Raw genomic sequence first — 144,179 nt, forward strand, 5'->3', positions numbered from 1 at the left:
AATGAATGAACTGCATCCCAGACCGAGACTAACGCAGTATGAGGCATTAGAGGAATGGGAGATTGAGGCTTTTGAAAGAGAAAGACCCCGAATGGACAAGGGTTTGACCAAGTGGTACCCCAGGCAGAAACAGGAGTCCAGGGATAAAAGGATGAAACAGTGGAGACAGAGCATGATTGTTGAGGGTCTGTTTCCCATGATGCCGGCATGTCATAACATTGGAGCGGGGGAGAAAAGTACTGAAAAATGTAAGCATTGGGGGGCCCTGGGGGATTCAGATGATGACCTAATAGATGACATCTGTACCAGAAGTCCGCCACCTTACAATGAGGGAACACGACCTTCCAGTGTAGGAGATGTTCCCCGACGCCACTTCCTAAAGGAAGAAGACAGGTCCCTGGGACTGGGAGGGGGTGGTCAAGTATTGCCCTATCCTGAAAAACCCGAACTGACGGAAACAAGGGATATATATCCCAAAGTGCCCGCAAGTCAGGAAGAAAAATATTCACGTACGAAAACCTTTTTCCCCAGACCCTTGTATGAAAGCGAAGAGAAACCCTCGAATTCAGGACTGCCTTTTGTTCAACCTCCATATGGGGAAGAGCGCAGGTCCTTTAATACTGGAACTTTATTCCCGAAACCAAATTATGGGGGAGGACCAAGGGAAACACATCCTACTGCCCCGAGTTTTACTCCTCCATTGACCCCCCAGATATTACATGACACAACTTTAAGAAGAGTACTAGTGGAAAAGGAGCAAGAGGCTCTAGCTAGACAAAGAACAGAAATAATTCAGAAAATTTCTCAGATAAATACCAGTCCTGAGGCATTGACTATTCCAGTAACTATTGGACCGGTGGTCCCGTTATACGGAAATGGTCAGGGAAATCCGATTACTCCAGTCATGACCCCAGTCATAGCAACCCCGAGACAGGAACCAATCATCATAGATGATCAGTCCAGTGAGTGCGAGTCTGAAGTTGCGTTCTTGGAATTGCCAAACAAACAGACTGGAAAGGGAATACAGCAGAGGTATAACCCTTTTAATACAAAAGAAATTAAATTAGAGACAGCAACAGGTACTAGGAATGTCTCTCTGGTAACTCCGGATGAAATTGAGAGTTGGAGTCGTGAATTAGAGAAACAGACTCCGCAAACAAAACCTTTAGACCTCTACAAGCTGAGGGTCGAAATAGAAGAATTAATGGCAGGAAATGTGGGGTTGGATCGATTGAATACCTACTCAGAGGAAGAATTGTCGTTCATATGTAAAAGCTTTACAAGGAACACCAGAGTGCTCCACGAAAAACTGACCGAAACAGCAGTTAGTATGGGGGTAGATATCTCAAAATCCAAGCCCTTACAGAAACCGTACAGAGCAGACTTCTCCGACAAAGATATAGAACACCTGAATGTGGCAGGGAAGAAATTGCAGATTAAAGAACTAATGGGGGTACTGCAGAAATGGGGAGATGTGGAAAAATGGAGAAGCAGGTGGGCGAAAAAGAGGGAAGAAGTTCGCTCCCGACAAGTGACTCCCGAGTTTGCTCTAAGAGAGGTAGAAAAACCTGAGCAGTTATGCCCCATGCGCGAAGTTCCAGGAGGGAAATATGTGCATGTCCCCTGGTCTAGGCAGGATATTGTGTCCTTCACGAACGATTTTCCAAAATTACGAGAGAAACCAGTTGACTGGTACAGGCAAGTGGAGAGGTTCGTGAAGGTACAGAAATGTCTGTGGAAAGACCTGGATGGGTTTTTCGACATTGTGGTTCCAGTAGATTTATGGACCCAGTGTAAAATAAACATAGACTGGCCGAGTGAGGAGTACCCCAGAAACAAGGAAACTGGAGAGCCATCAAAGGATGTCATGCGAAAATATGAGCAGGTAATTCAGCATTTGAAAGAAAAAGTGCCCGCAAAAGAAACTGATTGGACAAAAATAGATAGAACAACACAAGAAAGAGACGAGACAGTGCACTCCTTCTATGAGAGGTTATTGCAGGTATTTAAAACATACAGTGGTATTGATAACATCGACCTGAAGGATATGACGCACTTTATTTACAGGTTTGTAAATGGTTTAAGACCTGAAATTTGTCAGTGGATAAAAGACAATAAAATCTGTTGGCATACTAAGAAAATGGATGAGGTCCTGCGGTACGCTAAGTACTGCGAGGACGAGATGGCAGAAAAGAAAAAGGCCCTTAAGGAGAAGGTTATGTGGGCTCAGGTGAAGCTCGCAGAACAGCAGGAAAAACAATTGAGTAACATGGTTAAAAATGCTGAGAACAAAGGTCCTGGGGGAGGGGGTGGAGGAAAGCCCCGGCCCAAATTTAGCAGGGAAGAGGCTATGAAAAAATGTCCCTGCCATCAGTGCGGCGAAATTGGACACTGGCGAAACGAGTGTCCCCAATTAGCCGATGTTAATGAGAAAACTCCTGATTTAATTCCACAGACGCAGAAAGAAAAACCAAGAAAGACTCAACCCCAGGTAAAAACAGTTCAGGTGCCTCGAGCACCTAAGCAGGTATACAGGGGAAGACAGTCAGAAAATGAAGAGATAGAGGTTTGGGAAAGCGGGGAGAACAGAAATACAGCAACTTCGCAGTATCTGCTGAATGATACCTTCCTTTGTAATGATCAGGACTGACGGGGCCTGAGAGGGGAGGACGAGGAGTGCGTACTTGGCGCTTCCTTGCCGGTAGACCAGTCTGGACCATATATTGAAGGAAAGGTTGACGGAAATGATGTCACCTTTCTGTTGGACACTGGTGCTACCCGTTCTACTGTAAGAACAGTGGACGTTCCAAACCTACCCCTCTCGGGAGAAAATATCCAAGTAGTGGGTGTATCTAATCAATTGATTAGTACTCCTGTTACCGAACCAATGGAGATTTCAATTGGAAATTTTAAACAGATGCATAGATTTGTCGTCTGTGACACCAGTCCAGTGAATCTACTGGGTCGTGATTTGCTGTGCAAAATGAACTGTACCATCTTTTGCACACCAAAGGGTGTTGAAATACAGACCCCAGATGAAGACGGCATTTATAAATTATTGTTGCTTAGACCTGACTCAGAAATTAAAAGATTGACCCTGCAGGACTTGCCCCAAGAACTACAGGAAGCTGTAAAGCCAGAAGTGTGGGATTTCACTGGAAAAGATGTGGGTTTGATGAAAGATGTGGACCCCATACAAATAGCCATCAAGGACAATGCAGTATATCCTAACACTAGGCCCTACCGAATGAATGCTGAAGTGAAAGCAGGTGTCACTCTGGAAATACAAAAATTATTGGAAGGAAACATCATACAGGAAGTGATGAGCAGCCCATGCAACTCACCGATTATGGGCATCAAAAAGCCTAGTGGCAAGTATAGGGTAGTGCAGGACCTAAGAAAGGTTAACAAAATTGTGGTTCCTTGCTGCCCTATTGTCCCAAACCCTGCAGTGATATTGTACCAGATTCCTTGGGATGCTGAATGGTTCACTGTGATTGATTTGTGTCATGCATTCTTTTCGATACCCCTGCACCCCGACAGCAAATTTCTTTTCTCATTTGCTTTCGAGGGTCACGTGTATTGTTGGAACAGGGTCCCTCAGGGGTATACAGAGAGCCCCTCTATCTTTAATCAGATCTTGAAAAAATGTCTAGAGACTTTGACCTTACCTGGGAACTCTGTGTTAGTGCAGTACATAGACGACCTTCTACTGGCGTCTAAAAGTCACAGGGACTGTGTAGTTGACACCATTGCCCTCCTAAATCATCTGTGTGAGAAAGGGCATAAAGTGGCCCCTGACAAACTACAGTTCTGTGCGAAATCTGTAAAATATCTGGGACACCAAATAGAAAAGGGTGTCAGAAAAGTCACATCAGAAAGAGTGAGAATAATTCAAAAAATGCAGTTGCCCCGGACTCAAAAAGAGGTCAGAATGTTCCTGGGTGTATTAGGGTACTGCAGGCAGTGGATTCTGGGATTTGCAGCCTTAGCCAGGCCCTTGATAAAAATGACCACGAGAGGAATGCCAGATGTTGTGCAGTGGGACGATGAAAGTCTAATGGCTTTCACAAGACTGAAAAACTGTCTGTGTACAGCCCCTGCGTTGGGAATGCCAGATTATTCCAAAGAGTTTGCCCTTTTCTGTGACACTCGCGATAATTGCGCATTGTCTGTCCTGACTCAAGAACATGGCACGACCAGAAGGCCTGTGGCTTATTTCTCTGCCACACTGGACCCAGTAGCTGCTGGGTTGCCAGGCTGTCTGAAAGCAGTAGCTGCTACCTGTGCAAGTTTGGAACAGAGTGAGTCCATTGTCATGGGACATCCTGTGACCGTGTATGTTTCACATGGAGTGGTAATTCTATTGACCAGAACTAAAACACAGTATCTCACCCCTAGTCGGCTGACTAAATACGAGAGGATTCTTGTGGGTGCAGCAAATGTAAGCATTGTTAGGTGCGGTATTCTGAACCCTGCCACCTTACTCCCCGACCCCTTGGAAATGGAAGGTGGGGATGATGATGAACATGATTGTATTGACCTGACAGAGTTCAGTACTAAGCCACGCCCTGACATAAAAGAAGTACCATTGCCTGAGCATGATAAAGAACTATTTGTGGATGGTTCCTGTCTAAGACATGAATTAGGAGGCTTGAGTGCTGCTTATGCAGTAGTGTCTTTCACCAAAATTGAACAAGCAGGTTACCTATATAACATCAAGTCTGCACAAGTAGCCGAATTGATAGCCATGATAATGGCTTGCAAAATTGGGAAGGACTTACGCATAACAGTGTATACTGACAGTCAGTACTGTTATGGCGTTGTGCATGACTTTGGCCAATTATGGCTACAGAGGGAATTCATGACTTCCTCAGGTACTCCCATTCGGAATGCAAAAGTTGTTCATGACCTTTTAGAGGCCATCCAGTTGCCCAAAGAACTGGCAGTGGTAAAATGTACCGCTCATCAAAGGAGCATGGACAGAGTATCACTGGGAAACGATTATGCTGATCGAGTGGCTCAATGGTGTGCCAAAGATCGGTATATGGTAAATCCAAAACGAGGGGGGCCAGGAACCAGCTGCCAGCTTCAGGTGTTTGAGGAAGTGCCGACATGGGATGAGGTGAGAGAGTGGCAGGAGTCGGCTCCTTGGCAAGAAAGAGAGAAATGGAAGGAGGATGGGTGTAGACCGAGACGTGTGGATGGTGTGATTTTGGGCCCAACTGGTATGCCTGTGTTACCCCGACACTTGCTTGGCACAATGGCAAGATTAATACATGAAGGATCACACATTGGTAGGGATGCCATGATTCTGGTATTTCAACAGACTTGGTACAGTAAAAAGTTCAGGAAGGTAGCAGAGTCCCTCTGCCAGAGGTGCCTGTCATGTCAACAGATGAACCCAGGCAAGAGGACAATGGTTGAACTGAGCAAGATTGGGAGGTCAGGGGGTCCCTTTATAAAAATACAGGTTGATTTAATCACCATGCCCCGTTGTGAAGGGAAACGATATGTCCTTGTCATTGTTTGCGTATTTTCAAAATGGGTAGAAGCTTACCCTACTCCTCAAAGTGATGCACTGACAGTAGCGAAATGTTTACTAAAAGAACTGATACCTAGGTTCGGAATACCATGCATTATTGAATCAGATAAGGGTGGACATTTCCAGAATGACATACTGGCTGAACTCTGTAAGGCCTTTGGAATAAGGCAGAAACTCCATTGTGCATACCACCCAGAGGCTTCTGGAATAGTGGAACAAGTAAATGGAACTATCAAAAACAGACTAGCAAAGCTGACAGATGCTACTGGCATGACCTGGGTGAAGGCCCTGCCCCTGGTCCTGATGGGACTGAGAAGTGTTCCAGACCGCAAGACAGGCCTAAGTCCCCATGAAATCATTATGGGAAGAGTGATGAGACAAGCATGGGTGCCAGGAAGCAAACTGTTGAGTATTACTGATGATTTGGTGCTTGAATACTGCAGAAGATTGGGTGACCAAGTGCGTTCTATCTCTCGCCAGATTGGAGACGACGGCATCCTCAATCCAACGACTCCTCTCCACAGCTTGGTTCCGGGAGACTGGGTTAAAATAAAGAAGCACACTCAATCAAGCTGTCTGGCACCAAGGTGGGGAAAGAAACGCCAAGTAATCCTGGTGACAACCACTGCAGTGAAGGTCGCAGGTGTTCCTCAGTGGATCCACGCTGGACACACCCAGAAGGTATTGCCAGACAAAGGATTTGAAGAACCAGGGCAACCAGCAGAGGACCCTGAAGGAGCCAGACCAGAAGCAACTGACAACGAGCAGCCCAGCACCAGTCAGGTTGCAGGAACAGCAGACGTTGGCCCAGGAGTAGTTGACTACGAACTGCCAAGAATCCAGCCTGCTGAAGAGGTCCAGGAAACTGAGCCAGGAGTAGCTGAAGACGAGCTGCCAAGCATATGGCCAGAAGAATGGATACCGATGATTGATCTGACCGAAGATCCTATCAGAACAAGAGAACGACTTAGTGAAGGTAGAGAGTGGACTAGTCAGGAAAAGCAAGGCACAGGCGAAGAACCTCAGCCGATTGAGATTCAAATCAAAACTGAGGAAGGAGAAGGTCAGACAGGGACAGAGCACGTGATTGATACAGAACAAGTGAATAAGACTGAACAAGTGCCCGATACTGAACACGTGCAGGATACAGAACAAGTGTTTGATACGCCTCCACTAACTCCTGATGTGGATAAGGGTCAGACTAGACATAGAGTAATAGTTCGAGCAGAAGAAAATCAAGAGATCGAAGTGCTTGAACAGGATCAGATAGGGTTAGAAAAACGGGTTCAGGAAACAGAAACAGAAACAGAGACAATTGAAAGCCAAAAACAAAATATTCCTGAACAAGGCCAGATTAGCAACCAGGCAGAAGAATTTGATGCTAGCCCTGGAACTAGTCAGATAAGGGAAGTAGGAGAAGAAAGTGGAGAAGAATTACCACAAGATAAAGAGAACAAGAGAATAAGAAAAGAAAGTGAAGTCAAAATACCGACTAAGAGACTAAAGAAAAGAAACAACCTTGAGCCTAGGTTTGTAAAAAGACTGAGACTAAGGATAAAGACAGTGGAAGAAAAACGTGCAGAGGCAAGAAGAAGTGCTCGAATAGCAGAGCAAGAAGAAGACTCTTCCAAAAGAAGGAGTGAGCGGATAAAAAGACAAAACAAAAAGTACAAGTCTCCTGAATGGACACTGGTTTTGGAAGAACTCGAAGATCTAGATATAACTGACGTGAGCGACGGAGAACCTGTCCCAGAGTACTCAGCTGAAGAGGAAGACGAACCACCGTGAATTTGCACAAAGTAAGCTAGTTGTGTAAAAAGCTAAAAAGAGGGGTGAGAACACTCCTTCTGAGCCAAAAATGTCTGATTCAACAGTGAATGGTAGACCTAGTTGCAGCCGTTTTAAGACGTGTTGCAAGGTGTGTATATGTAGTGTAGTAGTACTGATAGTTATCTGGATAGGATTAACAATTTTCATTCCCTTTGCTGTAAGTAAAGATACTAACATTGTCCCTACTGAAACTGTAAATACTGACAGTGAGGAGCTAACAACACAAAGTGTAGCACGACATGAAAGAGCCCTGAGACAAACAAAACAGAACTTAGAAGCATCAGATGAGGGAGGACTACATTATCATGGCATGAAGAACAGGACACATTTAAATGTTTTCGCAAACCTGTTAATACACTATGTAGAGACTATGGAAATTGAAGATTGCTATGTCTGCATGAAGCTACCTACTTCTGTGGCTGAAGGCGTGACATACCATCATCTGCCATTGACATATGGAATTTCCTGTAGCATTTTAGCTAGTTTATTTTACAAAAGGGGACCGTTACAGTATTATTATTCTAACAATGACGTGATCTTTTCTGAACTTCCTATACGTGGGAACTTGAATCCTGTACATACCAAAACTGACACCATAAGATATATGGGAGACTACTTTCTGACTATAGGGAACATTGACATAGCAGACGCACACAGAGATAACTTGACTTGTTCTTTGCGTGAGCAGGAAAAGATGTTCCTGAACATGGCAGAGAAAAGGAGAATTAAAATTCAGAAGAAGGCTAATGACGAAAGTCAGAAAAAGCCAAAGTGGGCAGAAAACATGGAAGGCACCTCATCTGGTGGAGCGGGTCCTGCTCTGTTGCTGGATTTTGAAAAGAAAGGCAAGCTATGTCTTCACCGCGAGAAGACTAGCTATTATAATAATGTTTTCATTGGTTCCAGTGAATGCGAACATAATTACAAGGTAATTGGAGGTTGGGGTTTCAAAAATGGGTCAGAGCCTGTGTTTCCTGGAATTTATTACATTTGTGGGGACAAGGCTTATTTCAAATTGCCGGATCACTGGTATGGAAGCTGCTACTTTGGCATTGTTTTCCCGAAAATATACCATGTGAATGGAAAAGCTGGAAGCAATGAAGATACTAATGGCTTAGTGCGTAGTAAAAGAGAGAGTATAGGTGAAATTATGGGTAGTATTTTCAGTGCACTGATACCTGGAGTGGGAGTGGTTCTGAACACTCACAGAATTTGCAAATTGTCTACTATAGTAGATGTGCTGTCTACTGAAACAGCTCATGGATTTCTGCTGGTCAATACCGAAATGGTTGCGATCAGATCGATGGTTTTACAAAATCGACTTGCTCTTGACACCCTATTAGCGAAAGAGGGCGGAGTCTGCCGGATGTTGAAGGCGCAACATTGTTGCACTTATATTCCGGATAAAAGTGTACAGATCAAAAGATATGTGAAAAACATTACTAATTTGGCAAAGGAACTCAAACCACTCGAGGTTGATAGTGCCTGGAAGAGACTGGTAGATGGTCTCTCAAATGTAGGTCATTGGCTTGCTAGCATAGGTAAAAGCTTATTATTCAAAATTCTGATGCCAATTGGTATTATAGGTCTTATTATACTTTTCATTTTCTTATGCTGTAAATGCCGCAAGCGCACCAGAAAGCACGAGGTAAATGCAAGAGGAGTGAAACGAAGTGTGGATGAGATTGAATTAGAGGAAGTGAATGATCAGATATACAAAAAGGTGAAGACTTCTCACCCTGCTAAAACTGAGAGAGAAAAGTTAGAACGGTTGCTGGAAGAAATAGAACTTTATAAAGTGTGAAAGAAAGTTGGCATCTGGTTCCATTATAATTTGTGATGATAGTAAATATCATCAAAGAGGGGATTGATGAAGCAAAGCTTCGCATATTTTGCGGCTTGCCGAAATCAAGAACCTCATTTATGTGTAATAAGGTAACAAAGTATGTTTTACTAACACTTATTCTGTTTAAAACCAAGTTCCCGAAGCTTGCCTATGTGTATTTCTAATGAAATTAATCCGTGTCCTTTTAAAATGGCCGTCGCTTGTATTTTAGTTACTGCGCATGCGTCAGCCACACTCACGTGTCCTGACGCGTCTGCAGAAGTGGAGGGAAAGTTATGCGCATGCGTAATTCATAGCTGTGCTTATCATGTGGTACTGCTCGTGCCACTGCTCTTGTGTTTCGTCTAAATGTAGCTAACATTTAAATGCATAAGTTTATTTCTTGATGATGAGTTAAAAGTACAAACCCTGTGATGTGTTTTCATGATGACATTATTATGTATTAATTTGTTTTCGCTTACTTTTCATGTACCGCGGGGAATGGGGGTCCAAACTGATTGGGAGCCATATTGACGGTCTCTTCTGCGCATGACCAGGGAGCACTGAAAGGTGGCCACTTTCGCCAGTGGAACTCAGCCAGCTGGCAGCCACAGTCAAGATGCGCCTGGGAAAGCCACCTCTGCGCTACTAGAACGGCGAATGTTGCTCCTCATGTGTTACATTGTTGATTTCTTGCACAGTTCTCATGAGAAACCCCAAACCTGCTAGGCGGTACCCAAATATGTAAATGAAGGCTTCAAATTGTGTATTGTGATTGGTGTGTTACCCAAACCCTACCTTAGGACCAATCGAAATTGAGGGATTCTGACACTTTGCAACATTGGGGGGTGGTACACTGTCCCCAAACTGTATATCTACCCTGGGTTCACCTAGTGAACCGTCCGACTTGTCTGGTTTAGCTGACCTGTCACTGACCCAACGCACTCAATAGGTGACTGAAGATACAGAGCGCTGCGAAGCACTCTGTCCGAATCTGACCATAGGCTAAGGTTCTACTGAACCTTAAAGTGCTGGCGAAGCACTTTGCTGGGAGTTCGCTGACCCAATCGGGGTCTTGATCGATAGCTGCAGAGCGGGTGGAGCGCAGGCGTTGCTTCCGAACTGTGGGTTCTGGTCCTGTCCTGAAGAGGGTCCTGTCCTGAGGGTTTGCTGTCCTGTCCTGAGGGTCCTGTCCTGATTCCTATTCCGAGGGTATCCTGTCCTATCCTGGGTGTCCATTCTGCACCTGCTGTCCTTTGAGGGGTATCCTTCCTTGAGGGTTTCCTGTCCTTAACTGACCCGTGGCCAGGGTTTGGTTTCCACACCTTTCTAGGTAAATATTGCTCTGAACCTCTTGAAATTCTTGCACCTTCTGAATTTCTAACTTTTGCTTTAATAAAGTTCAAACATTGCATATGTGATATTTTCCATGCCTTTTCGCAACTACTGAAAGTCATTTATATTTTCCCTAAAGTTTATTCCTATGTCTTCTCATTGGTTAGAAATTATATTTTGCATAGCAGTGTGTCATTTTCTGATATGGTCTAGAACTTCGTTGCCTAGATTGTTCAAAGGCCCATTCACCTTAAGTGAAGCGTGTTATTCATTATAAACTCTCCTATAGTCACCCACACTTAGTCTATCCCTGTTTAGATAATACTGACTTTACATAGTATTTTCTCGTCACATTTTATTAGTACTTTGATGATTACTCTGTCATTATTTCTTCATGCTTATGTGATTTACGTTATCTTGGTTATTGATTGCCTTATTTTACTGTACCTCATGCAAGAAATATTGAACTTTAGATAAACATTTTAAAACTTCCAGTTGTCCGTGGTCATTTAAACAGTATTCGAATTGTTATTGGTTGGGTTTGTATTTTGCTGCCTTTTCCTTTACAGCTAGCTCCCTGATTCATTGTGGTCATTAGGCACCCGCATCGGTGGATGGTAAGTTGGGTGCACCGAAATTTTGGTAGCAGGGAACACACACACACCAACTTGATAGAGCTCGTGAAGTCACCTGATCGATGTATATGGTGAATTGAAAAGTATATGGGCCCTGAAGCCGGAAACGGCGAAAACTATTGGTCGGGTGGCCTCGCGCGCTCTATCAGAGTGACATAGAGTTGAGTGATGCAGAAGGCAGTGGCGCAGAGTAGAGTTCAGTGGCATAGAATGCAGTGGTGTAAAGTGTAGAGTAGAGTCGAGTGGCATAGAATGCAGTGGCGTAGAGTGGTGCAGAGTAAAATGTTATAGAGTGGTGCAGAGTAGAGTATAGCGCCATAGAGTGCAGTGGCATCGAGTGCAGTGATGGTGAGTGGAGTAGCATAGAGTGGAGTAGTGCAGAGTAGAGTGGTGTAGAGTTCAGTGGCGGAGAATGCAGTGTTAGAGTAGAGTTTCAGAGTACAGTGGTGTACAGTGGAGTGACATACAGTGCATTTGTGTAGGGTGCATTGGTGTAGAATGCAGTGTTTAACAGTAGAGTGGCATAGAGTGCAGTGGCATAGAGTGGAGTGGCGTGGAGTGGCGCAGAGTGGAGTAGAGTGGCGTAGAGTGCATTGTCGTAGAGTAGATTGTTTCAGATTAGAGTGAAGTGGCATAGAGTGGAGTGGTGCAGGGTAGAATGTATTTGAGTACATGGCATAGAGTGTAATGGCGTAAAGTGGTGAGGAGATCAGTGGTGTAGAGTGCAGTGGTGCAAAGCATATTAGAGTGGTGTATAGTGGATTGGCAGAGAGTGCAGGGGCATAGAGTTGAGTGTTGCAGAGTAAAGTAAATTGGGATAGAGTGCAATGTTGCAGAGTGACTCAAAGTACAGTGGCATAGAGTGGATTTGTGCAGAGTAGATTGGTGTGGCCAAGAATGGAGGGGTATAGAGTGCAGTGGTATGGAATAGTGTAAAGTGGAGTGGTGCAGAGGAGAGTGGGTAGAGCGGAGTATGCATGGTACAGTGGCTCGCTGCCATTTCCAACAACACATTTTCAATTTAAATAACCATTACATTTGCACAGACACACAGTTTTACTTATAAAACTATACAGCACAAAAACGAAAATGAGTGGAAAATGTATTACCTAGTCATTTATTTTGATCATATTAAATTATTTCTTTCCAACACTCTTCAAAAATATTTTAAAAAATGTGCTTCATTTGTGTTCCGAATTCTGTTATGTTCTGAAATACTTACACAGTTCATTTAAATGTTGTCATGTGCTAGATAAAACCTCTATCCATCCCAAGTACCCAGTAAGATTGTCATATAAATCCTCTCACTTTGAAGTCAGAGAAAGCAAAGTTAACAAGTAACCTTGGAAGACAGCATCTGACATTTGATCTCAGTCTTTGAATGCACAGCAAATGTGACATGATAAGAACAAGATTTAAAAGTGTGTTTGCAGAAAGGGAGTTCGTGGAACAATACAGTAAACACGCTTTAGGCAATGGGAGGGACAAACTGAGCCTGGAGAGTCTAAAACAGATAAAGCCAGCAAATAGAAAGCCAGAAAATGTGAGTTACAAACCACAAAGCCAATGGTAATCAACGATAAAAACTTTATTCGGAGGCGTTCTATCATCCATAAAAGTATGCACAATGAAACAGCACAAATGACAGTTAAAAGTATTCCTGGGTCAACTTTTTGAAAGTCCCCAAGATGTTTTTTAGCAAACCACTGCAACCTAAAAAGTAGGGGAATGTTTTTTTATAAATCCAAAAGTATGAGCATGCCATGCCCCTCTGATCCCATCCATTTCGACCTCAGGTCAGGTGCCAACACGTTTTTCTGCTTATTTGCATTACATTAATAGTGAATAATACTCTATCGTTCACTATTAATGTAATAAATGGTGGAGCAGCAGGATTTGTAATGGACCTTCGTTGGCATCTTAGGTAAGTAAAATTCAATGCTTTTCAATGTATATTATGTGCAAGCATGTGGGTGAGAGTGGGAAAATATAAGTGAGTAAGAGTGAGCAAGAGAGTGCGAATGAGTGAGTCAGGGTAAGAGTGAGTGCAATTATTGGGATGTCATCGGGGTTAATGTAATATGACATCACTTCCTGTGACTTCATAAAGGTCAAAGTGTTTATGATGTCACTTCCGCTACCCCTGGCTTCTAGGTGAATCAACGCTAATGCGGGGGTTTCGTTTGCTCACTGCTGGTTGTCCGAGGAGGAGAAGGTCGCAGACTTCAAGAGCAGGGGGTTGCTTGATGCCAACGACTCGACCCCTACAGTGCCTACACCCGGGCACAGGACTACACTCCCCGGGGTGCACTAGTCCCGACACACCTGCACAGACTCAGGGGGAGGCGTGGTCATCGCGCACATAAGCGCAGCCTCTACCCCTGTGAAGCGGGTTTCGTTTGCTCACCGCTGGTTATCTGGTTATCTGAGGAGGAGAAGGGCGCAGGACTTCAAGAGCAGGGGGTTGCTTGCTGCCAACGACTCGACACCTACAGCGCCTACACCCGGGGACAGGACTACACTCCCTAGGGTGCACTAGTCCCGACACACCTGCACAGACTCAGGGGGAGGCGTGGTCATCACGCACATAAGCGCAGCCTCTACCCCTGTGAAGCGGGTTTCGTTTGCTCACCACTGGTTGTCCGAGGAGGAGAAGGGCGCAGGACTTCAAGAGCAGGGGGTTGCTTGCTGCCAACGACTCGACCCCTACAGCGCCTACACCCGGGGACAGGACTACACTCCCTAGGGTGCACTAGTTCCGACACACCTGCACAGACTCAGGGGGAGGTGTGGTCAATGCACACAAAAGCCACTCCCCAAACCTCGTGGCGCAGGACACGGCGCGGGTCGAAGCCGGGACGATGCCCGGGACCAAGGGCGGGCCTGTTTGTGCCTGTTCGTGACCTGGAGGGACTGGACTGGGCTACCCACCATACTACCCGGTACTTTTAAAGTGTTTTTGTTAATGACACAACAACTTGAGCTGCTGGTTTATACTAGCTAATACGGTTAGAAAGGTCAGTTGAGCGTACAGCTATACATCGAGTCATTGAGTGAGCCAATCCCATTATTCATCTATCCGAAGGGGTTTAGCACTTATCTAGTTCACTTTCACCCTCTGGTTAGGATATGGGTAAACCTAATCCTCCAACTTCCCGCCCGCAGACTCGGCAAAAAACCTCATCAACCGCCCAAGTTTCCAGCGCAACGACTATTGACAAAATGTTGCAAAAGGCAATTGGAGCAGTGTCCTCGGCAATAGAGAATACCGTGCGACGCCTCTCAATTACTCCTGCAACTGCAGAAGACCCCATGTTACAAGGGTCACCAGTTGTGCAAATTCAGGATATCTCCGGCACATCGTTCGACCCATTTACCAATGAAATCCCTTGTGCACAGCCCTTACAACATGCTACCCCTGACCACCTCCCATCCAAGTCCAGAAAGCCACAAAAAAGCACCATAAGCTCCATTCCGGACCAAAGAAATCTAAAAACACGAGGACAACCCTAATAGAGGAAACGGATCAACTAGAGGGCACGTCGGATGTCACGGCACCCACAAATCAAACCCTACTACCCCAACCTTGGGCCCCCATCTTTTAATCGATATGCAATCTCACTTAGAACAATTTATTAAGACCCAGTTTAAGGCCGTAATGAGCAGGATCAACAGGGTAGTCTCACTGTTAAACAACAGGCTTGAGGGTGGTAGTAATTCTCTTCCTCACAATAGGAACAGCGTTGTTGTCATTGATCCTGATAGCCTCTCCCGAACTGCCCCAGGTCCCCTCACCAGTAATGGCTCCCAAGCAGTAATTCCTGTACCTGATAAGGCCGAGGGGGACATCTATCCAACCGCTCCAAAAACGAGCCAGATAGCTCCCTTCACCACAAACGAGACAGTCTCCATAAAGTCTCGACATACCTCCCAGGGAAGGCACCCACAGGGTAACCACTCGAGGCAATTAAAACAGCCAGATGCACATCTAGTTAGAAACACATGTGCAGAACCTCTTGAACCCGAAAACCTACTACCATGCTTGCACTTGCCCCCTGCTGCTTCACCCTACGTAGTTGTTCTAGCGGGGGTAACCCCCCTATCCCCAGATCAGGGTGAAACGTTTTCTGAGCTTAAGAATAAGATCGTACATTGGCTCAGTAGGAATAGGCCATTAACTGGACAAGGGCAAGGAGAAATTTTGTTTGCCCGCAGAGACAGCTGGTTGGGACTGAAAAGCAAGGACATAGACAGGGATTGTGTAGTAATAAACTTTAGGTTAAACACATACTCAAGTGGGACAATTTTGACTCGCATGGCTCCATTCATACCCTCCCCCTAGCCTATTTCTATCCCGTAGCCCCAACTTTCAGACTCAGTACTATAAATCAATATCCTCTAGGAACACAGGGAAAAGCTTTCATTCTTCCCACAGAAAACAGATACAATACCTTAAACGCTGTTGACTGACTATCTCCATCATCCACCCCGAGACTGACCTGACTACAACCAGTCAAGGTACCAGCCGGGAGTCAAACGGGACATATAGGCGGCCCTCCTCTAATAGGCAATAGTGTTCAAGCAGTGAGGAAAGTAATGACGCCATCTCGTACTGTACTTAGTCCCCCTGAACTTATCGATAATAACCAAACCGAATGGGCGAGTACAAACCCTGTGAGACGTCCCTTTCCTGCTCACACTATACCACAAGAGGAGACCCCTAACCTCAAGCTCATTTCTTGGAATTTAGCCGGGATCAATTCAAAACTGGACCACCCGGAGTGGGGGGATCTAATAGACCAGTACGATCTTTGTCTATTTCAAGAAACTTGGGCCCTGACTGTTCCCCATAGAGTGGGTTTTGCAACTTTTTGCACTACTGCTCTCCGGGGGACTAGGGGCAGACCCTATGGTGGACTCTGCATCTGGGTGGCTACCTACTTGGGTTGTACAGTGAAAGCGTTAGACACCCACTCCTCTGATATCCATTCCATCCTTTTCAATTTCCCAGACGGCCTAAAGGTGGCAGTGGTCATCGTCTATCTTCGCTCCTCACCATCAACAGAGGCCGCAACAACCTTAAACCAGCTAGGAGAACTCCTTTTATCGTTGCCAGCCTCGACTCATAAAATCATAGGGGGTGACTTTAATTGTCACTTTGAACCGTTAGGAGGCGCTACATCTGTTACCCAAGAGGATTCAGCCTGGTCCATACCTGATTGCTCCATGTATCCAACTAAGGGTTGGACTCCGCTTGTTTTACAATTAAATAGATTTACTATCTAACACTCCCTCAGAGCCTGCAACGGAAGATTCCCCACAGACACGCCCGGTAAGGTAACATTCAACAGACCAGGAAAAAGTACCACTATTGACTATATTATGGTCAAACTTGAACTCTGGTCACATATCAGGGCCTTTGCAGTTATCTCGAGAATAGACAGTGACCACAATCTTCTATCCTTAGATTTAAAGTACCCAATCGGTTCAATCCAAAATTCCCGACGTGATGAGGGACTCCAACATCAAAACTTAATCGTCACTGGTGGAGGTAGACGAATCAGATGGGGGAAATTTGTGCAAACATACGACAACATTGCTGAAATGTACCAGCAAGTCGCAAACACCCTTCAGAGAGTTTTCACTCTCCCTGTGGACAAGCTTGAAACTGTCCATTTAAATGTCTTACACAACACCTATTCTGATCTCATCGACAAAATGGCTACTTTTTTCTATTCCACAGCTACTAACAAGGCCGGCCACCTCACCAAAATAAATGGTATTCTAAAACGTGTAGACAGGCGAAATCCGGTCTCTTACGGAAGGTTAAGAGCGGTACCACTGAAACAATCAGACTAGCAAGGTCTTGCGAAGTGTAAGCTAGAATGGGAGGAAGACAGATGGGCTGACATCAAAACAGCACTTGATAATCGTGACTATAGGGCCTTCTGGAATTTGGTAAAAACAGGCAGGGCTGATGGCGCGCCTGCCATAGCCCCTAATGTAAGCGAAGAGGCTTGGATTTTGCATTATAAAAACTTGTACTCTCAAACCATCAGCTATTCCTCAGAGGCCCCCTCTCGCCCTTCTGAAGAGTCACTAGAGCGCAAAGATTTTGAACCTTCAGACTTGGCTGATCCACTCTGCACCATGACTGAAGTTTTAGCGGCCCTGAGGACCTTACCCTCAGGAAAAGCGCCGGGCCTAGATAGGATCCCGGGTGACCTGTTCCTCAGTGAGCAGAAGGTTTGGGCCCCGTATATTTGGGTGATGTTTAACGCCATCCTACAGGGCATGGAGGTTCCAGATACTTGGTTAGGAGCAGAAATCATTCCCATCTTCAAAAAGGGCTCCCCCCTTGATCCGGTGAACTATCCCCCGATCAGCCTCATTGACATCTTACAAAAACTGTTTGCCCGAATACTACTCTCTAGGCTACAGTTATGGCTAGACGAACATGCGATTCTCACCCCCCTTCAGGCGGGTTCCAGGCCAAGGTTTCCACAACAGACCAACTTTTCAGACTACAACTAATTCACTGGAAAGTGGTGATCAAGGGGGGAGAGGGGGGGAGGGGGGTAGCCTGTACTTGATCTTCGTAGATCTCCGATCTGCGTTCGATCTCCTACATAGAGACAAGCTCTGGGCCATATTGAAAAAAATGGGCATTCCAACTGCCATATGTTACAACGTCTGCACCAAGACAACTACGCAAGGGTACGCTACGGAAAAAAGGGGGAGCTTTCGGCATCTTTTAGAGTTGAAAAGGGGGTAAGGCAGGGCTGTGTCTTGGCCCCCACACACTTCTCCCTTTTCTTCAATGGCCTGGTTGACCATCTCCTAGGAACGAAGGACCTAGATTCTCCTCGTTTGGCAGATCGTATTGTACCAGCGTTAATGTTCGCTGATGATACGTTATTTCTTTCCAAATCATCAATGGGCATTCAGCGAACATTGGAAGCATTCTGTAAATTTTGCTCTATAAGGAACCTGGAGATTAACCTTTCCAAAACCAAATATATGGTATACCATGCCAGATCAGTAAATTGTCCCCATCCTCACATGACCGGTCTGGCTTTGGAAAGAACCTCCACGTTTGATTATCTGGGGATCACCCTGAATGATCGGATGGACTGGCGGTCCCATCCCTCCAAAGCAAATTTAAAACTTGCACAAGTTTCAGGGGGTATTTTGAAGGTATATAATGACTGCCCTCAAAAAATATTAGGCCCTCCACTAGAAATATACAAGGCCCAAGCAAGGGGAAGTGTGCTGTATGGAGTCAAGGTTTGGGGACATGTCAACGCCTCCTCCCTGGAAGCGATTGAGAATGACTTTCTGAGACGTCTCTTACGTCTTCCCCAGAGCACCCCCCTGCTTCCATTACGTTTAGACGTGGGCTTGACCCCAATCAAGGACACAATAGTTAATCGCCCTCTATTTTATTGGAGACGCCTCTGGAGTACCCCCGAGCTTATTTACTTTAGGGAGGAATTGAAGGACTTCCTACTCATCCTGGGCGCGGGGAAGATCCCTTGGCTCATGCACATTAAACACTTATGTTACTCACTGGAAAGGCTGACTTATGGCTCACACCCGAACAGACATGTCCCTGTATCTCCAAAAAATCTCTTGCACTTACACTCAAGGAACATCACATGGCTAACATACTGCAGAACAGTGCAATAGGGGTGTTAAGCTCAGGATATCAGGAGGTTAAGTCTGCATATCGCTTTGAACAATTCCTGGACTGTATCCAGCCCCCCCTAGCAACAAAAACTTTATGTGCAATTCAGACACGGAACACTACCGGTAAGGGCCTCTATGAATAAGTGGGCAGGTGTAAACTCTTCATCTGAGGGATGCCCTGGTTGCAACGACAGTGTAGAATCAGACATGCACGTTCTTCTATTCTGTCCTTTATATGTTAAAGCAAGAGCCAAATGGATTATCCAACTCTGTAAAAACCTAGGCATCAGGAACTATCAAGAAGTGTATTGTATCCTAAAATATGATTCCTCCTCTCTACTGGTATTTGTGACCTCTAGGTTTCTTTTTTCCATGTGGTGCCTTAGAAGTGTTAAGCTTAAGGCACTTGTTATTGCTTCCAGCGCCTAGGTGGTTTCTATCTCTTAACAACAAGAGGGGGGCCGGCAAGTGGCCAGATCGATAAGTTCAGTCCTCCAGCTAGCATCTAAAGTCCTATTTCAGCAATAGAACTGCCCTGTGTTTATTTATCTTTATCAATATTTTAAACTCAATTTTAAGGCATTTTATCTGATTTTATCCAGTTCTAACTTTTGTGTCTCATACTTTTGTATTTCTTATCAGTCCAATGTGTTTTATTCTTGTATTGCTTTTATGGCCCACGGCCGATAATAAAGTATGATGACTGACTGACTGGCTAATGCCGCAAACTGCTTCTGTGAATTTGAAGGACAAGAGTGTGCAGGCACTTTTCTTTGAGATTATTTGAAATAGAGAAAGAATATATTGCAACAGATGATGAAAGTAATTGTGGTGCGGGTGCTGTCTTGAAGCGACATGACAGGAGCATGAAGTGGGTTGTGTGGTAAGCGTCAAGGACTTTGAGGGGATCTAAATGTGATTACTTGTCATTGAGAGGGAACTTTTGGCATGTACTTCGGAGGCAGAGCACTTTGGAACATTTTTCTGAGGTACAAGGTTTGTGTTTGGACTAACCACAAACCACTGATTGACATCTTGTGTCTGCCGGGTGATAGGTCTCTAACTGGAGAGTAGGCTCACTTAACAGTAAAACTACAAACATATCAGTGTATCATTTAGTATGTGCCCTGTAGTGTAGTGTAAATGTGCAATTAGATTATTTTTTATTAGTATTGGGAAGTATCAAAAGATAGAAATGAACCCTTTGGGCGTGGCCGGAATTCCCCCGCCGTGCAGGCAAATTCCAAGCGTGCTCAAATCGGACATCCCCGGCCGTCCAACACACACGCCCACCGTGACGTCGGATGGCAGGGGGCGGTCTGACGTATGATGCAAAGGGTTCACAAATGTTACAATTGCAAATTCATGTTTAAATAGAATTACACTAATCTACAAAAAAGAATAGATACCCATCAAAAGCAACAAAGGGAACTGGGTTTAGACAAATAACAATGGGCTGTTCCCTTTGGGATTCTTATCTCATTAAATTTTCTTCATTCAAACGTCCTCATTCGCTCCAGTGTGCCCCAATATGTAAACAATGCAATCCTGAAGGAATTACCTTGCCAGTAATATAAAAATAACTCTTACTTTATTAAAAGAAGTTTTTGCAAATTTATTTCATTCTACCCAATATTAAAAACACAATAAAATTTTTTATTTCATCTAAAAATATGCTACTCCATGAATGGAAGGAACACAATTAAATCTCTTTCACCTATATCTATCCACAGTTAAGGTGACAAAGTAGTACATCACATTACTTTATATATTCATGTTTGTCCACATACTGTTTATATGCATGTATAAGTTAAAATATGTAATACCGATACAGTTGCACAATGTTAAAAACAATACTCAAAACGGAAATTATTGACGCGTTTCGGTGGGATAGTGCTGTTTTACACCACCTTCTTCAGGACAGAGAAAACAGTATTGTAGAATCTAAAATTATAAATAAAGCAAAAAACAAAAAGCAATATATACATAATCAATTTCAAGACATATTCTGACATACTGACAAGGCAGAAGGGAATTTAAACATCCAATAAAATCTTTTCTTAGACAATTTTGAGTAGGAGGCTGAACAATAGGAGGGAGCTATAACCCATGTATAATATTGTATTGGTGGGCCCAGTAAAAGGTCATGGAAATACAAAGTTTAAAACATGTTTACAGGGAGAAATTAACCCAAAGGCTGTAACCCAAATGAAGATCATTAGCCTTTCTCAACCATTCATACTCGCAAGTATCTTTATATTAGACTATCACATACTTAGATTAATGATTCATTTATAGACATGTTGCATCTTCATCTCAATGCAAAATTGATTATTTCTTGGTGTCTTTATTCCACCTCCAGTTATCTGAAACATTATAATAATCCAATTAGAAATAGTTCACCCTTAAACTCTTATCTCTATACCACTAAAAATAATTGTCAAATATCTTTAAGGTATGAAGCAAAAAGGAACCCACCTTTTATATATAGAAAGAAAGTATGGGTGTTTGCAAAGAGATTTATTAATGTCTCTATATCAGAATTCAGGTACAAAAATTCCCTTTTTGTCAACGTGCCCAGGACTTTTTTATCCCTACCAGGAACAAAACAAAATAGTTTGTCAATTTGTTCATTCTTTCTAACTTATCCAGTGAAAGTTGTAAACGGGGAAATTATTGTTCACCTTTCCCATCTGTTTTATATATATATATTCAGATGTACCTGTGTCTACGACGTTTCCTCAAGGATATTGGGATTTTTTTTTATCTCCAACGATGTCCTTTATTAGACCTCTAAATTTAGCTGCACAAATACACAAGTGGTAGACAGTTGTATCACCAGTTTATATGGTGTAATATTACACATTTAACATTTTCAATTATCTCAGCATTTTCCCATCTCATTGAGTAATCCGGAGAAAAAAAATTCCCCATCATTTTATAGGAATAAAAATGTATGATCAAATTAAAAATTGTCAGGCAAAAATACGCTAACTCCTATTTCATGTCCCCAAGACAATCTTATCACCTAATAGAATTACATACACATCTTAAAAAGTTATTTTGTCATACATCTTGAACAGACATAAATATTCTAACTTATAACAGAAGGTTAACAAAGATATGAGATTCATAAAATGTCATGTAGGTAGCCAGGCATGAGAGAAGCAAGCCGTTCCCTGACTGTTGGTGCGCAACTCAACACAATTTATGTCTATTTGGATGGTTCTGAATAATAGTAAACACCACCGCACAGGGAAGGATGAATTCCTGCCAGCAAAATTCAGGGTCCATTGGTTCCCTTTGAAGTCAAACCCTGGCGATACCCAGCCTGGCCACCGTAATGGCAAAAACAAAATGCCAGCAAGGTTGATACATATACTATGTGAGTGACGCAGCATAATCAACTTCAGGTCCCAACTAACATTTACCTGCTGCAGGTTGTTCAATTTGTTGAAAATAGTTGCCCAGAATGATGAAAAAACGGGGCAAGTAGCAAAGAAATGGATGGTATCGACGTCTGAACTCTTGCAACGAAAACAGTTAGAAGTCTCCCTGCAGCCCATTTTAAACAAGTGGTAGGGTTTATAATACATATCATACAGAACTCTAAATTAGTGAATTTTTTAGGCGAGATACATTAAGAGACTTCTGAACCAACTGATTACAAAACCTGACGTCTTCCAGAGAGGCATGAAGAGACATTTTTGTAGACTACCTGGTCGCCACTTGACCAAAATAATGCTAAAGGGGCCTATTACTGATGAGATCTAGAAAAAAAAATCCAATACCATCACGGTTAGGCCATCTCCATAAGCAGCCCAAAAACGGATTCTGCTCCATGGAAACCTCAGCAGGTGAGTAAGATAGTCTTTAAGCTGAAGATATTGGGGGAAAAAACCTGCTTATGCCCACCCAAAAACCTCTGTAACTCTCCAGGACAGTTTACCTCACCCACTCGTAGGTGGCATGCTTCATCATAGGGTAACCTCCTCGCACCGCAAACCTGGTCACAATGCGGGCTACAACCTCTTCACTGAGAAGGAGGAGCTCAGGGATGTTTTCAGTTTTCCAAAGAGGTCTCCTAAAACCTGTAGATGAACTGGCTGAGGTGAGAGGGAAAGTGAAGGATAGGTGTGTGTGAGATAATATTCACTCGAAGGTACTCCCACATTGTTCATTGGGGCGTCCATAGGTTAGAGCTAAAAACAAAACTCTGATAAGAGGAAACTGAATCTGTTATAGAGTGTGTTTCAGTCTCATACCCTCCGTAGAAGTGTGATTGCTTTTAACAGGACCAAAGTGATGTGTGGGCAGGGGCGGTGGGTGAGATTTTAAAGTGGTGGGCCGCAAAGTGATTTGCATACAGCACCGTAGCGAGCGAGCGCAGCGAGCGAGCCCGAACCCCAAAAGTGGGGTTTGGGAGGATAACCCCCCCCCCAAGAAAATTTTGAAGAAAAATCGTGCATTTTCAAGCAAATTTGAGAAAGCAGGAAGGTTAATAAAGCAATTGTGAAAGTGCAGTTATTACATTATTTTATTATTATTATTATCGTTATTTTGTACTTTTACACAATCTTAACACTGTCTGGGCATTGGGTGCACCTCAGTAATACTGTTCAATTCCCAAATATAACAATAAACAACAGAAAGGTGACCGCGCAAAAGTCCTACCACTGCGAGGAATCACGTGCAGATGCGTTTTTAGTAACTTTGGAACTGTTTTACCTAGAAACAAATATTTATTGGTCAAACTCTGCCGATTATGTAACAGATGATGGCTTATGAGGCAAATGGAGCAAATCTATAAATATTCTAACATTGCTGCGGCCGCACAGTCACATAATTCCAGTGAGTTATCAGTTAGCAGGCCCCACTAAGTGAACCACACCTCAAGTGGAATCTCTAACAGAGGAGCTGGCGCAGCCCCATCTCTTTGCATTCCTGAGAAGTGATACCAATGAAATTACCAATTTAGTAATTAAAAGTAAAGCATGCTTGGTGATTAAAAATTCGTACATACGATTAAAACAGTAATTGCTACCAGAAACGTTTTTCCAGTGACTAATGACTGAATTAATGTTGAACTTTTCCATGGTTCCTCGAGCTTACTCAGCCAGAGAGGAGCAATGTCAGAGATTGAATGGTATAGATAGAGCCGTCAATGTGAAAAGAATTAGAAACAAATCAAGCAAGGAAAAGAGGAACAGAGAAAAGCAGGAAGGATGGAGGGAAGAGAAACAGGGAAATTTCAAGAGACCAAAGGAATCGGAGGGACGGAGGGAGCATAGGGGGGGAAAGGAAGGGAGGAGGGATGATTTGAAGGAATGATTAAAACAAGTAAGGAAGAACGTAAGGACATAAGGAAAGGGAAAATAAGGGGGAGGAGGGATAAGAAGACAAGGAAACAGTGGATGAGACACATAAAGACATTAAAACATCTTCCTCGCATATAAATTACATACAACATTATTATAAAACAGAATCAGTCATTTCATCCCAAACACTATATCTGCCATAATTCTATAACAACTGTAGACAGTGCACAATATGTTACACTAGATTAAAATGCAATGGTAGCATCATTTGGATGATCTATCCCCTTTGTTGATGCCCTGGTCTACGTTATCAATTAAAGAAACGTCAATACGGAAAAGACCACACAAATGCTATCAGGGTTGCATATTCTTAAAGCAGATGGTCAGTTTCTAATTCCGAAGACCCGACAAACACGGTAATCCACAACGCTCTCTGTTTCTGGTAACCCTTGCAGAAGAACAATAAATATCCCTGACTCTCAACCGCCTGACACCCAATAGGACACAGTTTAACTGTATTATTAACAGTGGCCAATAAGGCAAGCAGGAGAGTACTTAAATCTGAACTTTAAATAACAAGCCCTAGTCGAGTGTGGGTTAATATAATCCAATACCTCATCAAATGTGAAGTTACTAGTAACGGATTTAAAAAAACGGCCAGAAAGGCTTCCAGATGGAGTACTGGCTAACCAAGACCCATGAACTAAATGCCAGTACCTCGTTTCACCAGTTTGGAGATACCGGTGGGGAACTTCAAGGGATTCAACCAGTACTCACCCAATCCCAGGTTAGCCAACTTACCCTTGGTGTAACCAGCCATGGGCTCTTGTATGCCAATGGTCTAACTAGAATGTCTCGTAAGGCATCTCTATAGCAAAGTAGGTCACTCATTGTCCAGATGTGAATACAGTATAAAACAGACCTCAGATCTGCAATATGGACAACAGATTTCAACCCTAAATCAAGCCTTAATGGAATCAATCGAGAGCTCAAAGGGAATTCCACAATGATCTAATGAACCGCTCCCTTACCTAACATGTAAGTTACATTTGGCCACATAGCTCTAAACCATAAACAGCAGTGCCCACTACCTGCACACTATACATTTCCAAAGCCGGGGATATGGAATAGGTTGCAAAATGATTAGCAAACCTAAGAATGGCAGCTGGCCAATGTTTCAAGGTAAGTGGGCTTTTTGTAATGGGATCCCACCATAAATGGGAAACAAAGAGTCTGAGCCCACGGCAACCAAACTCCAGGGCTCGCTCTAAAACTTTACCTGCTAGTGGATCATGTCCCCAAGACTTTTGTGAATTTTGAAAATTATAAAAAAAAAATTAAGTGTTGATTTTAAATCCATGTAGCGAACTAAACAACTGAAACCTCTCCAATAAAATTTGGAGACCCTTGAAACTTTTGGACATCAAAGTGCATTGTCTGCAAACAGTAGGGCCAGGATCTTTACATGCGTCAATTGCCCTGAATCATTACCACAGTCCACTAAATAATCAAACTAGCCATTTATAAAGTGCAAGAAAAGTGTGGGTGCCAGGACACAGCCCTGCACACCAATTTCTTAACAGGAATCTTCTTAGTAAGTTAACCATTCGTAGCCCACCTTACTCGAGCGCAATTGTTTGTAAATAGTCGCACAATTAAATTTAAGAGGCAAAGAACCTCTCAGAGGTTAGATCTTGGAACCAGTTTGAAAGTAGCTCACAACATCGTAAAAAGCAATACACAAGCTGCCCTGGTTGGTATCTGCTGTCTCCCACCTGTTCACAAAAAAACAAAAAACACCAAGACTTCAGTACTGGTTTGAGCTCTATCTGCCTGAAAATGGCAAATTCACCCCATCAGTTGGACCACACAAACAAAGGATCATCATGCCATCTCCCCAGGTACAGGAGCCGCTCGACTGACAATACAAGAGCCAGGGAAAGGCACCAAGAGAATTCATCTTCAAGTGGGGGAAAATGTTGTGTTGTCATTCTTTAGGAAGACTGTAGATGCCATTGAATCAGAGCAATCATTTTTTTCTAAGTAGAAAGGATATTTTGCTGTGTGAGGAGGACACTAGGACCAGGAAGACGGAACCCTCCCAGGACACTACTTCCTGTAACTGGGACAGGACAGGGAGGAGCATTCCAGTGAGGACAGCACAGAGACCTGGGTGGAGACAAGATCCCCAAAAGTAGACAAAGTAACAAAGGACCCTTAAATAAAGAATAGCTTAGAATCATACTTTGACTCTGAGTGATTTGTCCACATTGCACTCCAGACACAACAAATGGATTCTCCAAGAATCATGAACTACGTATGATTTCCATTATAAAAACCCTGCACATACCTATCAATAATTTAGACACAAAAACGACTTCAGATTTTGAGTAGTCAAAGCAAACAGTCCGGTGGTTAGTCATGAAGCTGCCACCAGGAACTAGTTCTATAACATAATTCCATTGTACGTTAGCTTAGCATTTTGTTCTTTTTTATTTCTTTTCAGAAAATGACACTAATGTTCCTTGTGACATGATTTTGAGGCGAGACGAAAAAAGGACCTTGCGTCCGCTACCATTCGCTACATGCGATTAAGGACAGCTACCACCACATCTCTGACCCTCCTGTACATCTCAGCCTTATATTACCTCGAATAGAAGACAAGGAACTCACCTAAGGAAGATGGTCGAAAGTGCACGTTAGGTGACTAAATAAAATAATTCATTCATACATAGAAATAATTCATCAATTTAAGGGTATTGTCGTGTCGTCACACTTTCCCCTTAGATTCACGTAAAGTATAAATAATATAATTTGCATTATTGCTTAAGATGGTTATACTGCAAGGGTAACACATAAGCGGAATTATATTTATCAAAACCTGATTAAGTGATTTGGCTAACTTTAAAATGATGCCCACGCATCTTTCCCACTCTTGGCAGAAACAGAGAGAAATCGGCTTTTTAACGAATTCTTTTTAGAGTGAGAATGAACAATTGTGAACGCGAGACATAACTTTTAACTTCTCTAAATCGTTTATTCAACAAATCCCAAACATTTAGGAGGTGCTTATTCACAGTGAATAAATAGCTGGGTGACTAAGTGATTGCATGTTTGAATGACTGAGTGAATGATACATGCATAATTAAGGGTACAGACTAGCGGTGCTCTGGTAAGCATGCGTGACTGCAGTACATGCAGCTGGGAGGCCCCACAGGCCTAAGATAGGCCACTACAGTGACGACGGAGCCGGGCTGAGATCGGCCGTGACCGGCGGTAACAGTTTGCTGAAAGCCGTTTTTCATGGGGAGCAATAATTGACTGCGCAGCGCAGGCACAGACTGAATTGGTGCACCCGGGCGCCAGCGGTGGGATTTGGGGAACATTGTGCAGACTGGGGATGATTTATGACGAGGCGCCACTAAGTAAGGAAGGGGCCACGGGATGCGGGCCTACGGCGCTGATGTGCAGGAGTGAGTCGGTGAAGTGGTGCAGCAACACCCTGAAGTGCCCACAGCTGCAGGGAGGAGTGTGGCTGCTGAAGTAGAGTGCAACGAGGCCGAGGGATGACGCAAGGCCCGGGAGCACAGCCTGGTGAGGAGCATGCCTGTGGTGAGCCAGCCGGGGGGTGTGGACAGCTGTGTGGCGGCCCCAAAAAATCTGAATTGACTAACATTTGACCAGTGGACAGCGGGTGGTATACACTATTTAACTGACAAAGTGTGGACGCTACGAGGTCATCTTTCGAAGGCTGGGGCACACCAGATGACTGCTGAGGTGCTCAGTCGACATACAGCACTGCATATTGAGAAGGGGATTTGGAGTCGAGAGCAGGGCACTGGCCATGCCACAGTAGACTTTAAGGACCTGGGAGCGAGGGTATATATAATGAGAATAAAAAACAAAGGCAATCGTTAAAGCAATTAATTTCAGAGTAAGTGACCAGTGCCTGTAGCTAGAGAATAATGATTTCTCAGTGACGAGCCAACCAGCTTTCACAGGCCTGCCTGGCCTGCCCCGGTGCCCCCGAGCACGACCTGACTGCACAGTGCACACCGTCACCTACTTTTTTCGAAGACAGGCAGCCCGCCGGCGACTCGATGCCGCAGCCTGGATTGATGATGAATGATGACGTCGTCGATTATTAGTCACTGACTCAGAGTAGAGTAGTCGTCTAGTCGACTCAAATAATTGCACAGCACAGAGCACAATCAATGTCTCTCTCTCAGTCTCTCTCTACGCTGCTCACGTGGCGAGTCGCGATGAGACAGAGAGAGCCCGCCCCCACTTGCAACTAAAGTACTACACCGCGCGCACGTCCCCGAATCGGAATGGCCATGGCCAATCACTGAATGGCTTCACATGCTGAAGTCACAGTGATTGGCCATGTCCATGATGATAGTGCGCGCGGCCTGAGCCAGTGTGTGCCACCCACCCCACGACGCGCGACGCGGCATCCAATAGTGGATTGCCTGTCCTTCAGCGCGGTGGACCAGCCAATCCTGGCGCTGCATAAGCGTCAGGATTGGCTAGGGGGGCACACAGACTCCTCGCCCTGGCGCGGCGCCTTCTCAATCAACGGGTTAAAGACGCACCCCCCCTAGGCCCCTTCTTCGGTCCGTGCTGGTCAATTCAATTGACGGTAACACGCATGCGCGGGCAAGTTTATGCCCTGAATGCCTCATGCGCAGGCTGCAGAGTCCAACTCGAGATGCAGGTGTTTGTTGTTATTGTTTGTTACCCAGGTTACCAGGCCAGCCCCACCCCCTGCGCACTCCCGATTACATCGTGTCCGTCCCGATCCCTATTTCGAAGCGCTGTGCTGCGCTTCATTTTAGATGCTCTCTCTGACTCTGAGTCTCTTGTGACTGTCGCAGCTGAAGGTGCGTCCACCAGGCTTAGTGGGGCTACGCCCCTACGCCCCAATGGACGCACCGCTGCTGTGTGTGGGTTGGTATACATACGTCGGAACAACTGATCAACTATGAAAAAGTGATATACTGAGCAAGTGTTTGGACTGGATCGCCACTCTGAAGGTAGTGATGTTACCTGTGAAGAGGTAATATGTCAAGATTCATGCATCAATTAAATACATTTAAATACAGCACTCAAAATTTAATGAAAACATCTGCCCATTGGGTCCAAGTACCAAAAATGAACAGCAAATTAAGGATGACAGATTTTTTATCCAAATCATATTAGGCTAACATGTAGAAAGCTAATGTATGTATTTTTTAATGATAATTTATAATGAACATTTTTTCATTTGTGATGTCCTTCTGTGCCCAACAGCCTGCCGATGGCGTCACAGTGGTAGAGAGGTGATACTGTTAATACTTTCCATCGAAGAGTGCAGGATTTGGCAATCCTGAATGCTAGAGCCTCTCTCCAAGTTCAGGCCTACATCGATGAAACAGAAATCCAGCATAATCCTGGGGGGTTCAGGGTATTGATTCCAACAAAAAAGGGAAGTTCTGGAAGGATGCAGCCACTCTCCAAATTGCTAATCTAGTTGCGTTATTCTAGAGATGGTGTTCTTGGAGTTGCGATCTCAAGCTGCTAAGCAAGTATATGCCCAATTTCTTCACTATTCTCAAAGCAGGATGCCTGTCTGGACTGCCATTTGTGATACGCTGTGTCCCAGATCCTTATCTGAATCACCATCCGTATGGACATTTTCTGTTCAAATATAGAATCAGCTTTTTCTACATGTCGGTTACCCAAATCACAATTCTTAAGGTACTAAAGAATAATTTTTAAAATATTGATTCGTAATAGGGTCCCAAATAGACCTACCTCATGAATATTAGTGAGGTAGGTCGCAATTTATGACCCTTTAGGAATCCACAGCAATCACAGGGATGATGGCCTGCTAAGGTCAGCAGAACACCATGTCTGTGCTTGCTTTTTAAAGAATCATTTGTTTTTTTAAGTGCAGCCCATTTTCCTTATAGAAAAACGGGATGTATTTAAAAAACAAAATGAAACTTTTAAGTCTACAGGACCATTGCCTGTTCTTAAATTCTTTTTTTAACATTCTCAAAGGGGGAGGGGATTGTTGGAAACCCCTTTCTATTTGCAAATGGGTTACCACCTCCTTCGAGGTGTCAGTAAAATATGAATGTTTTGCGACCAGAAAAGGCTTTCTTTGTTATCAAAACATGAACATTTATTTTGTACAAGCACCAGAATTCAGCGTTTTGTCCACTTTAAAAAGCTGAATTTTGGTGCTAGTCCAAACTCAATATATTTATAAAACAGATTAAAAGAAATGGGGGGTCATGTTGCTTTAATATGTGTCTACTTTTCATGTTTTGATAACGAAGAATGCCTTTGAGGGAAAATGTGTGCACGTTTATATGACAGCACTTTTCTCTCGCTCTGTGAAACACAACATGAGAAATACCATTCACACATAATTACAGAGGGCACCCACGCAATCTTTTTGTTCGCAGTTTGTGGGTTGAGTTAGAACAGCTGAGGCAATTCACTAATTCCTCAACCTACTGCATTTCTTTAAGAAGTAATTGTGTAAACTGCAGGTCACAATCATTGTAAGGTGTCTCATAGGGTTTTGCTCCATCTGCAAACAGCTACTTCTAACCCAGAAGGCTCATTTGGTTAGAGGATGAGGAGTTACCCCCAGAGCTGCCAGGTTTGGAGTTCCAGAACCAGGTCTGAGTCTTGGTGTCAGCTCAACATCCTCTGATTATTTTTTAAGTTTAAATTGCTTTATTGAGGTTATAAAGACAATGTAAAACATCAGTACAAAGCACTAGTAAAAGTAGGAAAAATGTGACAACTTTGAATGTAAAACAAAGCGATATAACATAATATCCTAAAGAAGAAAACTATACTTAGTGAAAAAAGCATTTTGATGAATTTTAACGAAAAAGAAAAGAAGAAAGTGAAAGAAAGAAAGAAGAGGGAGAAGAGGAGAGAGAAGAAAAGAGAAGAGTGGAAAGGGGAAGAAAGAAGGAGAAGAAAAGCATCAATAAACAAAATGACTGTATAAGAAGTATAACAATGAAAAAGTAATAATTACATGAATCATGTTCACTTTCTAGACAAAAAGGTGGTTAAAGGAAACCATAATAAATCTCTCTTGATTAATAAGGAGGTGAAGGTTGCGTAGGCTCTATCCATTCTGTGATGATGACATACAAAATTCCACCAGGCTTGGTAAGACATTTTTGAAGTATCCTTCCAATTAACAGTAATAATCTGAAAGGAAATTAATAAAAGGGCCTACATCCTTGTGATTGACAAAAGCTGGGGAGAGACTGCCCAAGAAAACATGGTTAATATGGAAAGGAACATCTAGTTGGAGGATATCATTAAGTTTACTCCAAATAGTGGTCCATAGGGTATTAACCAGAGAACAATGGAAGAACATGTGAAGAAGGTCTGCCTTGGCATGAGAACATGACCAGCATTTAGGGGAGTCTAACAAATGAAAACGGTGAAGATCACATGGGATGAAAAAAAGTCTATTATAAAAATAGTATACAATTTGCGTTGTACTGGCAGAGCGGGAAGTGGTGTGAAGTCTGGACCAAAGCAATTCCCAAGTACGTGTAGGGAGATCAAGACTTAAGTCCTTTTCCCATTTTAGTTCTAAAGGGGATTTAACTCTAGGAATAGGGGAATGGGATAAAAGTTTATATAAAGTAGCTGCCTTAAATTGAGTTGAAAAATCAATGGGGTTCGGGGAGGGAGACAATTGATCAGGGGAAGAAGTGGGAGTGGAGTGCGCAGGAGTATAATAGCAAGTAAGGACATTTGTGAGTGCAGTATATTGAGAGGCATGTTGTGAGGAGATGTGATAGAGGGATTGGAGGGCGGGAAAAGGCATAAAGGTGCCATCTTTCATCAAGTGTTGAGGAGTATAGATACCCTTATCAATCCACTCCTTCCAATACAAAGCGCCATTATTAATCTTAAAGTGTTTGTTATACCAGAGAGGAATATTCGTGGAGAAAGAATGAAAAGAGGGATGAACACGTAGCGAGGAAAGAGCTAACACCTTAGAATGATTCAGAGTGGGGAAAGACATACGTTTTGGGGGTAAAGTAATCAAAATAGCCGAAAGAAGAGAGAAGGTAGAGTACTGGGCCTGCTCCAAAGAGCTCCATGCAGTACAGGAAAAAGAGGTAGAATCAGAAAGGAAAGTCCAAATTTGTTTCAGAGAGAAGGCACAATGGTAACGTTTAAGATTTGGGAAATGAACTCCTCCCAAGACTTTAGGAAGTTGAAATCGAGCTAGTGACAATCTAGATTTGCGATCGTTCCACAGAAACTTGATAAGGATAGTATTAATAGTACGAAAGAAGGTATTAGGAAGAGAAATGGGAAGCATAGAGAGATAGAAATTAATGATTGGGAGAAGCATCATTTTAATTGTGGCCAATCTACCCCACCATGATAGGAATAGAGGAGACCAACTAACAATGAGGGCCGAAGTCTTTTTACGAATCTCAGCTAAATTAATTTTGACAAGATCCCTAAGGTTATTACAATAGAGAATGCCAAGACACTTGATGTGAGAAGAGGACCATTCAAAACCAGAGTCAGTAAACATAGAAGGGAGGCAGAATTTGTTGAGGGGTAGAATTTCGGATTTATCAATATTCAGCTTGTAGCCCGAGACGGCAGAGTAACTATTCAATAGGGAGAAAACCTCTGGTAAGGAAACTGATGGGTTTGATATAAAAAGAAGGATAAGCGGTGAATTGAATATTGACATTTTGAAACTGAAAGCCTGTTTAGTGTTTGGAAAGTCTAATGGTTTCCAGAAAAGGCTCAAGGGCAAGAATAAAGAGAAGAGGGGATAGGGGAAAACCTTGTCTGGTACCTCGAAGAAGAGGGAAATAACTGGATTGACAACCATTAACCCAAACAGAAGTGGTAGGGGCAGAATGTAATAGTTTAATAAATGAAATAATAGTGGGGCTAAAGCCATGCCATCTCAAAGAGCCAAAAATAAAATCCCAGCTTACCCTATCAAAAGCTTTTTCAGCATCAAGGGTGATGGCTGCAAGAGGAGAATCAGATTTTGAGGCAAGATGAATAATATTAAGGAGGGTGCGTGAATTGTCTGTGATTGAACGGCCTTTTACAAAGCCAAATTGGTATATGTTAACTAAATTGGGTATGACCTTATTGATGCGGAGGGCAAGAAGCTTAGCATAGATTTTACAGTCAGTATTAATAAGGGAAATTGGTCTGTAATTCTTACACAGGGTGGGATCTTTATCTTTTTTTGGGATAAGGCAGAGCATTGCTTGTGTAAAGGAGCCCTGAGATTCGCCAGCTGACAGAAAGGAAACCACCAGAGACAAGAGATGGGGGATCAGAAGGGTTTTAAAGTGTAAAAAAAATGAACCGTGAAACCATCCGGACCTGGTGTTTTGTCTTTAGGCAATAAGTATAACGCCTCAATAAGTTCAGCAGCTGAAATGGGTTTATCTAGAGAAGTAAGATCAGGGACATTGTCAAGGGATTTGGGGATGGTTTGAAAAAAGGAGTCTTGATGGTCAGAAGAAGAAGAATTCTCTGGTGTGTATAAAGAGGAGTAATATTTAGAAACGCAGTCAAGTATAGAGGAATCAGAGAATTGTAAAGTACCCGAAACGTCGTTTATGGCTGTGATTTTAGACTTTTGTTTCTCAATCTTTAGATAATTCGCTAGAGATCTACCAGCCTTATTACGACCACCATACATCTTGGCATTGAATTTGAGGAGGGTATTACTGGCCGATTCCCACGAAAGTTTGTTATATTGCATCTTGGTTCGAATAAGAAGAGATCGAATATCCGGGGAAGAGGTGGTAAAATACTTGTGCTCAAGAGCTTTAATTTGGTTGAGAAGCGATTGGGAGTGAGAAAGAGCTTTCTTTTTCTTACGCGAAACATAATCAATAATAAAGCCCCTAGAAGAGGCGTTAAAGGCATCCCAAAGAACATGAAATTGAGAAACAGAGGAAAGATTAAGTCGAAAAAATTATTGGGCGAAAGCAAGGAATTGTTCAGAGAATTGGGTATCTAGCAGAAGGGAATTATTGAAGCGCCATCTCTTGGAAGTAGAGGAGGGAGAAGGATAATCCATATCGAGAATAACAGGGGCATGATCAGATATAAGTATGGAGCCAATATCAACCTTATTCACATATTGGAAGGCGGGCTGTGTAAGGAGAAAGTAGTCAATCCGTGAGTGCGATTTGTGAACAGGGGAAAAAAAGGAGAATTCAAGAATATCAGGATGAGAGGTGCGCCAATCGTCAATGAGTCCCCTATTGGTGATGGTCTTGGAGAAACCTTTCTGCATTCTATTAGGGACATATCTAGTCTGGGATTTACGATCAAGGAAAGGGTCCATCATCTGATTGCAGTCACCACCAAGGATTAAGTGTTCGGCAGAATGAGAGGAGAGGAGGGTGGAAAAGTCATTCCAGAAGGATGTGTTGACACCGAATCACTGACATATTATCGATAAACACAATATCGTCCTACAAAAATATCGGCACAAAAATATCGAACACATTATTATCGACATCCTATACATCCTATACATAACTAAAAACATACAAAAATATCGGGTACACTATATCGACCTACATAAACATCGATCTCACTAATATCGACAACATACATATCGAAAGTTTAAAATATCGACTACATTAAAATGTATACCCTAATACAAAAATATCGTAAACACATTTATCGACAACAATATTATCGTTATTTAATATATATCGAAATTATTTATATATATAAAACAGTATTTAGCTACATATTATAATTAAATTAACAGCGAAACACACATCTCTCATAACAAACTATAAGTATATTTACATTTCAAATTTATTAAACATCTAATAAATGTACAGATTTAAATAATAGGCTTTATTTAAATTATATACCATTAACACGCTAAATTATTATTTTACGTTTGCATTATATATAAAAAAAACTAACATATATTCAAAAATACAAACTGACCAATGAAAACACTGAAAATATAAATTAACCAATAGCAAACTAATTACTGACTCCAAACCACTATATAAACAATTACACACTAAACACAAACCACCTGAAGAAAAAAACCAAGGAGAAAATACATTGGATAACTTCAACTAAACCTACAAGAACATCAAGATTGAACCGAAAATTCTACGGATTTCAAGTAAGTAACTAAAATAAACTAAATAAAATTAACTGCTAAAATGTGATTAATTATAAACATGATAACATTAGTAATGCATATCTACTTTTTATTTTCTACTACCACTACCGAATACTTTACTAACAAAAAACAGAGAACAGAATTCAGAAAACCAAGATATAACTAACAAAGTCAGTATATTCAAACATTAAACTAACTGCTAAACTGTTTAAAATTACAAACATGCTCAAATGACTAAAACATATCTACTTTTAATTTTCTAATACCACTACAGAATATTCTACTGACAAAGAACAGAGAACAGAATTCTGAAAACCAAGATACAACTAACAAAGTAAGTATATTCAAACATTTAACTAACTGCTAAAATGTTAAAAATTACTAACATGCTCAAATTACTAAAACATATCTACTTTTTATTTTCTCCTACCACTACAGAATACTCTACTGACAAACAACAGAGAACAAAATTGCTGAAAACCAAAATACAAGTAACAAAGTAAGTATATTCACACATTATACTAACTGCTAAAATGTTAAAAATTACAAACATGCTCAAATTACTAAAACATATCTAATTTTTATTTTCTCCTACCACTACAGAATACTCAAATAACAAAGAACAGAGAACCAAATTCCCGAAAACCAAGACAAAACTAATTAAGTAAGTATATTCTAACATTTTCTTAAACACATAAATTAAGTGTAAGCTAAATGTTTCGAAAAAACTGTAATTGCAACCTAAAAAATATCTCTGAACAATTAACACAAATAAATGCATTTTTTCCTAACAGATCAAGAAAACAGAGAAAATAAAGGCCACAACTAAAGATTAAAGTACATCAAAATCAAAGACAGATTTTCTAAAAATGTAAGTATATTCTATAGAATTTTATTTCTAAATTTAGTTAAAATACATACATTATTATTTTAATAACTGCAAAATACATTTCTTGTAGAACAACAAACAACAAAATGAGTGAAGGAGCAGAATTTGTACCAGCCAGAAAGGAAAACTATTACTCTGCTACATGGGTTACACTTATACCCAAGAAAAACAATTTGGGATGAAAGTTAATTGGAAATGTTGCAAATATTACTCCAACAAATGTTACGGAAGGGCAACAACTAGAGAATCAACAGTACTTTATACTAGGGAACACAATCACCCACCAAACGTAACAGAAATAGAAGTTAGAACAGCATTGGAAAACATAAAAGAGGCAAGCACAGGTTCCCAAAAAGCAACAAGCACCATCTTAAAAGAACAAATTCCCAAAATACCTAAAACTGCAACTACTCAAATGCCAAATATTATTTCCCTCAAAAGAATAGCCCGAACAAAAAAAACAACTACTACTACCACGCCACCTCCTAGAACATATAGCGATACAAATTTTAATCCTAACCAAACTATAACTTTAAATAAACGACCATTTGTCATTTACGACAATGAAAGCAATGATAAAAGACTCATAATTTTTGGCACGAATATAAACCTCATAAAACTTCAGCAAAGCCAATATTGGATGATGGATGGGACTTTTAACATCTGTCCCAAACCTTTTTTTCCAATTATATACAATACATGGGCTATATCAAAACAGCAACATACCTCTACTTTATGCACTACTACCAAATAAAACTAATTCCACATATATGGAATTATTAAACACAATCAAACAAAAAACTAATGACTACTCACCAGAAAAAATTATACTTGATTTTGAACAAGCAATGCTTTCAAGCATTTTAAAAATACACCCCCATACCTGTATTCAAGGCTGCTATTATAATTTTAACCAGTGTCTATGGAGACATTTACAAAAGACTACTTTAAGTATAGAATATGCAACAAACTCATCTTTTGCATATCAAATAAAAAAACTCACAGCACTGGCTTACGTTCCAGAAACAGACGTAGTAGAACACTACAACCTTTTAATTGATAGCACCTATTATAAACAAAATGAAGCTAAATTAAGTCAACTTTTTGACTACTTTGAAGATACGTGGGTAGGCAGACTCCACAGATCTGGCCACAGAAGAAATCCTAAATTCCTAATACCCTGGTGGAACGTTTACCGAAGCACCATAAATGGTGAATCAAAAACAAACAACGCTGTTGAAGGCTGGCACAATGCTTTCCTACAATCAACTGGCCAAACTAAACCAAGTTTAGATACATTTATAAAATGCCTACAAAAAGAACAAAGCTATCAAGAGTTCAGAATGGAACAATCCATTACTGAACTAACTCCAAAAACATCTAAACAAACAAAACAAATGCAGAAATACCTAGACCAACAAGTAAAGTTGTACCCTAGCACAAAAGGCATTGAATACCTCAACATAATTGCCAAAACACTACTCTAAATTACTGTGAAGAACAAACCAGTCCTAAACAATAAAACCAATACAATATAAATAGCAATAATATATTTTATTTCATACACAATTAATGTGTACAATATATGTAAAAAATTTACAAATATATATATACACACATTAATTAAATTTGAAATAAATAAAACATAACAATTATAATAATAACATTACCCACCCACAATAATTAAAATTTAAAAAACTTACCAACCATATTCCAAGTACTGTAGAATCCATCTTCACCAAAACAAACCAGTTATAAAAAATTTGCCCAAAAAAAATGAAAAAATACAACTGTCCCAAAACTGAATAATCCATTCAACGATTATCCTTCGAATAACCATAAAAATCCCGAAAATTGTTAAAATATAAAACAAACGCTCCAGGAAACCCGAAAAATTTAAGGAAGTGTTCAAAATCCATTAGTTAATAAAACTAACAAACACTTCTTTAAAAAAAATAGACTGCTTCCGATATCACGAACACCTGCAACAAAAATATATAAAACGTACATTCCCACCCACATAAAACAACACATAAACACATACTAACATCAATAGTAACATTATATTTCACCTAAATGTACTTTTAACATCGAAATACTAACTATACAAACAAGCCTAGAACAAGCTAAAACTACGTACATCCAGCTTACGTAAATACAACATATAAAACAGTTTAATATAACTAATTTACTTCTAACAACACTAAACAGTACCAAACTACTATCAAAATTACTTTAAAACACACTTAAAACATATAAAACAAACCTTACCTTTAGCGACGTGAAGTGTCTCCCAAACGCGAGCTAGTCTTCATCCAAATGACACAAAACGACTGTTACATCTTGCTTATGCTTTGCATATCCCTTGATTGGATTTCCCCATTGCTTAGCCACTGCATCTTGTAGAATGTTTGATGACACCTTAGAATGTTTGGTACCTGACTGCTCTGAGTAGAGACAGTTGATAGAGACAGGCTGAGCGAGAGAAGAACTGCTCCTGGTGGGGTTTTTATTATTACATCTATCGATCATTTATTGTTAACTTAACTTGGATTTATCTACAATAAATCATATCTGCTTTACATACTGGATTTAAGAACTTTATTTGCTACAAATTGGCGACGAGGTACAGAACAGAACCTATGCGTGGAAAGAGGACTCTTTTAATGAAGTACTACTGCAACCAAGGAACTACTTAAGCTGGAAAAGAAAAGGTAAATTTACAGAAACGCCCTGGTTAGCCCCACCAGTGTCCCCAGTAATCTAGACAGCCTACTATCCCAGGGTGTTTGATTTCTGACTGCGTGATTTGGCCTGAAGACAGCCTACATCCCAAAGCGTTTGTCAGTTTACAGCTTTAGAGTACAATCGTTATATTTGATGACAGAGCCACATTGGATGTTAAGAAACTCCTTTTACTTATGAGAAATGAGATGTGTTTAAAACTGCACTTGGAAAGGGAAATCGGCAGCAGTGACATTTACAAGAATAAATGTGTTCAAACTCCACCTATTTAGGGTTAAAGTTTTTTGCAGCGGAAGGATTCCTGTATTGAATTGTGACTGTACATTTTTGAATTGACTGTCTTCCCTGGCTCTCAGTGTAATTGGAAGCGTGTGTGGTTAGGAGGAATAACTGCAATTTAATGACTCTGAGCCTAACTGAAAGCCATTGTTTTCCTCAAAGATAAGAGTTTAAAGTTCTGCAGGAAACATTCGTGGCTTGGCATTATTTTCAGTGAGATCGTTATCAATTGTGCCTTTGGATTCGGCGCGAGCCACTCTCTTGAAAGAAAATCTATGTACGTTTTGTTTTCAACGTGTGCCCTGCTGTCTTCGCTGGCATTGTGGCAGTTGGTTAATCGGAGCAGAGCGATCCTTCCTGACTGCTATCTGTTGTCTTCTGGTGATGTCGTGGAATCAGCGAAGAACGTCGCAAGTGTGTGAGCGTACGTCAGACGCTCTGCCCGCTCTGGAATTTCTACTGTGAGCGTACGTCAGACGCTCTGGCCGCTCTGGAATCTCTACTCTCCCCACGGCAAATCCGAACAATCTACTTGTGCAGGAAACTGTATGTCATGTCACGTTTCTATGACACTCTTGGGGATCTTTTCATCTGGTGCTGTGTGTGCAGCGTTATCTGGGAAATATTACAGAGTCCAGGAACTTTATTCTCACCGACTATTCCTGAACAACTTTGGATCTTGGCACTTGGATGATGTCATTTGTCTACATTATTAGTGTTATGTGCAGCATTAACATCGTTCTTCTTCACACGAGTGACTGGACTTCAGCAAGTGACTGTTAGTGATAATCTACATGGATACTGGAAAAGAGCTATTATCGATCAGCGTTGGATGAGTTCTGCACTTCTCGGGTGAGAGAGTTCGCTCACCGGCGTACTTTTAACTTGCTGTGGTTTTTTTTTGCAGGAATATTTGTGTTTTTGTTATTTATCAGTATCAGCATTTTAGCTGAGATTTATTTTGTGCGCACACTATTTCACTGTTCCCTCCCTATATGTGCCTGATCTTCTTTATTTATGTGTTGCACAGTGTGGGTTTTGTTTTACTGTGGTGTGATTGTGATACAGCGGCATGAGCTATATTCTTTTTGTTGTGTTTTGGAATTGGCTCGTTTTTTATATGTCCTTTAGTTTGGGTACCTTGGATACGGTATTCAATGGGTAGCATGTTTTATTTTTGTGGCGTAGCTTACGCCTGAGCGGTGCTTGTCACTCTTAATTTTGGTTGTGAAAAGGCATTTCATGGAGTTTTTATGTTGTCTTGGTTTACTTTTATTGGATTGAGCCACGTATGTGCTCAACTTTTGTTGGGGAACTCAATTTGTTTACTTCTCGTGATTATTCGCAGATATGTTTTATATCGATATGCTGTTTTGAACCACCATTTAGGTGCTCAATTTCCATTGAGGTGTTCAATGTTATTCTTTCTTACTTTTGATGTACCACGTTATTTAGTGCTCTAAAATATTAGAAGAGTTCACATGTGTTACTGAGTAGAGTCATGCATTTTCTTTTATTGTTGTGAACCAGTATGTGCTCAAATTATTTTGAAGTGTTCTTTTCAGAGGATTAGTTGTCCTAGTGTTGGATTTTTGAATATGTATTTTGCTGAGCCACATCTGTGCTCATTTTGAGGCGCTCCATTTCTTGATATGAACTCTGAGGAGTTGGGATTTATTGGATGTGTAGTTTGCGGAGCCACATCTGTGCTCATTTTGAGGCGCTCCATTTCTTGATATGAACTCTGAGGAGTTGGGATTTATTGGATGTGTAGTTTGAGGAGCCACATCAGTGCTCATTTTGAGGTGCTCCATTTTTGATATGAACTCTGAGGAGTTCAATAGTTCTATGTTATGGAGAGCAGTAAGTTGCTCAATTTTCTTGATATGTACTCTGAGGAGTTCAAATTGTTTTATGTTATGAAAAGCCGCAGGTTACTCTATCTAGCTTATATGAACCACGCATGTGCTCTAAAGTTTTAGAGGCGTTCAGTTTACTAAGTTTAAGGAGCCATTATCTGCTCTATTTACAAATGTATTTATTTATCTAACCCATCCATTTTCATTCTTGTGGATGTTATTATGTATCAAATCCAAGCAGTTACAAAATAATATACCCAAAACTAATAAAATGGATTAACCTTACAAACATATAATTTAATTTACTTAAATATTGCTTTACCAAATGTAAAATAAATACAATGTTAAAAATAAATCTCTTTTTGTAATTTGTATTAAAATACTTTACAAAATGTATATATTGTGTAAAATTATAAAAAATAAATATTATAAAATACATAATATGCATTATTATAATTATTAAAACATGGAAAAATTGTTAAAATGTTTGTGATCCGAATTTTGATTTTGTATATAAATATACCTCTGTTAAAATATTAATTTCATTACAATATAGGGTTTGAAAAATAATATTCCTATTTTTAATATTAATATTAATTTAAAAAATATATGTACAACCAACATGTATAACAATATAAAAATGTTATATATGATGTGAATTTTTTTTACTTTTTTGTTATCATTTTAAAGCATACTTACATCTGTATTAAATATTTATTTTTACAAAATGTAAAATGTGGTAAAAATATAAAAATGTAAATTGAACCTTAAATGTTTTCTAAAATATATGTAACTAAATTAATTAATATTATTATTTTTTTTATTTCTTTTTATTGAAACTTTTAACAACGTAAACAAAAAGAAATAATCAAGGCAGTACAAGCAATCGAATGGCAAAGCGTCCATCGGGGAGGAAAGCATGCGATCATAATACAATCACTGACATTGCAGGATGGGAGGAATGAGGGATACAGCGAGTTCAGAGACAATCGAAGCAACATGATAGCAGGAATGTCGGGTCAAGGGGAGGGAGGATCCGCCACCAATTGTGTAAAGGGGGGCGTACATATGTCTCCCCGGTAGGAGTTCCATTGACCCCAAATCTTACCCCACTTACGGGGCTTGCCACGGGCCACATGCCCCGTCTTCTCCCTGAACATACACCAGTCCATGTTTTCCTTCCATGCCAGAACTGTGGGCGGCCTCTGAGAGCCCCACAACTGGGCTATATCCCTCTTAGCGATCATATTGCCAAGGGTCACCCACTGAGTCTGTGACAAATCATAGTCATTCGGTTCCCACACATTCAACAAGCATCGTCTGGCTTCAGGCAACAACACAACACCTGTGTCCTCTTCCATTACTGCATGCACTCGATTCCAGAAACTAACAACCTCTGGGCACTCCCAGAGTATGTGAAGAAAGGTGCCCGGAAGGCCACAACCACGCCTGCACAGCCCATCCGAAGCATAACCCATACTGACCAAGCGCGGACCGGTAACATAGATCCTGTGGAGAATCTTAAGCTGCACAAACCTAAGGCGGGCCGGAATTGCAACCTCTTTCGGCGAGGATATGGCTTGCTGCCAATCCTCGTCATCTAACTCCAAACCATCGCCAGTCCAAGCTTCCCTGAGTCGCTGTAAAAGGTCGGTCCTGTCGTTTATCAACTTTTTATAAATAAGCGAAATCGTACTGTCTGGAACGTGCCGATCCAGGACCCGGTCCTCAAGCGGTGACGCCTCCGGGACAATAGTACCCGGAGGGAAAACCGCCATCAGCGCATGTTGGATATGAGCATATCTAAAAAACTCCCTGTCACTCAGGTCATACTCCAATCTCAACTCGTCGAAGGTTTTGATCCTACCCTTAGTCCACACATCATTCACCCTGCATATGCCAATCATGTCCCATCTATCAAAGCCTTTCGTCTTCCATAGGGAGCCCAGCCTCTCGGAAGCATAAAGCGGAGTGGCGCATTTAAGTCTATTCTTCCATCCCATGGCATCGTTCGCACGATGCCAGACTTGCACCGCTATTTTGGTAGGGCCAGTGAGCTGCTTCTCTGCGGATTTTGTCTAAAGCGCCCTGTTGTAGTCACCACCAGGCAGCAACCATTTATCCATTTCAAACGCGGGATCGTACATGCCATGATTAATCGCCCCCAGTTGGGAGGCCCAGTAGTAGCGCTTAATATCCGGGAGAGCGATTCCACCGTCGTACCAAGGAAGTGTCAACTTAGCGAGTGCTATACGAGACCGTCCACCCCATATCAGGTGTCGCTGTAAGCTTTCAATCTCCCGAAAGTAGCTGGCCGGGATGGTATCGCAAGTATTCTGTAGGGCATACAAAAATCGGGGCAGAGACATCATCTTAAATAAAGCCGCACGTCCAAGCGGGGACAGCGGAAGTTTACGCCATGCCACAACATCAGATCGCAAGCCTGAAGCGGGGGCAGCAGGTTACGTTCATAGCGAACCACAGGATCTAAGGTGATAAACACCCCCAAGTATTTGAAACCCGCGTGCACCACCTGTATTGGGCACCCACGCGGCAAGATAGGGGAGTCTCCCGAGAGAACGTACACACAGGACTTAGACCAATTGATCACAAGGCCAGAATTCTTACCGAAGGAAGTCAAAACATCGAATAGTACTACTAGCGTCTTCCGAGGCGACGTGAGGTATAACAGGAAGTCGTCAGCATAAAGCGATATCCGGTCCTCAAAATCGGGGGTCCAGCGTATACCTTTCATTGACGGCTCCCAGCGCAGCCAAGCCGCCAAAGGTTCCAAAGCAAGGGCAAAAAGAAGTGGAGACAACGGGCACCCCTGGCGAGTACCCCTTCCGAGAGAAAAGGAACCAGAAACACGACCATTAACAACTACCTGGGCCAAGGGGTCTTGATATAGTAGTTTCACCCAGCTGATGAAGCGAGGACCGCCCAAAGGTATGGCCATTCCAGCGTATCAAACGCCATTGTGGCGTCCAAAGAAGCCAAGATGGCCGATTCACCCAGCGAGGACACTCTTGCTAGGGCGCCATGTAAACGCCGAAGGTTCAGCGCCGTGTTCCGCTGCGGAATGAACCCGGACTGATCCGGATGGATCAGGTCGCAGACAACAGAGGTTAAACGATTAGCAAGCACTTTTGTGAGGATCTTAGGCTCAGCGTTTAGGAGCGAGATGGGCCTGTACGAAGCACTGCAATCCCGCGGTTTCCCTTCCTTGTGAATCACGATGATAGATGCAAGCCTTTGATCGGGTGAAAGGGTACCCGCATCTAGCGATTCTAAAAACATCGAGCGAAGATATGGTGCTATTTTATCTGGGTGCAGCTTATAGAGTTCGATGGGAAGACCATTCAGACCCGTGGCCTTTCCCGATCTCACAGAGCGGATTGCGGTCGCGACCTCCTCGATAGAGAGTGTCGCGTCCATCAGTTCCCTATCCAAATCAGACAAGCAGGGCAAAGCAATGTCTCTCAAAGCAGATGCGAATCCTGTTCCGGTCTGTCCGACACTGGGGAGTACACGGTGTGAAAATACTCAGAAAAACACTCCACAATCTCAACCGGGATGGTCACTCTCACTCCATCCTCCTTCTCAATCAAAGGAACCACACGACTAGCCCTCTCTTTCTTGTCCAACCAAGCTATCAACTTTCCGGCCTTATCACCCACATCATACAAACGGCCTTGCTGGTCTCTATTCATCACCTTGGCGGCATCAGTGACCAACGCCCCATAGTCGGTTTGTTTGAGGCTGAGCAGGTGCAACCTGTCCTGGGTAACATCAGATTTCTATGTCTGATATTTCAGTTTCAAGTCGGACCACTGCCTCGCACTGACGTTTCTTAGCGTTATGAATTAACAATAAGGCGTGGCCGCGGATGACCGCCTTATAGGCTTCCCATAGCGAGACAGACGATGACACAGACCCCACAAAATTAATTATTTTGAAATAAAAATGTAATACTAATGTTCACTTTTTTTCCATGTTATTTAAAAAATAAAATATTCAAACTACACAAAAATTGTACAAAATTATTTATATTCATAAATAATGTACTATTCCCACTCCAGTGTACATAACATTGGGGTAAGTGCTGCACAGTAACTAATTATAATTTACTATTCCCACTCCAGTCTACATTAAATTGGGGTAGATGCTGGACACTAATTTAACATTTTTAATATTCCCACTCCAGTCTACATTAAATTGTGGTAGATGCTGGACACTAATTACATATAATTTACTATTCCCACTCCAGTCTACATTAAATTGGGGTAGGTGCTGGACACTAATTAATTTTAATGTACTATTCCCACTCCAGTCTACATTAAATTTTGGTAGGTGCTGAACACTAATTACATATAATTTACTATTCCCACTCCAGTCTACATTAAATTGTGGTAGGTGCTGGACACTAATTAATTATAATTTACTATTCCCACTCCAGTCTACATTACATTGGGGTAGGTGCTGGACACTAATTAATTATAATTTACTATTCCAACTCCAGTCTACATTAAATTGGGGTAGGTACTGAAATCTGTACGGTTCACGGACGATTTCTCTGACCCGGCAAGTACGATTCGTGTTGGGTACGCACCTTACGACCCTTTTCCTACGGGAGCTGAAAACAGTCGTAAAAGCGGTGTTCGCACCGATACTGGTACGGAAAGCCCCCTGGGTACGGCGAGTACCCCCCATGATCGCAGGGGTACGAGCCGTACCCCTGCGATCATGGGGTGTATGCGCCGTACACCCAGCGTACATGGGGTACGCACCGTACCCCATGTACGCTGGGTGTACGGTGCGTACCCCATGTACGCTGGGTGTACGGTACGTACCCCCCATGATCGCAGGGATACGGCGAGTACCCCTGCGATCATGGGGGGTACGCGCCGTACGGTGTGTATGTGAATGTGCGCTTTCCCGTACGGATCGCCCTTACCTGAAGTGGACCGTACGACTCGCGTCCTGGTACACCGGTCGGGATCGGACTCGCCGGGTCATACGGCGTCTGTACGAGTCGTATGGAAACGGCTCCGGATGCGAGTCGTACGGCGGATTTTTTTACCGGATCGGAATCGACCCCTAAATGGGGGTAGGTACTGGACACTAATTAATTATAATTTACTATTCCCACTCCAGTCTACATTACATTGGGGTAGGTGCTGGACACTAATTAAATATAATTTACCATTCCCACTCCAATCTAAATTAAATTTGGGTAGGTACTGGACACTAATTAATTATAATTTACTATTCCCACTCCAGTCCACATTAAATTGGGGTAGGTACTGGACACTAATTAATTATAATTTACTATTCCCACTCCAGTCTACATTATATTGGGGTAGGTGCTGGACACTAATTAATTATAATTTACTATTCCCACTCCAGTCTACATTACATTGGGGTAGGTGCTGGACACTAATTAATTATAATTGACTATTCCCACTCCAGTCTACATTAAATTGAAGGAGGTGCTGGACACTAATTAATTTTAATTTACTATTCCCACTCCAGTCTACATTAAATTGAAGGAGGTGCTGGACACTAATTAATTATAATTTACTATTCCCACTCCATCCTACATTAAATTGGAGTAGGTACTGGACACTAATTAATTATAATTTACTATTCCCACTCCAGTCTACATTACATTGGGGTAGGTGCTAAACATTAATTAATTATAATTTACTATTCCCACTCCAGTCTACATTAAATTGGTGTAGGTACTGGACACTAATTAATTATAATGTACTATTCCCACTCCAGTCTACATTACATTGGGGTAGGGGCTGGACACTACTTAATTATAATTTACTATTCCCACTCAAGTCAACATTAAATTGGGGTAGGTACTGGACACTAATTAATTATAATTGACTATTCCCACTCCAGTCTACATTAAATTGAATGAGGTGCTCGACACTAATACATTTTACTTTACTATTCCCACTCCAGTCTACATTAAATTGAAGGAGGTGCTGGACACTAATTAATTATAATTTACTATTCCCACTCCATCCTACATTAAATTGGAGTAGGTACTGGACACTAATAAGTTATAATTTACTATTTCCACTCCAATCTACATTACATTGGGGTAGGTGCTGGACACTAATTAATTATAATTTACTATTCCCACTCCAGTCTACATTAAATTGGGGTAGGTACTGGACACTAATTAATTATAATTTACTATTCCCACTCCAGTCTACATTACATTGGGGTAGGTACTGGACACTAAATAATTATAATTTACTATTCCCACTCAAGTCAACATTAAATTGGGGTAGGTACTGGACACTAATTAATTATAATTTACTATTCCCACTCCAGTCCACATTAAATTGGGGTAGGTGCTGGACACTAATTAATTTTAATTTACTATTCCCACTCCAGTCTACATTAAATTGAAGGAGGTGCTGGACACTAATTAATTTTAATTTACTATTCCCACTCAAGTCAACATTACATTGGGGTAGGTACTAGACACTAATTAATTATAATTAACTATTCCCACTCCATTCCACATTAAATTGGGGTAGGTACTGGACACTAATTAATTATAATTTACTATTCCCACTCCAGTCTACATTATATTGGGGTAGGTGCTCGACACTAATTAATTATAATTTACTATTCCCACTCCAGTCTACATTATATTGGGGTAGGTGCTGGACACTAATTAATTATAATTTACTATTCCCACTCCAGTCTACATTACATTGGGGTAGGTGCTGGACACTAATTAATTATAATTGACTATTCCCACTCCAGTCTACATTAAATTGAAGGAGGTGCTGGAAACTAATTATTTTAATTTACTATTCCCACTCCAGTCTACATTAAATTGAAGGAGGTGCTAGACACTAATTAATTATAATTTACTATTCCCACTCCATCCTACATTAAATTGGGGTAGGTACTGGACACTAATTAATTATAATTTACTATTCCCACTCCAGTCTACATTACATTGGGGTAGGTGCTGGACACTAATTAATTATAATTTACTATTCCCACTCCAGTCTACATTAAATTGGGGTACGTACTGGACACTAATTAATTTTAATTTACTATTCCCACTCCAGTCTACATTACATTGGGGTAGGTGCTGGACACTAATTAATTATAATTTACTATTCCCACTCAAGTCAACATTAAATTGGGGTAGGTACTGGACACTAATTAATTATAATTGACTATTCCCACTCCAGTCTACATTAAATTCAATGAGGTGCTCGACACTAATACATTTTAATGTACTATTCCCACTCCAGTCTACATTAAATTGAAGGAGGTGCTGGACACTAATTAATTATGATTTACTATTCCCACTCCATCCTACATTAAATTGGAGTAGGTACTGGACACTAATAAGTTATAATTTACTATTCCCACTCCAGTCTACATCACATTGGGGTAGGTGCTGGACAATAATTAATTATAATGTACTATTCCCACTCCAGTCTACATTACATTGGGGTAGGGGCTGGACACTACTTAATTATAATTTACTATTCCCACTCAAGTCAACATTAAATTGGGGTAGGTACTGGACACTAATTAATTATAATTGACTATTCCCACTCCAGTCTACATTAAATTGAATGAGGTGCTCGACACTAATACATTTTAATTTACTATTCCCACTCCAGTCTACATTAAATTGAAGGAGGTGCTGGACACTAATTAATTATAATTTACTATTCCCACTCCATCCTACATTAAATTGGAGTAGGTACTGGACACTAATAAGTTATAATTTACTATTTCCACTCCAATCTACATTACATTGGGGTAGGTGCTGGACACTAATTAATTATAATTTACTATTCCCACTCCAGTCTACATTAAATTGGGGTAGGTACTGGACACTAATTAATTATAATTTACTATTCCCACTCCAGTCTACATTACATTGGGGTAGGTACTGGACACTAAATAATTATAATTTACTATTCCCACTCCAGTCCACATTAAATTGGGGTAGGTGCTGGACACTAATTAATTTTAATTTACTATTCCCACTCCAGTCTACATTAAATTGAAGGAGGTGCTGGACACTAATTAATTTTAATTTACTATTCCCACTCAAGTCAACATTACATTGGGGTAGGTACTAGAAACTAATTAATTATAATTTACTATTCCCACTCCATTCCACATTAAATTGGGGTAGGTACTGGACACTAATTAATTATAATTTACTATTCCCACTCCAGTCTACATTATATTGGGGTAGGTGCTCGACACTAATTAATTATAATTTACTATTCCCACTCCAGTCTACATTATATTGGGGTAGGTGCTGGACACTAATTAATTATAATTTACTATTCCCACTCCAGTCTACATTACATTGGGGTAGGTGCTGGACACTAATTAATTATAATTGACTATTCCCACTCCAGTCCACATTAAATTGAAGGAGGTGCTGGACACTAATTAATTTTAATTTACTATTCCCTCTCCAGTCTACATTAAATTGAAGGAGGTGCTAGACACTAATTAATTATAATTTACTATTCCCACTCCATCCTACATTAAATTGGGGTAGGTACTGGACACTAATTAATTATAATTTACTATTCCCACTCCAGTCTACATTACATTGGGGTAGGTACTGGACACTAAATAATTATAATTTACTATTCCCACTCAAGTCAACATTAAATTGGGGTAGGTACTGGACACTAATTAATTATAATTTACTATTCCCACTCCAGTCCACATTAAATTGGGGTAGGTGCTGGACACTAATTAATTTTAATTTACTATTCCCACTCCAGTCTACATTAAATTGAAGGAGGTGCTGGACACTAATTAATTTTAATTTACTATTCCCACTCAAGTCAACATTACATTGGGGTAGGTACTAGACACTAATTAATTATAATTTACTATTCCCACTCCATTCCACATTAAATTGGGGTAGGTACTGGACACTAATTAATTATAATTTACTATTCCCACTCCAGTCTACATTACATTGGGGTAGGTGCTGGACACTAATTAATTATAATTTACTATTCCAACTCCAGTCTACATTAAATTGGGGTAGGTACTGAAATCTGTACGGTTCACGGACGATTTCTCCGACCCGGCAAGTACGATTCGTGTTGGGTACGCACCGTACGACCCTTTTCCTACGGGAGCTGAAAACAGTCGTAAAAGCGGTGTTCGCCCCGATACTGGTACGGAAAGCCCCCTGGGTACGGCGAGTACCCCCCATGATCGCAGGGGTACGAGCCGTACCCCTGCGATCATGGGGTGTATGCGCCGTACACCCAGCGTACATGGGGTACGCACCGTACCCCATGTACGCTGGGTGTACGGTGCATACCCCATGTACGCTGGGTGTACGGTACGTACCCCCCATGATCGCAGGGATACGGCGAGTACCCCTGCGATCATGGGGGGTACGCGCCGTACGGTGTGTATGTGAATGTGCGCTTTCCCGTACGGATCGCCCTTACCTGAAGTGGACCGTACGACTCGCGTCCTGGTACACCGGTCGGGATCGGACTCGCCGGGTCATACGGCGTCTGTACGAGTCGTATGGAAACGGCTCCGGATGCGAGTCGTACGGCGGATTTTTTTACCGGATCGGAATCGACCCCTAAATGGGGGTAGGTACTGGACACTAATGAATTATAATTTACTATTCCCACTGCAGTCTACATTACATTGGGGTAGGTGCTGGACACTAATTAAATATAATTTACCATTCCCACTCCAATCTAAATTAAATTTGGGTAGGTACTGGACACTAATTAATTATAATTTACTATTCCCACTCCAGTCCACATTAAATTGGGGTAGGTACTGGACACTAAATAATTATGATTTACTATTCCCACTCCAGTCTACATTATATTGGGGTAGGTGCTGGACACTAATTAATTATAATTTACTATTCCCACTCCAGTCTACATTACATTGGGGTAGGTGCTGGACACTAATTAATTATAATTGACTATTCCCACTCCAGTCTACATTAAATTGAAGGAGGTGCTGGACACTAATTAATTTTAATTTACTATTCCCACTCCAGTGTACATTAAATTGAAGGAGGTGCTGGACACTAATTAATTATAATTTACTATTCCCACTCCATCCTACATTAAATTGGGGTAGGTACTGGACACTAATTAATTATAATTTACTATTCCCACTCCAGTCTACATTACATTGGGGTAGGTGCTGGACATTAATTAATTATAATTTACTATTCCCACTCCAGTCTACATTAAATTGGGGTAGGTACTGGACACTAATTAATTATAATGTACTATTCCCACTCCAGTCTACATTACATTGGGGTAGGGGCTGGACACTACTTAATTATAATTTACTATTCCCACTCAAGTCAACATTAAATTGGGGTAGGTACTGGACACTAATTAATTATAATTGACTATTCCCACTCCAGTCTACATTAAATTGAATGAGGTGCTCGACACTAATACATTTTACTTTACTATTCCCACTCCAGTCTACATTAAATTGAAGGAGGTGCTGGACACTAATTAATTATAATTTACTATTCCCACTCCATCCTACATTAAATTGGAGTAGGTACTGGACACTAATAAGTTATAATTTACTATTTCCACTCCAATCTACATTACATTGGGGTAGGTGCTGGACACTAATTAATTATAATTTACTATTCCCACTCCAGTCTACATTAAATTGGGGTAGGTACTGGACACTAATTAATTATAATTTACTATTCCCACTCCAGTCTACATTACATTGGGGTAGGTACTGGACACTAAATAATTATAATTTACTATTCCCACTCAAGTCAACATTAAATTGGGGTAGGTACTGGACACTAATTAATTATAATTTACTATTCCCACTCCAGTCCACATTAAATTGGGGTAGGTGCTGGGCACTAATTAATTTTAATTTACTATTCCCACTCCAGTCTACATTAAATTGAAGGAGGTGCTGGACACTAATTAATTTTAATTTACTATTCCCACTCAAGTCAACATTACATTGGGGTAGGTACTAGACACTAATTAATTATAATTTACTATTCCCACTCCATTCCACATTAAATTGGGGTAGGTACTGGACACTAATTAATTATAATTTACTATTCCCACTCCAGTCTACATTATATTGGGGTAGGTGCTCGACACTAATTAATTATAATTTACTATTCCCACTCCAGTCTACATTATATTGGGGTAGGTGCTGGACACTAATTAATTATAATTTACTATTCCCACTCCAGTCTACATTACATTGGGGTAGATGCTGGACACTAATTAATTATAATTGACTATTCCCACTCCAGTCTACATTAAATTGAAGGAGGTGCTGGACACTAATTAATTTTAATTTACTATTCCCACTCCAGTCTACATTAAATTGAAGGAGGTGCTAGACACTAATTAATTATAATTTACTATTCCCACTCCATCCTACATTAAATTGGGGTAGGTACTGGACACTAATTAATTATAATTTACTATTCCCACTCCAGTCTACATTACATTGGGGTAGGTGCTGGACACTAATTAATTATAATTTACTATTCCCACTCCAGTCTACATTAAATTGGGGTACGTACTGGACACTAATTAATTTTAATTTACTATTCCCACTCCAGTCTACATTACATTGGGGTAGGTGCTGGACACTAATTAATTATAATTTACTATTCCCACTCAAGTCAACATTAAATTGAATGAGGTGCTCGACACTAATACATTTTAATTTACTATTCCCACTCCAGTCTACATTAAATTGAAGGAGGTGCTGGACACTAATTAATTATGATTTACTATTCCCACTCCATCCTACATTAAATTGGAGTAGGTACTGGACACTAATAAGTTATAATTTACTATTCCCACTCCAGTCTACATCACATTGGGGTAGGTGCTGGAATTAATTATAATGTACTATTCCCACTCCAGTCTACATTACATTGGGGTAGGGGCTGGACACTACTTAATTATAATTTACTATTCCCACTCAAGTCAACATTAAATTGGGGTAGGTACTGGACACTAATTAATTATAATTGACTATTCCCACTCCAGTCTACATTAAATTGAATGAGGTGCTCGACACTAATACATTTTAATTTACTATTCCCACTCCAATCTACATTAAATTGAAGGAGGTGCTGGACACTAATTAATTATAATTTACTATTCCCACTCCATCCTACATTAAATTGGAGTAGGTACTGGACACTAATAAGTTATAATTTACTATTTCCAATCCAATCTACATTACATTGGGGTATGTGCTGGACACTAATTAATTATAATTTACTATTCCCACTCCAGTCTACATTAAATTGGGGTAGGTACTGGACACTAATTAATTATAATTTACTATTCCCACTCCAGTCTACATTACATTGGGGTAGGTACTGGACACTAAATAATTATAATTTACTATTCCCACTCAAGTCAACATTAAATTGGGGTAGGTACTGGACACTAATTAATTATAATTTACTATTCCCACTCCAGTCCACATTAAATTGGGGTAGGTGCTGGACACTAATTAATTTTAATTTACTATTCCCACTCCAGTCTACATTAAATTGAAGGAGGTGCTGGACACTAATTAATTTTAATTTACTATTCCCACTCAAGTCAACATTACATTGGGGTAGGTACTAGACACTAATTAATTATAATTTACTATTCCCACTCCATTCCACATTAAATTGGGGTAGGTACTGGACACTAATTAATTATAATTTACTATTCCCACTCCAGTCTACATTATATTGGGGTAGGTGCTCGACACTAATTAATTATAATTTACTATTCCCACTCCAGTCTACATTATATTGGGGTAGGTGCTGGACACTAATTAATTATAATTTACTATTCCCACTCCAGTCTACATTACATTGGGGTAGGTGCTGGACACTAATTAATTATAATTGACTATTCCCACTCCAGTCTACATTAAATTGAAGGAGGTGCTGGACACTAATTAATTTTAATTTACTATTCCCACTCCAGTCTACAGTAAATTGAAGGAGGTGCTAGACACTAATTAATTATAATTTACTATTCCCACTCCATCCTACATTAAATTGGGGTAGGTACTGGACACTAATTAATTATAATTTACTATTCCCACTCCAGTCTACATTACATTGGGGTAGGTGCTGGACACTAATTAATTATAATTTACTATTCCCACTCCAGTCTACATTAAATTGGGGTACGTACTGGACACTAATTAATTTTAATTTACTATTCCCACTCCAGTCTACATTACATTGGGGTAGGTGCTGGACACTACTTAATTATAATTTACTATTCCCACTCAAGTCAACATTAAATTGGGGTAGGTACTGGACACTAATTAATTATAATTGACTATTCCCACTCCAGTCTACATTAAATTGAAGGAGGTGCTGGACACTAATTAATTATGATTTACTATTCCCACTCCATCCTACATTAAATTGGAGTAGATACTGGACACTAATAAGTTATAATTTACTATTCCCACTCCAGTCTACATCACATTGGGGTAGGTGCTGGACACTAATTAATTATAATTTACTATTCTCACTCCAGTCTACATTAAATTGGGGTAGGTACTGGACACTAATTAATTATAATTTACTATTTCCACTCCAGTCTACATTACATTGGGGTAGGTACTGGACACTAAATAATTATAATGTACTATTCCCACTCAAGTCAACATTAAATTGGGGTAGGTACTGGACACTAATTAATTATAATTTACTATTCCCACTCCAGTCTACATTACATTGGGGTAGGTACTGGACACTAAATAATTATAATTTACTATTCCCACTCAAGTCAACATTAAATTGGGGTAGGTACTGGACACTAATTAATTATAATTTACTATTCCCACTCCAGTCCACATTAAATTGGGGTAGGTGCTGGACACTAATTAATTTTAATTTACTATTCCCACTCCAGTCTACATTAAATTGAAGGAGGTGCTGGACACTAATTAATTTTAATTTACTATTCCCACTCCAGTCTACATTATATTGGGGTAGGTGCTGGACACTAATTAATTATAATTTAATATTCCCACTCCAGTCTACATAAAATTTGGGTAAATGCTGGAAACTAATTAATTATAATTGACTATTCCCACTCCGGTCTACATTAAATTGTTGTAGATGCTGGACACTAATTATTTATATTTACTATTCCCACTCAATTCTAAATCCAATGTGGGTATTACCTGTTAAAAAATTTAAATTTAATAATACATCAATCTACATTTAGAGAAACAAATTAAAAATTATATTAATATAGTATGTGATTTCTATACATAAATATTATTTGTAAATTAATAAATGTATGCACCTTAATTTTTTAAATATGACAAAAATATTATTTGTGAATACAAAATAATTATTTTTTTAAATTTTAATGTTAATGTAAACGATATTTTGCGTTAAAATATTTATCATTTTTTAAAAATTTTAAAAATCTTTTAATTGTTTTCCAAAAATACTACTTAAAAAATATAAATTTTAAAACACTCCCCACCCTTATCCCCTATAAACCCAACATCCCGCTACAAAAATGTAAAAAAAAAATAATTTTTAAATTTAAGTTTTTTTTATTTTATTTTAACAAATATTACTTCAAAATTTTAAAATTTAAAACACTCCCCACCCTTATCCCCTGTAAATCCAACATCCCGCTACAAATTTTTTAATTTTTATTTAAAATTTTTTAAAAGAAATTAACAATTAATATTTCAAAATTCTAACATTTTAAAGCACTCCCCACCCTTATCCCCTATAAACCAAACATACCGCTACTAAAACAAAAATTTTTATAAAATATTTTTTTTAATATTTTTTAAAAATATTACTTCGAAATTTAAAATTTTTAAAACACTCCCCACCCTTATCCCCTGTAAACCCAACATCCCACTACTAAAAATGTTTTTTTTTTTTTTTTAAATATTACTTAAAAATGTAAAAATTGTAAAACACTCCCCACCCTTATCCCCTATAAACCCAACATCCCGCTACAATTTTTTTTTTTTATTTATTAATTTTCTTTATTTTTTTTATTTTTGTTTAACAGATATTACTTCAAAAAGTAACTTTTTTAAAACACTCCCCACCCTTATCCCCTATAAACCCAACATGCCGCTACGATTTTTTTTTTATTTTTTATTATATTATTTTAAATTTTGTAATATTTTTTTAACAAATATTACTTCTAAAATTAACTTTTTTAAAACACTCCCAACCCTTATCCCCTATAAACCCAACATCCCGCTCCTAAAATTATATATTATTTTTAAAATTATATATAAAAAACTTTTAAATAAAACATTGAAATTACTAATTATTAATAAACACTAAACATTTCTCAAAATATAAAAATTTTGACTAATTATTACTATTATTCGATATTTTTATACAAAGATATTTTGACTTACTATATTTTTGTTTTCGATATAAAATTACACATACTTTACACAATATTTTTGCTAACTATATTTTATGATTCGATATACTTTACCTTCGATATATTAACTTCGATATTCTGTCACATCGATATATAAATTTCGATATTATGTCTGCTTACCGTCGACACCATCAGGACCATAGACATTACATAGAGAAAAAGGATGATTGTTAACAATAACATCTAAATACAACCCTCTGCAATTAGCATCAACAAACTCATTATCTAAACAACATTTAAAGATTTATGAAATAAAATAATTACACCGTTCTTATTGTTGACAGCAGGTGAACAGAAGATCTCACCAACCCAATATTTACGTAACATAGATAAGTCTCAGGCTGTAAGATGAGATTCTTGCACCATTGCAATTTGACAATTCAGTCTAGCAAGGTGCAAAAGCACTCGATGTCTTTTAATAGGATTGCGCAACCCCTTAACGTTCCAAGTTATAATGCGTAGTCCTTTCATGAGAAAGGAAAATAGAAAAATAGAGGATTAAAAAAGGAAATATCTTGTAGAGGGAAAGGAAAAACAGATGAATTCAAATATATAAGAGAAAAATTGAAAGACAAAGATGGATGAATAATAAGGAATAAAGAGACAGAAATGGAAGGAGAAATGAAGACCATATGAAAAGGGAAGAGAAGAAAAAGGGGGAGAAAGAAGCAATGAATAAAAAATGGGAAGATTCTAAAAAAGCGGAAGAACACATAAAGAGAGAATAAGAAGAGCGATGAATAAGAAGTAGTGAAATGTAGAGCAGTAGAAGCAAAACATAAGAAGGAAAGAGAAAAAGACAATGACAAGAGGAGAGAGACAGGCAGTGGAGGAAAGGACTCCACCAGAATGTAAATCAAGAGGAAGAAGACCAAGAGTCTGCAGACTCTAGTCAAGGAGCGATACGAAGGAAAAGACATTAGAGAGGGAGAGGGGCGACGAAAGGCAAAATAGCCACACAGGAGAGGAGCATCGAGATAAGAAAAATGGTAAGATGGGACAAAATAAAAATAAAAATACCAAGTGGAATGTAGAATATACGGGGTGAAGAATTGGTAACTTGACAAAAACACGTAGTGGAAGAATAAAGATGGGCTTACCATACAATGGGGAGGAACAGGGCTGTGGAAAGAGACATCACATTTAAAACATGTAGGAGGGGAACAAATGGAAAGGTAACCACCAAGCAGGACAAGGAAGACGTACCTGAAAAACAAGAAGGTTATGATGAAGTAACGATGAGGGAATAGTGAACAAGATATGTGAAACATGAAACAGCAAACATATTAACATGGCGGGAAGCGAAGTAAACAGAAACTGAGACAAACTACGGAAATATTAAGACATTATTATGGCTTGCTGAGTTCCATCTGTTCTCCTCTGTGTGAGTGAATAAACTTGCGAAGGTCAGCAGGATCCTCAAAACTCCAAGTTCTTTTTTTGTATGTAACCTTGAATAAGCAGGGGTGAATTAGTCCGTAGCGAGCATTCATAGATCGGAGTGCATGTCGTAGATCGAGAAATTCCTTCTGACGGCTAGCAGTGGATTTGGAGACATCTTGACTAAAGAAGATTCTGTGACCAGACCAAAAAAGTTGTTTGTGCTGTTTCGCTGCACTGAGAATAGTCATTAGGTCTGAGAAAAGGGGAAAATAAGCAATAATGACGCATGGTTTGGAAGAGGTAGAGGCCGACTGAGGCCCAAGTCTATGCGCCCTCTGGATATTAAAGGCAATAGTTTTAAGGAGACCAACAAGCTGGAGGACTTGAGATTTCAGGAACGTTGTCAAGTCACTGCCTTCAGAATTTTCTGGAATACCATAAATGCGCAGATTATTGCGCCTATTTCGGTTTTCCAAGTCCTCCGTGGTCTTCTTCAGTTGACTGACTTCTTTTTGAAGAGTCTCGACAGTTTTGAACACATCCAGGGCATCACTGACCTTCTGTTTGACATCTGAAAGTCTGGGATCAAGGTCTGTCCATTTATCATCAATACGCTGTAGGGAAGCGGCAGTGTCAGTCATAAAAGGTCTAATAAGACGCAATTCCTCCATTATGTCCTCCAATGTGAGTGGAAGAGGCGACTTGGACGGAGATGGCGGATCATGTTTGAGGCGTTTACTAGAAGTGGCCTTGGTATCCTTGCGACCCCGAGTTGAGGGGCCCTGGGATTTCTGCGAGTGTTACATGCTTGAAACCAATGCTAAACAGGCAGAACAATACTGCGTCAGAGTCAGAAGCTGGACGTCACCAAAGCTCCACAGGAAAAAAAAGGGAACACAAGAAATAAAGGAGAAGGAGAACCAAGATGATCCTGAGGAACAGGCGTAAAGGAGAACTCCGGTATAGGGCAGTGACCTGAAAAATATCTGCGCAACAATGTAATACGCAGGTGCGACATGCAACAGCAAGGTAGACCACTATTAAATGCCGTGAAAACTGAAGAGTAAAAAGAAAAGCATTTTGCCCCCCAAAAATTGTAGAGTTAGAACAGAAACCAGCTTAAAAGGGGGGCAGAAGGACCAAAACGGCACCACAACATCGCGCTGAGGGGATAGGAAAGCGCGGGGTGAATTCACCTAAAATGGTGGCCGTGCGAGCTCCGAGAAAAAAAAACGGGAGCAAAAAAAGAGTCAAAAAGACCTACCTGAGGTGTGAAACTTGCAGGAAACACTCTCCATGTGTTCCGACTTCCGAAACAGGTTTCCAGGAGAGGCAGGAAGACGCAGAAAAGGTCCCTTGATGTTCAAGCTCTGCTCGATGCGCCGGGACTCATCAAGTGGTGGCCATCTTGCTTCGCCGCGCACCGCGTCCATCACATCCTGTGATTCTGGGCAAATTGCTTTATCTCCCCATGCCTCCAAAAAAAATGTAATGTATAATGTAACTAGTGCTCAAGTAATCGTCTCCAATACCTTTGGGTCGCGTTCGGGCTATATACATCTGCAAAACAAAGTTACAGTCCATACAGGTTTTATTCACACTGTAACTTTTCTAAGGTTGATGAAATTGTTTTGTATTGTGCAGTAGTTAACCATTATTATTCAGTGCAAAAAAACAGTGCCTTTAATAATTATGTGGTAGATAAATGTTAATAGTATATTTGCTTACTTGCCCCCCTACACTGACTGGGTCCTGGAGTTGAATGCCAACATTCGGACACATGCAGGGACACCCAACTACATTCAGAAAGTGCTTCCTGTGTGGAGCAGTAACTTTGCAGGTGGATGTGAGGCTCTCTTGCGCCCCTAGAGCACCCCAAACGGAAATTCCTCACATCATGGACAAGGTGTAATTTTTTTGTCTGAGTTGTGTCGTGTCTGTGAGCAGGTGCAGGGGGCTGGGAAACCAGACTCAGCAGCCCACATAATTATTTCCTGTTTTTTTTTCTGTTCTGCTCCTTCCTGGTCTTTTTGTGTGTTACTTAGCAGACATTGCAAGCAGCCTAGTTTACAAAAAAACCTATTGTTTGCCTACAGTGAGCTTAGAACACATTATAGGCTTTTTCTTAAAAAAAAACACTTAAGCCATATTACACAGTGCCGGGGGGTGCAGGACAACATCTTTAAAATCCATTGACAAAGCCAATAAATCCCAAAGATGGGTACTATTTGCTTTGCCAATGCTTGTTTTTCAAGACATAATCAAATTGATCCAACAGTGTTAGTAAAGAGGAAGCTATTTATGCTAGATCACAAAGGTCAACTGTGCATTTCAAGGACCAAAAGGGGAAGAATACAAGAGTTGTACGAAAGCTTCATGCTGACGGGATGGAGAATGAGTGGGTGAGGGAATATGTTGTCTGTGCTAGTAATACACAATGCACCCAAACTGTGTGTTGCTGAGCCCTCTGCTGTGGAATGCCCTGTAGATCCTTAAAGGAACCTGACCAGTGATATTACGGGTCTTTTTGGTGAATTGCCCCAAGAGAAACTTTTCTCATGGTGATGGTTGATTACAGTGGCAGTTGGCATGGATCGGGGGTGGCGGGCCGGGGGGTTAGGGGGAGGTGTGAAGAAAGAAAAAATACACGTACCTCTTCACGGCCACGTCTCTCTTCTGTTTCTCCTCTTGACGAGTGCTGGAACAGAAGCAGGAAGCACACAGGCTCCCCTAAGCCAATCACAACGCTGCTGTCACCAGCATGACAGCAGAGTCATGATGGGCCTGAGCGCCTTGGTTGGGCACTCAAACAGGGACTGGGATCCTGTGTATTGTCTCCACCAAGGCTGTGCATTACAGGCTGGTGGAGAGCAGGCCAAATACGTATGCCTGTTTGGCCGGCCCAAGACAGCTGGCCAAACCATTATGGGCCCTTAGAAAGTGCCCAAACAACTCCTCCCCCTGCTCTGTGAGCATCCCAGCCACACCCTGCAAAACTGCCTCAGCAGGAAAAAATAAAATGACAATAACATTGTGTTATTATCATTTTATTTTTCCTTTTTTGCACTGCTGAAAAGCAGTGGGGAGACGCTCCTCCGCTTTATTGGACAAGATGCCACAGCTGGCTTATTATTTCACCAGGTCACCGGATGAAGGTTGATTATTTCACCAAGTTGCCAGAGGTGAAGAAGGTGGAAACAGTTGGGATAAGTTACTTCTAGGTCAGTGATCAAATTCCTAGAGGACGTATTTTATTGAGAAGGATCACCTGGGATCCTAGTATTTGATTACGGTCCACGGTTCACAATTAGGAAATTGGAGGTGTATTTTGCTTTGCGCGGAGGACAATATAAGAGGGTTGCTAATTATCATCCCAAGAAAATGGTCAAAATGAGAGGTTCAATAGAGTTGTCAAAGAGTCCATTCAGCTGGCAGTTAGAGGTGGTTTCTTTCTGCGGAAAACTTTACAGGCTGCCTTACTTACCTGCATAACAACACGAAATTCGTTATAGGTGTGTATCCCGTTTCAGATTGTTGAAAGGAAGAAAATCGGGGCTGAAATTGCTTCCTTGGTTGCTTACGGGTAATCACAGAATGGACAGGGCAAAGAGTTTTGACAGTGTTCATTAATGCGTTAGGATCCATAAGGAGAAGATGCAAAGGTACATGAATAAGAGAAGGGGTAAATCTTCTATCCATTGTGCCATCAAGCCGCCTATGGGTAAGAAGCATCCCTATTTTGCAGGAATCTACTAGGTTGGTAGAGGTTTTTCCAGGGCATCAGAGTGTAAGGAAATTTTTTTAGAATCTCAATAGGGTTCCTTTGTGTTGTTGTCCAGATGCATTGAGTAGATGTGATGATTCTGTTGCGAGTTATATGTTTCTTGATGTCCCTAACGTGAAGGTATGGTACTGGAATTTCATCTTCCACTGCAAGGCATGTGCGGATGTGAATAAGCACAGTTCTTCTGTTAGGAATCTTCCTTCCACATTTCAGGAGCTTGTCACGTTCAAGGTCGTACTAGGAGCAAAAGCAGCCCAGGCAAATGTTCCGAACCAGCCCCTCTCCCGTACTCCTCTCTATTTTCTCTCTTACGCTCTCTCTCTTTCTCTGTTTCTCCTCTCTTTCGTCTCTCATGTCTGGTGTAATTACCTGGGGGAGGTGGAGAAAGTGGTAGAGGCACCAACCGTGGTCTTCTACCTTAAAAAACGGACCACCCATGGGTAGTCTAGCCCTGATTGAGCTTGTTTTTTTTATCTGTTTGTGTGTGTTGGGTTGTGAAGGTGGAGTGGGATGTTAGGACATTCTGGGAATTCTATTGTATTAGATTGTTAGATATGGATCATTTGGGCGGGACATTACAGTTGGAGCTTGAGGATGTTGAATTTCTCCCTGTCTGCTCCTGTTAAACAAATACATTCCTATCTTCAACCATACCTATGTAAGGGCATCTTCACAGTCTGGCCACATCCACTTGTGGATTTCACACAAGGGGTTGCGAGTTCTTCGTCAGCTCTCTCGGCGTAACTTAAGAAGTTGTAACTATTGTACACTTTGTTTACATTCAATTTCATTTTGACTGCAACAGTTTGTCTATTGATTTTCAATCGTGGCATTTTTCTAATTTTCCATACATTTTCTCAGCCATAATTTTCCATTTTGCATGGATTTTGCTTATTGAAATGTCACCTTTCATGTCATTTTGATGTCAGCCTTTATGCTCCCAACTGCTCTGTGGTGTGTTTAGTCAGCGTGACTTCTCAGTTGAACCCAGTGGGTTATCACGATTATCTAAACTGCCTGTAAAGCCCTCGCACGTTCTAGGGGCCGACAGACTTTCAGGCAATTGTCTTCAATGCAAAGGGGTTCTTTTATCTATTCCATGGGTACTCACAATATTTTCACAGGTGGCCTCAAAGTTGGTTGGTGATGCGACCGAGGGACGCATTGATGCTGGCAGGGTGGCGGTCGGGTGGAGTTCTAAGGGGGTGGTGGCAGTATGGTTGATGCATGGGAAGAGAAGCATGTACATCTAGGCGTCGATTCCGATCCGGTAAAAAGCGCTCCGAATTGCAGTTCGGAGCGTTTTTCCCCGTACGAATCGCACCTGTAGGCGTCCCCGTACGAATCAGCAAGTACGATCACAAATTAAAGCGTCACTCCGTACGACTCGTAAAAAAGACCGTACAAATCGAAAATCCATACGAATTGCAGTCGGCTGACGCACCACGCAGCGTCCGTACGTAAATAGACCGCGCCATCCGACCCAGGAAGTACGATCCGTGTTGTACACACTCTGTACGGCTCTTTTGCTACGAGAGCTCTAAACTACCGTAAACCCACACTCCGGCAAGACCCGCACCCGGTACACGACAAGCAGGACATGAACGCCATCGTCCGTCTCATCCCTATCCTGTACGGCCACCACCTCGTACTTAGAAACCGACGACAGCGCAGAAGGTGAGCACAACGAAGTCCAACATACCTGTACGTGTAGCCAGACGGCCACATCGCCATTGCACGATTGTAATGTCTGGGTATGGTGCGCCACACACTCCCGCACATCACTAGTGTAATACAGAGGGAGGCCGCATGTTCGTCATCGATCACGGGGTACGGTACGTCACCGCACAACAGTAGAGTAATATGTGGGCGGGGCCACCAACGTCATCGACTACGGGGTACGGAACGTCACCGCACATCAGTAGAGCAATACGGTGACAGGGCGAACCTACGTCATCGACCACGGGGTACGGTAAGTCACCGCACACCACTAGTGTAATACGGTGACAGGGCGCACCTACGCCATCGACCACGGGGTACGGAACGTCATCGCACATCAGTACAGCAATACGGTGACATGGCGAACCTACGTCATCGACCACGGGGTACGGAACGTCACCGCACATCACTAGTGTAATACGGTGACAGGCCGCACCTACGCCATCGACCACGGGGTACGGAACGTCATCGCACATCAGTACAGCAATACGGTGACATGGCGAACCTACGTCATCGACCACGGGGTACGAAACGTCACCGCACATCACTAGTGTAATACGGTGACATGGCGAACCTACGCCATCGACCACGGGGTATGGTAAGTCACCGCACATCACCAGTGCAATAGACGTATGGGACATACGACTGCTATATCAACGTTAGTCTAACTGGTGTATAGTAAACACATCCACCACTGCTCACCACTGCCCAGCATCAGAGTGCCCACCACTGCCCAGCATCAGAGTGCCCACCACTTCCCAGCATCAGAGTGCCCACCACTTCCCAGCATCAGAGTGCCCACCACTGCCCAGCATCAGAGTGCCCACCACTGCCCAGCATCAGAGTGCCCACCACTTCCCAGCATCAGAGTGCCCACCACTGCCCAGCATCAGAGTGCCCACCACTTCCCAGCATCAGAGTGCCCACCACTTCCCACCACTGCCCAGCATCAGAGTGCCCACCACTGCCCAGCATCAGAGTGCCCACCACTTCCCAGCATCAGAGTGCCCACCACTTCCCACCACTGCCCAGTATCAGAGTGCCCACCACTTCCCAGCATCAGAGTGCCCACCACTGCCCAGCATCAGAGTGCCCACCACTTCCCACCACTGCCCAGCATCAGAGTGCCCACCACTTCCCACCACTGCCCAGCATCAGAGTGCCCACCACTGCCCAGCATCAGAGTGCCCACCACTTCCCACCACTGCCCAGCATCAGAGTGCCCACCACTTCCCACCACTGCCCAGCATCAGAGTGCCCACCACTGCCCAGCATCAGAGTGCCCACCACTTCCCAGCATCAGAGTGCCCACCACTGCCCAGCATCAGAGTGCCCACCACTTCCCAGCATCAGAGTGCCCACCACTGCCCAGCATCAGAGTGCCCACCACTTCCCAGCATCAGAGTGCCCACCACTTCCCACCACTGCCCAGCATCAGAGTGCCCACCACTTCCCAGCATCAGAGTGCCCACCACTTCCCACCACTGCCCAGTATCAGAGTGCCCACCACTTCCCAGCATCAGAGTGCCCACCACTGCCCAGCATCAGAGTGCCCACCACTTCCCACCACTGCCCAGCATCAGAGTGCCCACCACTTCCCACCACTGCCCAGCATCAGAGTGCCCACCACTGCCCAGCATCAGAGTGCCCACCATTTCCCACCACTGCCCAGCATCAGAGTGCCCACCACTTCCCACCACTGCCCAGCATCAGAGTGCCCACCACTGCCCAGCATCAGAGTGCCCACCACTTCCCAGCATCAGAGTGCCCACCACTGCCCAGCATCAGAGTGCCCACCACTTCCCAGCATCAGAGTGCCCACCACTGCCCAGCATCAGAGTGCCCACCACTTTCCAGCTTCAGAGTGCCCACCACTTCCCACCACTGCCCAGCATCAGAGTGCCCACCACTTCCCAGCATCAGAGTGCCCACCACTGCCCACCACTGCCCAGTATCAGAGTGCCCACCACTTCCCAGCATCAGAGTGCCCACCACTGCCCAGCATCAGAGTGCCCACCACTTCCCACCACTGCCCAGCATCAGAGTGCCCACCACTTCCCACCACTGCCCAGCATCAGAGTGCCCACCACTGCCCAGCATCAGAGTGCCCACCACTTCCCACCACTGCCCAGCATCAGAGTGCCCACCACTTCCCACCACTGCCCAGCATCAGAGTGCCCACCACTTCCCAGCATCAGAGTGCCCACCACTGCCCAGCATCAGAGTGCCCACCACTTCCCAGCATCAGAGTGCACACCACTGCCCAGCATTAGAGTGCCCGCCACTTCCCAGCATCAGAGTGCCCACCACTTCCCACCACTGCCCAGCATCAGAGTGCCCACCACTTCCCAGCATCAGAGTGCCCACCACTGCCCAGCATCAGAGTGCCCACCACTTCCCAGCATCAGAGTGCCCACCACTTCCCACCACTGCCCAGCATCAGAGTGCCCACCACTTCCCAGCATCAGAGTGCCCACCACTGCCCAGCTCGTACATCAAAAACATACCATTGTCAACCTCATTACCCTCAGGAGATAGACACATTTTAGCAGACCTAAATGTGAACATCACACCAGCTCCCAGGCACCCAGCAGTCACAGACATCATCACACAAACTACAAATCTGAAAAGCAAAAAATTAGCTTTATTCAGCGGAATCACAAAAGAAAAGCAAATTAGAGTCCTCGCTCATTAAAGGCCAATGGCCAGTCCAATAGAGTCTCTGCAACAGTTTGTGCCTCCATGGGTGTCATCTCACCCAAACCTGCCTGCACATGGCATTTAATCAGCTGTGCTGACTATGGGGGCACCATCTGTGTAATCCTCCGACACCGCATGGACAGGAGAGGGAAGGACAGGTGGAGTGGGTGCAGGTGAAGTGGATTCATCCACACTGGTTGGGGCATTGCCGAAAGTAGATTCAAAAACCTGGCTGCACACCTCAGCCAGGGCGGAAAAACTACCACCTGAACCCGGGGACACATTGGGGGTGGAGGTACAGGGCTGTGAGTCTGTCCTACTGGGTGTGTGGATGCGTGTGTGAGGTGTCTCCCCTCTCCCTGTGGGTGTGCCTACTTGCCCTTGAGACTGTGTGCGTGGAGCTTTGAGCTTCTTATGCTGTGTGTGTGCGCTGGGTGTGTCTGACCTGTGGCGTGTGCGTGTATGCTGTGTAGGTATGTGAGAGGCAGAGGTGGATGGCTCTGAAGGAGGGGGGGGACAGATGCTGCTGGGTGTAGAGAGGTGCCGTCAATGTTGATTCAATGGCAGCCACACTACGACGCAGATCAGACATGGCTGATGACATGCCCTCCATAAACGACACCACCTGTGTCATCAGTTGTGTATGTCCATGGAGGACAGACAGCATGGATGTCTGACCTACTGCAATCTGCCGGAGTAGGTCCACAGTCTCAGCACTGAGGGCAGCAGGGGACACAGGGGCAGGGGCTGCGGTGACGGGAACAAAGGAGACACAGGGGCTAGCACGGACCCTAGGCACACCAAGGACTGGGAGGTTGGAGATGGGACTGGAGGAGGGGAGGGCAGCCAAAGATGAATGAGTGACCATTGCTGCATATTCCCCCCCCCTCCTGAGAGTCTGACTCGGAGTCGTCGGCATGGTAAGATGTGTCAGTCACATGTCGTCCGGCCTGCAGACTCTCCTCACACTCTGTGCCACTGCCTCCCTCTGACACCTCAAAGCAGGTGGCACTGTCGGTGTGTCCCTCTGCCTGATCCGCGCCTGTGTCTCCTCCAGATTCAGATGATGATGCTGTGAGCAAGGAGAAGAATGAAAACATATCAGTCACCTCTACACATCAGACATATCAGCTGCAAATCATTTGGCCTCATTTCTCAACATGGCATGCATCATGAGTCACATGACACAGAACTCTGCATAATGACAAGTCTACTTGTGGACAAATGTCAGAGACACAACGCTCAATGTAAGGTAGGAGACAAGGTATAGGCAAGGAAAATACTTGTATGAGAGACACAATCATGATCCACTGCCTGACAACAGGATAGCTGATGATGCATCACAGTTCATTAGCCAACCCTGCCACCCAAATCAAGACCTGGTCATGTTTGATTCGCTTTGACTCTGTGCCACATTAGAAAAGTCCTGGGCGAACTGCCATGTGATGCCATCCTGGGACCTGAAACAAGTGTTCCATCACCTCACACTGCCATCACAGCTTTCTACATCCAAAGTCACATTGTGTGGCAGACCATCAATACTATGTACAAAGAACATGCAACAGATGTTGAGAATATGCACACACGCACTGCCCAGTGTGAGTATGCAGAAGCCCAAAATATAGCACATGTACATTGTGCACCTGTAGCTAACACAAGATAATTAGAAAGTGTACCATGGAGAAAGGCCACCGAGGCTGACTTGTGCATAAAACACTTGTTGAGACTCAAGAACAGTGCCAAAATATGAAGAAGGGCAGACACAGTGCAGTGCGCATGTGGTGCTACATTTAAGGTACCAACAGGTGTCACATACCCCCCTACAACATGATGATGTGCAAAGGAAGATGCATACTGAGACATTGCACCATAGGAGTACATGTCAAAAACAAGCATTAGCCAAAGCAAACCTCTAATGTGGAGTAGGGCAAGGCATGTAAAGAAGCAGCTGCTGACAGAGGGACAATCAAATGCCAATGCATGAAGTGCCTGTCTGACCACACCACTCAAACTATGGGAGTGTGACCATGCCTTGGAGCTCTTCAGGTACCATTTCACACACACATGACTACAAACAGACATGTACCTACCCCCTTCGTGCTGCTGTCCCTCCTGCAACTGCCTATGGAGGTCTGGGAACACCACTTCCAGGACCCGGAGCATGTTGGGGGTGAGGTGGCGGCTGCCGCCATGCCGGCGTGGAGCTTCCAGCTTCAGCTGGACTCGGGCGATGCGGCGGCTCCAGCACCGGATGTCCTGCCACTTCTTCTTTATGTTTCGAAGCCTCCTGCGAGGCCCCCCCTCTCTCCTGACAGCCCTGGCGATGTCCACCCATATTTCACCCTTCTCATAGGCAGATACCTGTCACAAATGTAAAGTTACAGAACATCAGTATACCTGGTCCATGTTCCCAAGACACCCATATGTGCACAAAATACATGAGGACAACAGGGCATCGTATGCCACACACATTTGCGTCATTGTCCAGGAGTATGTGGCCTGTGTGCAAACACAACTGCTTTGCATGACATTGAAATTCTACAGATGACATGAGGCCTGCAAAACACTCTTTGAGCATGGCACTCACTGAACAATATATGCTATATCTGGGTGCAATGCAGCACGTGACATGCTGTCACACACCACACTACAACAAATAACTCTCTTGTAACAACACTGTGCACCCTGGCACTCACTCACAACAACATTGCATCTATCCACTATACATACACAGTGGCTATGATGTCACACACACAACAGGTGCACACTCCAAGGTATTGCACACATCACTCACCTGATCCTCTGGTCTCCCATACAGCTTGCTGAAGTTTGGCAGGAGGGCATCCAGCAGGGCCTTGTTCTCACCATCAGTGAATGCAGGTGCCCTCTCCATGTTCAGCTAATCAGGGTCCAGAGGATTCAGAGACAGCAGCTGTGGTTACCACACCAATGTTGTGCAGGCAAGTGCCCTCCCACAGCCACATGCTGCCTTATATCTGTGCTGCAGAGGGTCTGTGAGTGCAAGGAGTAGTGTGTGATAGGCCACCATAATTTGCATCCTATGTTCCATCCAATCACATCACACCTAAGCCCATGACACACATATGCATGGTTTGAAAATAGAGCCAGAGCTGAACAACAACTTTCGCAACATTGTATACTTTTTCCAAACTGATTCTTCCAGGACACCTGTAGGAGTTTAAAAAAACTCCGTATCCATGACAACCTGGTTGCATTTTGAACAGTACACTGTTCCCCTAGTTGTTCCCTATGCATTTTTTTAAATTCACACCCAAGTACAGTGACATTGCCATTGCCAATGCTACACATTGAATGGTGTAACGATGCGTACACACGCACGTAACATTGGGGTACGCTTAGCTCGCGTAGAGCCGAAATGCGACAGGGAAACGAGGCCGACGCACGTACCATTGGGGTACGCTTAGCTCGCGTACAGCCGAAATGCGATAGGGAAACGAGGCCGACACACGCACGTACCATTGGGGTACGCTTAGCTCGCGTAGAGCCGAAATGCGATAGGGAAACGAGGCCGACACACGCACGTACCATTGGGGTACGCTTAGCTCGCGTACAGCCGAAATGCGATAGGGAAACGAGGCCGACACACGCACGTACCATTGGGGTACGCTTAGCTCGCGTACAGCCGAAATGCGATAGGGAAACGATGCATACACACGCACGTACCATTGGGGTACAGTGCGTCAGACATGGTCTAGTGAACGATTGTGTAGGCAGCCTCCCTGTCCACCTTCATGTCACCATTGGGAGAGTTACACCAGGAAATCACACAGCAGGGATGTAGTCTACACTCATGTCAACGATGTGGATGCATACATCAGCATGGCACACATACATCAGGATGTGCCAGGTGTGGCAGACATTGAAGAAGCACAGGGATTGTGACCCTGTGCCTCAGTTGATGTGTGAATAGCTTGCACAACATGTCATCAATCATGATGCACATGTGCATCACATGCATTCAACAATTTCCACCCGATTAACGTCACCAACATGTTGCGAGGCACATGAACACTCGAATGGCCCACAATTCAGTACAGGGAACTGGCACATGATGACAGGAACATGCCCACTGTCACAGAGGTGTCATAGCCGCACAGCATGACCCTGTGTGACCACGTCATGTGTGTGCCATGTGCGACATTGTGCATGCTGTTAGCATATGCGATGAACAGGTCAGTAACGTATTACTCACCTCAGAATATCCCCACATGTCATCCTGGACATGGCAATATCCGTAATACCGTACACTTGTGTGTTGGTGTGTAAATCCTCTGGCTCTGCAAGTGTCCTTGGCGTTGTGTGTGCCCTGATGACGTTATCTGAGTAGTCATATGTCACCTCTGCGTGCACACGTCAGGTCCTCTGTTTGTTTCTCAACACCAGCGCAGGTCCGGTCTAAGTTAAAGCTTACACATTTTGTACCCTAAATCATTGTACAAACACTTCTGACTATTTAGCTGTTATTGTCATACTCAAGACCGTGCCAATAGGGATGTCACTTACAAAGCCTGTGAGGAATGAAAACGCCTCATGTTGGTGAGTGACCCTCACCGTCTGTGTCTCCACAGTTTTCACGTCAGGCACAACAACAAGAGCTGCTCCAATTGCGGGGACCAGACATATGAATCCAGGTGTGATTTGTCCCACAAGCCACTCAGACTCCAGCAGTTGGCACAGCACCACAATAGCTCATGGTTGGGATGTAGGACGAGTGCATGTGTGTGGGTGTGGAGACATGTGAGCCCCTTATTAGTACATCATTCCCCATGCAAAACTCGTCAGGTAAACAAAAGAAGTCAGAGATGTGTAATTGCATTAACAAATAACCACGATGCTAGTGCAATGCTGCATGGGATTAGGGTGACAGCGACCACACGGCTCCATCAGAATTGCAGCCGTCGTAGCCAGCACCACGACTTACGGTCCCAGCCCTGCATGTGACACAGGAGGAGTAAGTGCACTTCCTCATGTCCATGATGTCCCTCACCCCGCCCACTGACTCAGCGTCAGCTTCTGGCCCACCGTACCCGTCAGGGGGCAGTAGCGCCTCTGTTGATATGCCCCTGACGCCATCACTCGCTGAGTGACGGACGCAGGCAGTGCATACGTCCCAGAACCGCTGTGACAGACATGATCGGAATGTTCATCCTGGTCCCCGCTGGTTCAACTCACAACCTCACTGCCAGATCTCCCCCAGGTGTCAGCCGTGGCGCCATTCTGGGGTGGTGCTGGCCCCGATACCACACACTCTACGGCTCCGCTGTGGTAACTGTGTGGCAGAACACCGCTCTTAATGCTGCTTGGGAATGTAAACATCAATGAGCCGGCCACACCTCATTACAATTGGCGCAAATGAGTATTGGGAGGGTCATGAAGACCCACTGGCACGTGAGTGTCAGTCCCAAGACCACAGGACAGGTGGACTGGGGGATGCGAGTGTTGTGGACACCTAGCCAGACACTGGTGATGTCTCAACTCAAAAGATGTATTTGGATGAGTGGGCAACGTACAGTGTTGTGTTTATGTGGGCGGTCGGAACCAAGGCCCTTCATCTCCCCGTTGCTGCGGTGAGGACCAACTTGTCACTGAGGTCCTTCAACTACACTAACGCTACGCTGAGCCTCTGCAGGCCTATCTTGATGAAAGTACTGTATGTACATTGGCAAGCATGTACAGCCACGCAGCATGTTTGTCTGTAGATAGGCACGTTGTCAGACCCCCACTGCCCTACCCGGACTGACCATGTTCCCTGTCCTACCACCCCATCCCAGGAAGCATCTGCATCCAGGCCTCAAAACCACAGAACACATTCCCGTTAGCTACGCTGTAGAGGGTATCCAAGAGGTACAGGCACTACGCAAAGATGTCATCATCCTACCTTACTCTGGGAGTGATGTTTAGCTACTTGACATCCATCTTTGCCTGCTACCCACACTCTCTGTGGGATATGTTTGTGTAACAGCTGCCAGTGTATGCGTTGTAGGTACGGGCAAAACGTGGCCACGCCCTTGTCGGATGCCAATCTACAACACTGGTTTTGTTCCGGTGTGGCCTGGATAGCCACCACTCACTGGTCAGATCGATGGCACCCAGGGAGGCTAATAAGTCCTAAGCTATGTATGTATTGAAATGTGACACTTTGCTACTGCCTACTGTTCCTTACAGATATTGGTTTACAAAAGGTAAGTAACTAGTCCTTGAAAGATCTGTGCATCTGCTGTAGGAGCATCTATGTTGTGTCCTTGCTGTGATGGCAGGGTTACTAATGTACACACACCATGCCACGTGTGTTAATGACCCGTTCACATGTGTGATGGCTTCACAGACCATCAGTGACAAATGTAATTATCATGCTGTATGATGATGGTCATGTAATTGTAACTGAAAGTACACACCGCAACATGACTAAGGCTGAACAGTGCAAATGATGGCACATGTGGTATGTGTGTGTATTGCAGTCAGCCGTCTGGATGTGCAGACAACCTCCTACTGACATTGACATGACGTGTCTCACTGACATGATACATTGTCATGCTCACTAAGACCTTTCCATCTGATCGTTTGTATGCATGTCACATCCATTCCACACACTACAGGTATTTTCCTTCTCCACGGAGGAGTGTGTGGGAGCTGGCATCAGTGTGTATCCCACGCCACACTCCAAATTGTCTACATTATTTGAAGCAGTGTTGCTTGTGCCATGTACATTGTTATAGTCTTAGTCAGACAGTTGAAGACAGTTCCTTAAAATTGTGTCTTGCAGGACACCCCCTCTGGAAAGGCCGTTGCCTGACTTGGAAGCCATGAGGGAGCGCAACTGCATCCGTCGATATCGGTTCGGCAGACAGTTGATCAAGGACCTGACGGGCAGGCTTGAGGCTCACCTACAACCACGCCACAGGTATCCAACTGCACTGACACCCAAGGTAAAGGTGATGGCAGCCCTCCATTTCTTTGCCACAGGTACGTTCCAATTTACCAAAGCTGATGTGGGAGGGATGTCTCAGACCATGTTTAGCCGGGTATTGGGTGATGTTTTGGGAGCAATGTTGCTACACCTTGATGAATTCATTACATTCCCTACTCCAGAAGAGTTGACAGATGTCAAGGGGGAATTTTATGCCCTGGGCCGCATGCCACATGTAATTGGTGCAATTGATGGTACACATGTTACTCTTGTCCCACCACAGGCTCAGGAGCAAGCGTATTGCAACAGGAAACACTACCACTCGATAAATGCCCTGGTGGTGTGTCTTGCCAACATGATTATCTCACATGTTTGTGCACGTTATCCAGGATCGTGCCACAATGCTTTCATCATGAGGCGTAGCAGGGGACCACAGATGATGCTGCAGCTGCACAACCACCGGGCATGTATAGTTGGTGAGTATACACTGTGAGCTCTGTATGTCAGTATGTCACAACTTCATGATCTGCATCATATGATTCACTCTTCTACATGATGTCAATTTGCAGGAGACGCTGGATATCCAAACATGCCGTGGCTAATGACTCCGCTACGCAACCCCAGGACAGCTGCAGACCAGCGTTACAACAATGCTCATGTGAAGACCAGGCAGGTGATCGAACGGACCTTTGGACTCCTGAAGAGCCGGTTCAGGTGCCTGGATAAGACAGGCGGAGCCCTCCAATACAGCCCACGCAAGGTGTGTGACATCTTCACCGTGTGCTGCATGCTACACAACATGGCAGTGGAGAAGGCCGTGCCACTCTACCTGGATCCTGATGAGCTGGAACATCCGCCCGTTGAGGATGAAGGCCTTGGCCAGGATGCCAGTGACGAGGAGGGTGAAGATGATATCCGCGGTCACCTCATCCGCAACTTCTTTTCATGATGGTGAGTCATTTCATCTTTTATGTAAAAGATGGACTATAGAGTTGCATGGGTAGCATGCTGTGTATGCAACAGACTGTAAGCAAGATCACTTGGATGTGTGTTGTGCTGTGTCACACGTTCAGTTGTAATGCTACACACATACGTGCTATGTGTGCACTTGGAATGTACAGGTGTCATACTACATCTGGCTATTCAACAGACATTGACAAAATGACATTATACAGAACTTGACCCCTTGTGTGCCACTCTCATCCACAGCTCGCCCTGCCTGTTGCCCGTTGGGGTACATTGTGGTCATCCTGCTACTGCTCATTATGATTGCAACATCAGGCACATCAACGGAGCATGCTTGGACATGTGGAGAAGTCAATTTGGGTAAGGACTCATATGAGGCTGTTTAGCGTTGGTATGTGTAGAAACGTGTGGTACATGTTCATGTGCATGTAGTGTCACCTTGCATACATGCTACTCCATTATGTACCTCATGACATGTATGGCCACTCCCATGACAGGATAGTCACCCCTTCTGTCATCTGTTGTACTTTGATACTCTGGTGAATGCATCAATGTGTGTAGACATTGCCACAGCAACATTGCACATACCATGGCATGACATTGTGTCAGAGGTCACAACCACGGACTCTGTGGGGGATTGCAGCCTCACTGTGTGCATTAGAATGTGACTGGATCATCACCTCCAGCTTGTGGGCCAGTCCAGTGTGATTACCATGAAACCATGTGGTGTCGGTGTTGCCCAGTGTATGTTCCACATCTTAGGACAACTGTCCTGTGAATCAGTTAACATGGATGCATTGCCCCTTGCAGCAGTATATCATGTCACTGTCATGTCGTTACCTCAGTGCAGGTTGAGAATACTGCTACGCCAGCCTTCACAGTGAGTAGCAGTGATGTTTTGATGCACATGATGGCATGTATGTTTAGCATGACTAAGTACAAAGTGTGAAAGATGCATATGTGAATTTTTGTGTTGCACCAGTGGAGTGCGGTCATTCACATGAATCTCTGGTCGCCGGCACCATTACTGTGCTATGGTAGGGTCTGATTATGTAGCTTGGATGGACATCACTTGCACTTAATATTTATTGTACCTGCATATCATGTTTAGCATTGTGATGCATACTTGACACACCAAAAGACTGGCTACAGAGTGCCTTCATTGCATGTCGATCATTAGCTTCCTCATCATATGTGATACTAACAGCTGTTGTGGTTTTGCTCAAGTTAGCCTACATGGCCCTTATGGCTAACCAATATCAGATACAGACTTTAGAGTTAGCGGTAGTTGGATTTCCATATGTTTCCATTTGTTACTGAGGTCCACCTCATCTGTGCCTGGGAATGTGTTTATACTACATAGATCTTTTTGCATGGGTGCTCACTTGTGAGCGTTACACATGACTCTAATGGATGACAGACTGTCCCAGTTTTTATGTGTCTGTGTCACAGCATCGTATCTCATGTGATGGCATGATTAATCATCATTATTTTTCACCAGTCAGTACACTTCACAGGTGTGACTGGTACAGTGTAGCTAATGAGGTTTTTGAAGTGTCTGTGACATGAGAATGTTGTCCTAATGCTTATTTGCCTCTGTTTCAGGTCTCCCTCCCAGCAGTTCCCATCCTCTCCTTCCCTCGCCTGATCACCCTTTTGTGTCTGTCGTTTGTACTCAGACCAATGGGCTATTTGGAGGTGGAACCCTTAGAGCATCACACCACTCTGATGAAGAAAGGTACGGCCAGTCGTTGACAGCCTTGTAGGTATTCGTAATGCGGCATTACAGGTGACATCATGATTAGTGTAAATTGGACTTATTGACAATGCACATGTATGTTTGTGAAAGCTCCATGGGCTCACAATGTAAATTATCATGTTGTGCATGACGTCTGACTCCTACAGAATATTGTGCCTGCTTGGGGCTCAACATACATGTCCTTCTAATGTGCACATATACTATTTTGAACGTAGTTACCTCATGCTTGTTATGTGTGTAACTGTATATTGACCACACGCATGGGGTGGGTGAAGGCTAGAATACTATGTTGTGTGTGAGGTAGATGTCTTTGTTGGTGCAGTTTGGATTTGAACACACTAGCTCTTGTATACACCTGCTGACGCTGTGTGTCTTGTGCCCCACTTGACCGTAAGGGCCCTGATCCAGTGACTGTGATCTGTGGTGATTACTGTGCCATTTTGTTGTCAGTGAGCCTGAGTGAGGCAGACACTCCTGCCTTCACATCCACATGTCACTTTGTGCATTGCGGCTGCCCTTGTGTTATGTGTTTGTTTAGCAATTAGTCACACCCCTCATGCCGTCATGTCTTCACTCATTGCTGCAGCTGCATACACAGCCACCATGCAGCGCACACTATCCAGGAACACAGACACCTACAGGATGACCCTCCTTCCATCCATTAATAGAGCATGCTCCTGCCAGCCTACACACAGACAACACCAGACATTCACCCTCGTGCTATCAAAATGCTTTGTACTCAGCCATAGCTGCTGCTATGCGTGTGTGTGCAACACATACTGGCACGACTATGCAGATTCACATGACATTGGGTCTACGTACCACCAGCTCATCTGCCGTGTCCGACACACACACACACCTTACATAGGCACAATATTGTACAGTGTTAGCTTGTCAACACCACTAGATCAGCTTACAGTCACGTGCCAGAACACAACATGCTCACACCACTTCAACATTGCTGTCACAGTCAGTCAAGTTGGCACATGGGACACACACCATGACCCTGTCTCTTGGCTGTGGTGTGATTTGGCCGTTCTGGGGTAGGTATTTGTCTGATGTGTGTCGTTGTTCTGTATGCGTTGCTCCCATTACAGTAGTATAGTACTTGTAGCTCCATAGGGGTAGGTCACCTAATCAGGTGTGTTTGTCTAGAGTGCTCCAGCCCATTGCCCACAGTCTGTCCTGCCACCGTTATCCTGTGCGGCATTAATCACATACACAGTAATGCATCATGCTGATGGTAGCTCACATACCTGAGGACACAGTTGTAGGTACTCCCTACATGGACTACTACTTTTGTGACACTGACATGTACTCCTCAAAGTGACTCTCCTGGGCCTGCCTGTGCTAGCAGTATTGGTATTCAATCCCCCCTCCAGCATTGCCTGTCCCACACAGGTGTGTCTTACCATCCATGTATGTAGTTTGTGGAAATTTCTGACCAATGTGTATCCTCACTCAGATTCTGATCCAAGTGTGTGGATGACTGCTGTTTGTTGTATACCTTGCATTTTTGACATTTGCAGACACATATACATGTATGCTGTTTCAAAGATTACTCACCAAATGCGTATGATGTTTAGATTATTTATTGGGTGATCTTGTGCAGGAAACGTGAATAGGTGCTGTACAGAAAGGGGTGGAATCCAAAATTCACAGCTGGAGATGAGATGCCTTACAGTTTCAGTAAACAGAGTCCAGGCCACAGTGCCTGACATCATTGGGCAGACTGTGACCAGCAAGTCCATGTGGGAGAGTCTCATAGGGGATGCTGTTGCACCCAGGGGCAATATGCCAGGTACAGTGTCCTGGGAGATGTCCATGGGCCACAGGCCCTCAACGTCTTCGCCGTGGACGACCCACCTTCCTTGGGGGACCCTCATGTGCAGGCATGGACGGTGCATGGGACGCTACGTCAGAGGGTTCCTCCTCCTCCTCCCTCTCCTCCCTCCCTGTGGCTGGTGTTGCACTTTGCCGTGATGTTGCTGGCCTTGTGACACAGGGAGGGGGCTGCATGTTGGCAGCCATCTGACGTAGCAAATGGAAAATGTCCCTATGCACCATCAAGAGCTGAGCCTGGTGTGCCTCCACCCGTCCATAATGCAGGTCTTGCCTGGCTATTTGCTCTGCCTGCTGTTCTCTGACCTGGTTGAGGGCCTCCGCAAGCTGGCTTACCTCCCTGGTGTCCCGCTGGTATGCCTCAAGGATGTTTGTGAGTTCAGGCATACAGGGCCCTGCAGCTGGCTGGCCAGATTCTCGCCTCCGCCTTGCGCCACTCCCACCACCCTGACCCACACGAGCACGGCCTGTGCTTGTGGGCACATCCGATCGACGGGCCCCCGAGTGCTGGGAGGGTGGAGGTTGTCACCAACCTCAGGGGCGCCCGACAAAGGGTGTCCCTCATTTTCAGACTGGCTCTCTTGTGAATCATGGGCAGGGCTCTGACCTGTCTGCTGGGATGTGGTGGGAATAGGTCCGGTGGTTGGCAGAGATGTAGCTGGTACAGTTGCTGCAGGGGTTTGGGATCCAGAGGAGCCAGGTTGGTTGGGGTCATCCACAGTGCGTTGAGGGACGGCGTTGCCGGTGGGGTCTGGGTCCTGCTGAGCCTGGGACTGGGATCCTTGGCCCCCCTGGCTGGGGGGGAGATCCGCACGTTGCCCTGTGTGTGGGAGAGACAGACACTGTTGAGGCAATATCAAGTGAAATGTGGTTTGGTTATCCATTATCAGCATCACAGTTCCACAAGCTATACATTGTTGACATTGTACAGTTGTGTATTTAGTGGTAGAAAAAACAATTGTACGATGGGGTATTTACATTCTTCCAATCTCTTGACAATAACTGACACAGCCATTGCTGTGTCTTGTGTTGCCGGCACCACACGTGTAAAGCATTGGTAAGTTTCACGCAACATCCTGGATACGGTGAAAATTCTTATGTGTGCGTCAAGCATGCACAGAGTTTAGATGCAGCATGTTGATGTAAGAGACAGAGCATCATTATTTAGCATGTCAGCTACTACTTTGGATGTCTTTTGCTGTTCCATGCTGGCCAAACAATGCCAACACCCCTGGACCTGTACACCCACTTCTAGATCATGGCTTTAGAACTTGGGACTTCTGTAAGACGCATCACCTTGTCAATACCCATGTCCATGTTGGTACTTATGTGCATCCACAAAGGTAATGAGATGGGGCACGTGCTTTTTTAGAGAGGCACAATGGACTGGAGCTTCTGTTATGTGCATGTATGAGTTGTATGCATATTCATATGAGTGCGTGTTTTGTTGTGGTGCATGGCAATTGGGAAAGTGTTGCAATCCAACGCCTGTCCCCAGGGGATGAGTTTCTGTAAGGGGTGTGTACAACAGGCCATGCTATTACTTTGTTTGTGAATTGCAAGCGTCCATTGTTCATGATTTGGCTGTCCCCTCATGTGGCATGCTGCCATAATCGTGGATTTGTGTTGGTGCACAGGATGTGTGACCTTGTCCTGGTGTTTGTGTTTGCAATGAGCACAGGAGGGACTTGTGCTGCCTACACCTGTGCCCATTGTGTACTACAGAGCTTTCTGAGAAGTGTGTCCTGACACAGTACAGTGTTGACAGCAAATGGTGGGTGTCTTCCAGGCACATAGCAGATGTTTGCTGGTACTTGTGAGACATCCCTTAACATTCTGCTCTATGGAGTTTGTGAGGCCTGTGCAGTGCTTGTGTGCAACTGTGTGTGTGCCCCAGGGAGGTGCGTTGAGGTGACAGAGGGACGAACACTGACTGATGGAGACAGAGGGAGAGGGAGAGGGAGACAGAGGGAGACAGAGACCGAGGGAGACAGAGGGAGAGGGCGACCGAGGGAGAGGTAGACAGAGACAGAGGCCGACCGAGGGAGAGGGAGACAGAGGGAGAGGGAGACAGAGGGAGAGGGCGACCGAGGGAGAGGGAGACAGAGACAGAGGCCGACCGAGGGAGAGGGAGACAGAGGGAGAGGGAGACAGAGGGAGAGGGAGACAGAGGGAGAGGGAGACAGAGGGAGAGGGAGACAGAGGGAGAGGGCGACCGAGGGAGAGGGAGACAGAGGGAGAGGGAGACAGAGGGAGAGGGAGACAGAGGGAGAGGGAGACTGAGGGAGAGGGAGACAGAGGGAGAGGGCGACCGAGGGAGAGGGAGACAGAGACAGAGGCCGACCGAGGGAGAGGGAGACAGAGGGAGAGGGAGACAGAGGGAGAGGGAGACAGAGACAGAGGCCGACCGAGGGAGAGGGAGACAGAGGGAGAGGGAGACAGAGGGAGAGGGAGACAGAGGGAGAGGGAGACAGAGGGAGAGGGAGACAGAGGGAGAGGGCGACCGAGGGAGAGGGAGACAGAGACAGAGGCCGACCGAGGGAGAGGGAGACAGAGGGAGAGGGAGACAGAGGGAGAGGGCGACAGAGGGAGAGGGAGACAGAGACAGAGGCCGACCGAGGGAGAGGGAGACCGAGGGAGAGGGAGACAGAGGGAGAGGGAGACAGAGGGAGAGGGAGACAGAGGGAGAGGGAGACAGAGGGAGAGGGAAACAGAGACAGAGGCCGACTGAGGGAGAGGGAGACAGAGGGAGAGGGAGACAGAGGGAGAGGGAGACAGAGACAGAGGGAGACAGAGGGAGAGGGCAACCAAGGGAGAGGGAGACAGAGGGAGACAGAGGGAGAGGGAGACAGAGGGAGAGGGAGACAGAGGGAGAGGGCGAGACAGGGATGGAGACAGGTAGATTGTGCTTGCTCTCTTACTACACTGCCTTACTTTGTCACAAAATGATGCATCTCTGTAAGGTGTGTCAGCAAATAGTAAATATTTAGAAGCTGTGGTCTAGTATCTTGTGTGATCTTTACCTATCCCTGTGCATTGGTCATTATGCTTGTGTGTGTCCCTGGGACATATGGCATGAGAGCAGCCTCTTACCCTACACATTACACCCTATGTGCCTCCCCCTTGCAACTACCACCATTTGGTAGGGTACTGCTTGGACTCATGGCCACCCACCCCATGCTGCTGGGCACTGTTGTTAGTCTACCCATGTAACTTGTGTTTTTTGTACACTCACCAGACTCAATGGCTCCTTCTATTCCATGTACTCCCACCGCTGGCAGTAGGACCATGACCTTCTCCTCCCAGGGCTGGTATACAGGAGGTCTGCGGGGACCACCGCCTCCAGTGTGGTGTGCATTGGCGTAATCCTGTGCCATCTTCTTCTTGACCATCCTCCGCAGATCGTACCACCTGGCCTGGCATTCATCCCTGGTGCGCCTGATGGGTGCAACAGCATTGACCCGGTCTACGATCCTCTCCCACATGCGTGTTCTTTCTGCCAGGCTGGTCTGTCTGACCAATGCGCCAAACAGCTGCGGCTCGACTCTGATGACTTCATCTGTAAGTATCTTCATCTCCGGGTTAGTGAATTTTGGATTCTTGTGTGTGGTCATGGTGTGTAGTGTATGTGATTGAGGGGTTGATAGTGTGTATGAATGAGGGTGTTTGGGTCAGAATGTGAAGGGGGTGGTGTGGGTGTAGATAAGATAGGGTGTATGTGTGAAGGTATGTGTCTGCAATAGTTTGTGTGCTCTCAGTTTCCTCGCAAGAATGGGTATGTTGCAAAGGATGATGGGTTGTATGTGTGGTCCCTTTTATTGGTCAAATGGTGGGTGTGGCTTAATTTGAGTTGTTGGGGTGGGTGTTATATGGGGTGGGTGTTGGTGTTGTCCTCTGTTTGGCTGTGACCAGGACATTGATTGTCAAAGGTGTGTACACAGGAGACATGTTCAGTGTGGTAGTGCGACTCGTTAGCAAGGTCCTTGTGGTCGTTTTGGTGTTGGCGTTATGTGTGCGTGTGGTACTTGTGCGTGCGTTTGAGTAGTACGGGCCGTTGGCGGGTGGGGGGGTTCGCGTAGGCTTGGCCGAGGGGTGTGCGTGTCGTACTTGTGCATGCGATTGACTGGTACGGGCCGTTGGCGGGTGGGGGGGTTCGCGTAGGCTTGGCCGAGGGGTATGCGTGTCGTACTTGTGCGTGCGATTGACTGGTACGGGCCGTTGGCGGGTGGGGGGGTTCGCGTAGGCTTGGCCGAGGGGTGTGCGTGTCGTACTTGTGCGTGCGATTGACTGGTACGGGCCGTTGGCGGGTGGGGGGGTTCGCGTAGGCTTGTTGGGGGGTGTGCGTGTCGTACTTGTGCGTGCGATTGACTGGTACGGGCCGTTGGCGGGTGGGGGGGTTCGCGTAGGCTTGGCCGAGGGGTGTGCGTGTCGTACTTGTGCGTGCGATTGACTGGTACGGGCCGTTGGCGGGTGGGGGGTTCGCGTAGGCTTGGCCGAGGGGTGTGCGTGTCGTACTTGTGCATGCGATTGACTGGTACGGGCCGTTGGCGGGTGGGGGGGTTCACGTAGGCTTGGCCGAGGGGTGTGCGTGTCGTACTTGTGCGTGCGATTGACTGGTACGGGCCGTTGGCGGGTGGGGGGGTTCGCGTAGGCTTGGCCGAGGGGTGTGCGTGTCGTACTTGTGCGTGCGATTGACTGGTACGGGCCGTTGGCGGGTGGGGGGGTTCGCGTAGGCTTGTTGGGGGGTGTGCGTGTCGTACTTGTGCGTGCGATTGACTGGTACGGGCCGTTGGCGGGTGGGGGGGTTCGCGTAGGCTTGGCCGAGGGGTGTGCGTGTCGTACTTGTGCGTGCGATTGACTGGTACGGGCCGTTGGCGGGTGGGGGGTTCGCGTAGGCTTGGCCGAGGGGTGTGCGTGTCGTACTTGTGCATGCGATTGACTGGTACGGGCCGTTTGCGGGTGGGGGGGTTCGCGTAGGCTTGTTGGGGGGGTGTGCGTGTCGTACTTGTGCGTGCGATTGACTGGTACGGGCCGTTGGCGGGTGGGGGGGTTCGCGTAGGCTTGGCCGAGGGGTGTGCGTGTCGTACTTGTGCGTGCGATTGACTGGTACGGGCCGTTGGCGGGTGGGGGGGGGTTCGCGTAGGCTTGTTGGGGGGTGTGCGTGTCGTACTTGTGCGTGCGATTGACTGGTACGGGCCGTTGGCGGGTGGGGGGGTTCGCGTAGGCTTGGCCGAGGGGTGTGCGTGTCGTACTTGTGCGTGCGATTGACTGGTACGGGCCGTTGGTGGGTGGTGGGGTTCGCGTAGGCTTGTTGGGGGGTGTGCGTTTCGTACTTGTGCGTGCGATTGACTGGTACGGGCCGTTGGCGGGTGGGGGGGGTTCGCGTAGGCTTGGCCAAGGGGTGTGCGTGTCGTACTTGTGCGTGTGATAGACTGGTACGGGCCGTTGGCGGGTGGGGGGGTTCACGTAGGCTTGGCCAAGGGGTGTGCGTGTTGTACTTGTGCGTGCGATTGACTGGTACGGGCCGTTGGCGGGTGGGGGGGTTCGCGTACGCTTGGCCGAGGGGTGTGCGTGTCGTACTTGTGCGTGCGATTGACTGGTACGGGCCGTTGGCGGGTGGGGGGGTTCGCGTAGGCTTGGCCGAGGGGTGTGCGTGTCGTACTTGTGCGTGCGATTGACTGGTACGGGCCGTTGGCGGGTGGGGGGGTTCGCGTAGGCTTGGCCGAGGGGTGTGCGTGTCGTACTTGTGCGTGCGATTGACTGGTACGGGCCGTTGGCGGGTGGGGGGGTTCGCGTAGGCTTGTTGGGGGGGTGTGCGTGTAGTATGTATTGGTGGAGCTTGCAGTGAGGCGAATGTTCCGTACGAATCAATGTTGAAGCGTGAATACTTTGGCCCGTACGTATCTCGCTCAGGCCTTTCGTTCCGAATCGGAATAGTGAGTTTGTACGGCCTGATTACGAATCGTACGGTGGTCTGCACGAGGCTTATTCGTACGGGTAAACGGATGTCATTCGTACGGGTCGTAGAAAATCGTACGGAAACGGATCGGAATTCGGAGGTCGGACGGTAGTTTCCCAATCGTACGGATTTGGCTACGAATACGATTCGTATGGTGTATTATTTTACCGGATCGGAATCGGCCCCCTAGTGTCTGAATTGCACAATGTGAAAACAGATAACCTGGGATTAATCACGGCTTTCCCGCTTTACCAAATTGTGTGATCCTAGGATTTTTTTTTATTCACTTTCTTACCTTTTTATTAATTATTGCATTTAGGAGAACCTGAGAATGCATGACTTCAAGACGTGCACTGTACAAAACCTTCTTCTGTGCGTGATTTAATAAACTATATTGTTGTTCATGTATAATAGGAACCCAGTCCTTCCAAAGAGTTCACATAACAACTGACTTGCCTCCTAGTTTACTACTGACATTGTTTTAAGGGTGGGGGAAGAATGGATGTTTCTGAATGTATGTTTGAAAACTATCACTTAAAAACAAATTACTTCTCAATGTACTGATATATTATGATGTACTAAGGTGAAACGTCTATGCATGTTAATGAAATACTTTTTTTGTTTTTTGAAGAGACCTAATCATAGTTTTACAATTTTGCTGCAGTATGCCTTTAAAAACTGAAGGTATGCTTGGGGGCGTGGCTTAGCCGAGCAGCGAGATGGCCGCTTGTTGAGCGAGCTCCGCTGGCTGGGCTTTATATCCTTTAATATCCTCCCCAAAACGGAAAGCTAGTGCTCCTAAAAGATTGCTGGTACACTCGCCAGCTAGCGCTGCATCGCCTGCACCCGATCCAGCGCTTCGGAGGCGTTCGCATGGAGAGCTGAGCTCACAACCACATTGTGCCCCGGGATGAACATGGCGGACTGCGGCCTGTGATTAAAATGCTGTCCCCGCGGCCCATGACTGGAGACACCACCTTGGCAATACAAAAAGCGCCATACCAAGAAAATTGGCACACTAGAGGAGGGAGACCCGAAACCAGAGATATCAGAGGTCCGGATTGGCGACTGGGCGAGGTGTGGGCATCCGGTAAACTTATCTACCTGGGTCGCCCTGGACTTGCCGGGCCCACGCTGAACGTAGTACCCGATATCGGCACCGGCGCCGATTGCCATAAACTGTGATGCTGCTGCGACACTATATGCACCATACTGGGTGTGGGTAAGTGGCAGAGAAGACTGCTGATTTAAGCCCCGATAGCGCCCGACTGGTACCAGTGCCTCATTGGGTCTGGCCAAGTTATGGGCCACAGGCAGACCAACATTGAGGTTGCTTGTTGTTGACACTCTGCGACACGACGGAGTACACTAGGCGACACCGGAATGGCGACCGCACCTACCTGAGGCCGGCAGCGCGAATAAGCACAACACAATGCAATTACAGTGCAGCCTGGGCGCCTGCAGACAAGTTCACGGGACTCTTCAACTGCGTTGTAGACGAGGTGGGGCTGACTGGGACCACCATAGAAAATCTTCAGCATGTTTCCAAGTATATGAGCTACAGGCCCTCACCTCCACAGCGACTCCCAGCAACATCAAGGGCGGGCTTGCTGAGCCCCACGTGGTGCACATTCCAGGAGCAGATTCGGGGACTACTCAGAACGGCATTCTGAGTACTCCCCAAAACAGCAACCAACGGCTGTGACCCACCGCAACTCACAGGAGAGTTCCGGAGGACTCCAGCAGCCAACACAGACAGGAACAGCAGGGGTGAGGCGTCTGACCACAACAGTGAGTATCCGCATGGGTCTGTGGGTTCTTGTTATCTAGTGCCCGTGCGCACTTGCTCGCCTATTCCCCGCCAGGTCTGACACTGAGACCGGTACGGGGGTGGTGAGGGAGGCGTGCAGAGCGCTGGACGGTGGGACCTACACACTAGAGGGCACCCGGAAATCTGGGTGGGTTGGGTGGGTTGGAAGGTGGGGGCCAGCTCAGGTGCAGGGTGCGCGACACAGCACAGCTCACCATATCCTGGTCTTCGCACTGATCAGTGTTTGTGCTGGGTTACACATCGCGCTGCCCCATGGCGGGTGCTGGTGTCCACCCTGCCTAGAGAAACACCTGGCAGACCATCACACCACCTTGCAGTGTCCTAGACACACTCAAGGACCCTACACCTAACCAGGCTGCATAAGACGTACCATCAGTCATCAATATGGGGAAAAATAACCCACAACAGCCTAAAATCACCTTTGAAAGCAAGCGACAAACCCACAATATGGACTCTACCTCTGAGCCTGACTCAGACTTCCAAATACTGGGCTATCCACAAGAAAAATATTTGCGCTCCATTATGCTAGATGTACGACCTAACCTCTAATCCATAGATAGTAAATTGGATGCTCTCACATCCAGACTAGACTCAATTAAACGACAGGTAGACATACATGAAACAAGACTTGACACTCTAGATAACCAACCAACGGAAGCAAACAAATTTCAAGTTGAATCCAAACAACACCTCCTCAGCATTGAGAAAGCCCTATCTGTTATACAGGCCAAGAATGACGATTTGGAGGCGGACTCCCGGTGCAATAACTTCCGCATTGCTGGCATACCAGAAACTACTGCCATTCCCAATATGGAGCCCTATGTTGAGTCACTGCTACTCAACTTGTTCCCCCAGGCCCTGTCAAATGTATTGGTAGTGGAGAGAGGGCACAGATCATTGGGTCCCAGGCCACCTGTGGGTGGGACGCCGAGACCCATTATCACACGTATTTTGAAATACCAAGACAGAGACTCTATCCTCAGGGCTGCCAGGGAGCATGGCCCCATTAATTACCAGGGGAACAACATCTCTATTTTCCCTGACTTTACCCCGCTGGTACAGGCCGCGCATAAGGAATTCCTCCCTACCAAACGTACAGAAAGCTGAGATACCATACGCAATGCTATATCCGGCCAAAGTTAAGGTTTCATATGATGTTCTAGCTTATTTTTTACTGATGCCAAGTCAGCCCACAAGTATGCTAAACATATATGCGCCGGACAAAATCGCCCTGCTCCTCACAGCCCACGGAGAAAGATGCCAATATTAGCGACAATGACTGAGTGACAAATGCAAACGTGGGGCAGTGTGTTCAACTTTATATATACATTTTGAAATTGTTTGCTTTGCAGACAATCTATGTACTTAAGGCACTGATGGGTCATCCTTGTCTGCAGTCTTATACATGTTGTATACAGTAGCGGCACTGAAACGCATTTGGCGTATCAGCACGCGCAATGAAATTTGTTTTACTTATTTATTTATTTACATTACTTCGGTCAGCCATGAGCCGGAGTTTGCTACCCCCCAACCCTGCCCCTTCCCCACCCGCCTCACTACCATACGGAACTCCCTCCATGGGCCGCTACTGGCTGTATATATGCTGTTGTTATATTTTGTAGCCCAGCCACTCTGCCTCGTGGCAGGGTTGTAAGCTGGTAACTCATGCCCCCACTGAGAGAGATCCCATGGTTCATTCTGTTTATCTTGTTTGCCGCTCTATTAGGGTGGAGGGCAGGGGAGTTTCACAACCTGATTGGAGGGGTTGTTGTGGGAGTAGGGAGTATAATGGGGTATAGTAACTGTTTTTTACAGAGGCACACATACAACACTATTTGATACATTGCAGAAACATTCGCAACTACTTCCACTTTTACAAACCGTGGACACCTAAGCACGACGCCCAGGGATGGTACACTAATACGCCCACTCCACCTATTGAGAGAGGCTTGAAAAACCTGAAACGTCTAATGTACTCATTTCACTAGCCTCCCCAACAGTTTCTCACCATTTTTTAACCTGGAATATTTGAGACTTGAACAATCACAGGAAAGCAAGATTGGTACACGCATGCTTGGTTCACCAGCAGGTGGATGTGTGCTTTCTGCAGGAAAAACACTTATTACCAGCAGACAATAGCCGGCTACAACATAAGCACTGGGGGGCAACTTATTCTTCCACCTTTTCTAGCTATTCCGGAGGAGTAGCCATACTCATCTGGCACGGGGTGGACTGGACAATGATACACTCCCACATTGACCCTGAGGGTAGATATGTGGTATTGAAAGGATCCCTGGGTGGGACTCTGCTGGTCCTTGCCGCAGTATATGGACCCAACACAGACAGTTCAGATTTTTTTCATGAAGTAGCGGCTAAAATCATGGACATGGGCTGTGATACCATTGTTTGGGGGGAAGGTTTTAATGCCATTCTGTGCGACGTTCTAGATCGGGATGGAGCTTCCCGAACACTACATCCCAGGTCCAGTCAGGCACTCAACTCGATCTTGACAGAGTCCCACTTAGTGGATATTTGGAGGATTTTAAACCACAAAAGCATGAGGGCACATATATTTCCACTCAACACGGCTCATAGTCTAGGCTAGACTGGTGGCTGCTATCTGGAGATGTGGCAGTGTGGACTATGGATACACAGATTCTCCCGAGGACGCTGTCTGATCACTCCTCTTGCACTTGCAAAGTAACCTTCCCGACCTCTATACGGCAGAAATTCACATGGAGGCTGCCCCCTTACGCTCTTTTAGATTCAGCTTTTCAAGCAGAAATCAAAAATTATATCATCGAATACTTCACCCTAAACACTGGCTATGTCTCTTCTCCATTGACACTGTAGGAAGCATTTAAAGTCGTCATTAGAGGAAAGTGCATCACACGTCAGTCAGGCATCTTGAAATCATTAGGAGGCACATTGAGCAAGTTGGAGACAGAACTTAAGACCCTAGAATCGCAGTATTTTCAACATAATGACCCCTCCCTACTGGCCGATACTCGTGAGAAACTCTCCGAATTCAATGAAGAAGCCGCCAGGGAACTTACATTTCTATAGAGGAATGCTACTGCCAGGAAATAGGGAGAGGGGGATTGAAGTACCGAAAAATAAATAAGACCATATAGAGCTATACTTACTGATAGCCCCCAATACTAATTATCAAATAATCAGTCAGTTGGCAGTGAAGAAGTTCCAATAATTTATTCTAAATGGACTCTGCGCAGAGGAGCCTCCCCGTCCACACCCAGTCAGTGTGACAAGAAGACTGCCAGTTCATATTCAAACAGGTCATTATATACTTTCAGTTCAACACACATTATCACTGTAAAAGGAAGAACACCGCTTTGGCCCCCTCGTTCCAGGAAGGAACCATATATGGCACACATGATTAGTTCAAAGCTTAGCTATTCATTACTGGGCAGGTCAGAAAGGATGACTCACTTTTCGTTCTCAGGCACGGGAGTACATGCACGGCGTCTGCAAGAATGTGCTCATCCCACACGAAAGGCAGATGTAACCTTGAGTTTCCCAAGTTAGAATCAATGGTCCATTCATAGGCCAGGCCGACCTTTCAGATTCTCTCTTTACACAGTGGCACGTCACGTGTTTTCCTAGCAAGAGCAAGAGGTACAGGGAAATGAAACCAACATGGCGTTTCTTCAGAAAAGGCCCGATTCTTAATGTATACATAATTCGAGTATTTTCACAATGGAGGGGTTAACCTAAAATAGTATGCTAATATATGGGATACATTAGGCCCCCATTTCTCTCTATCTGGCCTCTATATCTATCGACCCCCCGGACCTACGTCTACGTTCATTGAAGCTCTCCTTGAAGTGGCGAACTCCCTTGTGGTGAGCTCGGCAAACTTCACCATACTAGGAGACCTTAACCTCCATTTCGACCGGAACCAAGACCCCATCATTAAAAACCTTCTGGCCGACCTGTCAGCCCTACAACTCTACCCCCTGATCCAGGACGCTACCCACTCTGCTGGTCATATACTAGACCCTCTCTTCACCAACATCCCAGAAACTATAACAGAGGCGCCCAAACCCATGGGATGGACAGACCATTACCTAATCAAATTCACGATATTGATTAAGGAAACGCTCAACAGGGCTGAACCTACTCGTCGCCTAAAAAGATCATAGCACAAACTCTCAACCAGTGACCTGCACTCCACCTTAGGAGAATTCCACCAAGAGGCACATATAAATATCGGTACAACATATGCTGCCTTCCATGACTGGATCACTCAGGGACTAGATACCCTCTTTCCTCTCAAATGGACTAAGGGACGCAGCTCCCCCTCCAACCCATGGTATAACAACACCTTGAAAACCATGCGGAGGGAATGTAAGAAAGCCGAGAGAGCTTGGAGGCAAGAATACAATGACAGAGACAAAGCTTTCTATCTGTCCAAACAAAAGCTATACCACAAAGCTATTTGTTCCGCACGCGCCGCCTTTTATGCTGAAGAAATTAATTCCAGCCCTAACCCCGCTAAAGTTGTTTTCAAACTAGTAGAAGAGCTGCGGAGTAGCAGATCTCCTTCCTCCAGCATTACTTCTGTGCAGCAATGTGAGGACCTTGCCTCATTCTTCATTGAAAAAGTACAAAAAATCTATAAATCTTTCCCACACCACTCTGCTACATCACTCAGCTCCCCTACACCCATCAGTAATGGCACCACGATGACGCATATACATGAAATCTCTCACGAGGACCTTACTAAACTATGTAGAAAGGTCAAATCTGGTTCCCCAGCAGACTCTATGAGAACGGCCCACTTCATCGAATCCCTAGACTTTTTTCTACCGTCCCTGGCATCTATATTGAATCTCTCCTTCTCCTCGGCCAGTGTCCCAACTGCCTGGAAACAAGCATGGGTCTCTCCCATTATTAAAAAACCGACCCTTGATCCCTCCAAACTGGAGAATTTTAGACCCATTGGCTGTCCAAACTCGCAGAGGCCCATGTAAACATCATCTTGTCCAAACACATGGATCTAAATAACACCTTAGATCCATCTCAAAACGGGTTTAGGCCGGGCCACAGCACTGAGTCTGCCCTCCTAGCCACGTCGGAACATCTCCGGATGATACTTGATGCCGTTCAAAGTGCTGCGCTGATCCTATTGGACCTCAGCGCGGCCTTTGAAACGGTATCTCATAACATTCTGCTAAATCGTCTGGCTACTGTGGGTATCTCGTACCTTGCCTTGGAATGGTTCCGCTCATTCCTGAAGGACAGAACTTTCCGGGTATCAGCCCCTCCATTCCTCTCCCAGTCCCATTCCATCGGACAGGGAGTCCCTCAGGGCTCTGCACTCAGCCCATCCTTTTTTAACCTATATGTGCAACCACTTGCCGCAGTAGCCAGAGAATGGGACCTCACGCTGGTGTCATACGCCGATGACACGCAGCTGGCCATCACTCTCACCGAGGGTCCCTCTACCTCTGCCGCAAGGTTCAGGGATGGTCTGGCTGCTGTGGCCCAGTGGATGACAGACAACTGCCTGCAGCTTAATGCAGGCAAGACGGAGGTGCTGCTCCTCGGAAAGAATACTAGCCACTGGAACCAGCACTGGTGGCCATCGTCGCTGGGCGCCATTCCACCCCCTAAATCCTTGGTCAAAAACCTAGGCGTCTGGATGGACTCCTCACTTAACTTCCAGACTCACACAAAAAAAGTAGCGGCCACCTGTGTGGGCCTGCTGAGGAGCCTCAATCCCATACTCGGCTTCTTCGACTCCAAGGTTCGCCAAATGATTATCCAAGCCACAATTCTTTCCCGCATGGACTACGCCAATGTCTTACTTCTGGGCGCCAACAAAGCGGAGATAGCACGATTGCAACGCGTGCAGAACACCGCGGCAAGAACCTTGGTCGGGCTTCCCCGCAGGTGTTCAGCCAAAGCTACAATCCGAAAGTTGCACTGGCTACCTATCGAGTCTCGAATCCAGTTTAAAGCTCTCATTATGATCTTTAAAATCCTTAAAACTGGACGCCCAGAACTTCTCCGGCCACTCCTCTCACCCTATGCGCCACAGCGCAACCTGCACTCTCTTGGCCAACATTTACTGACGGTCCCCCGCACAAAGCTAGCCCGTACTGGTGGACGCACTTTCAGGGTGCTGGCTGCCAAACTTTGGAACACCTTGCCAGTGAACATTCGCACATTGGAAAATCTGTCTGCCTTCCGGAAAGCCGTCAAAACCTACCTATTCCCTTCCCCTTAGGTCCCCCGCTTCTTCCTTCTGTCCTCCGTTGAGTTTTCGTGGTTCTTTAGCGCCGGGACGCCACTTTGCTGGGGCAGCTGTTTGCGCTCTATCAAATTTTAACATAACATAACATTATATGATATCGATTTTATATTCCTTCAGGATCGCCCTGGGAGAACACTTGCAAATCTGCTTAAACCCTCTCACTGTTCCCCCATTTGTCCCAGAGTTATTAGATGATGAGGACACATTAATAAGGGGTCCCACGGAGGTACATGAACACCTCACTAAATTTTATTCTTCGTTATACACCTCCATCAAACCACAAGCTGACTCTGACCTCATTCCTTATCTAGACTCAATAGAACCTTTATGGCTCGGAAATGCTCATAGGGAATACGTAGACAAACCCTTTTCTAAAGAAGACATAATACGGGTTAATAAGAGTCTCCCATTAGACAAAGTTCCAGGGCTTGACGGCCTCACCACCGTTTTCTACAAAACCTTCGCCAATATACTAGCGCCACACCTTGCGGAAATGCACTTGGACTCTCTGGAGAATGGTTCCCTTCCCTCAACGACGAGAGAGGCTGTTATTTCCACTCTCCTTAAACCGGGCAAACCCCTCAATAAATGCAATTCCTACTTGCCTCTTTTCCTTCTTAATAAATAGACAATAAAATATATGCTAAACTGCTCGCGAATCGACTTCAACCCTTGCTCCCTCTAATTGCCTTACCATATCAATCCAGTTTTATTCCAGGTCGTTCCCCTTCTCACAATCTACAAACTTTTTTCTCCCTCCTACACCAACTGGACCCACATACCCCAGTACTGGCCGCCGTTTTAGATGCCACCAAGGCATTCGACTCGCTTGAATGGCCCTATCTTTTTACTCTCCTAACTCGGCTGAGTCTAAGTCCCCTTTTTATTGCGTAGATCAAGTTACTGTATTCACAGCAGGCTGCGAGACTCTGCGCCAATGGACTGGTCTAAGTCCTATTTGCAATTACACGTGGCACTAGACAGGAGTGCCCTTTGTCGCCCCTGTTATTCGCCATTGCTATGGAATCTTTGGCAGCCAGAATCAGAGAGCATCACAAAACAAGGGGTATTGACTTTCCTATGAGAGACATTATTATATCGCAATATGCTGACAACATCACCCTTTATATTCAAGACCCACAGGACAATCTCAACCCAGTTCTTCGTGAACTCACAAGGTTCGGAGGACTATCTGGGATAAATATCAACTGGTTCAAGTGCACCCTGCTCCCTCTTACTCCTAACTTCCTCACTTTTGAACCTGACTACCCAATTCAGTGGGCAGACGGCCCCGTGAGATATCTGGAGATTTGGCTCAGTACAGACACTCAAGAACTCTGGAACATGAACTTCGGCCACACGGTGTCTTGGCAGGAGGGGAAATAGCGGTCTGGTCTAAACTACCTATTTCCCTGGCTGGTCGCATAGCTATAGCTAAGATGATTGCACTTCCTAAATTCGTATACTTCTTCATCAATCTTCCTCCGCAGCTCACACAATAATTTTTTAAAACCTTACATTCATTGATGATCTCCCTGGTTTGGACCGGGAAACAACCTCACATATCTTGGGAAATACTTACATTGCCACTAGCACAGGGCAGGCTCGGAGCCCCTGATCTGGCACTGTACGCTTACTGCACACAAGCCAATTCCTAAACTGCTGGATGTTTCCCACCCCCTTCCAACCACACGTAACTGTAGAAACTGATATTGTTGCCCCATTACCGCTGAGAGTGGCCTTGTATCAGCCCTACAAGCAACATCACACCATCATACACACGCCAGACACACTCCGATGGGCCTGGGACCAGCTCCGAAACTGTGCACATCAGTCAGTTCTATATGCCCCATCAATCATGGGAGTGGAGGGTTCATCGGCGCTCCCCACAGTATTGTTCTAATTACAGTGCATTTGGGGCAAGGCACAGCCCGGTTTTTGCACGCAACAAGATAAAGTTTGAAAAAATGGAGTAAATGAAGAGAAACAACGGTGTGCATACCACCCTCTCGTGATGCCATCAATCATACTGGCACATAATCCACAGATTCCCGTACTGGAAGATAGAGGTATTACTGCACGTGCACGTGCTCTAGGACGGGAGACATTTGCTGCCCTATACCCAGGCGACTCTTTCTTGACTCCACCTACATCTTCACTGGGCGGCACCACTAGCTTCTCCAATATGCTATTATATTACTCGATCAAGGGAACATGCCATGCATTACACAACACATTCCCAACCCCACCCCTTCGCTCCCAGCCCTAGAATTGATATTGACAAACACATCCTCGGACAAGCTGATCACTAAACGTTACAGTAGAATGCAGCGCTCCTCACCGATCACTCACCCACAGGCCTTGGTCAGATGGAACGAAGATACAATATGTATTGCCTATTTCAAATGCCAATAAACACATTTAAAAAATAAATTAAAATGAAGGTATGCCTAAAGTTAAAGGTGCAGGACAACCTACTTACTCCCTTTCTTTAGCTTCGATTAACGTTTAAATAAAGACTTGACTGTTTATTTAAAATCTTTTTAATCATACTGCTGACTCGAGTAAACAGCAGCTCAGTCCTGCTGTTGACCACGGGGCCGGATGTGAAGGTCAGGAGGGCCACATGCTGCCCGGGGCCCTACTTAGAGGATCACTGATCTAGTCGAAGGAGAAGTAGACTCCACCCCCGCCCCAGCCTTTTTTTAAATGTATAGTGCGAATTCGGCCCAAGAGCAGGGCTTTAAGTGGGACGTGTCTCTCTGGGTCTTAGACCCCACAGGGCGGCTTCTGCCATTATTCAAGACTAGGCTGCCGCCTAGGATGGCAAAAGAGGGAGGGCGGCAAAAAACAGGAGTTTGAGATCGCCTGTCACTTTCTTGCAGCCCATCTTGTCACCCAAAAGATGTTTCTAAAGTAAAGGGAGAGCAACAATCCATTTGTGTTGCTGTTGTTTATCTTTGGTGGCTCGGAAATTATGGTTAGGCTGGGCTCGAATAAGCGCTGCTATTTTGGGGCGGTCGGCTCCAGTGGAGGGAATCCGAAAAAAATAACAGTGTTCCCAGGAGGGAACTAAAGGTGCAGTATTAAGACGGCGTCGGATTCGATAAAGATAATAGCTTCAAATTCTATTTTCAGGGCCCTAGGGAGGTGCCTACCGAACTCGGTTCTACGCGTTCCGCTGCAATTAAGATGTACCACATCAGCTAAGGAGTTGTGGCCTTCTTTAATAAACACCCAGCACCTCGACGACCTCCCTACTAACTTCTGCATAAAATATTAATCAGACCTGGCATATGTTGGCTCGGAAGCAGGTGTGCAATAAGGGGCAACTTATGGTCTGAAGAGCAAAATTAACTCCCTGGTCAATACAATCACAAAAATGCTAAAGGAGGTACTAATCTGTTTGAGTTATTATACATATTCCAACAGATCTGCAATTATAACAATGATGTGGCTATCATATACCCATGGGCATATATATATCCAAATGACCGTGCTATGCTGTCCAATTATAGACCCAATGTCCAGTTACTGCCTCAATACCAGCCACAGCACCGCATGAAAAGGCACAACTATGTACGAAAGGCACAGCGATCAGGAACAGCATCGATGGTAGCAGTGCAGGTTTCAATCATATTCATAGACTTCTGCTATAAGGGCTTAGGGAGATTCTCCACTGGGAAATTTTTGAATGATATGGGGTCAAATTTTACACTGATTGGTTCAATAGCCATTGGTGTTCCAAGCCAATGCAGCCTGACGTTCCCCAGGCGTGGACCCCATTGATTCAAAATGTGCATTGGATACACTGTGTATGTCAATTGGAGCACCTAATATGAATTATGTTAACAATTATATCTAGTTTGCCAGTGCCAGAATGTTGCCAAGAATTACTTTGCATATGCCATTGCCAGAAATGTGTAATTTCCACTCACAAACACACGTGCTCACATGTTCACACAGACACACATTCTCTCTCTCTCTCTCTCTCTCTCTCTCTCTCTCTCTCTCTCTCATACACACAATCACACACACAAACGCACACACTTGCACTCACTGTCTCTCACACATAGACAGTTTTTGTTCCAACTTTTCTGGCTTCAGCTAACAGCATCAATCCACTACTGCTCCTCGGATGCTGTTGCATGGACCCTCAGGCAGCATGCAGTTACTTCCAAGCTCTGACGCAGGTAACTGAGAGCTGACATCTGTCTGTCTTCACTGCGCAGAGTTCAGATTTTCACTTCTAGATTTTTCTCTGTAACCTCTCACATCATGTCACAGGATCGAGTGAGGTCAGAGAGACTCCTGAGCTCACCCTTTGATGAGATGGAAGATGATGAGATGACAGCCTGGTATAGGGATGGGCCGGTCACCAAGGCCAGTCTACTATGCAGAAAAAAACGAGCAGAGTTGCCACTGTAACTGGCAGTTGAAGTTCTCAAAGAGTGCTAAACGATTTTGTTGAAAGAAAAAGAATCAAAGTGCATAGAGAGTGAGAAACTGCAGAGGCCTGGATGACAGGGGGACAGAGTGATGGTTGTAAAAGGGAGGGGGCGGCATTTTTCAATTCTCGCCTAGGGCGGCAAAACACCTAGAAACGGCCCTGAGACCCAACAGTAGTTAAAAGCTGATTTTGGGAAGGGTCCCTGTCAGGCCCTATATTCTGCCCTTATCTATCCAGTCAAAAACATTGATTGATTTCTGGACAATCCATGTAAGCGAGATAGTTCCTGTTAGCATGTCACAGATTTAGCTGAGTTTACTTTCCCGAGAGTATTTGTTGTTTACCCGGATGCTATTTGATGTAATCTGCTCTTTAAGCAGCAAACTACGCCTCTTTTATAGGACGTACTGTGAACTGGGTCACTTGTAGGTGATTGTGAGTCATAGGTGTGGGTGGGTGTTGATGACCAGCGCATTTAATTTATGTCTGTCTTCCATCAAGATTGTACTCCATGCTACCAATGGTTATATTTTTCTATAGACCTTTTACTGTTTTCTGTGAACTATTACACAATTGCAGTGAATTTCACAACAAACAAAACCACACTGGAACGTTTTTCTGCCGTAACTGAGCACTCAGATATAAAGACACAAGAGAGGTTTCTGGTCACGTTTGACAGCTCTGGAGTGGAGGATGGAGACAGTTCGAGTTTCCCATAGTGCCTGTAAATGGGGCATTAAGGTATGTAAAATACATTCTCTTCCATGTATTCATGAGCATTAGGAGGGGCCTGTGGTTGACAGGATGGAGGAGGAGTGGAGAGGGGAATATGTTTTCAGTACCAATAATGCACAAGTCAGCCAAACTGTGTGTGACTGATTCCTCTCTTTTTGAATTGCCCTGCAGATCCTTGGAGGAAGTTGGCCATTGAAATTATGGGTCTCTTTGGTGTAGTGCCCTAAAAAGGCTTTTGCCCTGGTAATAATGGTGGATTATGTAATCAAGTCGCCCACTGATGGTTGTTTATTTCACCAACGCACCGGAAGTGGAGATGGTGGGAAAAGTAACTTCTGGGTCAGTAATCAAATTCCTAGAGGACATATTTTGTTGTGAAGGATTACCTTAGGTTCTAGAATCTGATAATGGTCTACTGAACACCAAAAGAGGTATACTTGGCTAGGTGTGGTATACAACATAAGAGGGTTGCTAATAGGGCAGGGTGTAGTTTGCGAAGTAGCACTACACAAAGCTACACAAACTGCACTTCGCACTACGCGAGCTACGCGTAGCACTACGCGAACTGCATAGTACTAAGCATGAGCGGATTTTGCGTATTGGCAATCCGCGGATCTGCGTATTTGCGTATTTGCGGATTGCGACAATACGCAAAATTCGCGGATCCTAGCGTATTTTTTTTTTGCGTGTTCGCACGGGTTTCCGCAAGTTCGCGAGGGTTTTATTGTACAAAGCGAACGTGCAGAAACCCGTGCGAACACAATGTGCCTACTCATGGCCAAACGGACGGGGCTTCCATGCGAGTGCACATGCCTCTTGTGTGTATAAAAGGTCAGAGGCCGATCAGAGCAGCAGATGAAGATACAGAGACTCCTGGTCACAGGAACAGCACAGGGATTGTGCTGCACATGCCTCTTGTGTGTATAAAAGGTCAGAGGTCGATCAGAGCAGCAGATGAAGATACAGAGACTCCTGGTCACAGGAACAGCACAGGGATTGTGCTGCACATGCCTCTTGTGTGTATAAAAGGTCAGAGGCCGATCAGAGCAGCAGATGAAGATACAGAGACTCCAGGTCACAGGAACAGCACATGGATTGTGCTCGTGAAAGTCAAGGATGCAAAGGCCTCTATCCAGCATCACAGCTGACTTTCGATAAAGAAGGCACATTGCCCAGCCTCGACGACGCTCTCGATTGTTTCTGGGCTGATGAATGAGTCACTGCATTTGAGCTTCAACTAGTTCCAGCGACCATGTGTGTGTTTGCAATGGCGCCAGCAAGCTGCCAGCGCCGTTGTAAAATAGTTACAAAGTTAGCTTGCACAGGAAGCACTTAGATAAAATAAAGCAGCACCTGCTTCGTTTTATCTAGTGGTTCCTGTGCAAGCTAACTTTGTAACTATTTTACAACGGCGCTGGCAGCTTGCTGGCGCCATTACATGAGTGGGTGGGGGTTCAACTTTTGAACCCGTTACATCCGCGGATTTTTCGGATTTTGTGAAAAATACGTAAAATACACGGATTGCGTATTCACCAAAAATCCGAAAAATCCGCGGACGTAACGGATTTGCCGCCCATGCTTACATAGTACCCTGTTCGCACTGTGCAAGATGCCGTTTTCAATGATTGCAGAGTGCGGACAAGCATCCAGCACTGTGCAATCATTGAAAACGGCATCTTGCACAGTGCAAGCTGTAGTTTTCTGTCGCTCGAGTAGATTTTAACTCGATTGGCAGCTTTCTCAACGCGGACTAGTAGTTTCTCATAGAGCAGTCTCGACCATACACGCCCACTCGCAATGAGAAACCTGACCTCCCTGCATTGGGAATCTCGCCGGGAGGTTTATTTTCCATGCTCGCGATCGGCAACTTGATGTTGCTAATCGCAAACGAGGAAAAAGTTTCGCTGGGATGTCATTTTGCTTGCTCGCGGTAGCCAACTTGATGTTGAGGACCGCGAGCAAGAGAAAAATGACCACTGCACTACGCTACGCGTGTTTGCACTGTGCTACGTGCAGTTCGCGTAGTGCGAAGGAGCGCAAATTTCGCAAACTACGCAACTGTAGCGTAATGCTTTGCCCAGGGTTAGTTGCTACCTATCTCTCCAAGGAAATGTGTTGGACTGCAAATGCGTCTAGCCGACTCCTTCTGGTATTGTGCGAGTTAAGTTAGCATTTGTGGCGCCATTTTGTCATTAGCCGCTATTTTGTACTATGATTGAAAGTAAGCTTCTGTCTCATTAACTGTCTGCCTCAGCGAAAAGCTGCTTCATGTTACTTCTTGTTATTGTATTCAAGGTTGAATCCTAATGCACTAATGAATAGCTTATTCTGTCTTCGTATGCCTTTCCTCTACCGTAGCCCTGCTCCCACACTAGAGAGCGTTGAGCTTGAATAAGGCAACCTTGAAAATGTGATAACATGAACCGGTCTGCAGGTGGTAGCTCATCCTTCTGTACCTCCTTTGTTCATCAGTGCCTGAGCTGGAAAATTCCAGTCTGGGCTGGTCTTTAGGGTTGTTGGAAATGCATATTAAGTTTTACCAAGTCTTCTGAAGTCAATCCCCTCTGTAGCATCTAAGGAGGCTAGTCTGACTGGACTCCGCTCGAGCGCAATTACTAATAAATAACTTGGTTTGTATTCTCTACTGTTCACCAACTCTTCATTTCTTGTGGATGGCTGAGAGGTGGTCGCGAGTGACCCGGGTGGCCCAATTCGGGTCACTTCCTTCAAATGGTCAGGTGAAGAGATTCAATAAAGTTATCAAGGAGTCCATTCTCCTGGCTGTTAGTAGTGTTTTGTTTAGGTAAAAAGCTTTACAGGCTACCTTAGTTACTTACAGAACTACACCAAATTTCCTGTGGAGGTGTCTCATTTTGAACTATTGAAAGGAAGAAATTCTGGGTTAAAATTGAATGCATGGTTGCGTTTTGACAGTGTTCATTAATGCGTTAGGATCTGTAGGGATAAGATGCAGAGGTAGATGAATTAGAGGAGAGGTCAACCTTCTAGTTATTGTTCCAATGTGGGTGGGCATCAAACTGCCTATGGGAATGGGAAATCATCCCTCTTGTTGGTCAGTACCTACCAGCATGATGTAAGGCTCCTTCCAGGCCAGTCAGGGTTGAAGGAGGCAAAATTACGAATCTCAATAGGGTTCCTTTGTGTCAAGGTTTAGACGCATTGAGTAGACTTCATGATTCGGTGGAGAGTGGTGTGTTTTTTTATGTCAATAGCGTATTGAGTACCTATGATGGTGCAAGTTTGACAAGTATTGATAATGGTATACCGCCTCTAGTACATTTCTGGATGTGATTAAGCATAGTTGTTGCATTAGGAATCTTCCTTCGAAGTTTCAGGAGCTTGTCATGTTTTGAGTTCATGGTCGGACTGGGCAACAAAAGCAGCCCTGGCAAATATTCCCAACCAGACTCTCTCCCTTCCTCCTCTCTAACTTCTCTCTCCTTTTCTCTCTCTCTCTCGCTCTCTGTCTCTGTCTCACTCCTCTCTCATGTCTGGTGTAATTACCTGGGGGAGATGGAGAAAGTGGCAGAGACACCAGCACTGGTCTTGTACCTTCAAAAAGCAATCTCCAATGGACAGTCTGTCCCTGTTTGAGCTTTGTTTGTTTTTTCTGTGTTTGTCTGTGTGCATTCAGGTGGTGGAACTGGAGGGGGTGATTGAATTGAAGTTCTACTGTATTAGCTGTATGAGTTGGAACTTTGTTTTGAGTTAAAGGTCAACTGAGAACCAAAAGCAGCCCTGGCAAACGTGTTTCAAATCATCCCTTCTTTCTTCCTCCTTTCTCATTTATCTCTCTTTTTGGTCTCCTCTTTCCTCTCTCTTGTCTGGTGTAATTACCTGTGGGAGGTGGAGAAAGTGGCAGAGGCACCAACAGTGGCCCTCTATCTTCAAAACACAGTGCCAATGAGCTGTCGGCCCTGTTTCAGCCTGTTTTGTTTTGTCTGTGGTCTGTGTTTGTGTGTTTGAGGGGGGGATTGGGATACCTCCTGATTTTTAATAGTGGCATTTATCTCATTTTCCACACATTTTTAAACCCCACAGCCATGATTTTTCCAAGTGTGAAACTAAAGGAAAATGCAGTGGTTAGAGGTGAGTGGATTGTATTGTCTAGGGGGATGATGAAGTGAAGGAGGTGCAAGGAAGTGCATGCAGAAGAGATTGGAAAGAGGGTGCTGAAGAAAAAAGAGATGAGGTGTGAAAAATGCAGATAGAGGATTTCAGAAAGATGTGGGGAGGAAAGGGTGTGTCTCACATGGAGGCTAAAGAGGAAAGGGGTGTGAAGGGTAGTACACTAGTGATTGCGACATTCTGAAGGCCTCTACCCTTTCCAAAGAACTCAGTAACCTTTAATACACATTTTCATATTTTCAAAATGGAGGCAATTTCTGCTCTAATTGTTCGCAACAACATCATTGTTGTTACTCATTTGGCTGATACTGGTAACAAGCATTATCAAAACCAAAGGGGCATGCTTATTTTATGTGTATGTCTAATATTGTGTGTTAAGGCTGAATGCAATGCTAGGAAGCTCGTAGAGGCCCTTATTACTGCCAGCATGTGTTTCTGACAGAGTAAATCAGTCAATTGTCATTTACCAACTGAAATCTGTTTCCAGTTTTTATTTCATTTTCACTTTGTGTCAACCACACCATTATGCTGACGAATTCCATATTGAGGATAATCAATTCATACTGTATCTGTCATTGTAACAGCATCTATCTGGGCACAATAGTTCTTGTGTGTAGCAAATATGATTTGATATAAAGAGTCTTGAGGAAATGACAGGCTCAATATTGAAGTTGATATGGGATGATAGTTGCAGAGAAGCAGAAAGTAGTTGTAGGACTCTAGTTAGCAGAAATGGATGATGCTATAGTGATTTATTACCTGATGCATGAGCTTCATCTTCGAAGAAAGAAGCATGTCAGGAAGAATGTCTGTGGATACACCAGGTAACCTAGATACTTTACGTCTATGGTTGGGACATTCTCTGAAGGAGGCCTGCTGCCTGCTCCAGATGGGAGAGGAACGAAAGTGGGCCATGACAAACAATATGGCTATGATCGACCTAGATCGCTATGTGCTGGATCCCTCTCATTCCTAGGGAAGATTACTTTGGAGAGGCACCAAGATGCATGGAATGCATCTTCTTGCTGTCCCAAAGAAAATCTAGAAAATGGTGATGCTTGCGGTAGATATAAGTAATAAATAAATAAGCATCTTTCGTATCCAACATTATAGTCACCCAGAAGAAAATGATTCCATTGCAGTTGGATTATCTTAATGTTACTCTTGGGATATGCCACATGGGTGACTGAGCTTCATCAAGGTCATAGCTGGCTGCATGTATGTATGTGTGAGAGAGAGAGAGAGAGAGAGAGAGAGAGAGAGTATACACATATACATATAGTGCTACTTATATTGCATCAGCCTTGCTAGTGAGTAACAAAGCACTGAGCAGATAGTGAGATCCAACTCCCAGAGATACAATTGGGATTGTGTAGCAATATTATCCAAGGGTCGTAATAAGGGAGATTGAGGTCCATGTGATGAAACTTCTCTTGCTCCAGGGGTTCCCAGAACATGTCAGTATCAGACAGAGCACACTCCCCAACACTAGAGGTAGGCAGTTGCAGATATAGAGAGCAGTGTCTCACCAAGGCAGACACCCTCATTTCTAGTGTCAAGAAAAGGAAATATCAAAGTTATTGCCAGCCTCACCATTGCTGGAATTAGTAGGCCACTACTAAAACCTCATAAAGATAATTATTCAATGCCAATGGATTTTTTTTCACTAAAACCTCTTGAAATCTTGTTCTACTCGAGACCCATTTGACTGCTTAGACATTTGGACACCAGTTTTAGTAGCTTTGTGTAGGATATCACGCTATTTACCCCCACCTAATTATTACGTGGACTAGAGCACCCTTACTGGACAGGAGCTGCTTTGCTATTTTAGTCAAGAAGCTAACGTATTTATTTATTTGTTTGTTTGTATTGTTGGTTGGTTGCAGTTTATAAAGCGTGAACCAATCCAGATGGGTACCAGAGTGCATAACAAGAGAAGAACACTTTAAATGCAACGTGCTGATGAAACATCAAAGAATAAATATTTAGATGAAAACAAGTGGTTTACATTTCAAATACTATTAACAATGGTCCAAGCAAAATATAAAAACATTTGCCTATACACATGTTAAGACACTATAGCAGACTCTTTATGGACAGAAAAATATGTCACTCTTGCACATATTGTTGGAGCAGTGGTGTGTTTTGTCAGTATTGTTAATTTTAGATCGTAATATTTAAAAGGATTTTTGTTAATGAATTGTATGATCTTACTTCCCAGAAAAATGCTTACTCAGAAGATAAAGAATGTGTCTTTTTACCAGGAAGTCCCTCTTGCTGGCCTGGTTTACCATATTTTTGCTATTGCACTGAAAGATTCTTTAATATGTTAAAAAAATAAACTGTTTTAGGGATCTAGGGCCACATGCATCAAGCTGTTTTGCATTCGCAAACGGTGCGAATCGCATAATTCGGCCGTTTGCGAACGCAAAAACCTTTTTTGGGATGCATCATTTTTTTTCATTTTTCGCAATTTAAGAAATCGCATTTTTTTGCGATTTCTCAAATTGCGATAGCATTTAAGAATTCGCAAATTTTGCGATTTCTTAAATGCTATGCATGATTTTTTTAAATTTGCGAATTCGCAATTTGGAAGGGGAAAATTACCATGAAGTCAACCTTCATGGTAATTTGCGAAAAGTTTCAAAAATGCACAAAAGTGCATTTTTGAAACTTTCATTTTACACACACACATGCCCTTGGGGCATGTATGTGTGAAAAATGGACTTTATGTTACATTTCAGGGGTGCAGGGGTGGTCCTTTGGACCCCCCCGCACCCTTGAAATTGCATTCTCATTTTGCGATTCCTTAATTGCGAATCGCAAAATGAGAATGCCTTCCCATTGATTCCTATGGGCCACTAGGCCCATAGGAATCAATGTAAAGGGATTCCTTATTTGCGATTCGCCTAATTGAGAATCGCAAATAAGGAAAAATAAGAAAACGCAAAAAAATTGCGATTTTTTTCATGCATAGGTATTTGCGATTTCTAAATTGCGATTCCTTAATTTTCGCAATTTAGGAATCGCAAATACCAACAATGATGCATGTGGCCCCTTAGAATCGGTAATTTGAGCTATATTTGTGGTATAATTGGAGAGTGATGGGCTCCTCAGAATCAGACATTGTTAGTGGAGTTGTTCGGAAATCAGTTTACTACAAGTAGCACAAATCATCATAATTAAGAGCAGCTGCATTGGAGTATCAGGATAGGTAACCAGGGTCCGTGGGGTAGTTTACACAAAACCAATAGGATACTGAAAAGTGCCCACCAATAGCTGCAAATGTTTGGCTGTGGATACAATGATGCTCAATAAGCTGTACCCAAACTATTTGGTTTTATTTTGTTATTAATATTTCGGTTTCTTGCAGAATTACAGATTCTATAAGCAAATCAATGCAACAAAAACATTTGCAAAATATGAGAAAACGGCAAAGTATCTTAATATGTGCACAGCCTCAAAAAGCTATCCACACACCTCCGTCTGTACAGTTTTCAAAATATAATGTGCAAAGTGCAAGCAGGGAGAAAAGGCGGACATTATTGAAACTGGCCTTCAGGGCAGATCAATGTCATTGGAGAAAAACTAGAGTAAGAATGCATATACTGTTCCTCAGACTCAAGGCTAAAGTTCTAGATATACAATTTCGTAGTGTGTAGTTTGAAATTTCAGCCTATAAAGTGTCAAATATACAATTTCAAAGTGCCAAGTGTAAAATAGCAACTATACATATATTCCATCCAACAACCCTGATTAAATAAAATACAAGTAATGCCAAAGTGTAAGGTGTCAATAACAAATAGCCAGGAACAGCTAAAGCGACTTTCATCTAAACCCCGTGATCTTATTCCCCCACTACTTCACTTCTGAATAAATGGAACAGCATAATTCCAAATCTTAGCAAAACATCTGACTTTCTACACTTGCTTTGCGTAAAGCAGCTCCTTAAAATACTCTTTGTTAATCTTCTCTAGCCACATTTGCAAACTAGGTGGTTCGGTGTGGGAAGCTGGCTCTGTATATACTATACCAAGGCTTTCCTGTTTTCAGTTTCTATTTGTGGTAGATTCTGGTGTTTTTTTTTCTGTGTTTTGAAATAATTTCATTACCGTAAAGAAACAGTGGTTATCAGTAGTTACACATATTCGCGCCATTTAAAACAACAGAAACAGTGTTTTTTCAGTGTTTATGGATCATTTTTCTTTTATTGCAGAATGGATGAAGCTCAGTCGCCTGAAGCTGAACTCAGACAAGACGGAGGTCCTCATCCTCGGACAATCCCTCTCCGCCTGGGACGACTCCTGGTGGCCCACAGCGCTGGGCTCCGCGCTTACTCCCACGGACCACGCACGTAACCTAGTATTCATCCTGGACTCCTCCCTATCGATGACCAGGCAAGTCAACGCCGTATCCTCATCCTGCTTCAACACCCTTCGCATGCTCTGAAAAATCTTCAGGTTGATCCCCACAGAAACCAGAAAGACCGTCACCCAGGCCCTCGTCACCAGCCGACTGGACTACGGAAACGCTCTTTACGCAGGAACCACTGCCAAACTCCAGAAACGACTTCAGCGCATACAAAATGCCTCTGCCCGACTCATCCTCGACATCCCCGTCACAGCTACATATCCGCCCACCTAAGAAACCTGCACTGGCAACCCGTCAACAAGAGGATCACGCTCAGGCTCCTCACCCACGCACACAAAGCGCTCCACGACAAAGGACTCGAATACCTCAACGACCGCCTCTCATTCTACACCCCCACCCACCAGCTCTGCTCAGCCAGCCTCGCCCTCGTCACCGTTCCACGGATCCACAGAACCACCACTGGAGCAAGATCATTCTCCTACCTAGCCGCAAAGACATGGACTCACTCCCCGCGCACCTTTGACTGACCCAGGATCACCTCACCTTCAGGAAGCACCTCAAGACCTGGTTATTTGAGCAATGACAGCACCCTTCCCTTTAGCGCCTTGAGACCCTCACGGGTGAGTAGTGCGCTCTATAAATGTACTGATTGATTGATTGATTATTATTGCTTGCTTTCTGCACTGATGCTGCATGCTATATAGACAGTGTACGTACAGTGTATAGGAGGTCCAAATACATTTTTGCAAATCAAACTTATTGTAGTACACCATACAATACTTCTTCAGTGAGTCTTTGGTCATGTGCACTCACCCAATGCTTCCCATGCAAACTTTTCTCTGTGGAAAGGTCCTCTCAACATTGGCACTTGAGATGGGCAATGCCAAAACAGCCAGTACACAATTTGATAACTTTGGCCACTGACAGCTTTCCATACCAATAATAGTGCACTTGAAGATTGCGATTCTCAGGGCAGGTTCTGCAACACATGCGTTGAACTGGGCATTTATGCCCTCATAGTTATTGAAGCGGTCAAAAATGAAGCAGCACTTTTGAAACTACAGAGAAAATGACCCTTTATGGAAGGGATCTAGAACTTGTACAGAGTACCAGTGAGATTTAATTGACTTCAATTGTAATGGTTAGTAAAGGGACATTTATATGCATCATTGCAAGCCATTTCTCATACATTGTAAAATAAAAGTTCCTGAATTGCTCTCCAACATAACTTTGCTAACGAAGTGCCAGGCACTCTAATATGGAACATGAAACCAGCCATTTTACCTATCAGTGAAAGAATCAAACACAGAGCCAAAATATCAAATATGACTTTGATATTTACTGATTCTCTACAGTTTATACAATAATTAAATAAGACCTAAATATGCTTCTAAACCCTGCAACAAAACTCAAGCAGAATAATATTAGCCCAGTCTTTCTTGCTGCTAGCTTGTATAACAAAGTTACATTGTATTGGCCCCTTCAGGAAGAAAAACATTGACTCTTTCACTTCTCCTTTTCCTTTCTTTGAATGGCATTTAGTTTGTGGTTGCGCAGGTGTTTTTTCAGTGCTTATATGTTTACACTGGTGAGGGCATTTCCCTTTCGGTGGGGTTTTATCAGTTATTATAGGTTTAAACCTAAAACCGGAATGCCTAACTGTACCAAAGTAAGGTATCGTTAGCACAGAGTCCAGTGGATCCGCAAAGGAAGGTAAAGGTAAAAATAGATAATACCTTACTCTCTATTTGTGGCTGTGTGGGCGAGTAGTAAGGCTTTATCAGAGGGTAGTGTTAAGCATTTATTCTACACAATCAGGCAAGAAATGATGCCACACACTCAAAGACTGATCTCAGGCCAATTTGTTTGTATAAAAATATTATTTCGTTGTGTTTTATTTTTCGAGAGCCAAGCTAGGCCTGGTACAGGTAAGTATAATAATACTTTGCGAGAATTAGACAGTGAAACACAGTTTGAATGCAGTTGAATGCAATTGGATTGGTTATAGGTAAATCATTTGTTTATAAAACAGTTAGAATTACTTTTCAGTTACTTTTCAAGTTACTTTTTCTTTTCCGTGTGATACGCCTAGATGCCTAGGGACATTTCCTAGAAAACGGTAAGTAAATCAGTTTTTGTACATATAAAGTTTCTTAAGGTTTCATACAAACCCAGTGGAAGAGTGGGGAAAAGACCTAGATTGGTGCCAAAGGGCTGAAAAAGTGATATATAAGAGTAGGGGGTGTCCCAAGAAGTGGGAGAAAATATGGGGAGCGTGGAGATTGTACAGGGGGGATTTGATGGATACCCAATATGTTTCTACAGCTCGCTAATATTGTGTATGAATTTGTGACTATGTATGCGGGTCAAAATGTTCGAGACGAATTCTATGCATGTCTCTGTCGTTTGTATGTCCATTTACCATCAGATGCTGCACAACGTGTAACTGTTTTAGAGCCTGTTACCTTAATAAAAAGATTTTTTTTTAAAAGGTTTCATACAAACCAACTCCACACTGAGAACAATTTTCACAAAAAAGCAGTCATTGCAGTCTTATGGGAGAAAACAATGTCATCGGTTTAACGGTAAGTATTTAGGTTTGAGAGTTCGTTTTCTGGGGTTACAACAAGGGTTCCCCTAGGGTCAAGGATGCACTCTCAAAGCACCCTCAGCGGCACTAGGGCGGCCGGGTGCAGCTTGCTAAGACCCAATGGGGACAGGGGGTCTCTGGTTGGTGGCTGCTCACAAGCAGGCCACAAGGTTGTGGGAGCACAGCTCCTGGAATTAAGTTTAGGGCAAAGGGGGATCCGATTTAGCACACAAAGTGCAACCACAACGGAACAGGGCGGCCAGGTGCAGGGTGCTGTTTTGGCATCATGTGCTCTGTTGTTTTCAATGGGAGTTGCCGGTTTTGGATTCTGTCTGAAGGCTCGGTCCAGGAAGTCTTCCAGGAGGAACCTACAGCTGAGCAGGTACGTTGGAGGGCTCGGGGACATAGGTGTATCTCAATTCTCTTCCCCAGGGCACAGGGCACTGGATGTAGGGATGCCTTTTGAAGTTGGATTTCACCTTACCGGGCCACTCCTGGTTGGGGTGTCTACTGCAGGCGGCACTGGGGAGTCCTGGAAGGGTCAAACCACAGTGGGCTCAGATTGTGGAGCGCTGGGGGACCTCGCTGGGACCGGTGGGACACTCAGGCTGTAGGTGTTGGGTGCAGTGCTGGTTCCAGGGGTCTGGTTTCTTTGTCCTTAGCAGGCTCTAAGTCTTTCTTTGGTGATTCTTTTGAACAGAGCTGCTGTTCACAGTACATCCGGTCTTTTTTGAAGGCAGTTAGTCCTCCCAGGGGTTCTGGAGGTTGCTGGCTCAAGACAAGGTGACTTTCGGCGCAGGATCTCTGGAAACCGCAGACGAGCTGGTAGGGCTAGAACCAAGTCAGTTCTTCTCTGTAGTGTCCTCTGCTGGGCATATTCTTTCATCCTTCTTCTTCATAGGTTGCGAGAATCTGTCTTCTTGGTTCAGGGTTGCCTCCTAAATACTGTATTTAGGGGGCATTTTAGGGGTCTCGAGGTCAGTAGCCAATGGGCTCCTGACCTTAGGGTGACTACACCCTTGGTGTGCTCACCCCATGTGGGGGAGTGGGCACAATCCCTAATCCTGAATGGAGAGTGCTCACCATCTGCAAGATGGCAGGCACTAAAAGGTGGGGTTCATCTTGTCTCCCCCACCTGAGGGGTGGGGTTGGCAGAGGTGGGCACCCTTTCTGGCCTGTTCTCATTTTTCCCACCTGTCTTCCTGCCAAAAAGGAGGGGAGACAGGAATGGGGCCTGCTCCTGATAGCAGGAGAGGCTAGTGGTCATGTTACAAAAGCGGCAAGGCCTTTAAAGCTCCCCTGCCACAGATGGCTCTTCCTGACTTGGGGGAGGTGTGACCAGGAAAGGCTGTGTTTCTGGGCTCAGGGAGCAAAGGCTCCCACCCCATGGGTCCAGAAACATGTCTCGTGGTGGCAGGCTGGTGTTTACCAGTCAGGGAATCCACCAGAGGATGGTCATTTTTCAGGGGGCATCTCTAAGAAGCCCTATGAGTGCATGGTATAATAAATCCTACACTGGCATCAGTGTAGGTTTATTATGCTGAGACGTTTGCTACCAAACTTCCCAGAATTCAGTAAAGCCATTATGGTGCTGTGGAGTTCATAATGACAACTCCTAGGCCATATACTCTTTATGGCTTTACTGCACATGTATTGTCTAAGAATTGACTTAAACACTGTATGGGTGCAGTGTTCATGCAACTGTACCCTCACCAGTGGTATAGTGCACCCAGCTAGAGGGTAATCTTACCTATGCCATAGGCAGTGGGTTGCAGGCATGGCACACAGGTATGTGTGCAATGTCGACTCTTCACTTTTCTCTGCAACAAAACACGCAGCCTGCAATGGCAGTATGTGTGTGTTAAGGTCCAGGACCTCTACGGGGTGGCATAATATATGCTGCAGCCCTTAGAAGCCTTCCCTGATGACAGCGCCTTTGGTACCCCTGGTACCTTTTACAAGGGACTTACATGTGGCCAGAGAGATGCCAATTGGGGATACAATGGTACAGTTTTGGGAAAGAACACAGGCCCTGGGAACGTGATTGGCAGGGACCTAGGGCACTTCAAGTCAAAGTGCATCAGAAATCTGGCAAAAAGTGGTGGGGTGGTTACTGCAACAGAAATCCATCTTCCTACATTCAGTACATTTTCCAAAGTGTAGTGATTGTAGACCTTGTGATTGACATTGCAATAAATCACCAGCAACGCACTAGACTGATGCTGTGATGCTTTGAGCAGCCTTACAATACAGCATTCACATACACTAAGTAGGTTTTCCCCAAGGAGACCAGTAACCATCGCAGCACATCTTTCCACAAAGTTATCCCTTGCTTTCCCAGATAATATGAATGCATGTACCCAAACATCAGATGGTCAATGGTCATGTTTCATTCATTTATGATTACTGGGGTATAATATACCATCTATTGGGCATACAGTTGCATTTTTTTAAAATGAGGGCCCCGTAAAACTTTATAGAACTGAAGGCAGAAGCTTCCAGCCAATGCTCCTGGGTTAAATTCACCGTATTCTCTTGTGACCATTTGGTTTGCATAATTTGAAACTGAGCCTGAAAATGAGTCCCCACCCCCACCCCAAATTTATTCACTTTACCCATTGCCTCTTTTTTGTGTAGTCCTACATATAATAAAAAGGAGGCATGACAACCTCTCACGTTGTTTTGATTGTGCAAAGGTTATACTTTCTGAACATGGACACAATCTGATACTATATCAATTTATTCTGCCCTCAGGATGCCGTAAAAGGAGCCGGGTAGCTTCCCAAGGAATCAATGTTCCATTGGCTGGGAACAGGAGTTTCAGCATGGACATTAAGAATTTGTAGCAAGTGGAAACATTGCTTCTGCTTAGTTCTAAAGGCCAAAACCGTATGATAAATGACAATTTTTAGATTCTTTTTCTGCGGGAGATTGGGATCTAGGCAAAATACAGTTCCATCACATATAGGACAAAGAAAAGAATTATCAAAAGTTCTGCACTTGGCCAAGTCAACATACCTGGTGCAAATCAATAAATGGGCACTTAAATTGGAGATTCTCAGGTCTGGGAGTGCTAACCCTCCTTGATGTCTAGATAGAGTCAACATGAACGTGGGGTATGTCACCAGGGCACTGATCAAAGGTCCTCAAACTGAGGCTCCAACTCTTTAATGAAGACACTGTTTCACCACAAATTTAAATGCAATTTTTGTTTATGTAGTTTCTTCACAACACGAGGTTTCATGGAAAATTCAAGTGCTTCATTTCCCACAATGCATCAATGGTAATTCTCATGATAGCAACTTTACAAATCCCAATACATTTCGGTCTAAAGAGGCCTTCTTCCTGGGATAATCGGCAATGTTAAAACAGCATATCCAAATATACAAGATCACGGGGTCTTGATGTTAACACGCTCTCTACCAGAAAACGGTATGCTTGTGCCTATATACCTGCTGATAAACGTGCGTGAATAACAGAAAGTATGAGGTCTGTGTGAAATAAAATACCGTGAGCTTTAGGTGGTACACGACTTAAAACGTTTGAGTGGCGAAAAGTGTACAAACTGAACTTTATGCGAAGCGCCATCAAAATGAGTACAAAGCTGCATAATAGTTTGATCATGTTAAAAAATCTGTGCCATGTATCAACAAGCATTTGCATGCAATAGGTCTCGCAGTTGTTAGAGTTTGAGCCATTGCCATTGTAAATGGCAATGCCTTTTATTTATGTGTTGGTTTATAAAACGTACATAAAAGGCATTGCCAATTACAATGCCAATGGCTCAAACTCTAACAACTGCGAGACCTATTCCATTGCAAATGCTTGTTCTCTCTGCGAGAGCACACTTTTCGCAGCGAGCCCTAAAAATGAAGACACTTTGCTTAAAAAGTGGGAGTCTCCCACCTGAATCGGGTATGTTGGCTACTATCCTTACAGGCCTACAGGGCCTCCTGTTGTAGCCGGTGTTCAAGGCAAAGTATATGTTTTTCATGTGAGAAATGAGTCTGCGAAAACCTAAAGTGTTCACCCTTCTAAAAGGAGCCCGGGTGCCTGAATTCACGTGCACACATTCTGTACGGTATCTGGTTTCGGACCGTCGCCTCGAGATGATAAATGGCCCAAGTATTCCTTACCTCCTCCGCGTAATCCTTCTGGGCTTCTTGTGACACTCCTCGACCTCCCCACCATATACTGCACCCTCTGCTGCGAAGCCTGTGTACACTGTTACCGAGGAGCCATCATAATTTGGTTGCAGAAGCAGAGGGTGTAAATTCTAGTTCCGGCTCCCCTGCCAGGGTGTGTGATCCTGGGTCATCACCTTGTTCTAATGTCCCTCGGCTCACTATGCTAAACGGTAAGATTGTAAGAGGGACGGGCAAGGAAACACTTGTACTAATAATGATTTTTATAAAAACATGGCATTGCCACCGGGCCTCCGTGTGGATGAAGCTGCCTGTGACGTGAATTCCACTTTTATTGTACTTAAAGAGTCTCTCCTTGTTTCATAAAGCCTGCAGCCAGCCTGTTTATCAGCGCCGCGCGCCTCGTGAACAGCGCCGCGCGCCCCTCTGCAGACTACCCCTGCATTCCAAAGTCAGTCACGTGAACTGTTCACGAGGCACGCGTCGCGATCCGATTCTTTCGCCCATGCTTTCCAATGCACAAGCTCCTGCGCGCGACCTAATCCAATTGGTAAATGCTGCGCGTGGCCAGATCTTGTCTCCCCTCGTTGTCGGCTGAGCCGACAGCTATAGTTCTCTCTGCGAGAGCGAGCTTTCGCACGCCTTTCGCAGCGAGCCCTAAAAACCAATCGTACTGAAAACGTTAAACTACAGCGACTTACTCGCAAAGTTGTGTAGGCGTGCTCCAATCCTCACGTTAACTGTGTAAGTCGGAATGTGTTCTGCGCTCTGGTAAATAAACCACCGGCGAGGACTTGAACATGAGATTCAGTTTGTACACTTTTCGCAACTCGAACGTTTTAAGTTGTGTACCACCTAAAGCTCACGGTATTTTATTTCACACAGACCTCATACTTTCTGTTATTCACGCACGTTTATCAGCAGGTATATAGGCACAAGCATACCGTTTTCTTGTAGAGTGCATGTTAACCTCAAGGCCCCGTGATCTTGTACATTTAGGTACGCTGTTTTAACATTGCAGATTATCCCCGGACGAAGGCCTCCTTAGCCCGAAATGCATTGGGATTTGTAAAGTTGCTATTATGAGAATTACCATTGATGCATTGTGGGAAATTAAAATTTGTGGTGAAACATTGTCTTCATTAAAGAGTTGGAGCCTCGGGGGGCGTGGCTAGCAGCCGATGATGGCGGCAGCAACCTAGAGAGGCTCCCGTAGCGAGGCGGCTTCCCGCAACAATCCGCATGTCTATCCGCTCACTGCTCAGTCCGAAGAGGGTGTCCTGGGTGCGGTGACCGAACGGCACCGGTACTGAAAATTTGGGAGCGCTTGGACCCCGGCATCGGGGCGGAACCTCATCTCCGTCCCTTGTGGAAGACGGGCCTGGTGACGCGAGGCGAGCCCCGGTGTCGATTGATTCCTGTGGCCGGGCGGAAGTTCATCCTCCCCGGCGCACCCATCCGGAAGTAGCCGACGACGCCATCGTCCTACACTCTTGGCTGGCGATCCTCCCCACCGCCCGATCTACCCCTCACGCTGAGTACACGGTGACACTGGGCAGCTGTGCCCCTTGGCTGCGCTCGACACAAGCCGGCGGACCTGTGCAGCACCAGTCGCCATTTTGCTTGATTCAGCCGAAGCCGCCACAGCTCCGCGGCGGCCGGCGGCACTCGAATAGCGCCAGTAACCACCCGTTTTGGCCCCCCCCCCTTTCTGCATTCCCTTCCCCCACGTGGACGGTTACGGACCTCCAGTCTGCCCCATCATAGACTTTGTCTTGCTGAACAGTAATGGCGGGGAAGGGACAACGGCAGATTGCTGCTCAGGCGAAGCTTGGGAAGTATGCCTACGATAACCAGTCATCCACCCAGCCTGAGCAGCGCAAATCATTGGGGAAGGGCGCTGACAACGACGGCGCTAAAAAGGCCACGCTGGACGACGTGCTGCGGGCGCTGGAGCAGGTGCAGGCCACGGTGGGCTCGACCGCGGCGGAGGTTACCCTTATCAGAGCCGACCTCCAGAAAATGAGTGAAAGGGTGAGGCAGGTGGAGGTGGTGAATAAATCCTTAATAGAGGACGTTTCTGAACTACAAGTAGCAATGGAGAGGCTACAGGCGGACAATACACTTTTGAAAAGTAAGTTGGATGACCAGGAGGGGCGCTCCAGACGCAACAACGTCCGTATCTTGGGGGTTCCGGAGTCTGAAACGAAGGGGGCCATGGACCTGTACGTTGAAGATCTTATAAAGACCAAACTGGCCCCGAAGGGACTGTCCAACTTCTTTACAGTGGAGCGGGCCCACCGGGTCCCGGGAGGGACGCCCGCCCCAGGGGCCGCCCCGCGCCCCATCTTGGCGAGACTCTTCAACTTTCGGGACCGCGATGCAATCCTCCAGGCCGCCAGGGTGGCACCGCCCATCCAACTCCAGAATTCTCGGATTTCGTTCTTTCCTGACTATACGGCGGAGGTCGCCCGTAGGAGGAGAACATTCCTCGAAGTTAAGAAGTCGCTTCGCGACCAAGAACTGCCGTACTCCATGCTGTTCCCGGCCCGGCTAAGAGTGGTGGCGGACAAGAAGGTCTGGTTTTTCGACTCGGCAGAGAACGCCAGGGAGTGGCTGGATGGCTGGCGCACTGTGGCCCGCGCCTCTAACCGTCGACGCAACAGGTCGGGAGAAGGGAGCCGGCGGGGCTCACGCTCTCCACCCAGAAACAGCGGGAATGGATCACCGTCACAGGAACACTTGGGGGATACTGGAGGCGAATGATGAGACCACGAGGGGCCACCAAGTTACTCCTGAACTATGCTCCCATTCTGATTCTTCATTGAGTCGTTAATGGACACTGGCCCGGACGACCCGTGGGCTACAAAGGGACCGCCTGCTTTGGGGGACACTCTCCCCCGACGTGCAAGTACTCTGTTTCTGATATGGGTTAAGCGCTCTGCTAAGTTGGGGTGGCGGGCAGTTCTGAGTCCGTTTGGCAGGGAGGCAGGGTGGGGGGTGTTGGGGGGGGGGGTTTGTTTATTTTTACGGGAAATTCATGCTATCGATCAAAAATGTAGAATGTACTGTGCTATTTACTGGAACGATGCTGGGAGGGTGGGCCATGTGCTGTTGGTTTTTGTCCCTAAGTTTCGATGGTGGTGGGTGCACGGCCTACTGTGAGGCAGGCGGGTGAGACGCGATTGGGCGGCTCCTCCCTCAAGATTCTGGCCTGGAATGTGCGCGGTTTGGGTGATAAAGTGAAGCGTGGCCTTGTTCTGTCCGAGGTCAAGCGTCATAAACCTGACCTCATACTCCTTCAAGAGACCCATCTAATGGGTACTGCCACCAAGGCCCTGGACAGGCGAGGGTATGCAATGTTGGCCCATTCAGACTTCTCCACTGGGTCCCGCGGCATGGGTATCCTGCTCAGAAAATCCTCTACTTTTATCACCCTCAGCACGAAAACTGACCCGCAGGGCTGTTTTGCGGCGGTGATCGGTCAGTGGGATGGGCGCCCACTGACTGTAGTATCGGTGTACATCCCGCCGTCCTTGCACTCAGTGATGCTACCTGCCCTGGGTGGTTTCTTGTTGTCCCTCCCCGAGGGAGACACCTTGTTAGGCGGGGACTTTAATGCCCCTGCCGACCCACAACTCGACAGGTTCCCAGCAACCGCTCTCCCCGGGGGTCCCTCCAGATTCCAGAGGTTCCTGGGGGCATTGGGGCTGGTAGACATATGGCGACACGTCCACCCAACACAGCGACAGTACACCTTTCATTCCACCGTCCATAATAGTCTGTCCCGCATTGACCACTTTCTGGCGTTGGGGGATGGGTTGCAGCGCGTCGAAGAGGTGCTCATTCACCCTAGGGGCATCTCTGATCATTCCCCACTAACTCTCACCATTACTTCACAGACACACTCACGCCACCGCGTCTTCCCGATGCGTGCCTCATATCTTAAGGTACCTAAGGTCCGGAAGGCACTGCAGACTTCCACGACACATTACTTCATGGAGAACGAGCCTACCGCAGCCTCGGCTGTGGTGCTATGGGAGGCCTATAAGGCCGTCCTGAGGGGGCAAGCCATTAGCTCCATAACTTCGTATAGACGAGAACTGGCGGCGGAACACTCGGCGCTCGAGCTACGACTGCGCGAAACAACCGCTGCCCATGAAACAGACCCCATTGACGACACACTGCACGCGCTCATGCTAGCCCAGCGTCTCTATACCGACCACGCTCGACACGTTACACAAGGTCACATCGCTGACACACAAAACCGCGTGTATGATATGAGGGACAAGGCAGGGAAAATGCTGGCTTGGCTAGACAAAAGAGGTGGAATTGCCAGGGGGATTCAACAGGTTAAGGACGAACAGGGGACCATTCATACGGACCCAGCTCAGATAGTGGAAGCATTGGCGGCCCACTTTGAGAGGGTCTACACCCCGGAACGGGACGTCACTGCGATTGCGGCCCAAAGCGCATTGTATGATCTGCCCATCCCGGCACTGTTGCCCGAAGCGGCGGCTGAGCTTGAGACACCTTTTACTGCGGACGAACTACGGATTGCCATTGGGGCCCTACGTACGGGCAAAGCGCTCGGGCCGAACGGCATCCCAATTGAGTGGTTCCAGGACCGCACTGCTGTTCTTAGCCCATACCTGCTTCGAATGTATGAGGAGTGCCGTACTACGGGGGTGCTCCCGTTAGACCAACGGACGGCCACGATTGTGGCTATTCCTAAGCCTGGTAGGCCACCGGAGGAATGCTCCTCGTACCGCCCTATATCCTTACTTAACGCAGAAAGTAAAATTCTGGCGAAACTTCTGGCAAACCGTCTCATGCCCCACCTCTCTGACTTAATTCACCCGGACCAGTCCGGGTTTATGCCCCACAGGAACACCTCACTCAATTTACGACGGGTGCATGGGGTATTGGCCAGGACGGATGAAATCGGCGAACCCGCGGCCATTTTGGCCCTAGATGCAAGGATGGCCTTTGACATGGTCGAATGGGCTTATCTCTTTGAGGTTCTCCGGTGCATGGGTTTTGGCCCTGTCTTCATCTCGTGGGTTAAATTACTGTACACCATGCCGGTGGCGCATGTGGTGGCGAATGGCCACGTTTCCCGCTCCTTCCCGCTCATGCGCGGCACCCGACAGGGTTGCCCTCTTTCCCCCCTGCTATTTGCGCTGTCGCTGGAGCCTTTGGCAATCCGCATTAGGTCCACCCCCTTGCTTAAGGGGATTCAGTGGAAGGAGGGCTGGGAAGACCGTATTTCGCTCTACGCGGATGATATGCTGGTCTACCTGACGGATCCTGAACACGGCATCCCGGCTCTCTTACGCATCTGCAATACCCACGGGGAGGTGTCTGGCTATACCATTAATTGGTCTAAATCCGAATTATACGCCCTGACGGGCAGCCTACCCGCGGTTGGCTCAGCCTGCCCCCTACGGCTGGCCGGCTCGTCATTTAAGTATCTGGGTATTCACGTCACGAGTGACCCGGCGGAATACGAAAGATTGAACCTGGCGCCTCCGCTGGACCGCCTCAGGCGTGATGCGAGCTTCTGGGCAGGACTACCGCTAACAATGCTGGGGAAAGCAGCCCTCTTCAAAATGAAATCCCTGCCCCGCTTTCTATATATTCTGGACAATGCCCCTTTTGCGGTGCCCCCCAGGTACTTCAAGAGGGTGGCGGCGGTGGTCTCTGGTCTGCTATGGAATAATCGCCCGGCACGGATAGCTCACGCCAAGCTCTGTAAGGGCTGGTACGAGGGTGGCATCGCACTTCCTAACCTCCAGCTTTACTATTGGGCGGCCCAGCTTAGGCCGATCAATCAATGGCTGCACGCATCGCAATCGGACCCTGCATTCCAGGCGGATCGGGCCCAGCTTGGGGCTGGTACCCTGCTGGCCCCGCTTTACGATAAACGTAAACTCAGGTCGTTGAAGGGGCCCACTAAGATCACGGTGTCCACCTGGCATGCGGCCACCGCTGCGCTGGGATGGAAAGACACTATCACCAAGCTCACCCCACTCTGGGACTCACGTGCTCTGGGCAACCTTCGGACCAGCAAGGGGTTTTCCCGCTGGGACGATATAGGCATCTCAACGGTGGGAGACATGTGGGACCATGGGGCGGTCATCACGTTTGACCGCCTGAAGGAACTTTACGAGATGGGACCGCATGAAACCTATCGGTATGTCCAGGTTCGTCATGCTCTGCTGGCGGTTATTCCGGTGGGGTCGACTCTCCCGGAGTCGTCCCCGCTGGAGGATCGCCTCTTGACTGACTATATGGTGGAAAAGGCCACCTCCCTTACCTACCGGAAACTCCTAAATAATTCCCCAGACCCGCTGGTGCCTCTTAAGGGTAAATGGGAACAGGAAGTGGGGGAGTTGGATGAACACGAATGGAATGAGGCACTGGCATCCCCCAAAGACGCGGGCATATCCTCTAGAATGAGACTCATCCAACTCAAAGTTCTGCACAGAACATATTACACCAGAACATTGCTTCACCGCATACAACGAGCCCCTGACCCCTTCTGCTTGCGAGGCTGCGGGGAGGAGGGCACACTATTCCACACACTCTGGGACTGCTCCCTTATACAAACCTATTGGCGTCAGATCCTGCGCACCGTCTCACAAGTGCTAGAGGTTTCCGTGCTTCCAGAGCCTCGTCGCTGCCTTCTTAATGTGTGGGAACCAACTGACTTGTCCCGGCATGGCCGCCTCTGGGTCACGATTGGAATGATGATGGCTAAGAGGGATATTGCGCAGCGCTGGGGGGTGGCAGATCTACCGAAGGCCTCGCAATGGTGTGTTAATATGGACAGGGCCATGGTCACGGAACGGGCAGTGTATTTGACCAGGGGGTGCCCGGCCAAGTGGAACAAAGTTTGGTCCCCATGGAATGCTTACCGAGGTGAGATTTGCGAGCCACTTCCTGAAGATGACGCACCGGAGTCGGACGAGGAGGAGTGAGTGTGGGGGGAAGGCTTGTTGGTGGGGGAGGGCGACACCGGGTGGGGGCGGGGTACCATAATGGGACGACTAATATTGTGCATACCGAGGTGTACAAAGTGCTGTTGACATGGACTCTGAAGTACGTTCCCACCTAAATGGCATTAGGTTTCCTATATCGATGACAAAGTGATTTCCCGAAGTTTGAATGTTCTTTCTTTAGGTATAAAACAGAAAACGAAAACCTCCTAATTTCGGCATGGACCATTCGCAATCCCTTCTTCACAATTTCTTTTTGGAGCTTTGTCCTCATGTCCTCACGACCGCAGGTGTACTTATACTATGATAATGCATATTTGTTTGCTTAACACTTTCTTAGCGGCCGGCCCGGTTGGGTTGTAGGCGACAAGCTGTGTAACACCTGTGAAGGCTCAATAAAGGTTTTCAAAAAAAAAAAAAAAAAGAGTTGGAGCCTCAGTTTGAGGACCTTTGATCAGTGCCCTGGGGACATCCCCCACGTTCATGGGGATGCAATTAAGTTGATTACCGAAACACTTTGGTTCAGAGCGTGATATCCAGAAAACAGCACATCGGAGAACATTCCTAGAGTAAATCAGTAGTGCACGTACGACATAGATAGGTAGAGTCAACCTCATCATAATAATTCTTGCTCTGGTGTTTTTCCATATAGAACCACTAATCTGCCCAGTCAGCCATTGAAAAAATTACTATGCAACACACAGGTAATTGATGCAAAAACAAAAAACAAAGGCAAAATATCACCCCTGCCATCATTTTTCCAGTAAATTCTGAACCTTAAGAGAAAATCGGGGTAATTTAAATCATTTAGATTTTCATGCTTTTCAGAAACCCTTATGCCCAAATACCTAACTGTTTTTGCTAGTATATATTATGCATATCAACGAGTAGTGGCAGAAACATCAGTGTTAAAAATAAGGATCTCTGTTTTGGAGATGTTAACTCGATAATCCATAAATTTTGAAAATTGGGAGAAGATTCCAAACAATTCATGAGGCATAACGCTGTTAGGAGTCAAATATAAAACGAAGTTGTCTGCAAATAATTCAAGTTTCGATATCGCTGGGGCTGCCGGTGTCACTCCCACGCTATGACGTAAACAACAAGCCAGGGGCTCCAAACAAATAGCAAACTGAATTGGAGGTAGAGGGCAGCCCTGCCTAGTACCCTTGGAAATATGAAACGAATCTAAAACCTTACATTTAAGAGATATTACAGCAGACAATTCCTTAAATAATGCCGCAATTGATCCTGTGAGCTGGGATGGAGATCCATTACCTGAAACAAATAATGCCAGCTCACGAGGTCAAAAGCTTTCTTCGCACCAATAAACAAAACGCTGCAGGTGCCTTAGTAAGGTTAAAATAATCAATTGCTTCTGTTCAATAATCTGTATTATAATAAAGTTGGTGTCTAGTAATAAACCCCAACTGGCCTTTCCCAATTAAAAAAGACATAACATCTGTCACCATAGCTGCCAGAACTATCATTACGATTTTATACTCTTCATTCAGCAGCGAAATCGAACAAAATGAATTTATATCCTCTGGATCTTTATCCTTTTTGTGAAAGCAGGTAAGAAGGCCATTCTGAAAAGAGGACGGGGTATATGATAAAATAAGGCCATCATTGGGCCTTTTACTTCTAACATCAAGACCTGATACCACTCTGAAGGAAACCCATCCTCTCCTGGCACCTTCCCGCTTGACAAAGTTCTGACTGCGGTCTCTACCTCTAATAGTATTTTTGGGTGGACAAGGTTTAGAGGCGCTTCACTCGCAGCTTCAGAACGGAACTTCCATCTAAAAATCTAAAAAAATTGAAGATTTCTTTCTTATCAGAGGGGTGGGCAGCTGCGTATATAGTTACAAAATGCTAGGGGAATGCTCGATCAATTAACAAAGCCTCTCTCAGCAAGATGCCGGTTGATGGCTCCCGAATTTTAGCTATAACATTTTTGGCTTGAGGAGCTCTAACCTGCCAGGCTTCCCACTTACTTCCCCTTCTTCCTATAATTGTTGCCTATAAGTTCTAAAATGTATAAGTTGTTTCTCCAACATGAACTGCTGTAGCTTATGCTTCGTTAACTCTCTCTCGTTAAAATGTAAGGAATTGGGTACATGGGAGATCTTCAGCTCCGCTAATTTGAGATCTGCAGACAATTCCCTAAATTCCTTTTTAGCTAACGTATTAAAATAATTCTGAACAGCAATAATCTCTCCTCTCATATTTACATTAAAAGCTTCCCAGATATTATCTAAAAATGAATCAAATATATTTTCCTAAAAAAACAACGAAGCCTGTGCCTTCATTTGAGCAATAAATAATTCATAGTACTGCTCTGTTGAAGGTCCAGTTTTTAAGCAAGGCGGCCTTGTCAGAGAGACTTAAATCTGAGCTTAATGCATCATGATACGATAAAGAGTTTGATATAATCGAGGAAGCAAAAATTGGAGTGTCCTTACAGGTATGACAACAATCTGTCTGCGATGCAGATCAATATCGAAAGGAAAAAAAGAGAAAAAAAGTACAGACCTTGTCTTTGGGTAGACAGCTTACCAGGGATCTAATAAACCATGCTCCTCTTAATCCTATGCATTGCCCTTGCCATCTTAGGTGTATGCTGATGGATGGTTCCCCTACTAATATCAACGTCTGAATTTGAAATGAAGTTAAAATCGCCACAAATTATGAAAGACAATTCATACAGTGGCTGGGGGTCATCTAATGTTGATCCACAAAAAAAAAAAAGTATCCCACATTGTTAATATAAATTTCCACCACCACACATCTAATGGCATGATCTGCCTGAACCTGACCCAGCTGGGCCTCAAACCACTCACTAGGCTAAACCGCAACCCCTCTATGACACACTGAGGCTGAAGAATGGCATAATAAATGGAAAGACGACCGGCTAAGCGAAGGCAATCTGGATTGTATATTATGTGTTTCCTGCAGCAAAACCAAATATCGCCAATGTTTACAGGGGTTATTTAGACCATTGTCATTAGCGGAGATTACCCTCCAATTCCCACCTGCAGTCCAATTTGACATTTGCATATCTGGAAAACAACAGCAAACAGCAATAAATCCCTGCCATGCAGCCCATGTTTATTCACTGACTGAACTAACCGATCACTTCAAGAAACAATTTCCCCCCCCAAAAGAACACCTTGCCAGATTCCTCTTTGGGGTAGGCAGGCACTCCTTTCGCCCACACCCACAAGCCTGTGTCACACAGCAATTGCTGCCAACATCCTGAGCCCAAATTACGCCCTCACCCACTCCCAAGTGCCTCCAACCCTTTCATCATGGCCCTGTCACCCTATCACAACCTCTCCTCTTCCCTGCAATTGGTGCGCTGCTAGCACCTTACTCCGGACCCTGGTGGACAGGCTCCTCCCCATAGCTAGAAATAGACCATATGAAAGAAAATACTTCATTGCTACTTCACCAACTTTGCAATAAATAAGAATCAGTGAATAACCCATCATTTTTCCTTGGATTGTATCTCATGCAAGTAGTTTTGCGTTGACTATATATCATTAAACACCTTGAATTCTCCTTTGACCAGAGTTCTGAGTCTGGCTGGTAATAGTATCTTGACCCCCAGCAGCTTGTAATTAACACATCAATTGCCAGAATTCCTTTCGCCGCTTTGAGATCTTGAATGACATATTGGAAAACCTTTCCAATATGTCGTTCCCTGATTTTGATGCCTTTATGTTTGACGACACTTTTCAACACCATTTCTCCCATCCTTTAATCCCCAAATTTCAGTAGCATAGTACATGTGGGAGACGTATTTGAATACCCCTGAAAAGGGATTCGATTGGCACATGTTATCATCAGGTCCTCCATATTTCCCTTCAGGAGATGGGTATGAATCAGATCATCCACATACCCAATAGCTGAGTCAACTTTCCCCTCCTCCCTTTCAGGTATTCCAAAAAATACATGATTTGACCTTCTTGAATGATTTTCTTGGTCCTCAAGCTGTCGTTTTACAGAGGTGAGTTCCTTATGTGAAGTAGAATTATTTTTAGAACACACATTTTGAGTATCTTACTGTACCCCAACTAAAAAGGCTTCTGCACCCACAAAAGCAGACAATCTCAGAGCCTAATCTGCTAAAATTGGTGTGCACCATTTCAATAAATACAACTATGAATTGAAATAAAGCCTATTATACACACACCAAAATTTAGAAGCAGAAAAGTGAAAGATTTGGAAAAAATCATCTGAGATATTTTGTTTAGAAGGGGGTATTTTAGATGGGATGTAGGTAAGTTGAAGGAATTTTTTTTTGCTTTAATAATTGGCAGCCTTGGGGGAGTGGCTAGACGCCAACGCAGATGGCCGCCTAGGAGAAGAGCTCCGCCGGAGTGGAGCCCTGAATTCCCCTAACATCCGTCCATTATCTGCCAGGCAGCATCTGAGAGTGACGGTGACTGCCAGAGGATCGTGAGCAGCGCCCGACATTGACGGCGGGAGGCTCCATGTAACCTCCGTCGTCGCAGAGCATCAGAGCCCAAGGCAGCGGCTCGGAGGGTCCGGGTGTCGGAAGGTGGACACTTCCCCTTCCACTTGCGCGACGGCCCGGCGCTGCGGCCTGCGGTGAGTGGCGGGCCCTGACTACCGGCATGCCCGTATCTTCATCTCCTCCACCCGATGGGGTCCACGCTACGACCGCAGACCCCAAGCACCACAGCGAACTCGGCCTGGGAAGATCAGTGGGGCCCGTGCGGCCTTTAAACTGCGGTGAGTGCCGGTCGCAGCCGAGGCTTGCCCGATATGCCGCGAAACAACATACTTGAATACGATGGGCCGACTGACCATGGGGTGCGCACCAAGGAGCGACAGGGCCCCTCGCAGCCTGGAGACGGGCTGGCCAGATCGGGGGCCGGGGTGGAGAGAGCCCTGAACTTCCAGCGGCAAAGATGCGGCCTTGAGACTGGCGGAGCAGCGGGCAGGAATGTGCAGCCTGAAGCGGTGAGACCTAGGATTGGTGCCCAGCAGAGATAGCTCCCCTGATACACAGGGCCCGCACACTCGGGGGGGTCCTAGCGGTGAAGGGCCTGGCCGGGATACGCCCGACAGAAGTCTGGAGCCAACCCGTTGGTTGTCTGAGGGCCGAGGCAGGGCTGGGGGTCGGGCCTGGCGGAGGGGGTCCATGTGGCACGCCTGGGCTTTGAAGAGCGGTGGCCCTCACGTCCACTGGAGCAAATGGTGGAACACGTTGCTGGGTGCCGAGAAAAGCCACCGGAAACACTGAGCACGCTAGGAAATAGTGGGGGTGAGCCTGCCTGTCGCTGCTGGCGCCTATCAGAGACCAAGTAACGGTCACGGGCCACAGAAGACGCCGATTACGGGCCCCGCATCCAACCTAGATAGCCTTGTAGGCAGTGAACCGGACGGAAGAGGCCAAAATGAAGCCCAAGGGCACAGCGGCTACCCAAACTAATAAACTGGACAAATATGCGGTCCAGATAGCGGGCCCACAAGCGGTAGGGACAACAGGAGACCAAACTGCACATAACGAACCCTCATTGACCTCCATACTGGCGGCCATTCAAACTCTGGGGACTACCCTTGAGACGAAAATAGACAAAATGTCCATCGCAATGAACCTCATAAGGGCCGATCTCAATAAGACTTCAGACAAAGCCAGACCCAATGAGAAGGACATCCGGGAGCTCCAGGCCTCCTCTAAGAAGCTGGAACAGAGGGTCAATGATCTGGTGCACCAACACCGTCAAGTCACCCTGAAGCTTGAGGACCAGGAAGGGCGGGCCCGCAGGAACAACATTCGAGTGGTGGGAGTGCCGGAGGGATCCGAAAGGCCAAGCATGGACCTCTTCCTCGAGGATTTGATCCTCAATCACCTGAAACCTAAGCAGCTCTCAACCATGTTTTCCATTGAGATAGCGCACTGCGCACCAATACCTAGACCTAAGCCAGGAGCACCACCAAGGACCATCATCGCAAGCATCCTTAACTACAGGGACCGTGACGCCATCCTGCAGGCTGTCAGGCTGCTGGGAGACCTACAATATGAAAATACAACAATCAGGTTCTTCCCAGACTTCACGCTTAAAGTACAGCGGGAGCGGCGTTCCTTCGACGGGGTGAAAGCGGCACTCCGTCAACAGGGAATCAAATACATGATGTTCTTTCCCGCGAAGCTGAAAATCACGACTGATGGAAAATCCCTCTTTTTCACCACCCCATCTGAGGTCCAGCAGTGGTTGGACGGAAGCAACGCTCAGACACAGTTACCGGCGACTGCGAGGGGTGACGGATGGAGAGACGCTAGTGCGAAGTCACCGGGATCTTCGGACAGGAGATCAGATGGTGACAGATGGAGTCAGCGCTCCTGGCGGTCTAGATCCAGCAGCCCCAGTGCAAGGACCGCACAGGGACTATAAGGAGCCCATGCTGACAGAGATGACCACCTCTATAGACCTCTACGAACTGTAAAGTAACATATAAATACTCCTTTTGTTACCGGGGATCTGGGGTTTCGTCTACCTCTACGGTCCGCACTGAACTGGCGATGTGCCCCCTTCGGTCCCTGAGTGTTCAGCCACACTAGCATGCATTTAATGGAACAAGGTGGACGGTGCCGCACTGACTTAACCACAAAGGGGACGCACAAGCCTGACGTGATACTTAATGCATGGGGATGGGTCTTCAGCTTTTGGAGGTGGTGCCTGTGCATTTACCCACCTTATAGTTAACCAGGGGGAGGGGTGGGGGGTTCCTCTCTTTATTCTTGGGGTGAAAGGCGCTCTGCTAGTTGGGGATGTGGGTTGTTCTATACCTGCGTGGCAGGGTAGCAGGGTGGGGGGAAAGCGGGGGGGTCAGCAGTTCAGATGTTATTTACTTATGTTTGGTATTGTGTGGGGGAGGGGGAGGGGAATTGAGTTAGTCGTGCAGGAAATGTAACTATGCTATGGTACGGTGTTGCATGTATTATGGACCATGTGATAGAATTGCTTCTGAAGATGGCTACAAGGTGGGATAAAAATTTAAAGGTTCTCAGCTGGAACGTCATTGGGTTGGGGGACAAGCTCAAGAGGGGTATAGTCCTTCAATTTGTCAAACGCCACCTCCCAGATGTGGTCCTGCTACAAGAAACACACCTTATTGGTAATAACTGTCACGCTCTTAACAGGTGGGGCTACAGAATGGTGACACATGCTGGCTTCACATCGGAGTCCCGAGGGGTGGGAATTCTGGTGCGCCGGAATTTTCCATTTGCCACTAAACGTACAGAGACAGACCCTCTAGGACGTTTTGCAGTACTCTCAGGGAGATGGGAGGGACGAATACTAAATTTTGTGACGGTGTATATCCCTCCCGGTCTTCAAACTCAATCATACCTCGAACTGGGCAAACTTCTCCTTTCCCTCCCCGAGGGGCAGCAACTCCTGGGCGGAGACTTCAATGCAGTAATATCGGAGGGACTAGATAGGCACCCACCGAGACATCACCGCAGGGCACATGTGGCTCTCCAACCTCTTGGAGGCATTCGATCTGGTAGACCTTTGGCGCATGCGCCACCCCACTCTACAACAGTACACATTCTTTTCGGGCCCACACCGCACTCTTTCTAGAATAGATTATATCCCTGTGCCTTTACAGCACAACACAACCATCCAAGAGATCAAGCATCTGGCACGGGGTATATCAGACCACTCCCCCATATGGGCTCATCTCACTATTGGGGAACAAAAGGTTGGCTGTATCGCAGACGATAAACCCCTGGTTCCTCCAAAACCCAGAGATCAAAAAGAAGATGACTCGACTGATTGATCAGTACTTCCAGGAAAATGAGGGGACGGTGGGCTCCCCTACTGTTCTTTGGGAGGCATTCTAAAATGTAATCAGGGGAGAAGCCCTCTCCACAATAGCAGGGCAACACAAGGAAAAGATAAAGCAAATGCTCACAGTCGAGCGTGACCTTTTCACACTGGAGGGGGCAGTCCAATCTACGGGCGAGTCGGCAACTCTGCACCAGATGCAACTCAAGGCTGCTGAATACAAGGCACTGGCCACAGACGCTGCTAAGTAGGAGGGACAGGGATGGCCGTCTGTACGATCGTTGTGATAAAGCGGGCAAGTTAATAGCCTGCTTGGACAAGAAACAGAAAGCATAGGGTGGTGTTGGAGCTCAGGGGTGAAACGGGTGTCCTTCTAACGGAACCTCAGGAGATAGTGCGAGAATTCGCAGCACATTTCAAAAAGGTGTACCGAAGTGGATCAGAACTCCCGGAGGAAGACTCCTCAGTGCTTCTGGCCGACATTAAGATGCCTACCCTCTCCGACGCAGACCGAGAGGCCCTGGAGAGTGCACTCACTGCGGAAGAGCTGGTCAAGGCGATCACTGACCTCCGGTCTGGGAAGGCCCTGGGACCTAACGGTCTTCCGATTGAGCTCTACAAGCTCAAACCTGACAGCCTGGGCTCACACCTCAAGAGTATGTTTGAGGATAGCAAAGTCCTGGGGAAACTACAGAGAGACCAACGTATAGCCATGATAGTGGCCATTCCGAAGGAGGGGAAACCCAAATAGATGTGCTCCTCTTACAGGCCGATCTCATTGCTCAACGCCAAACCCAAGATCCTCACGAAACTGCTCGCAAACAGGATCCAGCCGATGCTTACCAAATTAATCCACCAGGACCAGTCGGGCTTTATGCCACATCGCAATACCGCAATTCAGTATTTTTCCTGGGACGTTTGCACCCTGTATAAACAACCACAAATCTGGGAGCAGTATTGTGCACTTTACCACAGCTTAGATCATCAAATAAAACACCACAAACCTAATTTAACAAGCTTGGTTAAAAGTACCAACACTTCAGCACTTACACCCACGCCCTTCTCTGTGCCAGGAGCACCGACGGGATGGGTGAGCGCTAGCAAAGGGGGGTGTCAGTGTTCTTAGACTGACCGTGCTGAACGGCGGCCTGGGAGGAACGAGTCTGTGGTCGAGCAGTCCTGCCATATGTATGCAAATGTAAAGGACATGGAGCAGGCTTCGCGAGGAGTTTCAAAAAGGATGTAAACAAGATGTCGCCATTAGGCAAACAGCATCTTGTTTATATTTGCATTGCACTTTCACTTTAAGTGAAAGCGCGATGCAAAAACACACGGCCGCCCTTGCCAAAGGCGACTGAAACAAGCTGTCCCCATTACGCAAATAATAATAAAAAGTGCTCACCCATTAGTTAAAGAAGACTGTATAACGCCGCAAGTAAAAGATCCAGTCGGGATGGGCCGTCCGAGAAGGAGACAGGGCGGTAACAAAGAAGCCTCATTCTGAATCACAAGCCGGCACTTAGCATAAACGGTGACGCCAGCCATTCAAAATGATGGGCGGGTCTTCAACTCCACTTCTGAAATATCCTGACTACAAGAAGACTCGCAGAGCGAGCAGCGCATGCGCGCTGCAATGCTAGTCTGCGAGACCTAAAAAAAGACTATGATGCATCCAGCGCTAATGCACTTTTTTTAAAGTGCATTAGCTCTGGCTGCTTCATAGCACATAGCCACTTTGCAAAGCATTCGCGCTGCTGTACACCATGGCAACAAAACGGCAATATCTCTCACAGGGAAGACCTATTGGCTTTGCCAATACTTGTTATATTTTTTGGCATATATTTGCGATAATTAAAAAAAAACACAGCAAAGCGTCAACCATCACATCAGCTTATCAAGATCAAAGGCTTTGCTAATGCAGTCTTCACTCAACAAATGGATGTTTTACAAATGAGAAAACTATACAGTTTCTAACCAAAAGTGACTTCGTTCTTCTGGAAAAATATCAGCAAATGCGATGGGTAGGAATGAAAAAGGAAACAATGCACTTTCCTTCTCTGGGGCCAGAATGCCAGTGATTTCCCTCAACTTCTGTACATATATATATTTTTTGCAGTTTTACATAGCGCAAACACGACCCAAAGGTGTTGAATCACTTTACATGCGCACCAGTTACATTGCATAAGGGCACATTCACATTTTTTTAGGCATGGGGAGATTATGAAATGATTTACCGAGAATCACAGGATGCGTTGAGTGGATCCCAAGACTTTAATCGGGTTCCCCGCTTCAAAAGTTCGGCAGTACAAGGCCACATCCTCTCACCATTCATGGCCTGGTAAGCATGAATTGGTGTGGCCTAGGTGTCCATAAACAGAACCTTTGTTTAGGCTCCGTGGCCCCTTTAAGCCCATATCCCAACTCCAGATGTTCTTACAAGAGAGATTACAGCTTGGTTCAGCTTTCCTGATAGGTAACCAGGCCTCCTAAATCCTCCCCCACTGGCAGTACCTGAATGGGAGATCAGATAACACTGCAATAAAACAGAGCAGAGGGAAGGTGAGTAAGGGATACAGGTGATACGGGACAGCACAATGCTGGGGAAGGGAAGGGATATGACATTTGTATAGCAAGCCATACAAAATTGAATGACATCAAACATTCGCATACTCAGCCTACACAGTATGAAACCACCAAACATACTAAAATTAGTTTACACTCAAACATTACATATTCCTAACCTGTGAAGGTGCTGACAGAGAATAACAGAAAAACTAGATAACACTAAACAAAGTCACACCAAGTTTGTTTTCACTGGCCTGGAGCACAATAAGGTAAAACACACAAGCCATAGCTCACACCTGGAAGCATACAAATCAAGTTTACGAATAATAAGGCAAAGTTCTCGAGTATTCCAGGTTCAGGAGTGATTAGATACTTTGGTTCTGTGATTAGCTTTGCATTCTGGAACTTGTAGTCCTCATCTGAAAATTGGATAAATGGATCTGTAGACCCCAGAATGCAAAGCAAAAACATGGGACCAGATTAACCTGTTACGCATGAACCCAGGAAACATCAGAACTCTGATGGATCAAAAGAAAGAGAGAAGACGTGTGTTGCAAAATGAGATCTGATGTTTTCTGAGTGGTGTGTTATGGCAGCAGTAACTCCAATGCCTCTTCTTCATCCTGAGGGAAGACTACAACAGAGCACAGAAATTGGAATGCGTATCCATGGATCTCTGCAGCATCATCATAGACCCCAAGGGCTCTCGCACTATTTATGAATGAGGTTATGGATGCAGATGTGCTGCAGTGTCAGTGTTTTCCCTTACTCCACTGGATATCCACGGTTATTTCTGTGTTGCAGTTTTATAAAGTGCAAACTCAACCAGAAGGTATTGGAGAGCTTTACATGAGCACCAGTTAAATAATTATTGCTGTAAACACTGTATGTCGTGTTTTGAGAGGTGCTTTGGAGGTTCCTCGGCCACAGAACCTCTTATTCAGACTGTATGACGGAAAATGCTTCAAAGAGATGTTAGCGATAATAATACATTTAGCTACATGGTACTGTTGAGGTCATTACCCCCGTGTGAGATTCCCTACTTCAGAGACTAATTGTGCTCTCGACAGTCCCCCTTTTGGATCATCGGCATGAGATGGCAGTCATTATAGAGACCACTGCAAAACAAGCATTTACAATGCAATGGCCTCGGCAATATTATAGGTAGAGCTATTGGCATTGCTCATAATTTTTGTATTTTTTTTAACCCTAAATAAATGGAATTGTCATTTCTATTGGCAATAGCTGAATTGTTTGCATATGTGAGACCTATTGCATTAGCAGAGAGAGAGTGAGGTAGTGAGATAGAGAGAGAGAGTGAGGTATTGAAATTGAGAGAGAGTGAGGTAGTGAGAGAGAGAGTGAGGTAGTGAGAGAGAGAGTGAGGTAGATAGAGAGTGAGGTAGTGAGATAGAGAGAGTGAGGTATTGAAAGAGTGAGGTAGTGAGGGAGAGGGATGTTGTGAGGTAGTGAGATATAAATGGTTTTGTCATTTACAATGCCAATAGCTTAATCGCTCGCATATGCATGACCTATTGCATTTACACCCACACAGAGCCACACACACAAAGCCGCCCACACACACATACAGAGCCACCCACACAGAGTCATTCACATAGAGCCACCTACACAGAGCCACCCTCACACAGACAGAGCCACCCACACATAGAGACACCTACCAAAAAAGCTATCAACACAGAGCCACATGCACACACACACACACACACACAGGCATAGCGCCCCACACACACACACACACACACAGGCAGAGCGCCACACACAGGCAGAGCGCCACACACAGACAGAGCGCCACACACAGACAGAGCGCCACACACAGACAGAGCGCCACACAAACAGAGCCAGACTCCTGCGGCAAACAGACAGCCCAAGACTGTGAATCCAATAGGTTACTGTGAAGGACTTGTATGCAGCCAACAGTTAGGAACCTTACCTGAACATGTGTTTTCCAAACCTCAATCTGGCCCACCCAGTGTTCTCTGTCCTAGAGTTAAATTATTTAAATCAAAGGCAAGTGTCTATCCTAAATAGTTAAGTGGTGGGGGTGGAGGCATGCACGCCAGTTTCCCTCTTCCGAGTCGTGAGTAGTTAAGAGGAAGTGTCCCCAAATATTACAGAATTTGCACACAGCTCTCACAGCCCACACAGCTCTCACAGCCAACACAGCTCTCACAGCCCTCACAGCCCACACCGCCCACACAGCCATCACAGCCCTCACAGCCCTCACAGCCCACACAGAACTCACAGCCCACACAGCTCACACAGCCCACACAGCTCTCACAGCTCACACAGCCCACACAGCTCTCACAGCCCACACAGCTCTCACAGCCCACACAGCTCTCACAGCCCACACAGCTCACACAGCTCTCACAGCCCACACAGCTCTCACAGCTCTCACAGCCCACACAGCTCTCACAGCCCACACAGCTCTCACAGCCCAAACAGGTCTCACAGCCAACACAGCCCACACAGCCCTCACAGCCCACACAGCTCTCACAGCCCACACAGCTCTCACAGCCCACACAGCTCTCACAGCCCACACAGCTCTCACAGCCCACACAGCCCTCACAGCCCACACAGCCCTCACAGCCCACACAGCCCACACAGCCCACACAGCTCTCACAGCCCACACACCTCTCACAGCCCACACACCTCACAGCCCACACACCTCACAGCCCCCACAACAGTGGGCAGGAATGCAAGCACACCACCCTCACAGCTCTCACAGCCCACACAGCTCTCACAGCCCACACAGCTCTCACAGCCCACACACCTCTCACAGCCCACACAACAGTGGACAGGAATGCAAGCACACCGGAACAGGGGGCATGAATGCAAGCACACCAGAACAGGGGGCAGGAATGCAAGCACACCGGAACAGGGGGCAGGAATGCAAGCACACCGGAACAACACATCTGACTGGATGAGGCGATGACCTGCACAAACCAGAGAGTCTGTAAACTGCAGGATTCCTCGCAGTGAACGCTCACACCCCATCACTCGCACAGTAAGGGAGCGTCTATAAACTCCAAGAGGGTGACAAACCCCCTCTATCACCACACAGCAGGGAGAGTCTCAAACTGCACGGAGGACCATGGAGTGTGTCACATCATCCCTCATCCCCAATACAGCAGGGAGAAAACCCTGCGGACTATATGCGTGTTTACCTGGTGCCCGATGTCTACCACTAATACAAACACACGACGTTTATCCCACGCTGGGTTAAAGCTGCATGAGCAGAATAAAGGAGCAGTGGACGGAGCGGCTGCCCCAGAACCACCCGGAGAAAGTACCCCTCCCATGACAGCGGCTCTAGGGGTCGGAGCGTCAGTAACGGGGCGAGCTGTGAAGGTGTGACATACATACAGATGCCAGGGTGACCCCAGACCCCGGTCCCACGGCTCCAGTTGGACTGCCCATTCTCCACCACTAATGAGGCGGCTCCCAAGGCATGTTCTCCTCTGCGCACCACCTACGTCGGATAACCTGATATCCCGGCGCATCCTATTCACGGCGCGCACAGTTGTCCTGGGCAGTCCACACAGTGACAAAAAAAACACAACACCAAACGAAATAGTTTCCGACAACCTTTAAAATGGCCGTTGTCCAGATTGAGCCGGCCTTGGTTGGGGTTGTGTGTGTGGGGGGGTCGAAGGAGGGGGGCACGCACCAAGTGGCTGTCACTAAAGTGCCAATCTGGGGAAGGTGCCAATGGGTTTCTTCCTATTGGGCATGTTCAGCCCAGTAACACCGAAGACACGTAAGGGGTGCAGGGAGCTCGCCACTGACAGGGGCACGGTGTACCCACGGCCTCGCCTCACACCAGGTCCTTCCCCCCGCATAGCACGACGCACGCATCACCCCAAGGCGTCAGCCGGGCCTTTAATAAACTGCCTTTGGCTTGGAAATAGACAGGCCGGAGACACGGCCCACCCGTGAAGGGAACCCGGCCCTCCCCCAGCACGAGGGGTGGCCCAAAATACCCCCTGCGGAGCAATTGTCACACCATCACCTCGCTGGACACGGGACCTACTGGGTACGACCTTCATGGCGGCAGCTGGCCCCTGCCCCCCCCCCCCCGGGCACGGAGGGCTGCGGAGCATCGGCGAAGGGCGAGAGCCGGCCTCGGTGGTCGGGAGGAAGAGGAACGAAGCACTGAAGTCCCCCGGCTTTCGGAGGGTGGATACACTGGCCGTGCTAAATGTCAGCCTGCTCCCCCGTGCCCAGAGGCGGGGTGGGGGTGGGGGGGGGGCGAGCTTTAGCAGGATAAAAATATCAGGCAGGAGAAGGTGTCATCCTGCCCGAGATAGAACATTACTGGCCATAATGGAGAGAGTTATCACCGCGCTGGGCAGGGTACCAGCGCGAGGAGGAAGGGGCAACCGGGCACAGAGTGTACCAGCCACGGGGGTGCAGAAACAGAGAGTCAGAGGCAAGAAACACCGGCAGAAATGGGGGCAGGGGCACGAAGAACGGCACAAACAGGGGGGCAGAGGCTTACCTCATGTCCAAGCCTACGCTGCTCGAACAGCAAAATGGCCGCAGCAAGCTTCCCGAATTTTTCGGAATCGGGGGCGTGGTTTTGTGTTTCTGAGTGACAGACAACGTCACTGTCTAAAGAACAGCAAAACTTATGCCCCCGAATCCGAAAGAGACGGGGCTTGTTTGGAGTGACTCCCTTCTCTTCCAATGGCTGACCTCTGTTTAGGAAGCCAGCCAATGGAAGCGAACGGAGCTGGGAGGCGGGTTTAAATGGCCCTACTCCAAAACATAAGATCTCCGGACCGGAAGCTGCGCTTTGCGCAGCTTATAGGTCCCTCGACCTAAAAAGAACGTGGGATGCTGTGGTAAGCAGCAAATAACTAGGTTCAAGCTACAAAATATGTGAGGAGCAAGCAATGATGAATGCTAGATAGGGGGGTGGGCAAACAACAAACTATGTGGTACAGGAGGTCAGGAAAAACAAGTGCAGCAACAACAGAGTAAGCTGACAATGGAAGACAAACCCACGAGGGAGAAAAACAAAAAAAAAGTACCACATATGTGAACTTAAGAAGCAGAAGTGCACCAATAAAGAGATGAATCCGTGCTTGGGCCATGCTCCACGGAAAGGTGAACATACACAATGAGGAAGTGACACCTGCATGTGCTGAACAATGAGGAGCAAGGAATTGTGAATGATGAGCAAGCCAACCAATGGTAAGAAATGGGCGGGCTAAAAGCCCCTTTTCAGAGTTTTGTTTTATAAGATGCAATAGGTCATTGCCATAGAGGCAGGCATGAGCTCTACCTGCAGGCTCGACCTAAAAAGGTCTCGTGCATGTGCCATCCATACTAATACTGGGCCACAGAGGAGCAAGAAAACCCTAAAAGTATGTAGATGGAAACATTGAGCAACTGAAAGTAGTCTTCAAGTTTTGATTATGTAATTAAGTAACAATCAGCACATAGACAAATCAGACTTATACAACACAGCTAAATTGGTGTATGATCATGCACAGGCATGCAAGCCAGGCACTATTGAATGGTTTTGCTTAATTTTAACAAATCCTATTCAAAGATGCCTGCTGCTCGCACTTCCACAATGCCCATCTTCAAATGGGACTTATTAAAATAAACTAAAATGCAATCAAAGATGGTCACCATAGGTACACATTCATTCAAGGCAGTCATTTTTAAATACATTTAGTAATGTTTTAAAACCCATTCCGAGGTGGCTGCCACCTATATGCGTGCATAAAAAATGAAAGAAGCATTGGCAGAGCCAGGAGGTTTCACAGCCAAGCCCAATTGGCTTTGACAATACTTGTTTTTTACCACTACCTACAGAGACATTATCAACATTACTCTGCTTTCCCTCCTCCCATCTGGGTCCTATTGGACACTTGCTGTACTCCATAAACCGCTCATATTCATTTAGTGTTCAACTTCCATGTCTTATGTGGCACGCAATCATAAACCATTGTCTTGCTTCTTTTCCCACCATTTAGTCTGCTATGTGTACCATGCAGCAACCATGTCAGATGCATCCATTCAACAATACACTTTACACAGAGGGTGAGCAGCCGCGGTCTGTGAAGGTAACAGCGTGGGGCGGTAGGGATGTGTGGGGGGATACTGATGTACAATGCTGAAGGAAAATTAAATAAATAATTACTTTTCCCTTGGCATCATCTGTCGGAATCCTCCCCCACCACCCCGCCCCAACCAGACCCCACCGCTGTTACTTGCACGGACCGTGGCTGGTGGTGAGTACCAAAAAGAAAAAGAAAAACAGTCAGTGGCTGGTGTAGTTACAGATTATATAGACCATGTTCAAGGAGAAGCAACAAATGAGGAATTAATTAAACTCTTACTGAATCATCTTAGAGTTCATGACTGCACACACTGTCATGTGTACATGTTCTGAGAATTTCAATAATGCTGGCTGCCATTCTTAAAATAGCTTTCCAATTAGACTCAGTAAATATTCGGCTGTGAAGTCAATCATGGGCCACACCCAAAGCCAGCACAGTACTTAATTAGTTTAAAAGCATAAGTGCAGGGGCCAACGCATTTCTTAAACAGCTGCTTGTGCAGCAAAATGGTGGGGTTGCCAATTAATAAAGCTGTCTAGTTTAGATTCTACCTCGGTCCTCTTTCTTACTCCACCCTACAATCCCTCTGTGTTTATTTCACTTTTGCAGAGTCAGTATTATTCTCCTTTCTCCCTTTGTCTCAGTTTTCCTATATTTCTCTTACTTCTCATTTTTTCTTTTCAGCCTATCTCTCTTTTGCTCTGGGTCAAAATCTGCTGACAAAAACAAATAAGCCTTGGTCTGGGTAATTAAGTCAGAGTGGAACTGAACAACAAGAATCACAGGAAATTCTCCATTTGGGCAGCCTCACCTCAAGAGGCTAGACAAGCTGGTTGCCCACCTCATGATCAACCTCATTCTCTTCCTCACATGGAAAAAGAACCACCAACAGTATTGCAAATAGAAACTAGACAACTTACAAACAGGGGATTTTGTCTGTCTGCAAGAGACATAGGCTAAGTGACCTTATCAAATGGAAGGTGGTCACATGATGAACCAGCCCACCATTTAAATCAGCAAGTACGGAAGAGCAGCAAGGGGGCCTAGACATTTATTCATCTACAGGATTGAAGGTAAAAATCCTGCCCCTAGAAACTCAAAACCTTGCGCCTCAGGAAATAATAATTAATCATATTAAGATTGGGAGATAGCCTAAATAAATAATAATTATTAATGTAGACCTGAACCTACACAGAGGAAACAAAAATCAAACAATGCAAGACATTTGTGAATCCTTAAACAATCCTTTCCATAATCATGCGACTTAGGAAATAATATTAACTGGTGATTTAAATCCGCATAATTTGCGGCATCAACCAGCCAAAAGTTATCTGGCTTAGATCCACTCACTTAACAACTTATTGCGTTGCTTTCGCCAGTGAATATGACCTCTTTACAAACTGGTAAAGCAGATAAAATAGGCACACAATGGTTCCCTCATTCCTACAGAGGCGTCACAACCATTGATTACACATTTCCTTCTGAAACCCTATTACAAGTGTGCGATCAATTTAGTATTGTTCAATGAACTGAGAGTGAGCACCTTCCCTTGATCCCCACTTTCTTGCTGACTTATCAAATAACAGACAATATGAAAACATTGGGATGCCCTGTGGAACCAAGCTAATCATGCCAATAAAGAAGCTAAAATGGAACATACAATTATGGAATCTGTTAGGAAAATGACAAAAATAAGCATATGAACGCAACCTATTGGAGTACCTAAAGGATTGTAAATTACCTGTAAAAAAATGGTTTGCAACAATAACTTCTTTACATAGGTGTTTCAGAAGAGAACATAAATATGGACTTAGAAAAAGGAATCAACCTGGCAAAAAACAAATGCCTGGTGCAACTCAGTTGTAAGGAAATCTAAAACAGTAGTAAGATCAACATTAGGATAATTTAACAGAGGTAGACTTAATAAAGATGCAGAATACAGATGTAGACAAGCAAACAAGAATTATTCTACATCGCTGTGAGGGGAAAAGGGGAAATATGTGGCGGATAAGTGGTTACACCTTTACACCTTACTGGGCCCACGTAACCAGACCAGGTTCTGGGACTAAGTGAATTCCATAAATATGTCAACTAAGCAAATGAATAGAATCACTGAGACACAATGGGCCCTGCATGTACCAGGCCTCTATGTTGACAAAACAAACTTAATCATTAGGAAGTCCAGCAAGGATACACCATCTAAATAGTTGGACAATGAATCAATTATTAATATGAACAAAGTCAAGAGGGCCCTACAATCAATGTAAGAATACAGAGCTCCTGGGCCAAATGGCATCCCAGGCTCATAATTTAAAGCAGATCTCGAGTTCTGGGCACATTTCCTCAATCCACTCTATTGTTCATCATTTATGAATGCTCAAGCCCCGTACTCTTGGAGGGGGTCTATTCTGCATCCACTATTTAAAAAAAGGTAACGACAGTGATCCTTCCAACTACTGATTAATAGCACTGTTGGGCGTGGAAGAATGGGCTGAGGAGAACAAACTAATACCCTTCTCTCAGAAAGGGTTCAGGCACAAATCCTCTCCAATCGCTACTATCGTAAGTCTATCTTATATGGCCCATCGTGCCAGCCAACCTACCACCTCTCTACACCAGCTTTGTGGACACTTAACAGCCTTCGACAGAGTGGACCTCTGTCATTTACGGTCTAAGTTAAACTGCTGGGGAATCTCGCAGAGATTGCACATTGCAAAAGTTTCCCCATATATGTGAGACCTGGTTTCGGGTTATCCGAGGGGTTGTATCTGCCCGAATATGAACAAACCAAGGACTCAAACAAGGTTGCATATTGGCACCGCTCCTGTTCAATCTATATACTGCAGACTTTGGGAGCTCTATATCGAAAGCAAATTATTTTGCTCCAAGGCTTGGCTCACAAACAATTCAGTTTATACAGATAAGTTGGTGTATACTTGATTATACAAAAATTGGAATACATCACCCTCTGGATATACTACACAAGTATAATTCACTTAATAAGCTGAAAGTTAACGCGGGAAAAACAAAGGCGATGGTATTTGGAAAAGTAAGAAATAAGCTGTAAGGGTTCGGTAACAGGAGAGGCAGAAGGGAGCGAGTCTGACACCTGCAGTAGTGATTTTAAAGACGGTTTTATTTTTAGGTAGGCTTTTCGTCGTCTGCTGGAGAGTCTCAACCGGGCAAACTCGTCCGGTTCCGTCTTGACGCCTCTGGGGAATACAGGTCGATCCAGGGTGTTTCTGCCACGCCAGGTATAGGAGCTCGCCAGACCGATAGTTCTTCGGTGGTCGTCGGGGCCGGGGTATCCCTCCCAGGTCAGGGATGCAAAAGAAAGAAGGAGAAAGAGTAATCACTCTGATGTTCGTCTTACAGCTTTACGGGGGCCAGGGAAGTGAGGGACACCAAGTGCTGCAGTGTTTTGCACACACGGCGGATCCTGTGCTTTAAGTGCTCGTGAGGGAAGAGGTTGTGGAGCCTGTACACTGTGTACACTGGTTATCTACACGTTCGAATGGCCACTACGTGTAACCCAGCCCGCCACTCTGCCCCGTACCTTTGTAAGCCACGCTCCTCCCGCGGGAACGTGGCGGGGCGAATCGACGGTTCGTTGGCCTCCTGGCTTGTAGTCCACAGCTGGGCTCGTCAGGATCTCTTCCCCGCCGTCCTCCGTCTCCGTCTCAGCTCTCCGGTCGCTCGCGCTTTTTCCTCCTCGGGAAACGCCGTCCGTCGACTTCCGGGTTGTGCCTCCTTTTGGCTCCGTGACGAACCAGTGGGGTGGGGCCTCGTCCTCATCGCCATGGGATTTAAAGGAACTGTGTGCTGTTAGGTCTTCGTCTCCCCAACGAGCGTCCTTGTCAGTCCGGGGCCACTCCTCCGGCCAGGAGGAGGCAGGCTGTGTTTCGGAAACAGAAAGGGGTTTAAGGGGGGGGAACAGCCGACCACCAGTCTACATCAGCATCAATGTCAACACCATGGCGCCCCGCCCCGTGACATAAGCCTAGCCAGCACTGCACCTAGGACATGTAAAGATAGAGTATACACCATGGTATGAGTATCTGGGAGTGTGACTGACTGGTACACCCATATGAACAATATAAAGAAAATAGCCAGTAATCTGATATTTGCCTTGAATAAACTTGGTTCACAGCTATACTGTCCATCCGTTGAGGCAATACTCTGAGTAACTAAAGCAAAGTTAATACCAACAGCCTCTTACAGCCACCTTGCTTTTGCCTCGAAATTTTCAAAGCTGCTTGACAGATTGCAATGTATTACATACAGGCACAACTTCTGCTTACCACAATATACATTACAGAGTACAGATTCTATTAGAATGTTGTCTCCAAAGACAGACCTTTGAGTTCAAATTGTCTTGCATCAAATACCATTACCAAGCTTTAAATGCGAAGGCAGACACACTGAAGTCAGTGATGCAAGCAGTCTATACCCAAAAGAATGATCCATGGTCGAACTACTTGCATCCCGCTATTACAGATCTTAAATTCTGTCCGGTCCATTACTCTACCTTTTTCCTATCTGGCCTTAAAAGCTCTATTAAAAAAACGAGTGCAACTTATAGCAAGGGTTGCGGATATGACCAATATAAAAGAAAAGGCATGGTTTGAATATATTTTCAAATCTTACGAAATGAATCAAAAGCAGCCGTATTGGACAAAGATACTGAGCAGGGCTTGTAGAAGAAACGTTTTGCGTGCACGGTTAATGGTTCTCTCGATGAGCGAATACAGAGAAACATGGAGGGCACCTCCAACTCTCAACACAGGCACGGTAAAGAATCAATTACACAATTGCTTTGTTGCTGCCCTAAATTTGTATCAAGTATGACGCACTTTACTTCGGACAGTGCACTAAAAAAATGGATCCCAACCTGTAGAGAAGTGCCTTAGCCCTATGCTTTTCTACCTGTAAAATGCACCAGGATGATAATGATAATGTGGCTTATATGATATTAATTGATGGATTTTGTTGTGTTTTAAATATTTATTGAAACAATTTTTTAAGTAATTGAACGAATAAAAAATTGTACTATATTGAAAAAATGGCACGGTACTGGCTTTATAATGGGATAAATCCGCCTCCGGGTATCTCATGGACGGAGGTACTCTTCTCTCTAGCTCCGGGTAAACCTTTGCAAGAATAAGACTCACTTTGCACTGCATTTTTTGTCAATTTTATTGGCGCTTCTAACTTCCTTTACTTGTATTATGCCCCCATTGTGCAGACAGCAGACCAGACGTCGTTCTGCTTACTGCTTGTGTTCCCTTGTCCTATTTTGTCAGTCAGCCCTCCTCACCTGCCCAAAGCTGATCATGAATTCTATGCTGGTGCATTGCAGACATGCCTAATGCTATTCTACCAACTGCTTTTGGTAGGTGTCCTTCAGGCCTCCTGGGTGCTTACAGGATCTGTATGTTGCATACCACTCAGCAGCCCCTATATCTGCCTCACCTGATTCTGTATTACATTTGTACAAATAGGGATGTGGTCGCCTTGTCAAGCTGCCCTGTACTCACACTCACATGCAACTTTCGCTGTACCAAGTCCTACTTTTCGGTTGTGGAGCCTTACTTTTCACAATGCACGCTGTAGCCCCAAGCTGCTGTACAACATTCTTTACCCATTGGAAGGTGGAAACTGTAGATCATATGTGCAGACCTGTCAGATCTCTCCTCACACTTCATCTATGTACCACTAGGGTGAGACGGGAAACAGCCTTTACAACATCGTGTTTACCTCGTTGTAACTTTACCACGCCTTTTTACCGTGCATGTTTATAGAACACATGTGCCTTCATAAAGTATGCGTTTACCACGCATTTAAGGTAGTTCCGGGTTGTGGGGGTCTCCTCCCACAAATACATTGTTTATATAAATATATATATATAAACAATGTGCGGTAAAGGCATATGTTGTAAGAGCATATGTGATCTAAAAAATGCAAAGTAAAAAATGAGTGGTGAAGACATGCTGACTATTTAACAGCATTAGTTTGTCATATAACCAGGTGAGACCAGCATGCACACATCCCTGTTTTTGCCAAGCAGATGGGCGGGTGAATATACATGTGACACGCATGCAGGTCCTTCATATTCATTACTAGGATTATTACATAGTAATACTCCCTGCAGCCAGATAGATCCCTTACAATGCACAGGTCCATTCAATAACTATGTGACCAGTGAATCATTTAAAAACATCTGCTCATACAGTTCCACGTGTCAGAGTCATTGGTCAGCTGAGCCTAAATATAAAGGGCAAGACCAGAGTCACTGAGATTAAAACGTTAAAGAAAAGCTGTGGATCGATGATGGAAGGGTTGTGGAAGAAGTTAGTATCATCAATGACTGAACTGCGTGGGAAGCTCCAGAATTGAGCAGTGATTGAAGGGTTAAAGAAAAGCTGTGGCCCCGCTATGATCAAGGGGTAAGTGAAGAAGACGCCATCAGCTTGGATCACCGGCGGTGCTTGATGAGACGCCAGGAATAAACACCCTAGTCGAATCATGCATTCAGTGTCCCCATATGATTTGTCCATTATAGTATTTTTACTTTGGTTATTTTCCCTTGAGTTTGGATCCTCACTTACCCTGGTATACTCGGTGACCACCAGTTTACCTAAATGGACCGGCCACTCCTGGCACTAATCAAAAGATGAAGGAAGAGGCTTGAAGAGTTGACTACCGGTAATCAATGGTTTTAAGAAAGAGCCAGTGTTAGCTGGTAAGGAACTGATCAAGAACAAGTCCAGTATCCAACACAGACCAGAACGTGAGCGTTCAAAGGGTGAGGGGAGCCAGGAAGCACCTGTAATCAAAGGGTTAAGGAACATAGATCAAGGATCAAATGGTATGAATACATTTAGGTGCCAGTAAAAAAAATCTATGAGTTGAATTAGAGATTAGAGGCAGGAAGAAGAGGTGATAATGAAGTAAGGAAGGAACCATCAATCACAGCGCTCAAAGGGTTACAGAAGAGGCAACTAGCAGCAATGCCCAAGGACAAAGGTAGCCAGCGTGGGTCAAGGGTTCAGAACAAGGAATCATCAACTTACACTTTCCACCTTGGAAACTAGCCTCCAGGTAAGTCAAACATCACAATTGGGTTACTTGTAAGAGCGCCGCCTCGTGCTTTCATCGCCTCGGATCACACAATCAAGTTACACTGGCAAATCCTGCTAGGAGAGACAGCACCGGTTAATCAGTGTTTCTTGCAAAACGATCGCACTGCTTGATACTGAGCTGCAGTGGAAAATCACAGAGAGAGCAAAACTGGCGAGGAGGGAAATACACTACAGATTAGTCAGAGAGAACTTGGCTTTCAGGCTTGACACCCTCGGGCTCTGTAGCAAAGGGCTGAGCCAAGGCTCTTTGAAATGCTGTGGGGAAGGTTCAGATTAAGAATGAAATCTTTTCTTACTGCGAACAGTGCTTTACTCTTTTTCACTAGTTCTATTCGTCTTCCTTTCATTTTGCGTCTGCTGATGCAGGTTTTCCGTCAACATTATGATTGTGCCTTATCCTTTGTGTCCATGCTTTTCAATAGCTTGTGAACATTGTGTCTAAAATGTCCATGTTTGCAACACAGAGAATCTCAAAATTGTTTTGGAAGTGAGTCTTTTACAGCTGGAAGGTGGATGATCGCAAGACCCTCCACACATCACATCTGCAAAGCCTAGGTGAAAGGTCACAAGGCCTTTTTCCCACCTAGGAAGATCATTTCAATTGGAAAACCCACATCCTGCAGATGACTGTCTGCTCTCTAAGTGCTCTGCTGGGCCAAGGAATTGTCAATTATGAGCTGCATGTAAGTAGCCTGGTGTTGCATGTGAACTTGGCCTGGAAGTACAAAAAAGACTGTGCCTACTGGAGCAGGACGAAGACTGCTTTTCATGGGAGTAGTTCTTGCCTGGGGTGACCCATGGATGGAAAAAACCAAGAACACCCTTATCTGCCTGAGTAGAGTACACTATTTTCTAACATGGTGGATGATTACATGGCTTTGTCAGAAATGCTGATTCTCATAAATTTGTCATTCTGAGTCACAAGCAGTTAACTTCTCCTACAAGTTGTAAGGGAAACAAAACAAAATATTTTGCAAAAAAAAGAAATTCAGAGTATTTGCTGTGTCTCCGAATCTTCTTTTGTCAGGTTTTTATTTTTTTCACTTAACCCCTCCCATGCTGATGACGAGCTCAGCTCGCCATAAGCCACGGTGCTCGTGTGCTGATGACGACCTGAGCTCGACATGGCCGTTAGAACGCTCACACGCTGTGCTGAGCGTTCTAAGGAACGGGCGTGGCCGTGACGAGCTGAGCTCGTCATCAGCACACGAGCACCGTGGCTGATGACGAGCTGAGCTCGTCATCAGCACCGGGGCGCTGTGCGTGCCCCCCCGCCCCCCAGCACATCGGAGGAATTACTC

The sequence above is a fragment of the Lissotriton helveticus genome, chromosome 7 (assembly GCF_964261635.1).
Source record: "Lissotriton helveticus chromosome 7, aLisHel1.1, whole genome shotgun sequence".
NCBI classification, from domain to species: Eukaryota; Metazoa; Chordata; class Amphibia; order Caudata; family Salamandridae; genus Lissotriton; species Lissotriton helveticus.